The sequence below is a fragment of the Ranitomeya variabilis genome, chromosome 4 (assembly GCF_051348905.1).
Source record: "Ranitomeya variabilis isolate aRanVar5 chromosome 4, aRanVar5.hap1, whole genome shotgun sequence".
Taxonomy (NCBI): Eukaryota; Metazoa; Chordata; class Amphibia; order Anura; family Dendrobatidae; genus Ranitomeya; species Ranitomeya variabilis.
Genome location: NC_135235.1, coordinates 201610390 through 201754568, shown reverse-complemented (window position 1 = coordinate 201754568; position 144179 = coordinate 201610390). Strand labels below are relative to the sequence as shown.

At 45.8% G+C, this 144179-nt stretch overlaps 1 protein-coding gene across 1 annotated transcript; it reads right to left on the bottom strand.

Moving 5' to 3' along the window:
• Positions 1-27178: 27178 nt before the first annotated feature.
• FLT3LG (fms related receptor tyrosine kinase 3 ligand) lies at positions 27179-135095 on the bottom strand. The gene is made up of 10 exons (XM_077259648.1): positions 135072-135095; positions 77871-77952; positions 76464-76568; positions 75104-75166; positions 57938-58075; positions 56951-57083; positions 55532-55600; positions 54847-54950; positions 53039-53072; positions 27179-32454 (listed from the first exon to the last, which is right to left on the bottom strand). The coding sequence occupies exons 2-10, from the start codon at positions 77898-77900 to the stop codon at positions 32435-32437; spliced, it is 696 nt and encodes a 231-aa protein (XP_077115763.1). The 5' UTR covers positions 77901-77952; positions 135072-135095; the 3' UTR covers positions 27179-32434.
• Positions 135096-144179: the final 9084 nt, after the last annotated feature.

Sequence of the window (144179 nt, the reverse complement as noted above, 5' to 3'; positions counted from 1 at the left end):
ACTGTTTTTTTAGGTTTTTTTTTTTTTTTTCAGGGAGAATTAGAAACCAAATAATATTAAAAAAAAAAAATAAATAGGCTTTCTATGGCCCACTGAATGAAAGGGAGAGAGGTGGCACACCCAGGAGTCAAGACTGGCACACAAGCTGAAAGGGCAATATTACTCTCCCACTGTTTTTTTATGTATTTTTTGTTTTTTCAGGGAGACTTTAGAAACCCAATAATATTTAAAAAAAAAATAAATAGGCTTTCTATGGCCCACTGAATGAGAGGGAGAGAGGTGGCACACCCAGGAGTCAAGACTGGCACACAAGCTGAAAGGGCAATATTACTCTCCCACTGTTTTTTTATGTATTTTTTGTTTTTTCAGGGAGACTTTAGAAACCCAATAATATTAAAAAAAATAAATAAATAGGCTTTCTATGGCCCACTGAATGAGAGGGAGAGAGGTGGCACACCCAGGAGTCAAGACTGGCACACAAGCTGAAAGGGCAATATTATTCTCCCACTGTTTTTTTAGGTTTTTTTTTTTTTTTCAGGGAGAATTAGAAACCAAATAATATTAAAAAAAAAAAAAAAATAGGCTTGCTATAGCCCACTGAATGAGAGATAGCACACACAGCAGTGGCACACAAGCCCTGACTGAGGCCAATATTTTTCTCCCACTGATTGATGTAGTGTTTTTGTGTTGAGGTAGATTTTAGAACACAAATCACGGAAAAAATAAATAGGCTTTCTATGGCCCACTCAGTGAGAGATGGCACACACAGGGATGGCACTGTAGCAGAAATGCCAATCTTAATCTCCCACAAAAAAAAAAACTGTCCTACAATTACTATCTCCCTGCAGTAATGTAAGCCAGGTATGGCAGGCAGCAATAGGAGTGGACTGATGCACAAATTAAATAAAAAGTGTGGACAAACAGAAAAGATAGCTGTGCAGAAAGGAAGGAACAAGAGGATATGTGCTTTGAAAAAAGCAGTTGGTTTCCACAGTGGCGTACACACAGCAATACAGCTATCACGGAGCCTTCTAGGGCAGCCCAATGAGCTACAGCGCTGAGGGGAAAAAAAAAAAAAAAATAGCTTCCACAGTCCCTGCACACCGAAGGTGGTGTTGGACAGTGGAAATCGCTGCAGCACAAGCGGTTTGGTGGTTAGTGGACCCTGCCTAACGCTCTCCCTGCTTCTGATGAAGCGGCAGCAACCTGTCCCTAAGCTCAGATCAGCAGCAGTAAGATGGCGGTCGGCGGGAACGCCCCTTTATAGCCCCTGTGACGCCGCAGACAGCAAGCCAATCACTGCAATGCCCTTCTCTAAGATGGTGGGGACCAGGATCTATGTCATCACGCTGCCCACACTCTGCGTTCACCTTCATTGGCTGAGAAATGGCGCTTTTCGCGTCATTGAAACGCGACTTTGGCGCGAAAGTCGCGTACCGCATGGCCGACAAGCACAGGGGTCGGATCGGGTTTCATGAGACGCCGACTTAGCCAAAAGTCGGCGACTTTTGAAAATGATCGACCCGTTTCGCTCAACCCTATTGCACACACCAACTACCACTAAGGAAAGGAGCATGAGGACACTGCAGCAGCTGGGACAGTGAGTATGCCGGCATCCCTGCATGCAGGGGGAATGGGAATCATGCAGGGACGTCGGCAATGGGTGTTACATGTTACTTCATTTTCTATTCTGATAGATTGAACTTTTGCATATAAAGCAATACCAACTATGATTTTATTTTTTTATTCATAGTTTGGAAAACATGAGTTTTAAACTTTTAGCGTTTTTGTAATTTTTGTAATTTTTTTTTTTTTCTACTTGTTTGTTGCATCTTTTTAGTTCTGTCAAGGGTAGGTTCACAGGGTTTAATCAGTTTTTCTTCTACGTGGAAAAATAAAGTTTCTAAACCTTCTCCATTCTGTTAGTCCGCTGAAATTGTGCTTCGCTCAGATGTCATCTGAGTCCAACCCGATAATTCCCACAAACTCATTGACTTTCAATGTCCGAATATCAGAGGCAAATCGTACATGTTGCAATTTTTTTCCGCTGGGTCCGTCCAAAGAAAAAAACAGAACTGTGCCCCATAGAATAATGTTTGTCGAAGCGCGATCTGATGTTTTGCCGGATCGCACTAATACAGTCGACTGCATAGGAAGTTTATTTCTAGGAAGGGGTAGATGTGATTGAAGAAAAAAAAAACTACTCATAACTAGTGTTGAGCGATACTTTCCGATATCGGAAAGTATCGGTATCGGAAAGTATCGGCCGATACCGTCAAAATATCGGATCCAATCCGATACCGATACCCGATCCCAATGCAAGTCAATGGGACGAAAATATCGGAATTAAAATAAACCCTTTATAAACTTGTAGGTTCATTCTACATGAAGGAAAACAACTAAGAATAATGTAGGATGTATTGGGGGACGTGGCGGAGATATTAAAGGGACAGAGGTTTAGCCCAATGTAATAGAATAGCAGGATTTTTATTTTTTTTTTATGAAGTTCGGCGTTAGAAAGAATTTGACTATGTTATTTTTTTTTTTTTTTATGTCAGATATTGATGTTTCACTACTTCCACGCCCTTCACCTTCTTTTTTACTTCTCCCACGCTTTCTTCTTAATTATCCTCATCATCAGCTTCTTTGACATCAACTTCTTCACCTTATTCATCTTCTTCTTCATCTTCTACCTATTATTTTTTGGGTTACATTGTTCATATTCTTTTTATTTTACTATTATCTTCATCATATTCAACTTCTTCATCATATTCTTATTTGTGACAGGCATTCCCGTAGTTGTTATCTATAAAAGTTTGAAGATTACACCTTCCGTTCTGCCTGTCACAAACCAGTTACATTTGTCCGCGTTCAGTTTGGCCTGCAGCATCAGGCTTTATCCAGGGGCACCACGAGGAGGAACGGACTCACCCCCATACACTGCTTAGTCTTCTTCTGCTTATAATTTACATAATATTTTTTTGCTCTGATATTTTGTGTTATGCTTAATGTCCTTCTGCTCTTTGTTCTGCAGCCTCTTGTTCTTCTGCTTCTCGGTCTTCCAGGTCGTCGTCGTCTCCAGGGTCGTCGTCTCCGGGGTCGTCGTCATCGGGGTGGTCTCCGGGGTCGTCGTCATCGGGGTGGTCTTCAGGGTCATCGTCTCCAGGGTCGTCGTCATCACGGTGGTTGTCGTCTCTGGTGTCGTCGTCATCTTAGGGGTGTTCTTCCGGGTCATCGTGTTTAGTCTCTTGAACTTGGAAATGTAGCAGAAGGTACAAGAAGGCTGAGAAAATGCCGAGAACCAGCTGATGGAACTGGAACTCGGATGGCTACCCGAAGGTCCAAGAGCCAATGGAACTACCGAGGACCAGCTGACGTTACTGGAACCCGGTTACTAAGCAGGAGGTACCCGTGCCTGAAAGCACTACCAAGGACCACCTGACGTTGGTGGAACTCGGATACCCAGAGGGAGGCACCTAAGCCAAAGGCTCTGCCCGGAACCAGCTGACGGTACTGGAACCAGGATGGGGAGCAGAAGGTACAAGAGCAAAAGACACTGCCGAGAACCAGCTGACGGTGCTGGAACCCGGATGGGTAGCCGAAGGTCCAAGAGCCAATGGAACTACCGAGGACCAGCTGACGTTACTGGAACCCGGTTACTAAGCAGGAGGTACCCGTGCCTGAAAGCACTACCAAGGACCACCTGACGTTGGTGGAACTCGGATACCCAGAGGGAGGCACCTAAGCCAAAGGCTCTGCCCGGAACCAGCTGACGGTACTGGAACCAGGATGTGGAGCAGAAGGTACAAGAGCAAGTGTCTGCGTGGCTTTTGCAGGACACGTTGCCGGCTGCACAGCAGGGGAACAGCTGGCGGTGCTGGACCCCACTGACACATTGGCGAGGTGTTTGGCTCTGTGCAGCCAGCACTTCCGGACAGCAACGAGCGGTGTTGTAGCCCGGGCTCTGCAGGGGGAGCAGAGTGTAGGCCGAAGCCTACTTGAACCAATTTCAAAGGTAACCTTTAACCCCCCCTCAGGGGTTAGAAAGTAGAAGAGCCACAGCTTATGCAGCAGTAGTGCTGCACAAGTCAAAGGTTGCTCTTTTAATTTCGCTCCTTGCACACGCTGAATGAAACACGTATAACATTTAGCCCTTTATACAGTCAAACTGTGTTGGAGGCGCGAGTTCCCTTTGTAATGAGACGCAGCACAGGTGTCAAGAATCCCACCTTGGTGCTGGGTGCAGCCTCCCGAGCGTTGTTATTTGCTGTACAGGAGTCTGCGCTGTCGTGTTATCCCCTGGCCTAGCGCCGTTAGCGCTGCCCATCTTCTGGCATCATGTAATGTCGGCCGGTGCGGTTCGCGATGCCCATGAATCCCAGCCCCGCAGTGTCTTAACATTGTTAAAACACTGCGGGGCTGGGATTCAGGGCCTGGCGCAGCACATATGTTCGCCTCTCACACTCGGGTCCTTACACCCGCTTCAGACTGTGCGGCGTCATCTGATCCCTTATCGCATGCCACGGCCATGAAGCCGCACAGTCCGAAGAAGGCGGAAGGAGAGGAGGGACAGGCGAACTGATGCACTGATCCTGCCCATCAATCACACCCTCGCAGTCCCAATAAATAAGACACCGAGGGGCGTTGTGTGGGTCAGGGCGGCCGCAGAGGCGCAGGCAGCCAAACAATGATGCCAGAAGACGGGCAGCGCTACCAAGGGGGTTGCAGCGTGTCATTACAAAGGAAAGTCACACCACCGGGACGGTTAAATGGTCACACAGAGGACACATTGCAGACGTGTTTTCAGTTCCACATGTGCGAGGAGAATACGTTTCTGAGCCACCTTGCACACATGCAGCATTACCGCTGTACAAGGTGGCTGGATAACGTAAAAACGCCTGGGGGAGGGGGGACAGGTTCCCTTCAATTTCAGTTCTTGTGTCTGCGAGGCTTTTGCAGGACACGTTGCCGGCTGCACAGCAGGGGAACAGCTGGCGGTGCTGGACCCCACTGACACATTGGCTGGTGTTTTTCTCTGTGCAGCTAGCACATCTGGGCAAAAACTGGCGGTGTGTTAGAGCCCAGGGACAGCAGGAGGAGGAGCAGGAGGAGGAGGAGCAGGGGGAGGGGAGTGTAGGCCGAAGCCTGCACAGGCGGCAGCTTTGGGTGTGTTGTGTCTGCGTGGCTTTTGCAGGACACGTTGCCGGCTGCACAGCAGGGGAACAGCTGGCGGTGCTGGACCCCACTGACACATTGGCGAGGTGTTTGGCTCTGTGCAGCCAGCACTTCCGGACAGCAACGAGCGGTGTTGTAGCCCGGGCTCTGCAGGGGGAGCAGAGTGTAGGCCGAAGCCTACTTGAACCAATTTCAAAGGTAACCTTTAACCCCCCCTCAGGGGTTAGAAAGTAGAAGAGCCACAGCTTATGCAGCAGTAGTGCTGCACAAGTCAAAGGTTGCTCTTTTAATTTCGCTCCTTGCACACGCTGAATGAAACACGTATAACATTTAGCCCTTTATACAGTCAAACTGTGTTGGAGGCGCGAGTTCCCTTTGTAATGAGACGCAGCACAGGTGTCAAGAATCCCACCTTGGTGCTGGGTGCAGCCTCCCGAGCGTTGTTATTTGCTGTACAGGAGTCTGCGCTGTCGTGTTATCCCCTGGCCTAGCGCCGTTAGCGCTGCCCATCTTCTGGCATCATGTAATGTCGGCCGGTGCGGTTCGCGATGCCCATGAATCCCAGCCCCGCAGTGTCTTAACATTGTTAAAACACTGCGGGGCTGGGATTCAGGGCCTGGCGCAGCACATATGTTCACCTCTCACACTCGGGTCCTTACACCCGCTTCAGACTGTGCGGCGTCATCTGATCCCTTATCGCATGCCACGGCCATGAAGCCGCACAGTCCGAAGAAGGCGGAAGGAGAGGAGGGACAGGCGAACTGATGCACTGATCCTGCCCATCAATCACACCCTCGCAGTCCCAATAAATAAGACACCGAGGGGCGTTGTGTGGGTCAGGGCGGCCGCAGAGGCGCAGGCAGCCAAACAATGATGCCAGAAGACGGGCAGCGCTACCAAGGGGGTTGCAGCGTGTCATTACAAAGGAAAGTCACACCACCGGGACGGTTAAATGGTCACACAGAGGACACATTGCAGACGTGTTTTCAGTTCCACATGTGCGAGGAGAATACGTTTCTGAGCCACCTTGCACACATGCAGCATTACCGCTGTACAAGGTGGCTGGATAACGTAAAAACGCCTGGGGGAGGGGGGACAGGTTCCCTTCAATTTCAGTTCTTGTGTCTGCGTGGCTTTTGCAGGACACGTTGCCGGCTGCACAGCAGGGGAACAGCTGGCGGTGCTGGACCCCACTGACACATTGGCTGGTGTTTTTCTCTGTGCAGCTAGCACATCTGGGCAAAAACTGGCGGTGTGTTAGAGCCCAGGGACAGCAGGAGGAGGAGCAGGAGGAGGAGGAGCAGGGGGAGGGGAGTGTAGGCCGAAGCCTGCACAGGCGGCAGCTTTGGGTGTGTTGTGTCTGCGTGGCTTTTGCAGGACACGTTGCCGGCTGCACAGCAGGGGAACAGCTGGCGGTGCTGGACCCCACTGACACATTGGCGAGGTGTTTGGCTCTGTGCAGCCAGCACTTCCGGACAGCAACGAGCGGTGTTGTAGCCCGGGCTCTGCAGGGGGAGCAGAGTGTAGGCCGAAGCCTACTTGAACCAATTTCAAAGGTAACCTTTAACCCCCCCTCAGGGGTTAGAAAGTAGAAGAGCCACAGCTTATGCAGCAGTAGTGCTGCACAAGTCAAAGGTTGCTCTTTTAATTTCGCTCCTTGCACACGCTGAATGAAACACGTATAACATTTAGCCCTTTATACAGTCAAACTGTGTTGGAGGCGCGAGTTCCCTTTGTAATGAGACGCAGCACAGGTGTCAAGAATCCCACCTTGGTGCTGGGTGCAGCCTCCCGAGCGTTGTTATTTGCTGTACAGGAGTCTGCGCTGTCGTGTTATCCCCTGGCCTAGCGCCGTTAGCGCTGCCCATCTTCTGGCATCATGTAATGTCGGCCGGTGCGGTTCGCGATGCCCATGAATCCCAGCCCCGCAGTGTCTTAACATTGTTAAAACACTGCGGGGCTGGGATTCAGGGCCTGGCGCAGCACATATGTTCGCCTCTCACACTCGGGTCCTTACACCCGCTTCAGACTGTGCGGCGTCATCTGATCCCTTATCGCATGCCACGGCCATGAAGCCGCACAGTCCGAAGAAGGCGGAAGGAGAGGAGGGACAGGCGAACTGATGCACTGATCCTGCCCATCAATCACACCCTCGCAGTCCCAATAAATAAGACACCGAGGGGCGTTGTGTGGGTCAGGGCGGCCGCAGAGGCGCAGGCAGCCAAACAATGATGCCAGAAGACGGGCAGCGCTACCAAGGGGGTTGCAGCGTGTCATTACAAAGGAAAGTCACACCACCGGGACGGTTAAATGGTCACACAGAGGACACATTGCAGACGTGTTTTCAGTTCCACATGTGCGAGGAGAATACGTTTCTGAGCCACCTTGCACACATGCAGCATTACCGCTGTACAAGGTGGCTGGATAACGTAAAAACGCCTGGGGGAGGGGGGACAGGTTCCCTTCAATTTCAGTTCTTGTGTCTGCGTGGCTTTTGCAGGACACGTTGCCGGCTGCACAGCAGGGGAACAGCTGGCGGTGCTGGACCCCACTGACACATTGGCTGGTGTTTTTCTCTGTGCAGCTAGCACATCTGGGCAAAAACTGGCGGTGTGTTAGAGCCCAGGGACAGCAGGAGGAGGAGCAGGAGGAGGAGGAGCAGGGGGAGGGGAGTGTAGGCCGAAGCCTGCACAGGCGGCAGCTTTGGGTGTGTTGTGTCTGCGTGGCTTTTGCAGGACACGTTGCCGGCTACACAGCAGGGGAACAGCTGGCGGTGCTGGACCCCACTGACACATTGGCGAGGTGTTTGGCTCTGTGCAGCCAGCACTTCCGGACAGCAACTAGCGTTGTTGGAGCCCGGGCTCTGCAGGTGGAGCAGAGTGTAGGCCGAAGCCTAATTGAACCGATTTCAAAAGTCACCTTTAACCCCCCCTCAGGGGTTACAAAGTAGAAGAGCCACAGCTTATGCAGCAGCAGTGCTGCGCAAGTCAAAGGTTGCTCTTGTAATTTTTCTCCTTGCACACGCTGAATGGAACACGTATAACATTTAGCCCTTTAGACAGTCAAACTGTGTAATGGAGGCGAGAGTTCCCTTTGTAATGAGACGCAGCACAGGTGTCAAGAATCCCACCTTGGTGCTGGGTGCAGCCTCCCGAGCGTTGTTATTTGCTGTACAGGAGTCTGCGCTGTCGTGTTATCCCCTGGCCTAGCGCCGTTAGCGCTGCCCATCTTCTGGCATCATGTAATGTCGGCCGGTGCGGTTCGCGATGCCCATGAATCCCAGCCCCGCAGTGTCTTAACATTGTTAAAACACTGCGGGGCTGGGATTCAGGGCCTGGCGCAGCACATATGTTCGCCTCTCACACTCGGGTCCTTACACCCGCTTCAGACTGTGCGGCGTCATCTGATCCCTTATCGCATGCCACGGCCATGAAGCCGCACAGTCCGAAGAAGGCGGAAGGAGAGGAGGGACAGGCGAACTGATGCACTGATCCTGCCCATCAATCACACCCTCGCAGTCCCAATAAATAAGACACCGAGGGGCGTTGTGTGGGTCAGGGCGGCCGCAGAGGCGCAGGCAGCCAAACAATGATGCCAGAAGACGGGCAGCGCTACCAAGGGGGTTGCAGCGTGTCATTACAAAGGAAAGTCACACCACCGGGACGGTTAAATGGTCACACAGAGGACACATTGCAGACGTGTTTTCAGTTCCACATGTGCGAGGAGAATACGTTTCTGAGCCACCTTGCACACATGCAGCATTACCGCTGTACAAGGTGGCTGGATAACGTAAAAACGCCTGGGGGAGGGGGGACAGGTTCCCTTCAATTTCAGTTCTTGTGTCTGCGTGGCTTTTGCAGGACACGTTGCCGGCTGCACAGCAGGGGAACAGCTGGCGGTGCTGGACCCCACTGACACATTGGCTGGTGTTTTTCTCTGTGCAGCTAGCACATCTGGGCAAAAACTGGCGGTGTGTTAGAGCCCAGGGACAGCAGGAGGAGGAGCAGGAGGAGGAGGAGCAGGGGGAGGGGAGTGTAGGCCGAAGCCTGCACAGGCGGCAGCTTTGGGTGTGTTGTGTCTGCGTGGCTTTTGCAGGACACGTTGCCGGCTGCACAGCAGGGGAACAGCTGGCGGTGCTGGACCCCACTGACACATTGGCGAGGTGTTTGGCTCTGTGCAGCCAGCACTTCCGGACAGCAACGAGCGGTGTTGTAGCCCGGGCTCTGCAGGGGGAGCAGAGTGTAGGCCGAAGCCTACTTGAACCAATTTCAAAGGTAACCTTTAACCCCCCCTCAGGGGTTAGAAAGTAGAAGAGCCACAGCTTATGCAGCAGTAGTGCTGCACAAGTCAAAGGTTGCTCTTTTAATTTCGCTCCTTGCACACGCTGAATGAAACACGTATAACATTTAGCCCTTTATACAGTCAAACTGTGTTGGAGGCGCGAGTTCCCTTTGTAATGAGACGCAGCACAGGTGTCAAGAATCCCACCTTGGTGCTGGGTGCAGCCTCCCGAGCGTTGTTATTTGCTGTACAGGAGTCTGCGCTGTCGTGTTATCCCCTGGCCTAGCGCCGTTAGCGCTGCCCATCTTCTGGCATCATGTAATGTCGGCCGGTGCGGTTCGCGATGCCCATGAATCCCAGCCCCGCAGTGTCTTAACATTGTTAAAACACTGCGGGGCTGGGATTCAGGGCCTGGCGCAGCACATATGTTCGCCTCTCACACTCGGGTCCTTACACCCGCTTCAGACTGTGCGGCGTCATCTGATCCCTTATCGCATGCCACGGCCATGAAGCCGCACAGTCCGAAGAAGGCGGAAGGAGAGGAGGGACAGGCGAACTGATGCACTGATCCTGCCCATCAATCACACCCTCGCAGTCCCAATAAATAAGACACCGAGGGGCGTTGTGTGGGTCAGGGCGGCCGCAGAGGCGCAGGCAGCCAAACAATGATGCCAGAAGACGGGCAGCGCTACCAAGGGGGTTGCAGCGTGTCATTACAAAGGAAAGTCACACCACCGGGACGGTTAAATGGTCACACAGAGGACACATTGCAGACGTGTTTTCAGTTCCACATGTGCGAGGAGAATATGTTTCTGAGCCACCTTGCACACATGCAGCATTACCGCTGTACAAGGTGGCTGGATAACGTAAAAACGCCTGGGGGAGGGGGGACAGGTTCCCTTCAATTTCAGTTCTTGTGTCTGCGTGGCTTTTGCAGGACACGTTGCCGGCTGCACAGCAGGGGAACAGCTGGCGGTGCTGGACCCCACTGACACATTGGCTGGTGTTTTTCTCTGTGCAGCTAGCACATCTGGGCAAAAACTGGCGGTGTGTTAGAGCCCAGGGACAGCAGGAGGAGGAGCAGGAGGAGGAGGAGCAGGGGGAGGGGAGTGTAGGCCGAAGCCTGCACAGGCGGCAGCTTTGGGTGTGTTGTGTCTGCGTGGCTTTTGCAGGACACGTTGCCGGCTACACAGCAGGGGAACAGCTGGCGGTGCTGGACCCCACTGACACATTGGCGAGGTGTTTGGCTCTGTGCAGCCAGCACTTCCGGACAGCAACTAGCGTTGTTGGAGCCCGGGCTCTGCAGGTGGAGCAGAGTGTAGGCCGAAGCCTAATTGAACCGATTTCAAAAGTCACCTTTAACCCCCCCTCAGGGGTTACAAAGTAGAAGAGCCACAGCTTATGCAGCAGCAGTGCTGCGCAAGTCAAAGGTTGCTCTTGTAATTTTTCTCCTTGCACACGCTGAATGGAACACGTATAACATTTAGCCCTTTAGACAGTCAAACTGTGTAATGGAGGCGAGAGTTCCCTTTGTAATGAGACGCAGCACAGGTGTCAAGAATCCCACCTTGGTGCTGGGTGCAGCCTCCCGAGCGTTGTTATTTGCTGTACAGGAGTCTGCGCTGTCGTGTTATCCCCTGGCCTAGCGCCGTTAGCGCTGCCCATCTTCTGGCATCATGTAATGTCGGCCGGTGCGGTTCGCGATGCCCATGAATCCCAGCCCCGCAGTGTCTTAACATTGTTAAAACACTGCGGGGCTGGGATTCAGGGCCTGGCGCAGCACATATGTTCGCCTCTCACACTCGGGTCCTTACACCCGCTTCAGACTGTGCGGCGTCATCTGATCCCTTATCGCATGCCACGGCCATGAAGCCGCACAGTCCGAAGAAGGCGGAAGGAGAGGAGGGACAGGCGAACTGATGCACTGATCCTGCCCATCAATCACACCCTCGCAGTCCCAATAAATAAGACACCGAGGGGCGTTGTGTGGGTCAGGGCGGCCGCAGAGGCGCAGGCAGCCAAACAATGATGCCAGAAGACGGGCAGCGCTACCAAGGGGGTTGCAGCGTGTCATTACAAAGGAAAGTCACACCACCGGGACGGTTAAATGGTCACACAGAGGACACATTGCAGACGTGTTTTCAGTTCCACATGTGCGAGGAGAATACGTTTCTGAGCCACCTTGCACACATGCAGCATTACCGCTGTACAAGGTGGCTGGATAACGTAAAAACGCCTGGGGGAGGGGGGACAGGTTCCCTTCAATTTCAGTTCTTGTGTCTGCGTGGCTTTTGCAGGACACGTTGCCGGCTACACAGCAGGGGAACAGCTGGCGGTGCTGGACCCCACTGACACATTGGCTGGTGTTTTTCTCTGTGCAGCTAGCACATCTGGGCAAAAACTGGCGGTGTTAGAGCCCAGGGTCAGCAGGAGGAGCAGGGGGAGCGGAGTGTAGGCCGAAGCCTGCACTCGAGCAAGTTGAAAGGAAACCTTTAACCCCCCCCCCCCCAGGCGTTTGTAGCTGAAAGAGCCATTGTGTACAGCACTAATGCTGGAAAAGGTAAACTTAGCTCTTTTAATTATGGTCCTTGTACATGCGGAACCTAACATTTATGAAATGTGTCCCCACACAGCGTTAAACCGTCCGGTAGGTGGAACTTTCCTTTGTCGTGTGACGCAGCACAGCCATCATTTTTACCCCCTTGTCGCCGTTCGCCCCCTCCTCAGCGTTGTTTGAATCTGTCCCGGAGCCTGCGCTGTTAGGTTAGCCCATGGCCATGCACACATGTTGCGCTGCCCGTCTTCTGACCTCATTTGGTGTCAGGCTGGCTGCGCCTGTGCGGGTGCGCTGGCCGAGATCACGCCTCGCAGTGTCGTCTAATGTAATCCCACCGCGGGCCTGTGATCCGTGCCCGTGCGCAGTGCATATCCTCTCCTCTCACTCCCCTCCCTACGGCTTCTTCAGACTGTGCGGTGTCACGGCCGTGGCATGCTATTAGGGACCAGCTGACATCGCACAGTCTGAAGAAGCCGTAGGGAGGGGAGTGAGAGGAGAGGATATGCACTGCGCACGGGCACGGATCACAGGCCCGCGGTGGGATTACATTAGACGACACTGCGAGGCGGGATCTCGGCCAGCGCACCCGCACAGGCGCAGCCAGCCTGACACCAAATGAGGTCAGAAGACGGGCAGCGCAACATGTGTGCATGGCCATGGGCTAACCTAACAGCGCAGGCTCCGGGACAGATTCAAACAACGCTGAGGAGGGGGCAAACGGCGACAAGGGGGTAAAAATGATGGCTGTGCTGCGTCACACGACAAAGGAAAGTTCCACCTACCGGACGGTTTAACGCTGTGTGGGGACACATTTCATAAGTGTTTGGTTCAGCATGTGCAAGGAGCATCACGAAAAGAGGCACTTTTTCCCTTTGCATCATTACTGCTGCACAAGGTGGCTCCTTCAGTAACAAACGCCTGGGGGGGGGGGGGGGGTCAGGTTCCCTTACATTTAACTTGTTGTGCCTGCGTGGCGGTCGCAGTACACGTTGCCGTATACACAGCAGGGGAACAGCTGGCGGTGCTGAACACCACTAACACATTGGCGAGGTGTTTGGCTCTGTGCGTACAGCACTTCTGGACAGCAACTAGCGGTGTTGGAGCCCAGGGACAGGAGGAGGAGGAGGAGGTGGAGGAGATAGGAGGGATTGCCACACACACAGCAGGGGAACAGCTGACGTTACTGAACCCCAATAACAGAGGAGGGACTGTTGACTGTGCGTACAGCACTTCTGGACGGCAACTGGCGGTGTTGGAGCCCAGGGACGGGTGGAGGAGGAGGAGGTTGGAGGAGGTAGGAGGGATTGCCACACACACAGCAGGGGAACAGCTGACGTTACTGAACCCCAATAACAGAGGAGGGACTGTTGACTGTGCGTACAGCACTTCTGGACGGCAACTGGCGGTGTTGGAGCCCAGGGACGGGTGGAGGAGGAGGAGGTTGGAGGAGGTAGGAGGGATTGCCACACACACAGCAGGGGAACAGCTGACGTTACTGAACCCCAATAACAGAGGAGGGACTGTTGACTGTGCGTACAGCACTTCTGGACGGCAACTGGCGGTGTTGGAGCCCAGGGGCAGGTGGAGGAGGAGGAGGTTGGAGGAGGTAGGAGGAGGTAGGAGGGATTGCCACACACACAGCAGGGGAACAGCTGACGTTACTGAACCCCAATAACAGAGGAGGGACTGTTGACTGTGCGTACAGCACTTCTGGACGGCAACTGGCGGTGTTGGAGCCCAGGGGCAGGTGGAGGAGGAGGAGGTTGGAGGAGGTAGGAGGAGGTAGGAGGGATTGCCACACACACAGCAGGGGAACAGCTGACGTTACTGAACCCCAATAACAGAGGAGGGACTGTTGACTGTGCGTACAGCACTTCTGGACGGCAACTGGCGGTGTTGGAGCCCAGGGGCAGGTGGAGGAGGAGGAGGTTGGAGGAGGTAGGAGGAGGTAGGAGGGATTGCCACACACACAGCAGGGGAACAGCTGACGTTACTGAACCCCAATAACAGAGGAGGGACTGTTGACTGTGCGTACAGCACTTCTGGACGGCAACTGGCGGTGTTGGAGCCCAGGGACGGGTGGAGGAGGAGGAGGTTGGAGGAGGTAGGAGGGATTGCCACACACACAGCAGGGGAACAGCTGACGTTACTGAACCCCAATAACAGAGGAGGGACTGTTGACTGTGCGTACAGCACTTCTGGACGGCAACTGGCGGTGTTGGAGCCCAGGGGCAGGTGGAGGAGGAGGAGGTTGGAGGAGGTTGGAGGAGGTAGGAGGGATTGCCACACACACAGCAGGGGAACAGCTGACGTTACTGAACCCCAATAACAGAGGAGGGACTGTTGACTGTGCGTACAGCACTTCTGGACGGCAACTGGCGGTGTTGGAGCCCAGGGGCAGGTGGAGGAGGAGGAGGTTGGAGGAGGTAGGAGGGATTGCCACACACACAGCAGGGGAACAGCTGACGTTACTGAACCCCAATAACAGAGGAGGGACTGTTGACTGTGCGTACAGCACTTCTGGACGGCAACTGGCGGTGTTGGAGCCCAGGGGCAGGTGGAGGAGGAGGAGGTTGGAGGAGGTAGGAGGAGGTAGGAGGGATTGCCACACACACAGCAGGGGAACAGCTGACGTTACTGAACCCCAATAACAGAGGAGGGACTGTTGACTGTGCGTACAGCACTTCTGGACGGCAACTGGCGGTGTTGGAGCCCAGGGACGGGTGGAGGAGGAGGAGGTTGGAGGAGGTAGGAGGGATTGCCACACACACAGCAGGGGAACAGCTGACGTTACTGAACCCCAATAACAGAGGAGGGACTGTTGACTGTGCGTACAGCACTTCTGGACGGCAACTGGCGGTGTTGGAGCCCAGGGGCAGGTGGAGGAGGAGGAGGTTGGAGGAGGTAGGAGGAGGTAGGAGGGATTGCCACACACACAGCAGGGGAACAGCTGACGTTACTGAACCCCAATAACAGAGGAGGGACTGTTGACTGTGCGTACAGCACTTCTGGACGGCAACTGGCGGTGTTGGAGCCCAGGGACGGGTGGAGGAGGAGGAGGTTGGAGGAGGTAGGAGGGATTGCCACACACACAGCAGGGGAACAGCTGACGTTACTGAACCCCAATAACAGAGGAGGGACTGTTGACTGTGCGTACAGCACTTCTGGACGGCAACTGGCGGTGTTGGAGCCCAGGGGCAGGTGGAGGAGGAGGAGGTTGGAGGAGGTTGGAGGAGGTAGGAGGGATTGCCACACACACAGCAGGGGAACAGCTGACGTTACTGAACCCCAATAACAGAGGAGGGACTGTTGACTGTGCGTACAGCACTTCTGGACGGCAACTGGCGGTGTTGGAGCCCAGGGACGGGTGGAGGAGGAGGAGGTTGGAGGAGGTAGGAGGGATTGCCACACACACAGCAGGGGAACAGCTGACGTTACTGAACCCCAATAACAGAGGAGGGACTGTTGACTGTGCGTACAGCACTTCTGGACGGCAACTGGCGGTGTTGGAGCCCAGGGGCAGGTGGAGGAGGAGGAGGTTGGAGGAGGTAGGAGGAGGTAGGAGGGATTGCCACACACACAGCAGGGGAACAGCTGACGTTACTGAACCCCAATAACAGAGGAGGGACTGTTGACTGTGCGTACAGCACTTCTGGACGGCAACTGGCGGTGTTGGAGCCCAGGGACGGGTGGAGGAGGAGGAGGTTGGAGGAGGTAGGAGGGATTGCCACACACACAGCAGGGGAACAGCTGACGTTACTGAACCCCAATAACAGAGGAGGGACTGTTGACTGTGCGTACAGCACTTCTGGACGGCAACTGGCGGTGTTGGAGCCCAGGGACAGGTGGAGGAGGTGGAGGAGGAGGAGGTTGGAGGAGGTAGGAGGGATTGCCACACACACAGCAGGGGAACAGCTGACGTTACTGAACCCCAATAACAGAGGAGGGACTGTTGACTGTGCGTACAGCACTTCTGGACGGCAACTGGCGGTGTTGGAGCCCAGGGACGGGTGGAGGAGGAGGAGGTTGGAGGAGGTAGGAGGGATTGCCACACACACAGCAGGGGAACAGCTGACGTTACTGAACCCCAATAACAGAGGAGGGACTGTTGACTGTGCGTACAGCACTTCTGGACGGCAACTGGCGGTGTTGGAGCCCAGGGACAGGTGGAAAAGCAGAGGAACACAATGTAGGCCGAAGCCTGAGAAAGTCGAAAGGGAACCTTTAACCCCCCCCCAAGGCGTTTGTAGCTGAAAGAGCCAGCTTGTGCAGCACAAAAGATGCAAAAGGAAAAGGTGGCTCTTTTCATCATGCTCCTTGCAAACACAGAACTAAACACTTATAAAATGTGTCCACTGATACCGTAAAACCGTCCCGGAGGTGGGACTTTCCTTCGTAATGTGACACAGCCCACCCGTCATTCCTACCCCCCCGGCGCCGCGCACCGGCTCCTCAGCGTTGTTTTATTCCGTCAAGGAGCCTGCGCTGTTATGTTATCCCGTGGCCAGGCACACTTAGCGCTGCCCGTCTTCTGGCATCATTTGGTGTCTGGATGGCTGCGCCTGTGCGGCCGCGCTGGCAGAGAGCCCGCCTCACAGTGTCTTCTGATTTAATCCCACTGGGGGCCTGGGATCCATGGACATGCGCAGTGCATATCTGAACCTCCACCTCTCACTCATCTCCCTATGGCTTCTTCAGACTGTGCGGTGTCACGGCCGTGGCATGCTGTTAGGGACCAGCTGACACCGAACAGTCTGAAGAAGCCATAGGGAAATGAGTGAGAGGTGGAGGTTCAGATATGCACTGCGCATGTCCATGGATCCCAGGCCCCCAGTGGGATTAAATCAGAAGACACTGCGAGGCGGGCTCTATGCCAGCGCGGCCGCACAGGCGCAGCCATCCAGACACCAAATGATGCCAGAAGACGGGCAGCGCTAAGTGTGCCTGGCCACGGGATAACATAACAGCGCAGGCTCCAGGACGGAATAAAACAACGCTGAGGAGCCGGTGCGCGGCGCCGGGGGGGTAGGAATGACGGCTGGGCTGCGTCACATTACGAAGGAAAGTCCCACCTCCGGGACGGTTTTACGGTATCAGTGGACACATTTTATAAGTGTTAAGTTCTGCGTGTGCAAGGAGCTAAACAAAAATAGCTACCTTTTCCTTGGGCAGCATTACTGCTGCACAAGGTGGCTCTTTCAGTAACAAACGCCTTGGGGGGGGGGGACAGATTCCCTTACATTTCAGTTGTTGTGTCAGCGTGGCGGTCGCATGACACATTGCCGGCTACACAGCTGGGGATCAGCTGACGTTACTGAAACCCAATAACACTGGGTCGTATGTTTTGACTGTGCAGACGGCACGTCTGAGCCTCAACTGGCGGTGTTGGAGCCCAGGAATTTAAGTTCAGGTGGTAGAAAGATGAACACAACAGGAGACCTGGATAACGTATACAGTGACCTAATTATTCAATCAGGAGGAGGAGTGGCAAATTCCGGCGAGATCCAGGCCTTGTTCATTTTCAGGAAAGTAAGCCGGTCAACGTTATCGGAGGATAGTCGCATGCGACGGTCAGTTAGTACACCACCTGCAGCACTAAAGACACGTTCCGATAATACACTGGCCGCAGGGCAAGACAGCACCTCCAATGCATACTGGCTTAGCTCTGGCCATGTATCCAGCTTTGAGACCCAAAACTTGAAAGGGGAAGAGCCGTCTGGGAGTACAGCAAGAGGGCAAGACATGTAGTCTGTCACCATCTGACGGAACCGTTGCCTCCTGCTGACTGGAGCCGTCTGTGATGGTGTAGACTTTTGTGGCGGGCACAGAAAACTGTGCCACAGTTCGGCCATACTGGTCTTGCCTTGGGCAGAGGCACTGCTTCTGCTCCCTCTTTGTGCAGAGCCTCCACCACGGCCTGGACGCACTGAGCTGCTTTGGAATGCACTAGCAGCACTTCTCTCAGTTGGAATGGAGAAGATGATGGAATTGACCAGTGTGTCTTGGTACTCCCGCATTTTTCGCTCCCGGTTCAACGGTGTGATGAGGCTTTCTACGTTGTCCCGGTAGCGAGGATCGAGGAGGGTGAACACCCAATAATCAGACATGTTGAGAATGTGGGCGATGCGGCGGTCGTTTCTCAGGCACTGCAGCATGTAATCCACCATGTGCTGCAGACTGCCAACTGCCCAAGAAACGCTGTCCCCTGCTGGAGGCGTGATCTCTGCCCGCTCGTCATCACCCCACCCTCGCTGTACACACTGACTACTGGACAATTGTGTAACTCCCTCCTCTGGACGGATGTCTTCCTCCTCCATTGACTCCTCCTCATCCTCCTCACAAACGGTCCCCTGCCTACGCGTTTGTGAGGAACCACGTGGCGCTGACTGTCCAGAAGATGATGGAAATGGTGAATCCTCATCCTCCACCTCTTCCACAACATCATCCCTTAGCGCTTGCAGTGATTTTTCAAGCAGGCAGATAAGGGGGACAGTCATGCTGACTAGTGCATCATCTGCACTCGCCATCCGCGTGGAATAATCAAAGGGACGCAAAACCTGGCAGACGTCATTCATAGTGGCCCACTCTGTGGTTGTGAAGTCTGTACGGCGCTGACTGCGACTTTTTTGCGCCTGAAGCAGCTGGTACTCCATTACAGCTTGCTGCTGCTCACACAACCGCTCCAACATATGTAACGTGGAATTCCACCTGGTAGGTAGGTCACATATGATGCGATGTTCCGGCAGGCGGTGTCGGCGCTGCAGAGCCGCAATGCGCGCTTTTGCCGTGCTGGAACGCCGCAAGTGAGCACACTCTAGGCGGACCTTGTGCAGCAGTGCATCAAGATCCGGATAGTCCCTCAAAAAGCTCTGCACGACCAAATTGAGCACATGTGCCAGACATGGGATGTGAGTGAGGTTGCCGAGGCCCAGAGCTGCCACCAGATTTCGGCCATTATCACACACTACCATGCCTGGCTGGAGATTCGCTGGCACAAACCACACATCGCTCTCCTGCTTGATGGCATTCCAGAGCTCCTGCGCTGTGTGGCTACGATTCCCCAAGAAAATTAATTTCAAGACGGCCTGTTGACGTTTGGCCACGGCTGTGCTCATGTCGGTCGTAACAGGTACACGTTCATCACGGGTCCATGTGGAGGTGGACTGTGACGGCTCCTGCAGCGATGATTCTGAGGAACTGGTGTAGGAGGAGGAGTCAATGCGTACAGAATGGATTCCTGCAATCCTTGGAGTGGGCAGGACACGTCCTGCGCCACTCGCACGGTCTGTACCCGGCTCAACGACATTAACCCAATGGGCAGTGAGGGAAAGGTATCGCCCCTGTCCATGTTGACTGGTCCACGCATCGGTGGTGAGGTGGACCTTGCTACTGACGGCGTTCAGTAGCGCGTGTTTTATGTGTCCCTCCACATGCTTCTGCAGGGCAGGGACGGCTTGCCTGCTGAAGTAAAAGCGGCTGGGCACATTGTACTGTGGGACTGCCAATGACATGAAGTCACGGAAGCTGTCAGTCTCCACCAGCCTGAATGACAGCATTTCCAGTGACAGAAGTTTGGCAATGCCTGCAGTCAGAGCCTGTGCTCGTGGGTGGTTTGACGAGAAAGGCCGCCTTTTCTCCCATGCCTGTACTACCGATGGCTGTAGACTGGGCTGGGAGTGTGTGGATGACTGGGAAAGTGGCGCTGCGGGTGGAATTACAGCGGGTCTCTGGACAACAGGGGCAGAGGTTCTTCCACGGCGATCCTGGGAGGACGCCGAACCAGCTGCGTGTGAGGTAGAGGAAGAGGCAACACGAGCTGAAGAGGTGGTAGCTGCCGCTGTTGGTTGGCCTACCTCTTCAGTGTGTTTTTCTAACTCCGCCGGGTGCCTGTTGCGCACATGTTTCCACATGTTGGAGGTATTGAGGTTGCTGACATTTTTCCCTCTTTTGACTTTTTGATGACACACGTTGCATCTGACATAGCAAATGTCATCTGCAACTGTGTCAAAAAAGGACCAGGCACTGCAAGTCTTGGGAGCGCCCTTTTTGGCTTTTGGAAGAGACATGCTCCTAACGGGTGCCAAAGCGGAGGCTGCAGGATCCGCAGTCTTCCCCCTCCCTCTCCCTCTTTGGGCCGTACGGGGAATCTCTTCCTCAGAGCTGCTCCCACCACCTTCCTGTCCCTCACGCCAAGATGGGTCGAGGACCTCATCATCTACACTACCCTCTGCCCCCAACTGCTCCTCCTGGGTAGTCTCAGCAGCAGAGCACGCACCAGTAAGTGGCACCTGAGTGTCATCATCAGCTGATGCGGCCTGCGATGTGGTGACCGGAGCCACTGGCCCACCCGCCTCTTCAGAGGAAGACAGAAAAAGCTGTTGGGCATCACTGCACCCTGCCTCTTCTTCCATTTCTCCAATGCTGCTTGGCTGGCCCCCTGTTTCCAAGCCAAGAGATTCAGAGAACAGAAGTAGAGACGGCTCCTGTCCTGGGCTCTCTGTCTGCCTGGGCAATTTGGCAGGTGGTGAAGAGACAGATGGCTGCTCTCCAGTGCTCTGTGTCTGAGAGGATGTGGCACTAATGGAAGTTGATGCATTAGCTGCCATCCATCCGACAACAGCTTCAATTTGTTCTTCACGCAGCAGCGGTGTACGGCGCTCTGACACAAAGCTTCGCATGAACGACTGTTGCCTGGTGAATGTGGGTGCTGATGAGTCACCGGTGCCCGCAGCAGGCACAGAATCCCCACGTCCCCTCCCTGCTCCGCGCCCACGCCCACGCCCACGTGCCTTACTCACTGCCTTCTTCATCTTGGTTGACTGATAAAGATAAGCAGAAAAGTACTAACGGATTTGTGTGCTTATTCCTGAGCAACTCCTCCTAACAGGTATAAGAAGCACTAATTATCTAAAGTGTGGACTAGACTTTAATATGAGCTAATGTGGCCTACAGAAATGTAAAGTGGTGTAACTGGTGTGTTTGGTGAACTGTATTATTTATTTATTTTTTGGGGGCTGAACTGACAACAGATAGAGCTGCAGTCACACGGAGACCGTGCAGACAGACGTAAACGGCGCTGCAAGGCCCAAAAACCCTCCTCTACTTTATCCTATGTAGTGTTTTTCCACAAATTAGCTGGAGACGGGTGGAAAGACACTAATAGGATTTTTTAAAATAAATTAGCAGCAGACTACACTACTTTGAAAAAAAAGAAAATTGATTTGGCGGTATGACGCAGTGAAAAACCCTGAGCTGGAGACAACCAGGCTACAGCTGCTCACAGATTACAGGGCGAGCTGCAGTCACACGGAGACCGTGCAGACAGCCGTAAACGGCGCTGCAAGGCCCAAAAACCCTCCTCTACTTTATCCTATGTAGTGTTTTTCCACAAATTAGCTGGAGACGGGTGGAAAGACACTAATAGGATTTTTTAAAATAAATTAGCAGCAGACTACACTACTTTGAAAAAAAAGAAAATTGATTTGGCGGTATGACGCAGTGAAAAACCCTGAGCTGGAGACAACCAGGCTACAGCTGCTCACAGATTACAGGGCGAGCTGCAGTCACACGGAGACCGTGCAGACAGCCGTAAACGGCGCTGCAAGGCCCAAAAACCCTCCTCTACTTTATCCTATGTAGTGTTTTTCCACAAATTAGCTGGAGACGGGTGGAAAGACACTAATAGGATTTTTTAAAATAAATTAGCAGCAGACTACACTACTTTGAAAAAAAAGAAAATTGATTTGGCGGTATGACGCAGTGAAAAACCCTGAGCTGGAGACAACCAGGCTACAGCTGCTCACAGATTACAGGGCGAGCTGCAGTCACACGGAGACCGTGCAGACAGCCGTAAACGGCGCTGCAAGGCCCAAAAACCCTCCTCTACTTTATCCTATGTAGTGTTTTTCCACAAATTAGCTGGAGACGGGTGGAAAGACACTAATAGGATTTTTTAAAATAAATTAGCAGCAGACTACACTACTTTGAAAAAAAAGAAAATTGATTTGGCGGTATGACGCAGTGAAAAACCCTGAGCTGGAGACAACCAGGCTATAGCTGCTCACAGATTACAGGGCGAGCTGCAGTCACACGGAGACCGTGCAGACAGCCGTAAACGGCGCTGCAAGGCCCAAAAACCCTCCTCTACTTTATCCTATGTAGTGTTTTTCCACAAATTAGCTGGAGACGGGTGGAAAGACACTAATAGGATTTTTTTGAATAAATTAGCAGCAGACTACACTACTTGGGAAAAAAAAAAAAAAAAAGGAACAGTATGAGGCAATGAACCACCCTCCCTGAACTGAATACAACCAACTATGGATGGCCTATGTGGCTGCACTCAGACTGGAGACTGGGCTGCACTCACACACACACACACACAGACCCTGCAGATCGCTGTGAAAACAGCGCTACAAGGCAAAAGCAAGGTGAATAGTAGGTGAACACAGCGGTTGCTAAATTAGCCTTTGGAAAGCACAAAGAAGCAAATCGCTATCTCTAAACTGTCCCTCAGTCAGCAAACAGCGTCCTGTCACTAACTGAATTCACAGCAGAGTGATCGCAAAATGGCGCCAGCGACTTTTAAACTGCATCATGACATCATTACACCAGCCAATCACAGCCTTGCCAGTAGTTTCATGCCCTCCATGCTAAACAGGATGTGCCCACACTTGGAATCAATCTCATTGGCTGAATTTCTGCTTTTTGAATCTTAGAACTTCCGATTCCGGTATCCGATACGCGGCAAGTATCGGAATCCCGGTATCGGAATTCCGATACCGCAAGTATCGGCCGATACCCGATACTTGCGGTATCGGAATGCTCAACACTACTCATAACACCTCCAAAATGAAAAATAAAAATGGAACAAAAATGTTATTTCTTTATTTATTTTATGGAAAACATGTTAAATTCTGACATATAACCAAAATAAGAAGTGTCTCACCAATAAATGGTGCACGGCTACAGAGACATGCTAAAGTCAGATGGCGCGTAGAAAGTTCACAGGGTTTATTAGTAGTCTGCAACAGTAGAGATCCATACTTTTGTATAGGCATAAAAACTATAAAACAATTGGTTGCAAAAGTGTACAAACATTAAGAATGGAAACAATTTTACATTTTTGTTCTTCATGCAAAATGTAAAAAAAATGGTAAAAAAGGAAATCACAAGGGCAGGATGTCAATGCTCAGGACAGTAAATGGCTTTTCGAAAACTAAACATATACAACCTGCACCCCTTGATGTTTGTAGAATCATGATCACAGCAGATATATTTTTCCATTTAAACATTGGGTCAATTTTGTACTTAAAGAGAAATTATCAGGAGTTTTTGCTATATAATCTTAGAGCACTATGATGAAGGGACTGAGACCCAGATTTCAGTGATGTGTCACTTACTGGGCCGTGTGTTATTTCAATTCAATCAATGGTTTATCAGCAGGAGATTATCAATACAGGACTAGGTGTCTCGTGCCTCCTAGTCCAGCCATGCTCACCTCTGATTTCAGTGCTAATCAGTGATGTGGGCGGGGTTTTACATTGTACACAGAAAGCTGCCAATCAGTAGTGTGGGCGGGGTTATACACAGCTCAGTATTCAGAGAACTGCTAGATCTGCAGCAGAGAAAACTGTGATTCTATCACAACCGTTGCACCCAGAAAACTAAGTGATACATCGCCGGAATCAGGATTTTTGTCTCTACATCATGCTGCTGTCAGATTACATAGCAAAAACCTGCTGAAGGATTTGTTTTTTTCAGGCCGGTTGAGTTTAGAATTAAAACATAAGATGGCAAAAACAGAAAAGAATCGGCTGGTCTTTAATTCTGCGCCTGGCATCATGGGTGCATCTTGAGCAATGTCAGGATCTGGGATGTCTCACCACAGTACATCTGATGAAGGTCTATGTTGTAGACCGAAACGTTACACGTCTTGGATTGCATTCCAGAATAAAACATTCACCTTCTTTGCATATTTGCGAGTTCTGGATTCTTTGGTATATTTAATAAATGGGGGGGGGGGTCTAAAAATTGAAAGAGGCACTCAAGACGCTGGTCAAGGAAGTAAAGAGTGGCTAACACAGAGGACCTGACTAGAAGATCGTCAATGGAACTGGTCAAACCTTCATGAGCAGAACTTGCAAAAAGTTCATTGTTGTTGGGTGAAGCAACAGGATTTTTTTTTTATACATTTCCGATAAATCTAACTTTAAAGCCTAGAAAGGCGATGTATTAAGTAACATAAATTGTCTACTTAGTTGATCTCAACAATAATTGGACAATAGGTTTGTCTGGTAATATAATTCACACAATAGTGTAAGGGGTGTGAGATTGGGGATAGGGATTGGGAGCAGAAGATGGGATGACAGTGCTGAGCAAGACAAAAAGAAAAAAATACAAATTGGCTAAATTTTATCAAACCGATCGTTACACAAATGAAAAATTAAGGCCCCTTGATGGTACAATATATAAAAGATCCACATTCAAAATAAAATACAAACATCACATTTGTACTTTCTAAAAAGGAGTGTAACAATTGCAGTTGCAGAAGGTGCTACTGTGACCGGACCCATGCTGGAGCGGGGCCCGGTCTGCGCCTATGTCAGCTGGATGTGTGTCCTTTGGATTCGGGAGTGCTGAATTTCTTTTGGTGGGCGAGGAGCCATTTCAATTTTCAGAGCCATTGTACTACCAGTAACGTGGAAGCCCCCCATATTTCCGTTAACAGATGACAGATCTTTTTTGGGACTTGCTTTTTGTGTGGCCTCTTTTTAAAAGTGCATAAAATTATGGTGGACCACGTTTTTATGGACGCCTAAAAAGACGGACACTGAATCATGTATTTCAGAGATTTACATGTAAAACCGTGGTGTAAGCGCTCAGTGAAGAGCACAGGATAAATGTGCCTTATGACGATCTTTGGGAGGCAGAATGAACAAATCAACAGCAGAAGAATTGGTTTTATTTATTTTTTACGCTGATCCTCGTGAGGTATAAGTGATTTGACGACTTTATTCTTTAGGTCGGTGCGATTACAGCGACACCAGATTTATATCGGGTTTTTATGTTTGGCTGCTGTCACACACTAAAAAATGCTTTTTATTGCAAAAACTAGTTTTTGCCTCCCGTATTTTGAGAGCTAGAATTTTTCCATATATCGCCTGATACAGTCATGTGAGGGCTTGTTTTTTGCAGGATGACTTGACGTTTTTGTGGTACCATTTATGGTCACATGACTTTTTTGATCACTTTCTATTCTGATTTTTGTGGAGGCAGAATGAACAAAAAACAGCAATTCAGGAATAGTTTTGCATGTGGTATAATTGATAAGGCAATTTTATTCCTCGGGTCAGGACAATTACAGCGATACCCCATTTACATCGCTTTTTTATGTTTTGGTGCTTTTACACAATAAAATCTTTTACAGATAAAATAATTAATTTTGCATTGCTTTATTCTGAGAACTATAACTTTTTTATTTTTCTGCTGATGGTGCTGATTGGTCGGTTTGTTTTTTGTGGGACAAGATGTCGTTTTCAGCTATACCATTTTTATTAGCATTTGTTGTTTTGAACGCATTTTATTCCACTTTTTTCCAGTGTTATTATGATAAAGCATAGCTTGCTACTTTTATTTGTGCTTTTCTTTTATTTATGGAATTCACTGAAGGGATCATATATATATATATATATATATATATATATATATATATATATATATTTGTGGTTTCCATGTTACTGGTAGCACAAAGGCTCTAGAAAAGTGAAATGGCCCTCACGCCCCAAAAGTTATAATCAAATTCTGTACTCCCAAATCCAAATGCTCCCCCTCCCTTCTGAGACCCAGTGTGCCTAATCCACATTTTGTGTCCACATGCTTGGCATTTCTGTAGCTATGGCAGCCCTCCTAATTTACAGGTGCATGAGCTGGGCACAATGTGCAGACACTACAATGTGCTGGTCACTACAACGGCAGTTTGCAATTTTCACCTAGCAACATCCACAGTTGCTTGTTTCTGGAAAACTCCCAAGGAGTGCAAATCATCACAACACCTGTCGATAAATTCCTAAAGGGGTATAATTTCCAAAACGGGGTCACTTGAAGGAAGATTCTGCTCTTCTAGCACTTTAGGGGCTCTGTATATGGAGTATGCAAACTATTCTAGAAAATTATGTGCTCCAGGATACCTCCTGTATGACAGTACTGCCTAGGCATATGGCGAGACTCGGGAGGGACAGAGCGCTATTGGCTAAGTACTGTACAGCCACATTTGGGGTATTTCTACATTCATCAGAAATTGTGGGTCAAACTTTTTTTGCAATTTTTACCCATTTCCCCATGTAAAAATGTAAAATTGGGGGCGAAAACCAAATTTTGGTGGTAAAAATATAATTATTTTTTACTTCATTGCCCAATGGTATGAAATTCTGTGACCCAACTGTGGTGTCAATATCATCATTGCACCCCTAAATGAATTAATTGAGAGGTGTAGTTTGTAAAATGGGGTCTGTTATGGGGGTGCTGCTGTCCTGGCACCTCAGGGCCCAGGGCTCTGCCAACGTGACTTACCACACTGAAACCAGTCCAGCAAAATGTGACCTTCAATATGGCACAATTGCACAACAAATTTTGGGGTCTATTTTCTCCTTCTATCCATGTGATATGAAAAAAAAATGGACTAAAATTAATTTTTTGTGGGGAAACGTGTTTTTTTTTTTGTTTTCACTGCTCTATGATATAAACGTATGTGAAGCAGATGGGGTTAAAGGTGCTCACCACACATTCCTTGAGGGGTCTAGCTTCCTGGAATTTGTCACTTGTGGGTTTTCCACTGTTTAGGCACATAAGGGACTCTCCAAATGCGACATGACACAGGCAGCCCATTCATCCAAGTTTGCATTCCAAAAAAATCACTCCTTTTCTGAACCCGTATTTTACCCCCACATGTGGGGTATCTGCGTACTCAGGAGAAATTTCATAATAAATTGTATGCCACAATTTCTCCTGTTACACTTGTGTAAATGAAAAATGTGGAGCTAATAATCATTTTTATGGGGAAAATGTGATTTTTTTTATTTTCACGGCTCAATGTTGTAAAGTTCTGTGAAGCACGGGGGTTCAAGGTGCTCACACCACATATCTCGGAGAGGTCTAGTTTCCAAAATAAAAACAAGTGGCGAAAGGGAAAAAGGAGAGTTAACTCATCGTTGATGCAGCCACAATCCTGTTGGGAAACGCGCGGAAAAGCCTGGGATAAGGATGAGGCAAACAAAGAGGAATAATCCAGTGTGGAAGCAGGTAAATAAAATGTCCAATTTTATTGAAGAAATATTATTCACATTCATAAAAACATGGTAAGTGCGGCTCTGGTCACCATGAATACATCCGACGCGTTTCAGCTCCAATGAGCCTTATTCATGGTTGTTTAGACTTAGTTTCCAAAACAGTGTCACATGTGGGGAGTTTCCACTGTTTAGGAATACCAGGGGCTCCAAAGGCAACATTGCAACCGCTAATTATTCCATCAAATTTTGCATTCAAAAAGTCTACTGGCACTCCCTTTCTGCCAAGCACTGCTGTGTGCCCAAACAGTAGTTTTTCCCCCACATACGGGGTATCAGCATACTCAAGAGAAATTGCACAGCAAATTGCATGGTGCAATTTTAAATGTCACCCTTGCAAAAATGAAAAATATGGGGCTTAAAATCATTTTTGTGTGGAAAATGTGATTTTTTTATTTTCACGGCTCAATGTTATAAACTGTGAAGCACCTGGTGGTTCAAGGTGCACATCACACTTCTAGATAAGTTCACTGAGGGGTCTAATTTCCAAAATGGTGTATTTTATGGGGGGTTTCCACTGTGGGGTACCGGCATGCTCAGCAGAAATTGCACAACAAATTTGAGGGTCCTTTTTTTCCTGTTATCCTTGCAAAAATAAAATATTTTAAGTCTAAAGTAAAATTTTTGTGACAAAAAGCTAAATGTTCATTTTTCCTTCTACGTTCCAAAAAGTCCTGTGACGCACCTGAAGGGTTATTAAACTTCTTGAATGTGGTTTTGAGCACCTTGAGGGGTGGAGTTTTTAGAACGGTGTCACTTTTGAGTATTTTCAGTCATATGGGCCCCTCAATGTCGCTTCAAATGTGATGTGGTCCCTAAAAAATGGTTTTGTAAACTTTGTTGGAAAAATTAGAAATTGCTGGTTAAAATTTTAACCCTTATAACTTCCTAAGAAAAAAAAATCTGTTTAAAAAATTATGCTGATGTAAAGTAGACATGTGGGATGTCATGCTCACGCCCTGATTGGTGGGCATGAGCTCGGGGGGTTTGTGGCCCCACTGTGCCATGAACCAGACTACCCTGGAAGGGGCGTAACTATGACAGCTGCCTTGGTCTTCGCTGAAGCCTCTGATGGTGAGGTCAGATTTGTGCGGCAGGCAGCTGCCAGGTGCTACTCAAGGGTGGTGTCTGGCTGTGGCTGCTCATCCCACTTGGAGAACAGGAACACTAGGACAGGTGTGGGCATCAGGCAGGACTAGCAGATGAGTACAGATGAAACTCAGACGAGTAGGCTGGCACGGCTGAGTCAAGGCTGGCAGAGACATGACAGGCAGGCACGGCAGAGACACCGGGCTGGCAGGCACGACAGAGACACCGGGCTGGCAGGCACGGCAGAGACACAGGGCTGGCAGGCACGGCAGAGACACAGGGCTGGCAGGAACGGCAGAGACACAGGGCTGGCAGGAATGGCAGAGACAGGGCTGGCAGGAACGGCAGAGACACAGGGCTGGCAGGAACGGCAGAGACACAGGGCTGGCAGGAACAGCAGAGACACAGGGCTGGCAGGAACGGCAGAGACACAGGGCTGGCAGGTGTGGTGTATGTAGGAACAGATAGGGACCTGTTCACACAGGAGGTGCAGGTACGGAAACAAGCCAGAAGGAAAGGAGAATGAAGGAACAGGTTAGGACCTGTTCACACAGGGGATGCAGGTACGGAAACAAGCCAGAAGGAAAGGAGAATGAAGGAACAGGTTAGGACCTGTTCACACAGAAGAAGCAGGTACGGAAACAAGCATAAAGGAATGGAGTGTGAAGGAACAGGTTGGGACCTGTTCACACAGGAAGAGAACCGCAAGGCTGCGGATAGGAATGGTAGAGCAGGAGATGGAGCAGCAACAGAAGCTAAGCAGAGTGGAACCGCAAGGAATGCGGAGAGGAGCTGCAGCAAGAGGTTTCTGCAGCAGCAAAAGCTAAGCAGAGCGAAACCGCAAGGAATGTGGAGAGGAGCTGCAGCAAGAGGTCTCTGCAGCAGCAAGAGGTCTCTGCAGCAGCAGAGCAGAGTAGAACGGAGCAGAACCGCAGGAGTGCGGAGCAGAGGTAAAGCCACAAAGGTACAGAGCAGGCAGAGCCGCAAGAGTGCGGAATATAAGCAGACTGAGAACACAAGGAAAGATACAGCAGGGAAGGAAGCCACAGACAAGGAGACCAAGATAAGACTAAGTTCAGACAAGGTAATGGAACAAGACAAGGAACAAGAACAAAGTTACAGGGACCAGGATATTCTGCCTCCTGGAGGGCGGACAACAAGATCTAGGCAAGAACACTGAGAAATGCCTCCAGAGAGGGAGTAACACAGAGCAAAGCCTGGCAAACTCGGAAGCTAAACAAACTGAGCTAACACATTGCACAGGCCCAGTCCACTGGGTGGAGCTGCACTAAATACTGGAGGCCTCTTGGAAATTGGTCAGGAACAGATTAGACTGGTGCACCTGATTCCTATAAGAACCAGAGAGTTCAGGCGCCGCCCCCCTATACACACAGCCAGGAAGCATGCAGAGAGCAGAGGCACAGAATATGGAGCTGGCAACAAACAGAAACCACATGATGACCTGGAGCAGTGGGTAAGATAGTGTGAGAGATGAGAGACTATGCCGTGATGCCAGCAGAGTTGTTACAGTACCCCCCTTTATGGCCCCTCTTCTTCAAGCCCGCCAGAATAACTTGTAGAAGAAGGATTGGAGCACACATAGTCAGAACCATCACAACATTCCTCTGGTAGAATGAGGTAGATGAGACATTAGAGATCTCAGAATGCCCAGTCTCTTTGAGTCCAGCAAGATCAGCTTCCCACACTGAAGATACAAGGGACAGGACTTCTTTCACCTGGTTCACCGAAAGCAGGGACTTGGAAGCTTCTGATTTGACCTCAACATAATCCAATTCTTTGGAAACTGAAGACACCTTCACTGGATCCAACTTAAGCCCATCATCACAAGAAAATTGAACCTCCACCTATAGACTGGTGGAAAGCAGAGATGAGAAAACTTCTGTCTTGGGATCTTCACCCAATAGCCAGATGGAAGTTGGAGGCATACATACAGGAAACATCTTCTACGGAAGGCCACCAGGAAGGCCCCTAGGTTCATGACGATAGGATCCCCTGCTTCTCAGAGGGGAGTGATCCATATTAGAGCATCTTCGGCCAGGTAGAACATGACGTAACCCACCTTGACCCGGTCAGAGGCGAAACAAGCTGCACTCTGCAGGATGTAGTGCAAGCACTGTTTCAGGAACCCTTGGCATTCTTCAGGATTCCCATAGAACATAGGTGGGTCAGCTAGGTCGTGCTCCTCCTCATAGGCCTGAAGTTGCTTGAAAAGAGCATTAGAGACAATGATTGGGTCAGAAGTCTCCAAAGTCTGAACCACCCATGGTGGAACAAATTTTTCAGGAGCTCATACGGGTAGAAAGTTCATCATGCTCTGCGAGCGGTAGAACATGGGATACAGTGGAGGCCATGGCCTGTGCAAACTGTCACGCTCACGCCCTGACTGGTGGGCGTGAGCTGGGGGGTTTGTGGCCCCACTGTGCCATGAACCAGACTACCCTGGAAGGGGCGTAACTATGACAGCTGCCTTGGTCTTCGCTGGAGCCTCTGATGGTGGGGTCAGACTTGTGCAGCAGGCAGGCCCAGTCCACTGGGTGGAGCTGCACTAAATACTGGAGGCCTCTTGGCAATTGCTCAGGAACAGATTAGACAGGTGCACCTGATTCCTATAAGAACCAGAGAGTTCAGGTGCCGCCCCCCTGTGTACACAGCCAGGAAGCATGCAGAGAGCAGAGGCACAGAATATGGAGCTGGCAAGAAACAGAAACCACATCATGACCTGGAGCAGTGGGTAATATAGTGTGAGAGATGAGAGGCCATGCCGTGATGCCAGCAGAGTTGCTACATGGGAAATGTTATAATTAACTATTTTGTGTAATATAACTCTCTGATTTAAGGGCATAAAAATTAAAACTTTGAAAATTGCCAAATTTTCACCAAATTTCCAATTTTTCCACAAATAAACAAGTCATATTGATGATGTTTTACTGCTATCATGAAGTTCAATAAGTCACGAAAAAATTATTTCACAATCAGTGGGATCCATTGAAACGTTCCGGGGTTATTATCAAATAAAGTGACAGTGCTCAGAATTGTAAAATTTGGCCCGGTCATGAAAGTGAAAACAGGCTCGAGGGTGAAGAGGGTAAATAAGAAAATTGCCAAATTTGCTCATATACTGCTTTCAAAAATTAACACTTTATAGATTCTAGAACTAGTGCGAATTTGCAGATCAATTTCCTGCAGGGAGCTTGCCTTTTAAATATTATATACCTCTTTCAAAAAGTTGACATATTGCAATTTTTAATAATAAATGGAATCTGTCCATTACTTATAATATGAAAGTGTTTCCCATCACCTGCCATGGTTTGCTGCCTAGTGTGAACTATTCCTATGTATTTCTCTAGTTGGACTCCCTTTTCTGATATAGATAGTTCAGGTTCATTCCAAACTTATTTGCTGCATCCATCACATTTTCATAGGTAACACAAAAATACGATGAATACTTTTGCTTCGGCGAATGTGAATAGGACTTTACGTGTTTCAATAGAAATGTCTTTTTCACCTTTGTGACATCGCAATGACCCAAAATGTGAATTCATCCTATAAATGTCAGCATTATATAAATGGATGTTGTAGGGAACAACCAAGCATTGACTTCCCTTTTGTGCAGATAGGTCCAGTTTACTATGTTTCAAGTTTGGCGCGTGTGTTCCAATTCCTACGTCTTGAATGCCAGAAACAAGTCCCCAAAAAAGTGAAACAGAATTTTTTCCCTCATCTTTCACCATTCATGTTCATGTTATTTTTGTCTCCTTGCTCCGTCTTTTAAGTTCCTCGTTGGCTTTGCTGTGTTGAAGAACATCACTGATACCTATGAAGGAGTCTTCTAACTTTCCTTACAATTACAGGATGGATGCAGAGTTTGAGGTTATAGCTTATAACGGTAAGCCGAGAAAAAAGTGCATGACGTACAAAGTCATAATATTCAAGATAGTCCGACTGTGAGAAAGCAATATGGTTGAGATCTTTACGGTGTTAGAGAAAGATCTAAAGATAAAGACATAGAAATCACAGATTAATGGGGGAAACACAAAGTTGTAAAAACACATAGATTGCAAAATTATGTGGGTATACACTTTTCTATAAATAATATTATGCAACAATTATATAAAACATTTACCAATAAATTTTATATTTTTTTGTCCCTTTAAGTGCCTGTAGATCTATTAGGATTTGGGTCCTGAAACCCCCACCAATTGCTCAAAAGACCCCTGAGAAGTGTGAGGCTTAGAAGATAGCAGCTCACAGCTCCTGTGTGAACACACACACTAGAGCCTAGGCACACACACTCATGACGGAGCATACACATTTCTGTGAACAAACACTCCTGCCTGAGCACACAATGTTGTGTGCACACATTCCTGTCTGTGCATGCACATTTCTGTGAGCACACAAACCTTCCTGAGCACACACCTGCCTGAGCACACACACTTCTGAGAGTACACACTTCTGAGAGCACACATTCCTGCCTGAGCACACACGTCTGTGAGCACACACTCCCGCCTGAGCATGCACCCTTCTGCAAGCACACACACCCGCCTGAGCACACACACTGCTGAGATCACACACACTTCTGAGAGCACACACACTTCTGAGAGCACACACACTTCTGAGAGCACACACACTTCTGAGAGCACACACACTTCTGAGAGCACACACACGTCTGAAAGCACACACACGTCTGAAAGCACACACTCCTGCCTGAGCACTCACTCCTGCCTGAACACTCACTCCTGCTTGAATACTCACTCCTGCCTGAACACACACACTTCTGAGAGCACACACGCCTGTGAGCACACACTCCTGCCTGAAAGCATACGTCTGTGAGCACACACTCCTGCCTGAGCACACACACTCCTGCGAACACACACTCCTGCCTGAGCACACACTTCTACAAGCACACACTCCTGCCTGAGCACACACACTTCTGCGAGCACACACACTTCTGAGAGCACACACTATGGCTTGAGCACACACTGGTCTGCAAGCACACACTCCTGCCTGAGCACACACACTTCTGAGAGCAGTCACACCTGCCTTAGCACACACTCCTGCCTGAGCACAAACTTCTGCTTGAGCACACACAATCCTGCCTGAGCACACACACTTGTGGGAGCACACACACTTCTGAGAGCACACACTCCTGCCTGAGCACACACTTCTGTGAGCACACACTCCTGCCTGAGAGCACACACACTTCTGCAAGCACACACTCCTGCCTGAGAGCACACACACTTCTGCAAGCACACACTCCTGCCTGAGCACACACACGTCTGAGAGCACACACTCCTGCCTGAGCACACACACTTCTACAAGCACACACTCCTGCCTGAGCACACACACGTCTGAGAGCACACACTCCTGCCTGAGCACACACACTTCTGAGAGCACACACTCCTGTGTGAGCACACTCCTGCCTGAGCACACACACGTCTGAGAGCACACACTCCTGCCTGAGCACACACACTTCTGAGAGCACACACTCCTGTGTGAGCACACTCCTGCCTGAGCACACACATGTCTGAGAGCACACACTCCTGCCTGTGCACACACACTTCTGAGAGCACACACTCCTGTGTGAGCACACTCCTGCCTGAGCACACACACGTCTGAGAGCACACACTCCTGCCTGTGCACACATACTTCTGAGAGCACACACTCCTGCCTGAGCACACACACGTCTGAGAGCACACACTCCTGCGTGAGCACACACTCCTGCGTGAGCACACACTCCTGCTTGAGCACACACTCCTGCTTGAGCACACACTCCTGCTTGAGCACACACTCCTGCTTGAGCACACACTCCTGCTTGAGCACACACTCCTGCCTGAGCACACACTCCTGCCTGAGCACACACTCCTGCCTGAGCACACACTCCTGCCTGAGCACACACACTTCTGTGAGCACACACACACTCCTGTCTAGTACACATTCACACTCTTAGGTTACTTCAGAGCACTACTATAATTCAAGAATGTGAAGCATCTAAATAATTCTAGAGACACTTTCAACTTTTTCTTCTTTCACATTTTGAGTGGCCCAGAAGTTTAATAACATGTGCCTAGTATTTGTTAGCATTGGCTTTAAATTGTCTAACGTGGGTAAGAGTATTCGGTTGTCTTCCAATAGTTGTTGGAATTTTGGTCCATTTCTCATTTAGGTTTGTAGAAGTCTTTGCTCACGTATGATTTTTCAATTCTGCTCATACATTTTTGGGGGGATTGAGGTCAGGGCTTTATGACAGCCATTCCATTGCCTTCACTTTGTTGATCTTAACCCCTACCTAGCCATGCGATTTGCCATAACTTTTTGTCGACATCGTAAAATGAGACCATTCATTTTACCATTCAATGTACTGGAAACGATAAAAAAATTCAAGTGCGGTGGGTGATATTACAAAAAATACAATTCCACATTTATTTTTGTATTTTGTTTGTTTTTCCTCAACGTTTATTGAATTGACGTGGTAGTATGAATCTGCATATTATCAGTTCATAATATGATACCAAACTTTAATATTTTTATTTAGATCAGTAACGAAGAATAATTCAGAAAATCAGAAAAAAAATGCTTATTTTGCCATGTTCCAAAACCTGTAATATTTCATTTTTGTGAAAGGTCTTGTTTTCTTGCGCCCGGGACACATTTTTATTGGATAGATATGATAATTTCTTATTGCATTTTTTTTTCTTGCAGTAATGCAGCGACTGAAAAAACGCTATTGTGGAGTTTTTTGTTTTTTTTTCTTGTTACACCATTTACCAATCAGGTTAATTAACTTTATATTTTAATAGATGAAAAATTTATTTTGTTACTATTAATGAGGTAGAAGTGTGGGTGACTCAAACGTTTATATTTTTTTAATGTATTTATATTTTTTTAAACTTTCTTTTTTCTTCTTTTTAGTATTTACTGTACTTTGCAATCCCCTTAGGGAACTTGAACCTGAGATCGTCCAATCACTTATACCACAGTGTTGCAGCTTATAAGTACAAATCATGGTCTACTGTGAAGCCCAGCTCCATGTTGGGCTTCATAGAAGAATAGTGATGACAGGCAAGATGGACTTCAGCAGATTCCAAGCTGTTAGGGTAACCCATCGAGGCTCTGGAATCATGTTGCAGGGGGGCTGATGGGCATTTAGAATAGTGTGCCCTCCCAGTTCTGGTCTCCCCTTTTAAATAACACTGACATCATCTGCCGGCAATACAGTAGGCTCAGTTTCTGAGGCTGCTTCAAAGAAGGGGACCGGATATATGATGAAGTAGCATGTCATAAATTGGAAAGAGGTTTAACCATTTGGACATAACTTTGAAAGTATGCCTGGTGTCACTGTCCTGGATGACCAATTTGCACACAGGCAGTAGTTTCCTGGCTGAGGTCTTTAGATGTTGGTTCAAAATCTCTACAAAACAATACCTCCTCATCCATCTTTGTAAATTGCACACGTGCCTCCTGAAGCACACTACCTCCAAATTGTAATGCCACCATGATTCTTCATGGTAGGCATGTTGTTCTTTGGCTTGCAAGTCTCTGTCATTTTATCTCGAAACTAGACAATGGTCATTATGGCCAATTATTATTATTATTATTATTCATTTTTATAGCACCATTTATTCCATGGCGCTTTACATGTGAAGTACGGGGCAAATATAGACAAACATTAAACATGAGCAAAAACAAGGCACACGGGTACATAAGGAGGGAGGACCCTGCCCGCGAGGGCTCACAGTCTGCAGGGGATGGGTGATGATACACTAGGAGAGGGTAGAGCTGGTTGTGCGGCGGTTCAGTAGGTTCAGGATCACTGCAGGCTGTAGGCTTGTCGGAAGAGTATCTTCAGGCTCTTTTTGAAAGTTTCTATGGTAGGCGAGAGTCTGATGTGCTGGGGTAGAGAGTTCCAGAGTATGGGGGAAGCACGGGAGAAGTCTTGGATGTGGTTGTGGGAAGAAGATATGAGGGGGGAGTAGAGAAGGAGGTCTTGAGAGGATCGGAGGTTGCGTGTTGGTAGGTACCGGGAGATCATGTCACAGATGTATGGAGGAGATAGGTTGTGGATGGCTTTGTAGGTCATTGTGAGGGTTTTGAACTGGAGTCTCTGGGCGATAGGAAGCCAGTGAAGGGCTTGGCATAGGGGAGAGGCTGGGGGAATAGCGGGGAGACAGGTAGATTAGTCGAGCAGCAGAGTGTAGGATGGATTGGAGTGGTGCCAGAGTGCTAGAGGGGAGTCCAGAGAGTAGGAGGTTGCAGTAGTCGAGGCGGGAGATGATAAGGGCATGCACTAGTGTTTTTGCGGTGTCGCGGTCAAGGAATGCGCGGATCCGGGAAATGTTTTTGAGTTTGAGGCGGCAGGAGGAGGCAAGGGCTTGGATATGTGGCTTGAAAGAGAGGGCAGAGTCGAGGATCACCCCGAGGCACCGGGCGTGTGGGACTGGGGAAAGTGAGCAGCCATTGACATTGATGAATAAGTCGGGTGGAGGGGTAGAGTGAGATGGGGGAAAGATGATGAATTCTGTTTTGTCCATGTTCAGTTGTAGAAAGCGAGCAGAAAAGAAGGCTGAAATAGCAGACAGACAGTGCGGGATTTTGGTAAGTAAGGAGGTGAGGTCAGGTCCGGATAGGTAGATCTGCGTGTCGTCGGCATAGAGATGGTACTGCATACCGTGGGATTCTATGAGCTGTCCCAGACCGAAGGTGTAGATGGAGAAGAGAAGGGGTCCTAGAACAGAGCCTTGAGGAACACCGACTGACAAGGGGCGAGGTGAGGAGGTGGTGTGGCGGAGGGAGACACTGAATGTCCGATCTGTCAGATATGATGAGATCCAGGAAAGGGCCAAGTCTGTGATGCCAAGAGATGAGAGGATTTGTAGCAGAAGGGAGTGGTCCACAGTGTCAAAGGCAAAAGACAGGTCCAGAAGAAGGAGGACAGAGTAGTGTTGCTTGCTCCTGGCAGTTAGTAGGTCATTGGTGACTTTAGTTAGGGCAGTTTCAGTTGAGTGATGGGAACGGAAGCTGTCATGATTCCCAATGGCAGGGACACGGGCAAAAACGGACTAGCTCTAGGAAGATGGTATCTCAGGTAACCGCGATGCTGAACCTAACACGCAAATAAAAGTAGCCAGGGGGTGTGCCTATGATTTATCCCTAGACACCTCGCGCCAGCCGGAGATCTAGCTGCCCCTAGAAGAGGAATACACAGACCTGGCTTGCCTCCAGGGAAACCCCAAAAGTTATAGTAGCCCCCCACATATAATAACAGTTAGGCAAGAGGAAAACACAAACGCAGTATGAATATAGATTCAGCAAAGTGAGGCCCTCTGACTAGATAGATGAAAATACAAAAGAGGACTACGCGGTTACCTCAAAACCCTAAGGAGCCATCCTGAAACTACCTTGACTCCGTTATCAACTCATGACACTGGAGTAGTAATTTCAGATCACTAGAGCTTCCAGCAGCACGAGAAATACAAATGCATGCTGGACAAAACAAACACAAAAAATGCCAAAAAATTCAACTTAGCTGAATTGCAGACTTGGAGCAGGTAGCAAGCAACAGAGGTGCTCTGGTAACATTGATTGCCGGTGCTAGAGTGACTGAGAAGCCAGACTAAATAGGAAACTCCCAATTTCCTGATGAAAACAGGTGCACTGGAAACACAAGACAAAAGTCAACCAGTACCACCAGTAGCCACCAGAGGGAGCCCAAAAACAGAATTCACAACAGTACCCCCCCCTTAAGGAGGGGGCACCGAACCCTCATGAGAACCACCAGGGCGATCTGGATGCGCCCTATGAAAGGCGCGAACCAAATCAGAGGCATGAACATCAGAGGCAGTCACCCAAGAATTATCCTCCTGACCGTATCCCTTCCATTTAACCAGATATTGAAGTCTCCGTCTGGAAATGCAAGAGTCCAAAATCTTCTCCACAACATACTCCAATTCACCCTCCACCAGCACAGGAGCAGGAGGCTCAACAGAAGGAACAACCGGTACCTCGTACCTCCGCAACAACGACCTATGGAAGACATTATGAATGGTGAAAGATGCTGGAAGGTCCAAACGAAAAGATACAGGATTAAGAATCTCCAAAATCTTATAAGGACCTATGAACCGAGGTTTGAACTTAGGAGAAGAGACCTTCATAGGGACAAAACGAGAAGACAACCACACCAAGTCTCCAACACGGAGACGATGACCCACACGACGATGACGATTAGCAAACTGCTGAGTCTTCTCCTGAGACAACTTCAAATTGTCCACCACATGACTCCAAATCCGGTGCAGTCTATCCACCACAGAATCCACTCCAGGACAATCCGAAGATTCCACCTGACCAGATGAAAAACGAGGGTGAAACCCAGAATTGCAAAAGAAAGGAGAAACCAGAGTAGCAGAACTGGCCCGATTATTGAGGGCAAACTCTGCCAACGGCAAAAAGGCGACCCAATCATCCTGATCAGCAGACACAAAACACCTCAAATAAGTCTCCAAAGTCTGATTAGTTCGCTCCGTCTGGCCATTAGTCTGAGGATGGAACGCAGATGAAAAAGACAAATCAATGCCCATCCTGGCACAGAACGCTCGCCAGAACCTAGACACAAATTGAGATCCTCTATCAGACACGATGTTTTCCGGGATACCATGTAAGCGAACCACATTCTGAAAAAATAAAGGAACCAACTCCGATGAAGAAGGCAATTTGGGCAAGGGTACCAAATGAACCATCTTAGAAAAACGGTCACACACCACCCAAATGACGGACATTTTCTGAGAAACCGGGAGATCCGAGATAAAGTCCATAGAGATGTGCGTCCACGGCCTCTTCGGAATAGGCAGGGACAACAACAATCCACTAGCCCGAGAACAGCAAGGCTTGGCCCGAGCGCAAACATCACAAGACTGTACAAAGGTACGCACATCCCGAGACAGGGAAGGCCACCAGAAGGACCTGGCCACCAAATCTCTGGTACCAAAAATTCCAGGGTGGCCCGCCAACACAGAAGAATGAACCTCTGAGATGACTCTACTGGTCCACTCATCTGGAACAAACAATCTCCCAGACGGACAACGATCAGGCCTATCAGTCTGAAACTCCTGCAAAGCACGTCGCAAGTCTGGGGAGACAGCAGACACAATCACTCCATCCTTAAGGATACCAGTAGGCTCCGAATCACCAGAGGAGTCAGGCTCAAAACTCCTAGAAAGAGCATCTGCCTTCACATTTTTTGAGCCCGGCAAGTATGAAACCACAAAATTAAACCGAGAGAAAAACAATGACCAGCGCGCCTGTCTAGGATTCAGACGCCTGGCAGACTCAAGGTAAATCAGATTCTTGTGATCAGTCAAGACCACCACCTGATGTCTAGCACCCTCAAGCCAATGACGCCACTCCTCAAATGCCCACTTCATAGCCAAGAGCTCCCGATTACCGACATCATAATTTCGCTCGGCGGGCGAAAATTTTCGAGAGAAGAATGCACATGGTCTCATCACTGAGCAATCGGGACTTTTCTGCGACAAAACCGCCCCCGCTCCAATCTCAGAAGCATCAACCTCAACCTGAAAAGGGAGCGAAACATCAGGCTGGCGCAACACAGGGGCGGAAGAAAAGCGGCGCTTAAGCTCCCGAAAGGCCTCCACAGCCGCAGAGGACCAATTGGCAACATCAGCACCCTTCTTAGTCAAATCAGTCAGAGGTTTAGCAACACTTGAAAACCCAGTTATAAATCGACGATAGAAATTAGCAAAGCCCAAGAACTTCTGAAGACTCTTCAGGGAAGTAGGCTGCGTCCAATCACAAATAGCCCGAACCTTGACAGGATCCATCTCAACAGAAGAAGGGGAAAAAATATACCCCAAAAAGGAGATCTTCTGAACCCCAAAGATACACTTTGAACCCTTTACAAACAGAGAATTGGACCGCAAAACCTGAAAAACCTTCCTAACCTGTTGAACATGCGACTCCCAGTCATCCGAAAAAATCAAAATATCATCCAAATACACAATCATAAATTTATCCAGGTATTTACGGAAAATATCGTGCATAAAGGACTGAAAGACTGAAGGAGCATTAGAAAGACCAAAAGGCATTACCAAATACTCAAAATGGCCCTCGGGCGTATTAAATGCAGTTTTCCACTCATCTCCCTGCTTAATCCGCACCAAATTATACGCACCCCGAAGATCAACCTTAGAGAACCGCTTTGCCCCTTTAATACGAGCAAATAAATCAGTCAATAGTGGCAATGGATACTGGTATTTGACTGTAATCTTATTCAACAGGCGATAATCAATACAGGGCCTCAGGGAGCCATCTTTTTTACCCACAAAAAAAAAAACCTGCTCCTAAAGGGGATGAGGATGGACGGATATGTCCCTTTTCCAAGGACTCCTTAATATACTCTCGCATAGCAGCATGCTCAGGCACAGATAGATTGAACAAACGACCCTTGGGAAACTTGCTGCCCGGAATCAAGTCTATAGCACAATCGCAATCCCTGTGAGGGGGGAGAGAACTAAGTTTAGGCTCCTCAAACACATCACAATAATCAGACAAAAATGCCGGAATTTCAGAGGGAGTAGATGAAACAATGGAAACCAAAGGTACTTCCCCATGAGCCCCCTGACATCCCCAACTTAACACAGACATTGTTTTCCAGTCAAGGACTGGATTATGAGTTTGCAACCATGGCAATCCAAGCACTAAGACATCATGCAAGTTATGCAACACAAGGAAGCGAATCACCTCCCGATGGTCAGGAGTCATACACATAGTCACTTGTGTCCAGTATTGTGGTTTATTCCTAGCCAATGGTGTGGAGTCGATACCCTTCAGAGGGATAGGAACTTCCAAAGGCTCTAGGCTAAACCCACAGCGTCTGGCAAAGGACAAATCCATAAGACTCAAGGAAGCGCCAGAATCCACATAGGCATCCACAGTAATAGTTGATAATGAACAGATCAAAGTTACAGACAAAATAAACTTAGACTGTAAGGTGCCAATTGCAAAAGAATTATCAACCTTTTTTGTGCGTTTAGAGCATGCTGATATAACATGAGCAGAATCACCACAGTAGAAGCACAACCCATTTTTACGTCTATAATTCTGCCGTTCACTTCTGGACAGAATTCTATCACATTGCATAATCTCCGGTGTCTGCTCAGAAGACACCGCCAAATGGTGCACAGGTTTGCACTCCCGTAAACGCCGATCAATCTGAATAGCCATAGTCATGGATTCATTCAGACCTGTGGGCGTAGGAAACCCCACCATGACATCTTTAACGGCGTCAGAGAGACCTTCTCTGAAATTCGCCGCCAGGGCGCACTCATTCCACTGAGTAAGCACCGACCATTTGCGAAATTTTTGACAATATATTTCAGCTTCATCATGCCCTTGAGAGAGGGCTAACAAGGCCTTTTCAGCCTGAATCTCCAAATTAGGTTCCTCATAGAGCAACCCCAGTGCCAGAAAAAACGCATCCACATTGAGCAGCGCAGGATCCCCTGGTGCCAATGCAAATGCCCAATTCTGGGGGTCACCCCGCAACAAGGAAATAACAATTCTAACCTGCTGAGCGGGGTCTCCAGCGGAGCGAGATCTCAGAGAAAGATACAATTTACAATTGTGCTTAAAATTCAGAAAACGAGATCTATCTCCAGAAAAGAACTCAGGTATAGGGATCTTGGGTTCAGACATAGGAGCATGTATAACATAGTCTTGGATATTTTGAACCTTAGAGGCAAGAGTATTAAGATTTGAAGCTAAACTCTGGATATCCATTTCTCAACAGCAGAGATCTGAGCCATTCAGGGGTTAAGAGGAGAAAAAAAAAAACAGCAGATGGCAATTAGGGCTAGACAGAACTTCTGAGTTAAAAAAAAAAAAAAAAAAGTGTCAGAAACTTCTTTTTTTTCTCTCCTTCTTTAGCCAATACCTTTAATACATTATGGCCAGCAATACTGTCATGATTCCCAATGGCAGGGACACGGGCAAAAACGGACTAGCTCTAGGAAGATGTTATCTCAGGTAACCGCGATGCTGAACCTAACACGCAAATAAAAGTAGCCAGGGGGTGTGCCTAAGATTTATCCCTAGACACCTCGCGCCAGCCGGAGATCTAGCTGCCCCTAGAAGAGGAATACACAGACCTGGCTTGCCTCCAGGGAAACCCCAAAAGTTATAGTAGCCCCCCACATATAATAACAGTTAGGCAAGAGGAAAACACAAACACAGTATGAATATAGATTCAGCAAAGTGAGGCCCTCTGACTAGATAGATGAAAATACAAAAGAGGACTACGCGGTTACCTCAAAACCCTAAGGAGCCATCCTGAAACTACCTTGACTCCGTTATCAACTCATGACACCGGAGTAGTAATTTCAGATCACTAGAGCTTCCAGCAGCACGAGAAATACAAATGCATGCTGGACAAAACAAACACAAAAAATGCCAAAAAATTCAACTTAGCTGAATTGCAGACTTGGAGCAGGTAGCAAGCAACAGAGGTGCTCTGGTAACATTGATTGCCGGCGCTAGAGTGACTGAGAAGCCAGACTAAATAGGAAACTCCCAATTTCCTGATGAAAACAGGTGCACTGGAAACACAAGACAAAAGTCAACCAGTACCACCAGTAGCCACCAGAGGGAGCCCAAAAACAGAATTCACAACAGGAAGCCAGATTGTAATCGATCAAAGAGGGAGCAGGAGGAGAAGTGAGAGGACAATTCAAGATGGACGTGTTGCTCCAGCAATTTAGAGGCATAAGGAAGAAGAGATATCGGGCGATAGCTAGACACAGAGGATGGGTCGAGGGAGGGCTTTTTGAGGATGGGTGTGATCTTGGCATGCTTGAAGGATGAGGGGAAGACACCTGTTGTGAGTGAGAGGTTGAAGAGGTGCGTTAGGGTTGGGATGAAGAACGTGGAAAGGTTAGGGATGAGGTGGGATGGGAGCGGGTCGAGCGTGCAGGTGGTGAGGTGTGATCTTGACAGGAGGGTGGAGAGCTGATCTTCTGTCATGGTGGAGAAGCTGGTTTTGGAGGAGCAGGGGTGAGCAGCTAAGAGGGGCAGTGGGCGCTGTGGGCCAAAGCTTTCTCTGATCGTATCGATCTTCTGTTTAAAGAAAGAGGCAAAGTCTTTAGCAGAAATGAGAGGGGAGGGAGGGGGTGCTGGGGGACGGAGTAGAGAATTGAAAGTGTTGAAAAGCTGTTTAGGGTTGTGAGACAGGGAGGATATGAGAGATGAGAAGTAAGTTTGTTTTGCGGCAGTGAGCGCGGACTTGAAGCTGGCGAGGGACTGCTTGTATGCGGTGAAGTGGTCAGCAGAGCGGGATCGCTTCCATTTCCGCTCAGCGATCCTGGAAGCCCGTCTCAGTTCTTTAGTCAGGCTGGTCAGCCAGGGCTGCCTGTTGATTGTACGAGTTTTGCTATGTATGAGCGGGGCGGCCGAATTGAGTGTTGCTGTTATTGTGGCGTTATAAAAAGCAGCATCAGCATCTGTGTCATGAAGGGAGGCTATGTCGGTAAGAGGGAGAAGGGACTCAGAGAGTGATTGTAAGTTGAGATGTTTGAGATTTCTGCGAGGGAGTTCATGGAGTGGGGGTTGCACACTAGGAGAGGAGAGGGAAGAGAATGTCAGTAGGTTGTGGTCAGACAGGGGGAGGGGTGAGTTAGTGAGATTAGTAAGGGAGCAGAGGCGGGTGAAGACGAGGTCCAGCGTGTGGCCATCTTTGTGAGTGGCCTCAGAGGACCATTGAGTGAGGCCAAAGGAGGCAGTCAGTGATAAAAGTTTTGAGGCAGATGAGGTGGAAGTGTCAATCGGGATGTTGAAATCACCCATGATGATAGTGGGGATGTCAACAGAGAGGAAATGAAGTAGCCATGTGGTGAAGTGGTCGAGAAAGGTGGAGATGGCTAGCTCTGGGGGGCGGTAGATGACAGCCAGCTGGAGGTTGGAGGGGGAATAGATGCGGATGGAGTGCACCTCAAATGAGGGAAGAGTAGCGGAGGGTGGTAGCGGGATTGGAGTGAAGGCGCAGGTGTCGGACAGGAGCAAGCCAACTCCTCCACCACGTTTGTTGGTGGAGCGAGAGGTGTGAGAGAGGTGGAGACCGCCGTAGGAAAGCGCAGCTGGAGAGGCTGAGTCAGAGGGGGTGAGCCAGGTTTCCGTGATGCCAAGGAAGGAGAGTTTGTTGGTGATGAAGAGGTCATGGATAAATGGCAGTTTGTTGCAGACAGAGCGTGCGTTCCATAGTGCTCCAGGTAAGGGGACCGGGGGAGTGGGGGCTGAATGAATGGGTATGAGGTTGTCATGGTTGGGAAAACGTGCAGAGGATCGAGGTAGGGGGTTAGAAATGAGCGTGGGGATGTGTTGGGGTGGGCCGGGATTTGGGGATACATCACCGGCAATGAGGAGTAGCAGACAGAGCGTTAGAAGGTGGGTGCAGGATAGGACATGATGCGGCCGTGTGTGTCTGGAGAAAAAGGATTGTATGTGGAGGAACAGTTCTGAGGAGAAGATGAGATGGCTGGGGAGGATGGAGGAAGAAATTACTAGTTCCTTACAAGGTGGAGGGATTGCAGGAGATTGTAAGAAGGAAAGTAGTATGGGGGTGAATGAGAAAAGAAACCGAAACATTGTAGAGGTTGGTGTTCTGTTACCTTCCAGTCAATTCCAGTCCAATTCAGTCTAATTCAAATTCATAATTAAAAAGATGTAATTTAAAAGATGGAAGTTAGAAGATGAAATGCAGCAGACTGCGTCTGTAGCAGACGCCTGCATGTGAATATATCCCCAGCTAAGGTCAATCAGGTGTGAATGAGGGGGTGGCTGGGTATGGGAGACCAGATGCACAGAGTTAGGCAGAGGTCATAAAGAGAGGGAGGGGTTGGAGTGACCACTCAGAGAGATGCCAGAATAACACAATGAGATATATGGAACAGGTCATGGAAACAGGCTGATAGGTAAGAAAGCATACTAAAAAGGATTATATGTGCTGCACCAAGACACTCAGATCCAGGGAAGGCATAGAAAATTCAATGCAATATACAGAGACATTCAGGAGCCAGGGAGAGCTGGGGAAAATCAATGCATACCATGGAAATTCAATGCAATATACAGAGACATTCAGGAGCCAGGGAGAGCTGGGGAAAATCAATGCATACCATGGAAATTCAATGCAATATACAGAGACATTCAGGAGCCAGGGAGAGCTGGGGAAAATCAATGCATACCATGGAAATTCAATGCAATATACAGAGACATTCAGGAGCCAGGGAGAGCTGGGGAAAATCAATGCATACCATGGAAATTCAATGCAATATACAGAGACATTCAGGAGCCAGGGAGAGCTGGGGAAAATCAATGCATACCAAGACCATGGCCAATCAGTTTTATTGAGGGAAGCTGCTCGAAGGTCAGATGAAGATGAAGGTCAGGTGGCTGTTGTGAATTCTGCTCTTGGGCTCCCTCCGGTGGTTATAAGTGGTAGTGCTGCTGTCTTTGGATCGCTGCATTCATCAGGTGTGTCCACTTATTGCAATTCAGACTGGGCTATTTAGTCTTGCTTGACCCTTTAGTCAGTGCCAGTTGTCCATTGTTCCTGGAGGATTCACATCCCTGCCTGGTCTCTCATGCTTTGCTGTTCATTTCAACAAAGATAAGTTCTGGCCTTGTTTTTTGCAGTCCACATGCTGTGGGCCTTATTGTTCAGTTCTTTTCCATGTTTTGTCTTGTCCAGCTTGGTCTGTATAAGGATTTGTTCAGCCAAGCTGGTATCTCTGGAGATGCAGATATACCCTCCATATCTTTAGTTAGATGTGGAGATTTTGTATTTTCTGTGGTGGATATTTTTTAGTGTTTTAATACTGACCGCATAGTACTCTGTCCTATCCTTTCTATTTAGCTAGAGCGGCCTCCTTTGCTAAATCCTGATTTCAGTCTGCGTATGTTATTTCCCTCTCCTCTCACAGTCAATATTTGTGGGGGGCTGTCTATCCTTTGGGGATTTTCTCTGAGGCAAGATAGTTTTCCCTTTTCTATCTCTAGGGGTATTTAGTCCTACGGCTGTGTCGAGATGTCTAGGGAGTGTTAGGTACATTCCACGGCTACTTCTAGTTGCGGTGTTAAGTTCAGGGTCTGCGGTCAGTACAGGTACCACCTTCTCCAGAGTACGTCTCATGCTGCTCCTAGGCCACCAGATCATAACAGTACAACTGGCCAACAATGAGTTAATCGCATCTCAGAAGAAGGGAAGGAAAGTGCTGAGCCATTTTTTTTTTTCTGTAGTCTGTTGTGTCTTTTCTTCCCTCTTTACCTCTGGGTGGCTCAGGAGTTTGGCGCTGGCATGGATGTTCAGGGATTGGCTTCTCGTGTGGATCAACTTGCTGCTAGAGTACAGGGTATTTCAGATTATATCGTTCAGACTCCGGTTTTAGAGCCTAGAATTCCAACTCCTGATTTGTTTTTTGGGAACAGGTCCAAATTTTTGAGCTTTAAAAATAACTGTAAACTGTTTTTTGCTCTGAAACTCCGTTCCTCTGGTGATCCCATCCAGCAAGTTAAAATTGTCATATCCTTGCTGCGTGGCGATCCTCAGGATTGGACATTTTCCCTGGAATCTGGGAATCCAGCTTTGCTTAATGTAGACACCTTTTTTCAGGCGCTAGGGTTATTGTATGATGAACCTAATTCAGTGGATCATGCTCAGAAGACCTTGTTGGCCCTTTGTCAGGGTCAAGAAGCGGCAGAATCGTATTGCCAGAAATTTAGAAAATGGTCTGTGCTGACTAAATGGAATGAGGATGCCTTGGCGGCAATTTTCAGAAAGGGTCTTTCTGAATCCATTAAAGATGTTATGGTGGGGTTCCCCACGCCTGCTGGTCTGAGTGATTCTATGTCTCTGGCCATTCAGATTGATCGGCGCTTGCGCGAGCGCAGAGTTGTGCACACTGTGGCGTTGTCTTCCGAGCGGAGTCCTGAGCCTATGCAGTGTGATAGGATTGTGTCTAGAGCTGAACGACAAGGATTCAGACGTCAGAATGGGTTGTGTTTTTACTGCGGCGATTCTGCTCATGTTATTTTTGATTGCCCTAAGCGTACCAAGAAAATCGCTAGTTCCGTTACCATCAGTACTGTACAACCTAAATTTCTGTTGTCTGTGACCTTGATCTGCTCATTATCGTCATTTTCTGTCATGGCATTTGTGGATTCAGGTGCCGCTTTAAACTTAATGGACTTAGAATTTGCCAGACGTTGTGGTTTCCCCTTGCAGCCTTTGCAGAGTCCTATTCTTTTGAGGGGCATTGATGCTACACCATTGGCTAAAAATAAACCTCAGTTTTGGACACAGCTGACCATGTGCATGGCGCCAGCCCATCAGGAAGATTGTCGTTTTCTGGTGTTGCATAATTTGCATGATGCTATTGTACTGGGTTTCCCATGGTTACAGGTGCATAATCCGGTATTGGATTGGAAATCTATGTCTGTGACTAGTTGGGGTTGTCAGGGGGTTCATGGTGACGCTCCTTTGATGTCAATTTCCTCCTCCCCCTCTTCTGAAATTCCTGAGTTTTTGTCAGATTTCCAGGATGTATTCGATGAGCCCAAGTCCAGTTCCCTTCCACCGCATAGGGACTGTGATTGTGCTATTGACTTGATTCCAGGCTGTAAGTTCCCTAAGGGCCGACTTTTCAACCTGTCTGTGCCAGAACATGCCGCCATGCGGAGTTATGTTAAGGAGTCTTTGGAAAAGGGGCATATTTGGCCATCTTCTTCACCATTGGGAGCAGGTTTTTTTTTGTTGCCAAGAAGGATGGCTCCTTGAGACCCTGTATTGATTATCGCCTCTTGAATAAGATCACGGTCAAATTCCAATACCCTTTGCCTTTGCTTTCTGATTTGTTTGCTAGGATTAAGGGGGCTAGTTGGTTTACTAAGATTGACCTTCGAGGGGCATATAATCTTGTTCGTATTAAGCAGGGTGACGAATGGAAAACTGCGTTTAATACTCCCGAAGGCCATTTTGAATACCTTGTGATGCCATTCGGGCTCTCTAATGCTCCATCTGTGTTTCAGTCCTTCATGCATGATATATTTCGGAATTATCTTGATAAATTCATGATTGAATATTTGGATGATATTTTGATTTTTTCAGATGATTGGGAGTCTCATGTGAAGCAAGTCAGGATGGTATTTCAGATCCTTCGTGATAATGCTTTGTTTGTGAAGGGGTCTAAGTGCCTCTTCGGAGTACAGAAGGTTTCTTTTTTGGGCTTCATTTTTTCTCCCTCGTCTATAGAAATGGATCCGGTTAAGGTTCAGGCCATTCATGATTGGATCCAGCCCACATCCGTGAAGAGCCTTCAGAAATTTTTGGGCTTTGCTAATTTTTATCGCCGTTTCATTGCCAACTTCTCCAGTGTGGTTAAACCCCTGACCGATTTGACGAAGAAAGGCGCTGATGTGACGAATTGGTCCTCTGCGGCTGTTTCTGCCTTTCAGGAGCTTAAACGCCGATTTACTTCTGCCCCTGTGTTGCATTAGCCGGATGTTTCTCTTCCATTTCAGGTTGAGGTTGACGCTTCTGAGATTGGGGCAGGGGCCGTTTTGTCTCAGAGGAATTCTGATGGTTCCGTGATGAAACCGTGTGCCTTCTTTTCTCGAAAGTTTTCGCCTGCGGAACGCAATTATGATGTCGGCAATCGTGAGTTGTTGGCTATGAAGTGGGCATTTGAGGAGTGGCGACATTGGCTTGAGGGGGCCAAGCACCGTATTGAGGTAAATCAGATTCTTATGATCGGTCAAGACCACGAGTCTGCCAAGCGGCTGAATCCTAGACAGGCCCGATGGTCCCTGTTTTTCTCCCGTTTTGATTTTGTGGTCTCGTATCTTCCATCTTCCGGGTTCTAAGAATGTTAAGGCTGATGCCCTCTCTAGGAGCTTTTTGCCTGATTCTCCTGGGGTCCTTGAGCCGGTGGGGCATTTTGAAGGAAGGGGTGATTCTTTCTGCCATCTCCCCTGATTTACGACGGGTTCTTCAGGAATTTCAGGCTGATAAACCTGACCGCTGTCCAGTGGGGAAACTGTTTGTTCCTGACAGATGGACTAGTAAAGTGATTTCTGAGGTTCATTGTTCTGTGTTGGCTGGCCATCCTGGGATTTTTGGTACCAGAGATTTGGTTGGTAGGTCCTTTTGGTGGCCTTCGTTGTCACGGGATGTGCGTTCTTTTGTGCAGTCCTGTGGGACTTGTGCGCGGGCCAAGCCTTGCTGTTCCCGCGCTAGTGGGTTGCTTTTGCCTTTGCCAGTCCCTGAGAGGTCTTGGACGCATATCTCTATGGATTTTATTTCAGATCTTCCGGTTTCCCAGAGGATGTCGGTTATCTGGGTGGTTTGTGACCGGTTTTCTAAGATGGTTCATTTGGTACCTTTGCCTAAATTGCCTTCCTCTTCTGATTTGGTTCCATTGTTTTTTCAACATGTGGTTCGTTTGCATGGCATTCCGGAGAATATTGTGTCCGATAGAGGTTCCCAGTTTGTTTCTAGGTTTTGGCGGGCCTTTTGTGCTAGGCTGGGCATTGATTTGTCTTTTTCTTCCGCATTTCATCCTCAAATGGCCAAACTGAGCGAACTAATCAGACTTTGGAAACTTATTTGAGATGCTTTGTGTCTGCTGATCAGGATGATTGGGTGGCTTTCTTGCCATTGGCCGAGTTTGCCCTTAATAATCGGGCTAGCTCTGCTACTTTGGTTTCGCCCTTCTTTTGTAATTCTGGTTTTCATCCTCGTTTTTCTTCAGGGCAGGTTGAGCCTTCTGATTGTCCTGGGGTGGACTCTGTGGTTGACAGGTTGCAACAAATTTGGGCTCATGTTGTGGACAATTTGGTGTTGTCTCAGGAGGAGGCTCGGCGTTTTGCCAACCGTCGTCGGTGTGTTGGTTCCCGGCTTCGGGTTGGGGATTTGGCCTGGTTGTCTTCCCGTCATGTTCCTATGAAGGTTTCTTCCCCTAAGTTCAAGCCTCGGTTTATTGGTCCTTATAGGATTTCTGAGATTATCAATCCAGTGTCTTTTCGTTTGGCCCTTCCAGCCTCTTTTTCTATCCATAATGTTTTTCATAGATCTTTGTTGCGGAAATATGTGGTGCCCGTTGTTCCCTCCGTTGATCCTCCTGCCCCGGTGTTGATTGATGGGGAGTTGGAGTATGTGGTTGAGAAGATTTTGGATTCTCGTTTTTCGAGGTGGAAGCTTCAGTATCTTGTCAAATGGAAGGGTTATGGCCAGGAGGATAATTCTTGGGTTGTTGCCTCCGATGTTCATGCTGACGATTTGGTTCTTGCCTTTCATTTGGCTCGTCCTGATCGGCCTGGGGGCTCCGGTGAGGGTTCGGTGACCCCTCCTCAAGGGGGGTACTGTTGTGAATTCTGCTCTTGGGCTCTCTCCGGTGGTTATAAGTGGTAGCGCTGCAGTCTTTGGATCGCTGCATTCATCAGGTGTGTCCACTTATTGCAATTCGGACTGGGCTATTTAGTCTTGCTTGACCCTTTAGTCAGTGCCAGTTGTCCATTGTTCCTGGAGGATTCACATCCCTGCCTGGTCTCTCATGCTTTGCTGTTCATTTCAACAAAGATAAGTTCTGGCCTTGTTTTTTGCAGTCCACATGCTGTGGGCCTTATTGTTCAGTTCTTTTCCATGTTTTGTCTTGTCCAGCTTAGTCTGTATAAGGATTTGTTCAGCCAAGCTGGTATCTCTGGAGATGCAGATATACCCTCCATATCTTTAGTTAGATGTGGAGATTTTGTATTTTCTGTGGTGGATATTTTTTAGTGTTTTAATACTGACCGCATAGTACTCTGTCCTATCCTTTCTATTTAGCTAGAGCGGCCTCCTTTGCTAAATCCTGATTTCAGTCTGCGTATGTTATTTCCCTCTCCTCTCACAGTCAATATTTGTGGGGGGCTGTCTATCCTTTGGGGATTTTCTCTGAGGCAAGATAGTTTTCCCTTTTCTATCTCTAGGGGTATTTAGTCCTATGGCTGTGTCGAGATGTCTAGGGAGTGTTAGGTACATTCCACGGCTACTTCTAGTTGCGGTGTTAAGTTCAGGGTCTGCGGTCAGTACAGGTACCACCTTCTCCAGAGTACGTCTCATGCTGCTCCTAGGCCACCAGATCATAACAGGTGGCTATAATTTTTATAATTCTTTTACACGTTTAACATTTGGGCAGGGGCAAAATTATGGTAGATATAAAGGGTTCCACAGCGCCCTTGCCAGTGCTGGAGGGGGAACAAGCAACGGCATTGGCTATTTCAGCTGGATGTGCATCCGAGGACTCACATTCAGCTGACATGTAATGAAGCACAGAGACCTGCCAGCTTCCTGAGGTGTAATACAAGCCGCTGGCCAATCAGAGGCCAACAGCTGATGTTGGGGTGCCTATCACAAATGGCACATGGCAGTGACGTAATTTTTCTTATTTTATACTTGTTGCAGAAGAGCCGCAGAGCAGAAAAAATATTACTGGAAGGGACCAAGGATAGAGGATATTATACCAAGATGGAGGACATTATACCAGGAAAGTTCCCAGAATGGAGGCCATTATTACTTGAAGGGGCCTAGGATGAAGGACATTAAACTAGGATGGGGGACATTCTACCATAAAAGGGTGACATACCAGTAAGAGGTCCAGGATGATGAACAATATACCAGGAAAAGGCAAAGGATGTGGGATATTATTTTAGGTAGGTGCATAGAGTGAGTAGAGGGGGTAATTATTAAAAGAGGTCTAGGATGGAGGACATTAATACAGGTAAGGGCCCAGGATGGGGGACATTATATCAGGAAAGAGCAAGGATTGGGGACATTATTACAGGAAAGGGGGCATTATTACATGGGGGGGTGAACATGTATGTGTTCATAGGATCTTGAACGCTATAAGGGCAAATACATCAGACGAACGCACAGAGGCCAATCGGACTCTAGTTACGCCACTGACTTTGGAGTTGGCAGGGCATAATAATGTACACTGGATTCACAACTAATAAGTATGATGCAAATTGAATTTCCTTGCCGAATTTGATTGAACGGTCCACTCCTTGAACAACACCTTCTCATTCTCCATGCTTGGTCCCGATAAAATAAAAAAAGCTTATACTCGCCTCTCATGTCGGAGCCAGTCCAGCGCTGTCAGCACTTATGGTCCAAGAGATCCCGTGCGGTTGTGACACTTGAGCCCTGCGCCTAATCATTGCTGGCGTCACTATCGTTGTATGAATTGAACATGAAGAGGAAGTCAGAGCTACGGCGGCTCTCCATCTTCCTCTAAATGTTCAATTCGTAGGAAGGCAGAGACTGTAATACTAGAGCTGATTGGGCACCAAGGGTCACGTGTCACAAGAACTACACAAGAGCCCAGGGACCGAGAGTGCCGACATTGTTGGATCGGCATTGGCACAGGAGGGGAGTATAAGTTTTTTTATTTTATCAAGGCCAAACATTTAGATCAAGAAAGGATTGTCCTAGTAGTGTACAACTACTTTAATCTGACTTCTAGCCAACATTTTGAGTAATTACCTTGACTTCGACTTTTCCAGCATGTTACTAATACCTATTAAAATCAGAGGACCAACATCAGTATATTTTATTAGATCTGATCCAGATGTATAATAAGTGCTCAATACTAGCAGCAAAACAAAACTTTAAAATGGTGAGAATTTGCAGAATAAAGAGATGCTCCGAGCCATCTGCACCTGTGTTATTTTACTGTACATTGTTAACTAACTCAAATTGGTAAAGAGATTTTCCAAATCGTAGATATAACTGTACAGTACACAGTTTCATGGACACATAGCTGCCATGCATACATATACTATTGTAATTTATCTTTGACCGGTGAGAGTTCCCGAGAACAAGAAGAAATCCAACCTTTGCTCTAAAGAGGTAGCCACATATACATGGTCACTAGAGATGAGTGGATTGATCCACAGAGGATCAAGTTTGAGTGAAATTTCCTACTTACCTAATCCCCGATGCCCTCGTCTCCAGGAAAAAAAATGTAAAATAATCAACCACCATATACTCACCTGTCCGCCGTAGTTCACGTAATCCAGAGAGTCCCACGGCGATCTCACGTAAAGAACAGTCACATCTCAAATTCACCAGATCGTCATGGGACATTATGGATTATCTTCTCTGAGGACAGGTGAGGAATATTGTGGTTTATTATTTTATTTTTGTTGCAGGAGACGTTGGCTTTGGTGGATTATATGTTAGGTGAGTATGGTTTAATTAAGATTCATTAAAGGAGTCTGTGTCATTATTTCAAATAAAGGACTTTATTCTGGGTGTCTGTGTTTTTAAACAATATCTCCTGTTGGGGTTACTAATGGATAGGTGTCTTATAGAGGCCTCTCCATTACTAACCTGTGTGCTTGATGTCACCTGACAATTCAAAGGTGACATCAACCCCACAAATATGAACCTCACTTGCCACCGCTACAAGGCAAGTGGGAAGAGCGAGGCAAAGCACCAGATTTGGTGCATCTTATAGATGCGCCTTTTCTGGGGTGGCTGAGAGCTGATGTTTTTAGTCTGGTAGGGGCCAATATCCATGGCCCCTTCCTAGGCTATTAATATCAGCCCGCAGCTGTCTGCCTAGCCTTTGCTGGTTAGATTTTATAGGGGGGCCCTATGTCAATTTTTTTCTGGGGTCCCCCTGTAAACTAGTCAGTAAAGTTTGAGCAAACAGCTGTGAGCTGATATTAATAGCCTGGGAACCTTTATGGCTATTGGCTCCTTCATAGAATATTAACATCAGCCCTCAGCTGTCGGCTTTCCTTCTGCTGGCTATTAAACTTACGCAGGTGCCCACACTATTTTCTTTCATTTATTTCCTTTAAAATTAACAGTTGCTGTCTGGTTAAAGCCTATGTACTTTCGTTCTGTTAACACTCCCACATAGGCTGGTGACAATGTCTGTGTGTTTGTGTGCGTGTTTGTGTTTAAATATCGGCTTAGTAATGAGGGTGTCAAGCTGAGACCTTTTCATTACAAAACCTAGGGCTTGGTGCCAATGACAGCTGCTGACACCAAGCCCTAGTCCCATTACTCTGATGCTATTGCATCAGCATGAAAAAGGTGGTGTTGAACCAAGAAATTTTTTTTTTAAATATCTTTATTTAGCTCAAAAAAGGCTTCATTGCTCTACTAAAACACATACAACAACAAAGAAAAAAAGGACCAAAAAAGGGCCAAGAACGCGCATTTTTGCTGCAGCATTTTTCCTGCCAAGAGATGCAGAAACCTTGCAGAAATGTCTGCAAGCAAATACTCAACGTGAGCACATAGCCTAAGTAAGGAATATAATTCAATTTAAGGCTTACCATAATACTTACTACAAACAATGTGAGTAATACGCTGAGTAGCAGCCAAGTATGAAGTCTTGAACTGGACTGTTTTGCTGGGTCAATGATATGATCAGAGCTACCTAGAAAAAGAGTAGAAAATTACCACTGTTGCAGTATATGAGCAAAATGTATTTTTTTAATGTATTGCTTTAGATGCACTCCATTTTACACAATAAAAGTTAAGAGATGGAGATAAGGATAATTTATTATTAAGAAGCATTGCATATAAAGGCCTTGATTTCTCATTTGCAGGGTTTTTAAATTTTATTGTGCCAAATTCATCAAAATGGCGCATACATTTCATAAATTTGCCCAAAGTAATATAAAACTTTTCCCTAGCCATTTTTGTATTTTTGTGACTTTTTGAGCAAAATGTGATGTCTTTTTCAAAACTACTCAAAAGATGTAACTTTTGAAATACGTGGACAAAATCACTCCAGGATAGGGATGAGTGGGGAGCTGATGGGGATTTGCACAACATGTTGTGACTTTTTAAAAAGTTGCAATAGAGGAATCAGCCAAAAACATCTGGAATTGTTAAACTCTGCCCACAAAGCAGGGGAGAATGAAGCAACCGCTAATTGGCAACAGGGATCACGTGACATAATAAAGTCATGCAATCCCCGGGAGAGCCAGTGCCGAGAAAAAGTATGGAACATACCATTAATATTTAATGCAGGTGTTGTGTGATCTTCAATAATACTTTTCATTGTACTCCCGGACTCATCTACTGGAAAAAAAATTGTATATGCAATCACATATCCTTACAGTATATAAACTAAAGTAAAATACCACACTGGTGTAAATGGTCACCAACATTTTAGCTTTACTATATCAAATATGTCCTAGACATTTGTTGCAACAAAGGGGGCGCCTCATGGGATTTTATCATATGACGCATATATCACCTCTTTTCCAAGGCTCCAACATGAGTCTTTAAATAGTAATATAAAATACATGTGGGATCCCGAGTATTGCACATCTGATGAGGTCCCGTTCCAGTCACATGACTGCTGCAGCCAATCACAAGCCTCAGTGGTCAGGTGATCCAAGAACAGCACATCATTGGTTCCTGTCCACTGGAGTCACCATGTTTAGAACCAGCGAGAATTGCTTTTATTAAATATTTTAAATATCCGGTTTTAAAGCAGAACGACCACTGCTGCTTTTTAGGTTGCAAGCACTACACTGAAGCTGGCCAGGATTAGGAAATAAAAGCGAGCTCCTGAGATCCTGGTCAGCTTCAGAACATTGCTTACAAGCTCAACAAAAAATAGCTTGGAAGCACTGCGTATGTTCTACTGTCTAGCAGAAGTGGTCGGTCTCCAAGGCAACCAGCTGGAAACAAAGTGTCGCTATCTCACGAATGACTGAAATTTTAATAAAACAGTAAACTGCCGCTACGTGAATGTTTGCGAAACCCTTCTGCCTCAGTATACCAGCCGACGTTTCAACGAGTTACTCAGTCTTTTGTGATGGATGACTCACAAGAACAACGTGCCACTATTATTTATTTATTTTTCGTAAGGATAGGAGACGGTGGTTATGAAGGGGTCCAAAAAAGAACAGAATTAATTTGCAAGAAATAAAATACATTTCCTAACTTCAGTCTCAAAATAATCTCCGTTCACACCCAGGCGATTGTCTCACCGGTCAGGGATGAGCAGGCAAAAAATTTGCCACAACTCGTTTCATGCCCAATTCCGAAATGAAAATTTGCTCACAGGAACTTCACGAAATCCATGAATGGTCTAACATTGATCTCCCAGAATGACTGGACAATTTTTTATCACATTTTTAATAAAAAAAAAAAAGTTAAATAGGCAAAAGATTGTACAACTCAACGAAAAAAAAAACCTATCACTGAATCCATATGTAACGTTCTCCCACAATAGTTTGGCATATTGGCTCGAAAGAGAACATACACATAATGGCAGAAGCCCGTACTACAAGCTCCTTCAAGAAGACAATTCCTGATTTTTTGGGGTGTACCCTCTCATATTTCCATTGGATGTTGGGAATGGATCCTGAACGTAAGAGAGATGATATGCCAAGCTTGCCAATGATTGCGATGACTTACCTGTCTCGCACTTCACATGTAAGCAGTGAGTAAAGTTGTTTTCGATATTTGTTTTAAGAGCAGTGAGAGACTCATCTAGATTTTGTATAACGCTGGACATGCTAACTGTTTTATTAGAACATGATGATGGAATCTGAAAAAGAAAGAATTTCACGTCAATCAATTTTAAACAAGTCACTGTAAGGCTGTGTGCCCATGATGAGTTTTTGGTGAGTTTTTGAAAAAAATTTAACTAACCTTAATGGGTGCAGAAATACAACATCAAAAACTCACCAAAAGCTCATCGTGGGAACGGAGCCTTATAGCAACCTTGCGGCAAAAAACTAGGTGGAAATTTAAGACAAAAATCAGCTGCTGTTTTTTTGCCACTTTTTTATTTCAATAGGCCAAAATGCATGGGACACCTTACGAAAATTATTATGTGCCTTAAGGCTACGTTCACTCAATGAACTTTTGGTTTGTAACCCATTTTACTCAAAGGGTGCAGAAAATCCGCAACATCAAAAACTCATCGTAAGAACGTAGCCTAATTATCCAGTCAAGGCCGTTTCCTAACCAACGTAAAAAAAAAATACAGCTTTATATCAAAACTGATCACAATGTAAGATTTGATACTCATTGAAATGAATGGTTTAAATAAAAAAAAAACTATTAAAAAAACATTGTTTAAACTAAAGCTGCCCACAAGAATAAAAGTTGACAATTGTTTGAAAATGAAATCATTCGTGATGGACCATTGATAACTTTCTGACGGCCAAAAATGTCATCCGTCAGGTTGGATTTTTTTTTTTTTTTATGTCAACTGAAACTGCAAATTTATGGCATAAGTGGCCAAATACCACTTAGCACAAGCCTACTAATGTACTTAAATGCTTATCGGGGTTTCAAAAACTTTGCATACCTCAATAGTACATGCATTCCCGTGTAAGAAAGAATAGTGCGCTGGTGTCCCCCATTGCGACTGTCCCGGCAAATATAGACACGTACCTTAAATAAACATTTCTGAATGAAGTGAATTTCAATTTGTAAGTTTCTAATCATTTTGTTCAACGCGCGTCCTCCGGTCATCTGTCCCAGCTGGGAATTGATTAAAAACAATCTCAATAAGTGCTGGCAGTTTTGGTCCTAAAAATAAAATATGAAAGACGAGAAATGTAAAAGTTTTATAAAAGTTTTATTACTTTAAAGTCAAACTGTCAGTCGGATTGTGCTGAGGAACCTACAGACAGTGTCAGGTCGGCGCCGTTATACTGATTAAAATGATACCTGGGTTGATGAAATCCGCCTTGTGGTTGTTGTTTAATCTTTATTTGTAGTTTACAGTTAAAGAGATTCTCGCGCTCCGGGGCGGCCTGTGGGCGGGGCTGTGAGCTGAGTAGTGGGTGAGGTTGTGGGCGGGGCTTTTTGTGGTGCTCTGCTTATATATCCATCATTATGACTCATGACAGGTCATTGATCCCTCAGTGATCTGCCCCCTATTTTACATACTGCATATCTTGAGAACCCACAGAAATAACATGGATCACATTAGCAAGATGTATGCTTGGGGACACAAATAGGTCTCCACCCATGTGTATATAAGGACAATAATGTATACTCCAGATACTGAATTTTAAGAAAAAAATGGAGTTCTATACAGAAATTAAATAAAAACAGTCTTTATTATAACAAAAATTAGTTAAAAAAACCAATGTGCAATGTACAATATAAGAGAAGCAAGGAGACTCTAGTGAACATACATCCGGATCACGTACACCAAACTATGTATAATAACACCAAGGGTTACATATATATATCTACCGCATTTACAATGATATGGTAAATGATGCCGGTTTCATTGTGGACAAGTGTCCCCCCTATACAGAGTAACCGAACATCAGAAAAGGCGGTCGTATGTATCAGATATACGGTTTCTTACCCATGGAGAAGTAAATGGTGCCTGGGACCCTGGATATCCCCCTGACGCGCGTTTCGTGTAGCTTTTTCAAAGAGGGAGTGAGGAAAAGCTTCTCAAGTACGGCGTTTTATACTACTGCCCGTTTGCCGAAATCTCTGAAATGCGCATGCGCGCCACGATCACTGCAGGAAGTTGTACTCACTCCCCGGCATTCACTAGGAGTGTCAAAATTTTGACTTTCACAGCATATATGACTCTTCGGCGCTTTGTTTTGGGCGCCTTTTCCATTATGTCCGGGACTGATCTCTGGCGCATGCGCCCTACGCCTGCGGGGGAATTCTCTCTGCTTCGGCTTCAGTTCCCCTAGGTGCGCATGTCCGTGACGTCAGAAGGGGATTTCCCCATGACGTGCGCTCCTAGTGAATGCCGGGGAGTGAGTACAACTTCCTGCAGTGTTCGTGGCGCGCATTTCAGAGATTTCGGCAAACGGGCAGTAGTATAAAACGCCGTACTTGAGAAGCTTTTCCTCACTCCCTCGTGATCCGGATGTATGTTCACTAGGGTCTCCTTGCTTCTCTTATATTGTACATTGCACATTGGTTTTTTAACTAATTTTTGTTATAATAAAGACTGTTTTTATTTAATTTCTGTATAGAACTCCATTTTTTTCTTAAGATTCAGTATCTGGAGTATACATTATTGTCCTTATATACACATGGGTGGAGACCTATTTGTGTCCCCAAGCATACATCTTGCTAATGTGATCCATGTTATTTCTGTGGGTTTGTTCTCATTACTAATTTCCTCTGTGTTTTTCACAGCAGCTGATCCCAGACAGATGGACTTTAGAGCCAGGGACTCCTCATGGCTCAGTCAAATCAATGAAGTCTTTAAGGATGACCCTAGTTTGATTTTAAGTTGTAATTACAGAGAAAACCATGAATTGATTCAAAAACTAAAATCACTTCTGCACAAACGAATGAGGACATGGTGGAACAAGGGTTTTTTGGAAAAATATGTCTCCAAGGGACTAATACCGAGAGGCCTACGCGTGCAGGTGTTTACGTCCTTTGAAACTGATTTGTCTTGGTTTAAAAATAGATGGGAGGAATTGGCAGGCAACTGTTCCAAGGGGTTCATGGAACTCCTTATTAAACATAACGAACTCACTCTCAGTGAACTTGAAAAAGAAATTGATAGTATTCAAACATTATTGAAAAAAGAATTGACAACTGAAGCTATCAAAAAAGTAAATGAGGATTTGGAAAAAGACTTTCTCAAATGGGAGGAAGATATCAGAAATACCAAGACAAAAAAGTTTCAGAGGGATGCACTTGATTTCCAAAATAATCAGGTCTATAGGTGGAGACACAATAATAGGAGAAGGGGCCGTTCTGTATCCAGGGCTCGTAATGAATCTATGTCATCTGTAACGTCGGGTGAAGACCATGAAAGTGATGCCCCACGGGCAACGAGTTCAAGTACTATCAGACATACGAGATCAAGCTATAAACAAATTGAGCATGCAAAGGGTAAAGCCACCGCCAAACGGAGAATATCTCCAGTCCACCAATCGGAGGATAAGAAAAAGAAATCCGGAACATTCGAGGTGATTAATTTGTCCCACCATAGATTGACTGAGGCACAACGTGAAGTGCTATCTTTCGGTCTCACATTTGTGCCTAATAACCCATTTAATTATTTTTCAGCCGTAAAAGACATGCACCTCTTTTCCCGCAAGTTAATCCTGAAAAAACTGCATAATAAGAGGGAAAATGAGGAATACGGACTGACATCTGAAATTGATAGAGAGACATTGGCAGTCCTGGAGGATCTATTAAAGGAGCAAGAACCTGACCCTAAAGGTACGTTCCCGAGGTCTATCCTACCCAAATCAACCACGTTCCCTCCCTTGTCCCTATGTCCTCAAGTAGAGATCTTTACCAGGTTAGTACTGGAGGATTTTAAAAAAATCCCAGAATTCGTCACAAATGACAATGTGACGAAATCTCAGCGAAAAGCGCTGCAGGAACTTGGTAAATTAGATGATGTTGTTATCAAAGCGGCGGACAAGGGAGGGAATGTTGTTATTTGGCCTACTATTAAGTATGAGAAGGAAGCACTGAGACAGTTGAATTGTAAAGACACATACATTCGACTGTCTCACTGCCCTGTAGAGACACACAAAATCAAATTGGATAGAATCTTACGGAACGCCCTGGATCGGGGCACCATCAACAAGAAAGTATTTGATGGTTTGACAGTGGAATTTCCAAAAATTCCCACAATGTACCTACTACCAAAGGTACATAAACATATGATAGATCCTCCGGGGAGGCCAATAGTCTCCGGGATTGATGGCCTATGTAATCCGATTTGCAAGTATATTGATTTTTATTTAAAATCTATGGTGGAGACATTACCTTCATATGTTCGGGATACTACAGACATGCTAACTAAGATAGAAGGGATAGTTTTGGAGCAGGACATGTGTTATGACCCCAATGGCGAGGGTCTCAGAGGAACAAGTAAGTCTGCGAAGTACAAAAATCCAGCTCATAGGGCAGTGGTAACTGGGTTGACCATATATCTACTCCTAACGCCAACACTAGAAGTAGCCGGGGAACATGCCTACGTTGGTCGCTAGATGTCTCGCGCCAGCCGGAGAACTAACTACCCCTAGAAGAGGAAAACAAAGACCTCTCTTGCCTCCAGAGAAAGGACCCCAAAAGTAGGATACAAGCCCCCCACAAATAATAACGGTGAGGTAAGAGGAAATGACAAACATAGAAATGAACTAGGTTTAGCAAAGAGAGGCCCGCTTACTAATAGCAGAATGTAGTAAGATAACTTATATGGTCAACAAAAACCCTATCAAACATCCACGCTGGAAATTCAAGAACCCCCGAACCGTCTAACGGCCCGGGGGGAGAACACCAGCTCCCTAGAGCTTCCAGCAAGGACAGGATACAGATTAAGTACAAGCTGGACAAAAATGCAAACAAAAACAAATAGCAAAAAGCAAGAAAGCAGACTTAGCTTAATCTAGCAGGAACCAGGATCAGTAGACAAGAGCACAACAGATTAGCTCTGATTACAACGTTGCCAGGCATTGAACTGAAGGTCCAGGGAGCTTATATAGCAACACCCCTGAACTAACGGCCCAGGTGAGCATACAAGGGATGACTGACATACCCAGAGTCAAATCACTAGTAACCACTAGAGGGAGCCAAAAAGCAAATTCACAACAGTACCCCCCCCTTAGTGAGGGGTCACCGAACCCTCACCAAGACCACCAGGGCGATCAGGATGAGCGGCGTGAAAGGCCCGAACTAAATCGGCCGCATGCACATCAGAGGCGACCACCCAGGAATTATCCTCCTGACCATAGCCCTTCCACTTGACCAGGTACTGAAGCCTCCGCCTGGAGAGACGAGAATCTAAGATCTTCTCCACCACGTACTCCAACTCGCCCTCAACCAACACCGGAGCAGGAGGCTCAGCAGAAGGAACCACAGGCACAACGTACCGCCGCAACAAGGACCTATGAAATACGTTGTGAATGGCAAACGACACCGGAAGATCCAGGCGAAAGGACACAGGATTAAGGATTTCCAATATCTTGTACGGACCAATGAAGCGAGGCTTAAATTTGGGAGAGGAGACCTTCATAGGAACAAATCGAGAAGACAGCCACACCAAATCCCCAACACGAAGTCGGGGACCCACACCGCGGCGGCGGTTGGCAAAACGCTGAGCCTTCTCCTGTGACAACTTCAAGTTGTCCACCACATGATTCCAGATCTGCTGCAACCTATCTACCACAGAATCCACCCCAGGACAGTCAGAAGGCTCCACATGTCCCGAGGAAAAACGAGGATGGAAACCAGAGTTGCAGAAAAATGGCGAAACCAAGGTGGCGGAACTAGCCCGATTATTAAGGGCAAATTCAGCCAACGGCAAGAAGGTCACCCAATCATCCTGATCAGAAGAGACAAAACACCTCAAATAAGCCTCCAGAGTCTGATTAGTTCGCTCCGTTTGTCCATTAGTCTGTGGATGAAAAGCGGACGAAAACGACAAATCAATGCCCATCCTACCACAAAAGGATCGCCAGAACCTGGAAACAAACTGGGATCCTCTGTCCGACACAATATTCTCAGGAATGCCGTGTAAACGGACCACGTTCTGGAGGAACACAGGAACCAGATCAGAAGAGGAAGGCAGCTTAGGCAAAGGAACCAAATGGACCATCTTGGAGAAACGATCACATATCACCCAGATGACAGACATGCCCCGAGACACCGGAAGATCAGAAATGAAATCCATAGAGATGTGTGTCCAAGGTCTCTTCGGGACAGGCAAGGGCAAGAGCAACCCGCTGGCACGAGAACAGCAAGGCTTAGCTCGAGCACAAGTCCCACAGGACTGCACAAAAGACCGCACATCCCTTGACAAGGACGGCCACCAAAAGGACCTGGCCACCAGATCCCTGGTGCCAAAAATTCCCGGGTGCCCTGCCAACACCGAGGAATGAACCTCGGAAATGACTCTACTGGTCCACCTAGCAGGCACAAACAATCTGTCAGGTGGACAAGAGTCAGGCCTACCAGCCTGAAATCTCTGCAACACACGTCGCAGATCCGGAGAAATAGCTGACAAGATAACTCCTTCCTTAAGAATACCCACAGGTTCAGCGACTCCAGGAGCATCAGGCACAAAGCTCCTAGACAGAGCATCGGCCTTCACATTCTTCGAACCTGGTAAATACGAGACCACAAAGTCAAAACGGGAGAAAAACAATGACCAGCGGGCCTGTCTAGGATTCAGGCGTTTAGCAGACTCGAGATACATCAGATTTTTGTGATCAGTCAAAACCACCACACGATGCTTAGCACCCTCGAGCCAATGACGCCACTCCTCAAATGCCCACTTCATGGCCAACAACTCCCGATTGCCCACATCATAATTTCGCTCTGCAGGCGAAAACTTCCTAGAGAAAAAGGCACAAGGTCTCATAGTAGAGCAACCAGGACCTCTCTGAGACAAAACGGCCCCTGCCCCAATCTCCGAAGCATCCACCTCAACCTGAAAGGGCAGTGAGACATCAGGCTGGCACAAAACAGGCACCGAAGTAAACCGGCGTTTCAACTCCTGGAAAGCCTCCACGGCAGCAGAGCCCAGTTAGCTACATCAGAGCCTTTCTTGGTCATATCCGTCAAAGGTTTAACAACGCTAGAAAAATTAGCGATAAAACGACGGTAAAAGTTAGCAAAACCCAAGAACTTCTGAAGACTCTTAACTGACGAGGGCTGAGTCCAATCATGAATAGCTCGGACCTTGACTGGGTCCATCTCCACAGCAGAAGGGGAAAAAATGAACCCTAAAAAGGGAACCTTCTGTACACCAAAGAGACACTTTGAGCCTTTAACAAAGAATTTTCACGCAAAATCTTGAAAACCATCCTGACCTGTTCTACATGCGAGTCCCAATCATCAGAAAAAACCAGAATATCGTCCAGATAAACGATCAAAAATTTATCCAGATACTTCCGGAAAATGTCATGCATAAAGGACTGAAAAACTGAAGGGGCATTAGAGAGCCCAAAAGGCATCACCAAGTACTCAAAATGACCTTCGGGCGTATTGAATGCGGTTTTCCATTCATCTCCTTGCTTAATGCGCACAAGGTTGTACGCACCACGAAGATCTATCTTGGTGAACCACTTGGCACCTTTAATCCGGGCAAACAAGTCAGACAACAGCGGCAAAGGATACTGAAATTTGACAGTGATCTTATTTAAGAGCCGATAGTCAATACAAGGCCTCAAAGATCCGTCCTTTTTGGCCACAAAAAAGAATCCCGCACCAAGAGGGGAAGAAGAAGGACGGATATGCCCCTTCTCCAGAGACTCTCTAATATATGAACGCATAGCGGTATGTTCAGGTACCGACAGGTTAAATAATCTTCCCTTAGGAAACTTACTGCCTGGAATCAACTCTATTGCGCAGTCACACTCCCTATGAGGAGGCAGTGCACTGGACCTGGACTCGCTGAAAACATCCTGATAATCAGACAAATACTCCGGAACTTCCGAAGGCGTAGAAGAAGCAATAGACACGGGCAGGGAATCCCCATGATTTCCACGGCATCCCCAACTTGACACTGACATGGCCTTCCAATCCAAGACTGGATTATGGGTCTGCAACCATGGCAACCCCAAAACAACCAAATCATGCATTTTATGCAAAACAAGAAAACGTATAACCTCCCGATGTTCAGGAGTCATACACATGGTAACCTGTGTCCAAAACTGCGGTTTATTTTCTGCCAACGGCGTAGCATCAATACCCCTAAGAGGGATAGGATTTTCTAATGGCTCAAGAACAAAACCACAGCGCTTGGCAAATGACAGATCCATAAGACTCAGGGCAGCACCTGAATCTACAAACGCCATGGCAGGATAAGATGACAGTGAACAAATCAAAGTTACAGATAGAATAAATTTAGGTTGCAAATTACCAACGGTGACAGGACTAACAACCTTAGTTAGACGTTTAGAGCATGCTGAGATAACATGTGTAGAATCACCACAGTAGTAACACAAGCCATTCTGGCGTCTATGAATTTTCCGCTCATTTCTAGTCAGGATTCTATCACATTGCATTAAATCAGGTGTTTGTTCAGACAGCACCATAGGTGAATTTGCGGTTTTTCTATCACATTGCCTTAAATCAGGTGCCTGTTCAGACAACACCATAAGGGAATTTGCGGTTTTGCGCTCCCGCAACCGCCGGTCAATTTGAATAGCCAGGGCCATGGAATCATTTAGACCTGTGGGAATAGGGAAACCCACCATCACATTCTTAATGGCTTCAGAAAGGCCATTTCTAAAATTTGCGGCCAGTGCACACTCGTTCCACTGAGTCAGCACGGACCATTTCTGAAATTTTTGGCAATACACTTCAGCCTCGTCCTGGCCCTGAGACATAGCCAGCAAGGCTTTTTCTGCCTGAATCTCAAGATTGGGTTCCTCATAAAGTAAACCGAGCGCCAGAAAAAATGCATCAATATCCGCCAATGCCGGATCTCCTGGCGCCAGCGAGAAGGCCCAATCCTGAGGGTCGCCCCGTAAAAAAGAAATAACAATTTTCACTTGCTGAGCGGAGTCTCCAGATGAACAGGGTCTCAGGGACAAAAATAATTTACAATTATTCCTGAAATTTCTAAACTTAAATCGGTCCCCGAAAAACAATTCAGGAATCGGTATCTTAGGTTCTGACATAGGATTTCTGGTAACATAATCTTGTATGCCCTGCACACGAGCAGCAAGCTGGTCCACACTTGTAATCAAGGTCTGGACATTCATGTCTACAGCAAGCTTGAGCCACTCAGAGGTAAAGGGGAAAAGAAAAAAAAAAATGAGAGAGAGGAAAAAAAAAAACTCAGAATTTTCTTTCTTATAATCCCGCTTCTGCAATGCATTTAACATTTAATACTGGCCTGGCAAACTGTTATGACCCCAATGGCGAGGGTCTCAGAGAAATAGGTAAGTCTGCGAAGTACAAAAATCCAGCTCATAGGGCAGTGGTAACTGGGTTGACCATATATCTACTCCTAACGCCAACACTAGAAGTAGCCGGGGAACATGCCTACGTTGGTCGCTAGATGTCTCGCGCCAGCCGGAGAACTAACTACCCCTAGAAGAGGAAAACAAAGACCTCTCTTGCCTCCAGAGAAAGGACCCCAAAAGTAGGATACAAGCCCCCCACAAATAATAACGGTGAGGTAAGAGGAAATGACAAACATAGAAATGAACTAGGTTTAGCAAAGAGAGGCCCGCTTACTAATAGCAGAATGTAGTAAGATAACTTATATGGTCAACAAAAACCCTATCAAACATCCACGCTGGAAATTCAAGAACCCCCGAACCGTCTAACGGCCCGGGGGGAGAACACCAGCTCCCTAGAGCTTCCAGCAAGGACAGGATACAGATTAAGTACAAGCTGGACAAAAATGCAAACAAAAACAAATAGCAAAAAGCAAGAAAGCAGACTTAGCTTAATCTAGCAGGAACCAGGATCAGTAGACAAGAGCACAACAGATTAGCTCTGATTACAACGTTGCCAGGCATTGAACTGAAGGTCCAGGGAGCTTATATAGCAACACCCCTGAACTAACGGCCCAGGTGAGCATACAAGGGATGACTGACATACCCAGAGTCAAATCACTAGTAACCACTAGAGGGAGCCAAAAAGCAAATTCACAACAGACATGTGGCTAGTAACAGCTGATGTCGAATCTTTATATACATGCATTGCACACGACGACGGTATTGAGGCGGTCCGCTTCTTCCTGGAGAATGGCAACTGGGATGGTGAGACCTGTGATGTTGTAGTGACCTTGTTGCAGTTTGTTCTGACCCATAATGTGTTTACCTTCAAGGATAGGTACTACCTCCAAATACGTGGCACTGCCATGGGGGCAGCTTGTGCTCCAGCCTATGCCAACCTGTTCCTCGGTCTATGGGAGAGATCCATATTCCATCAGGATGGAGCTTCTGCTGTAGACCGAGTGCAGTGTTGGCATAGGTACATTGATGACATCTTTTTTATATGGCAGGGTAGTGAGGAAGGCATCACTGAATTTATGGGTCAGCTCAACTGCAACTCTCGCAACATAAAATTAACATATAAGACACATAAACAGAGGATTGATTTCCTCGACATTTGTCTTGAGGTGGATGAGATGGGGACGCTGCATACAGATGTGTTTAGAAAAGCCACTTCAGTTAATTCCTTATTGCATGCGTCCTCATCCCATACCACACATACCATCAAAGCCATCCCAATTGGCCAGTTCCTCAGGATGAAGCGGATCTGCTCTACCGAACAGAAATTTGAGGCCCAATCGGATGATCTAAAAAATAGATTTAAAGTCCGTAGTTACAGCAATCGCTGCATTAAGCAAGGGTACATTAGAGCCAAGAAAATGGATAGACACCAGCTACTGTATAAAAAGGAGAAGAAAATCACATCGGATAACAATGTTAGATTTATCTCCACATACAACTGCTATTGGAAGCGTATGCAGGAGATAATCAACAGGCATTGGCCAGTACTCCTTACTGATTCCGTATTGGCATCAAGCATCCCTCAAAGACCTAGCTTTACAGCAAAACGGGGGAGAAGTATTAGAGATCTATTAGTTAAAAGCCACTATGTGGCAAAAGTCACTAATCCCCTAAATCCAACCAACAGAGGCCCAACTTGGGGTTGCTATCCCTGCGGCGATTGCTTGGCATGTAAGGAAAAAAATCTCATTAGGGGCACTCATTTTTCGTCGTCGTGTGCTACAAAGAGGTTCCAGATTCGTCATCACATTCGCTGTAGTAGTACTTCTGTTGTGTACCTGGCCACATGTCCTTGCTCCAAAATATATGTTGGGCTTACGTCACGTCAGCTCCGTGTACGCGTGAGAGAACACGTAAGGGACATCGTAAATGCACGTAAGGCTGAGGACGTAAAAACCCTAAAGACTATCCCAAAGCATTTCTATTTGTTCCATGGATGCGATCCCACGGGTCTACGGATCATTGGGATCGATCAGGTTCACTGTGGCAATAGAGGAGGTAACATCAAACGACTACTCGCACAGGTAGAATGTAAATGGATAGTTACTTTGGATGCTATGTCTCCGGCGGGACTTAACGAAACTATTAGCTTTGTCCCCTTTTTATGAAAACCCTGTTCTACTATGCACTCTTAGTGCGTTGTTAGGAGATCAATAAATCTGTCATTACATTTTAAAATTGTGTTTTTTTGTTGTTTTTTCTGTTTATCATTTATTTTTATCTTATCCCTTACATCCTTAGATCTAATTGGTTCTCAATATCCGGTGTTTTGCTATTATGCTATTTGAATGAGGACACAAGCATCAGTGAATCTGTAGTAGCGGGCACTACGTGAAGATGGCTCACTTCGTTGCATCAGTATTAATAATGTTTTGTTATATTTATATGTATCGCATATATGTATTTATCAAGTATGTCATTGTTGCACTGTTTCTACACAGGTACTCACATTTTTATCATGCAAGAGTATTATATATTTTATATATTGTATATTTATTACTAGGATTATATATTTATCATTATTTCACATTTTCACCCATATTAGCATCACTTTTATGCCCCACTAAATGTAGTGTCCCGTTTAGCTTGTTTCTGTCTCTCATAATCATTAGTGCTACAACTGCCCAGTATTCTATTTAGCCGTGGCCCCTTTAAATTTTGACTTTCACAGCATATATGACGCTTCGGCGCTTTGTTTTGGGCGCCTTTTCCATTATGTCCGGGACCGATCTCTGGCGCATGCGCCCTGCGCCTGCGGGGGAATTCTCTCTGCTTCGGCTTCAGTTCCCCTAGGTGCGCATGTCCGTGACGTCAGATGGGGATTTCCCCATGACGTGCGCTCCTAGTGAATGCCGGGGAGTGAGTACAACTTCCTGCAGTGATCGTGGCGCGCATGCGCATTTCAGAGATTTCGGCAAAAGGGGAGTAGTATAAAACACCGTACTTGAGAAGCTTTTCCTCACTCCCTCTTTGAAAAAGCTACGCGAAACGCGCGTCAGGGGGATATCCAGGGTCCCAGGCACCATGGGTAAGAAACCGTATATCTGATACATACGACCACCTTTTCTGATGTTCGGTTACTCTGTATAGGGGGGACACTTGTCCACAATGAAACTGGCATCATTTACCATATCATTGTAAATGCGGTAGATATATATATGTAACCCTTGGTGTTATTATACATAGTTTGGTGTACGTGATCCGGATGTATGTTCACTAGGGTCTCCTTGCTTCTCTTATATTGTACATTGCACATTGGTTTTTTAACTAATTTTTGTTATAATAAAGACTGTTTTTATTTAATTTCTGTATAGAACTCCATTTTTTTCTTAAAATACTGCATATCTTATTGTTTGAAAAAAAACAAAAAAAACATTCTTCATGCACCGGTGGCGGCGCTTGTGAGTCGCCCGCCAGGGGCGTGGGGTACTTAGGACCAGGTCCGATCGCACTTAAAGGGGATGTCACGGTGGCTGCGATCCGGTCCGTGGCCCTGGGCACTCAATTAAAAGGGAAAAGGTCTTTTAAGGGGATTTGATAAAAAAAAAGTAGTGTTCGTGATGCCACCTGTGGTTTTCGGTCAGGGTGACCGACACTGCTTTAAGGGGTCCTCTGGGGTGATGATTCTGCAGTTTAGATGCTATAGCTCTTCACAGGTAGAGCTGGGCCCCCAGGGTTGTGAGTGATGTAGGTAGCAATGCTATTAAAGACAGGTAGAGGTGCAGAGTATGTGATGCCGGAAAGAAATGGAAGGACACAGCAGGTTGCAGTTTTCACAGCTTTACTTACAGTTCGGGCCCCCAGCCGGGGTGCTGTGTCCTCCAGGTAAGGTCCAGAGAACTCTCCGGCAAGTCAGGCACCTGTCCAGAACTCCACTTATATGTATGCCTCTCCTGGCCATCTTTCTGTGCTGGCTATAGCCTCTCCTGCCTCAGCACTTGCCACCCAGTAACCCAAGCCAGTGAACGCGGGTATTGTCGGGCGACGTACTCTCTGTCCCCTGAACCCTATATGTTCACCTTTTCAGCGAGTAGGTGCAAATATGGCTGCTGCACCTGCAATCACAGCAGCCTCCGGATTCTTTGCTGGAGCCTGGAGTGTTCCCACTAATTCATGGGCTGGATCCCCTACTGCGGCCTGGTTCCTCCACCGACGCAGGTCAGCCTGGATACAGATCCCACGGGTGGCCTCCTGCACTTCGCGTGTTCCTGGAACCCCTTCTACTGGGAGCCTCTTCTCCTCCCTTTCAATTCTTGCTCTTTCTCTCTCACTCTGTCTGATGCTGCAGACTGCCACGTCTGCTCAGCTTCACTCCTCTCCTACCAGCTCCGCCTCAGCTGAAGTTCAGTGACAAGCTCGTCTTCCTTTCCCCTCCACCTCAGTCTTCCTTCTCCTTTGGCCTCTCAGGACCAACTGCTCTCACACACTTCCCCACCTAATTAGCTCCTCCCCTTTTTCCTACCTTCTCCACCCACTCCCCAACACCCTTTCCTATCCAAACTGCTGTCTGTTGGGTGCAAGTGTTAGGGCTCATTTTCACTTGCGAGGAAAATGGATGAGTGCAATCTGATAACAAAAGTCGGACTGCACTCGGACCAATGTTCTTCAATAGGTGTCATCTCATTTGCGATTATTTTCTCAGCCAAAATCGGACTGAGAAAAAAAATTGCAGCATGCTGCGTATTGCTGCGATTCTCGGACAAGACTCACCAATGTAAGTCAATGGGTGCGAGAAAAAATAAAAAATAAATAAAAATCGCACAGCACTCGCACCATGCGAGTTCTGTCTGATTTTACGCACCGGTGTCCTTTGAAAAGCCGGTAATTCAGCGCTGGGTACAGTAAAATCACACTGACAGGTTAGAATAGATATATCCACATAGAATAGGTTACAATAGCAAGGTGACATTAACCCTTCATTACCCCATATCCCACCGCTACAGGGGAGTGGGAAGAGAGTGGCCAAGTGCCAGAATAGGCGCATCTTCCAGATGTGCCTTTTCTGGGGTGGCTAGGGGCAGATGTTTTTAGCCAGGGGGGCCAATAACCATGGACCCTCTCTAGGCTAAGCCCTCAGTCACTGGCTTTACCACTCTGGCAGAGAAAATTGCGCGGGAGCCCACGCCAATTTTTTCCGCGATTAAACAATTATTTTAACAGCTAGAGCCACTAAATTTTACACACAGACACTTCTTACATTAGTAAAGAGGAATATGTAATAAAAGAAGGGATATGAAATGGTTTACTGTATGTAATCCATGTCTCATATCCTGTTGGGTTTGGGAAGGAGATAGCAAAAGCTGGCAAATGACTTACAGGCTTTTCTGCTATCTAGCGCTGCATTAAATATAAATATTTATATATATATAGGTGTCTCAGTGACGTATATATATAAATATATATACACCTATTCTATGTGTATATATTTATTCTATCTTTTCTATTCTAATCTGTCAGTGTGATTTTTCCGTACACAGCACTGATTTGCCGGCTTTTCAAAGGACACCGCTGCGTAAAAATCAGACAGCGATACGGATGTCATACGGATGTTGCGATTTAAAAAAAAAATAAATAAATAATAAAAATCGCATGACACTCTCATGACAATCGCATTATTTACCTCCGTTTTTTCGGTCCCTAAGTCGGACTGTTTTTTCCTCTCAAGTGTAAAAGAGCTCTTAAGAGTTCTGTACAACGTTCCCTTCTTACCAGAGAGTTGGGATACCACATCTCTGGCTGAGATGCAGTACCTCTGTGGCATCTGAACCTTCAACGGCACCACAGTTGCGTTGTATTCTCGTGCTTTGGGGCGGGGCTGTGGGTGGCCTATGGGCGGGGCTTTTTTGTGGGTGGGGCTTTAAGTGGTGCTCTGCTTACAGATACATCTATATGGCTGCTGACAGGTCACTGATCCCTCAGTGACCTGCCCTCTATTTTACATACTGCATATCTTATTGTGGTGGAGCTTGTGCTGTAGCATGAAATGATCTAGAATATCTATATTTTCATTTGATTTTGTCACATAATTTTCTAGAAAAAAAAAATATCTTAATCAAAATGGGGTCTGCGGCGTAGCATAATTTGATATTGTTGCGAGAGACTCGCGTGAGTTTCTCATATCACACAAGTGTGACCGCGGCCTAACTATAAGATGCACATGAAAGGAAAAAAAGATTTTTCGCTACCTAAAATTTTCCTGGTAGTCTTGGAAAGACCAATCACTGCAATATTCTGTTAGCACCATTCCGAACTTCATCCGTACCATGTGGCCTGCCTTGTAAATCAGTCGGCTCACACAATTACGTCTTTGTGGACCAAAAGTCCCTTTTTCAACAATATTCTTTTCATTTGGGGGGAATTTTTAACAATTTACGGGAAGGGGATTATAGTTATAGACAATAAGGTGAGTAATAAAACATAGCATAGTGATGTAAAACTTGTTCTATTAAACAAGTAAGAAGATATATTCAAAGAAGAATCAACAGAAAAAAAAGGTTAATGCAAGAAGAAAAGAATGTGGAAGGAAAACTTAGGAAAGGAAGGACGAAATGGTAAGGAAAGAAAAGGGCATAGGAGGTTGGAGCAGATAAACGCGGAGAGTCAGGACAAGATCATCCTTATTGAAACAATATTTATAATAAAACAATTTTCAATTTGCTTCGTTACAAAAGTCACTTTTTCAATCCATTCCAATTAACAATTGAGAAAGTGGCTTGCGGTTCAGATGAGGACCAGATGGCCATTTGTAAATTAACACCAGCACTTAGTCTTTTTTTATGGTCTGTTGTGTGATTCTAAGAGTCAGATTTATCACTTGAAGTCACTATTTTGCGCCAAAAAAACCCTGATCGTTAATTTTGTCTTTAACTGGTTTTCACCCAATTGTTTAGCATCAAAATTTGCTAACTTTTAAAAGAGTAGGACGTTTGTCTAAAAATACACCGAAATGAAAATTCGGCCTAAAACATTACTCCAGGCAGGAACTGAGATGCACAAAAATAAAGCGATATTTGGTAAAAGTCGCATTGTATTAATCTGTCTAAAATTAATAGATAAGCAAAGTTGTCAAGGAAAAATAAAAAGACTAAAAAAGAAAGACATCCTAAAAAGCGGTACAAACCTGAGGAGCAAATACAAAAGCCACTAATAAAGAGCAAATGACTCCAGAAAACTGGAGAAAAAGCAATGATAAATCGGGAACTTAATGTGCGACATTTTTATTGGAGCGCTATTTTAAAGTGAACCTATAAGTCAACTCATACGGGCAGCACGATTGCCACCAGGTATATTTCTCTAAAGATCTGTCCGGGCACCATAGCCCGAGGTGAGACTAGTCCGGCATCGCTCATGGCCAGTTTCGCCCACCGCTGCAGAAGATGAATGACAGGTCTCTCCTATGTGTGTACAAAGGTAAAGACCCATAAATCCCCCAAAGTATGTGGGAGAAATCAGCAGATTAGTCTCTTTTCCAGTTATGGTCCTCAGTAGAGTTGAGCGAGTTTTTCAAAATTCGATTCGGATTACGATCGGCGGCGAATATTTTATTTGCAATATTCGCCGAACACCAATGAAGTCAATGGGAGTAGAAATGACTGATATGTTCGGAATCGATCATCAAACACAAATTTGGCACAAATATGGTAGCGATATGGCACAAATATGGCAAATTCAGATTCGGAGACCGATTCCAAACATATTCGCTCAACTCTAGTCCCTAGCAGCAATAGAGATTTATGTTTCAGTCTTATATTTGACTTGCTAATCAGGGCTGGCTACAGGTACACTTTATGCATTCATTCTTCACTCCATGAGCATCCAGGAAATGCAAACGAAGTGACCAAAAGCTAAATAATAAGGCATAGCACTTTATAAGCTCTTTGCCAGATTACTAAAGATGAAATCAGAGGGGTGTAGCCCTGTTGGTCTTACTTGACTTTGGACTATAAGATGCAGATACTTTTTAGCAAGATTTATTTTCTTGCTAAAAAGTGCGTCTTACAGTTCGAAAAATATGGTAAAATGCAAAGTTACTGTCCAATTAATCTGTGTGTGGATAATGAAAATTAAAGTCAACTATTTAAAGAAGTATCCCAGTTTATGGACTGTGTTACAAGGGACCAATTTCTGCAAATATATCATTATAAGTTGCGTATGCGCTGCAAATGTTGCTGCGGAAATTTCTGTAGTTGGTGTTTTCATTTTATTCGACCCCATTCAGATTATTGGGACCAATTTTCAGTTGTAACAACTTCTGCAATGGAATTTGCTTTGTGGAAATTTACCCGTGCATGTTACAAGCATGTAATGTGGGAAGTCAGAAGATGATTTTGGAAATAAGTGGTTAACCCTCCCCCGGTTGTAGAGCCCCTGAAGATGCCAGCGTATCCTATACAAATTGTTGGTATAATCCTCCAAAATGATGGGATATGCTGAGTACAGCCAAGACTTGTCAACTATCTTGGGTGCGACTTGATCACCAGGGCTCAACAGTCTGCCCCTCAGGTGTGAAAGCAACGTTATACTTGGTGGGCAACACAGGGCTATCGATATCCTCTCCTATAGTTTAATTCACGGACTACCTGTTACAGGGCAACAGCAGTGGTAAAACATTACGTTACAATACCTTTTCCTCTTCAGGAACCATTCTTGGCAAATCCATGTTATAGTAATTTGGTAAATAATCTGCCTTAAAAAAGCAAAAACAAAATAAATTGATTTTTTTCCATTCTATGAGGTATGCAAAAATATATTGCTAACACAATCTGGCTTACAATGGGGTCCGTTGTGTTCTATTACGACGTTTGATGAAATTTGGAATAGACAGAACCCATTAAAAAAACTCAAAATATTTAGGAAAAGGCAAATAATGCACAACTCTACCTGTTTTGTAGGTGGATCTGGCCCCCTTACCTCGTTGGTTACACCAACGGTCTGTCCGCCCATGGGCGTGTTCATCTAATTAAACCCGTACACCAGATTCATCATTATTTTAGAGCATTTTATCGAGGGTTAGGGTGTGAGTTTGCTTTTTAGACATTTTTTGTGTTTGTGCAAATTTATTATCTATTTTGCATCATTTTTTAACCATTTTTTTTTTAGTCCATGTCATTTTTAGGTTTGTCGGACTATGCAGGCATGGTTTTAGATGTTTTTGACGAATTCATCCTTTTTAGAAACGTCACAAAAATTTGGCTCAATTCTTTTTTTCTGCAATTGAAAACTAACATGTAACAATTTTAAAGCTTACCGAAAGGCTAATTTCACATGAATATATAAAAAAAATATTAAAATATATATATATATATATATATATATATATATATATATATATATATATATATATATAATATATGTAAAATATAGATAAAATATATAACAAATCTTTTGATCATCCAAAAAAAACCAAAAACATTAATTTTTATACATTAGCAGTTATTTAAATTTACAAGACCGAATACAGTATCCTATCCATAAAAACTGGATGGTTGATCCGTATGGAATCCAATTTGTTTTGCACACCCATAGATATGAATAAGTGAGTCTTATCCGATGTATGGAAGCGAATAGCGCATTTTTTTTTCAAGCGGACTTTTAACTCTTTAAAAAAATGGTCATCTAAACAGACCTATTGAATAACATTAGTGTGAGTGCTGTCAATTTTTTACCAGGACCAAAAATATGGTTATGTGAATATTGCGACAGGACAGTGTGACATTTGATTCCAAAAAGGTGCAAATAAAACAAAAGAGAAAAAAAAATATTCTTGCATTTGTACCAAATTAATCAAACACACTGAACCATTTGGACGAAATTGGTGCAAAATTTGGCAGTGTGATAAGAAAGACAACAAAAATTACTAAAAAAATCTGCAAATGAAGAATCAGGGTCAAGTAACCCCAACATTGCCCAGTTAAAACAAAAAGAAAATTACACAAAAGATCACACTATTAATGGGGCAATGTAGAAATCCCTAAAAAGCTCACCAGTGTTTGGGTTTTCTGCATATATTCATCCGATATCGGATCGTTTTCAAAGATACAGCTGTTGCCAAGTCTCAACCAAATCACCAGCCAGAAAAATACAATATCCTACAAGAAACAACAAGAAAAAGAAATTAAGGTGATACGTTCTCTTCATATCTTACATTCGAAGGGTATGTGCACACAGCAGCTTTTTCAGGTGTTTCTGCTCGGTTGCCCACCTGAAAAAGCGCTAACGAAATTGTTAGTTGATATATTCGAGCCCCCAAAAATAAGGCTGATGGCTATAAAATAAAAGGACCGAAGAGAAGCTAAAGAAGACGCTTCAGGAAAAAAATTCTAAAAAAAGAAGGCTGGCAGCCATAAAAGAAAGGACCAAAGAGAGGCTAAAGAAGACGCTTCAGAAAAACCATTGTGAGTGTTTTGCTGAAGTCTCTTCCTGTAGCGAAATTCGCTGGATACTCCGGTGTCTAAAAGACGTCGTGTGCACAAACCCCGAAAATAAAAATGATTAAAATGCTCCATGATTAAGTCTTTATCCTTGGTGTTTCCACATTTTAGCAAAATGTCTGACTTGTCAAAAATATCATTTAGTCACTGGTCTATAATAAATAATTGCGGTTAGAGATAAGCGAAGCAGCAAATCAACTCACGGTATATTGATTTTGCCTAAATTTGACCAAAAAATTAGCATTCTCCTTAATTTGAATTATTGTGATTTCCACTCAAAAAAATAGGCAAAAAGACACCCTAAAGACCTCATACTTTTTAGACTAATGTTGACTGAACCTGCCAATATCGACTGGCTTGGTCGACAGTTTAATGTGTATTGGGGCACCGGCCGAGTGATAGGGGAGATGTCAATACGACGTATCCGATTTTGGACTGCTGAGTGCATTGTTCTCCTGGAGATAAGCTGCGCAACGCAAGTCTTATTGAATCTGCCCCATAATTTTTTTACTGAGTTTTTGAATGGAGACTCCAAGTTTTTGAAGAAAGTGTGGGTATGGGCACGCAACATCTTTGACAAGTGAATTCCGCCTGGAATCTGTTTCAAAAGGATCACAAAAACAAAAATAATGCATAAGTCTTCGGGCGGCTTCCATAGGTTACAGCTTAAATTATAGGAAAAAAGAAGCTGGTGGTTGAGCTGCCGCAAAACCTACGACGAAACCACCAGTGAGGCTCTCTAAGAAAAAAGACTACCGACTTTATCTTGAAGCCTCTTCGCCTATGTAAACCTTTGCATATACCCTATGCAGAGCTTCCATTCAGCTTCTACTCCAAGAACTCGTAAAAAAAACTCAGTGTGACATACAGCAAAAAAAGTGAGCTTCCTGAAGTCGTTTCCTCTAAACTTGCAATTCTGATGTATTTTCATTATCATATGAAAATAAAATGTATATTTACCTTTACCCTTAAAACATGACAATTAATCATATCTTCATAGCTGAATTTTGAGGCTGGGGGTGAAAAAGGAGGCCGTGATTTCCTGTAAGAGAGTATTGTTAGTTAATAAAAATGATTAAAAAAAAAAAATCTTCAAAATAATCAAATTCACATTTTTGACTTTCGAAATTTAAAAATGGAATTCATTGTAAAATTAGATTAGGATAATCGGGAACATTACACATTGCAAGCATGGACACTGGAAAGAACATAGTCACTGATCCCATTAGGCACTCTTAGGCATGCTTTTCTTAAGAAACAGAGCCACTCTTAGTCATTGGTTGTCTCTTTTATTGTGGCTCTGCTACATTCAAGTGTATCATATAGCCCCTTCATACAAATGATAGTATCTTTGGTTTTACCAAACCCCTTAAAGACATGTACAAATTGTCTCTTCAAGGAAGGACTAGAACTCTACTGCCACCTATTGGAAGTAGCAATCCTAACAGTCAATGTCGACCCTTCACTGAGCCTTGTCACATGACTTAAGATAAGAGCCAAACCAGATCTCAATTTGCAGACACTGTGTTTCGGGGTACTGCCCCTCATCAGTGCAAAGTGGAGATCTGGTTTGGCTGAGAGAGAGGTGTCTGACCGAGATCCAAGAAGTATTATTTCTCCTTGCGGAGAGTGACATGTTAAGCCTGTCGAGATGAGGAGACTTAAAGACGCAATGCTCCTCTGGAAAATATGCAAATTGTCTCTTCAGAGTACAGAAGATGTGTAACAGAAGTCTTATGGATTGGCCTAAAGAGCTGTGCCTTCGTCTGTTCACCAAAGATGCCGACTGGCTTATTGCCAAGAGGGTGTCACGTCCCCCTTGGAGACCTAGAGTTATAAGGTCACAACTATTAATGAATTGCAGAGATGGTGTGATTCGTGTCCTATTTTAAAATAATTTCCTTTTCATTAGTGCTGAAAGGGTTAATGACCTTCCCATGCTGACTGGGAACATACAGCATTGTTGCTCTCAGATTACAGCTAGTGATATAATTTCCTATCCCTACATATACTATCTCTGGGAGTCTCTTCCTTGCTCGTGAAACAATCTTCTTCCTGGAAGTGCAGAGCTGTGTAGTGTTGGAGTTGGGAGTAGTTGCTGGAGTGTTTTGTGTGCAGTAATTTTGTGAGTCTTTACCTCCTTATTCCTATTTAGTTTGTTTATTCCTATCTTTCTCTGTCCTCCTCCTTATTTCTGGTGAGTGGTTTGTATGATAGTGGTTTTCAGTTACCCGTTTGCATTTGTGTCTAGTTTCCCTTACATTTCTGTCCCATGCCTCATGAGGTGGGGGAGAGGACAGCTTAGAGTTTAACAGGAGCATAGTTAGGTTGGAGTCCCAGACCTCTCTACCATCAAGAGTACCCCTGGGACAATGATAGTTATGGTCCCAGATCCAGGGTTTCAGTTACCCGTTTGTATTTGTGTCTAGTTTCCCTTACATTTCTGTCCCATGCCTCATGAGGTGGGGGAGAGGACAGCTTAGAGTTTAACAGGAGCATAGTTAGGTTGGAGTCCCAGACCTCTCTACCATCAAGAGTACCCCTGGGACAATGATAGTTATGGTCCCAGATCCAGGGACATTGTTAGGCCAATCTCCCTTACTTGAGACCATCACATCGTGACCATTATGCAGCTATTATACCACATAGGTGGTTTTCCTTTATTGGATGCTTCCCATGGTTGTTCCTTCCCGGTGAAAGACCTGGCTATTCATTTCTTGCGTTGAGAAACACGTGATGGTGTCTCCGCAGCTTTTCTACATGCATTTGCATATTTCCCATCAGGGATGGGGGCAGTGTTCTGGATCACTGCGTTGAGAAACATGTGATGGTGTCTCCGCGGTGTTGGATGTTTTGATATCCCCAAGGTCATTCATCCTTTTGTTTTTAGTCTTTTCACTAGGCACTGCTCCTAATAGCCAGTTTCCTACTCCACACTGACGAGCGGTAAAAACCCCGAAACAGCTGTCTGTGGATGGATACCATGTTTTGGCATAGGTAGTTTTCCTTTATTGGATGCTGCCCTTCCCGTGGTTTTTCCTTCCCGGTGAAAGACCTGGCTATTCATTGCTTGTGTTGAGAAACACGCGATGGTGTCTCCGCAGCTTTTCTACATGCATTTGCATATTTCCCATCAGGGATGGGGCAGTGTTCTGGATCACTGCATTGAGAAACACGTGATGGTGTCTCCGCGTGTTGGATGTTTTGATCTTCACGAGGTCATTCACCCTTATGTTTAGAATCTTTTCACTAGGCACTACTCCTAATAGCCAGTTTCCTACTCCACACTGATGAGGGGCAAATACCCTTAAACAGATGTCTGTGGATGGATACCATGATTTGGCTTACGTGGTTTTCCTTTATTGGATGCTGCCCTTCCCATGGTTGTTCCTTCCCGGTGAAAGACCTGGCTATTCATTGCTTGCGTTGAGAAACACGTGATGGTGTCTCCGCAGCTTTTCTACATGCATTATACAGCTGACATCTGCTTATAACAGCATCTAAGTGGGTAGACAGAGAGGGGGGTCTCTAAAATTCATAATATCACTATACCTGTGCTAGAGGAAATAGCTTTTTATTTGTATGCAAATGAGGGGACTTCAGTGCATCATGTCCAAAATTTCAGTGTACCGTTACACCCCCTTATTTGCATACTTGTAAACTTCCCCAGCTTTAGATTGACAGTGATTGCTTCCCAAAGCAAACACTGCTTGGACCTTTGCCACTATGTGTGCGCACTTCTTTGGTCCCTCTGCTCCTCACCGCCACTTATCGTCACATATTCTCATTGCTGCCGTGGGTGTTGGTGTCCCCAATTGTTCATATGCGCAAGCAAGGCCACAGCACTTGTTGTGACATTTCATGCCACAGAATCCTCCCAGGCCTTATCAGAGCCTAATGTCCTGGCCTAGCATGAGGGGAGATTTCAATGCTCGTAGCTGTGATCAGAAGATGAGGTGACGACTGGACGGGTGACAGTGAAGAGCGGTGGGGCAGTACAGATGAGCAGTGAGGTGAATATAAGGATTTCTTTTATTTTTTACATTTATTAAACTCTGGGTTTGAAGATTTCCCAGAGCATAATAAAGGACATTACTACATTTGTGGAGAATAACTTGTCGGTGAATCGAATTCAAAATCCATTCGAACAGGTGAATTAGAATTTTGCCAGATCCGCTCGTATTTAGTGAACACAAAGTGTGAAAAATCCAAACCATTTAAAAATTTTTTTTGAAAGTAGTAAAACAGAAAACGGTAAGTAAACTATATAAATTCGGTATCACCATTGTGGTACTAACACAGGGAACAAATTTACCATGTCAATCTTAAATGCGCCGTAAACAAACTCAAAAAGCTATTGTGTAAATGATAGGGGTTTGTTTTTCTTAATTCTAGCTCACAAAGATCTTTTTTCTGCTTTGCAATATGTTACACATAATATTAAATAATAACGTCATCGCAAAATACAACTCACCATGAAAAAAACATTCTCTCACGCGACTTTGTTGGTCTGAGAAAAACACAATTTGCTCTCTTGGTAAAAAAAATGAAAAGCGAAAGTGAAAAGAAAAATAGACTTGGCCATGACAGAGGTCGCCAGCTCTCCAGATTATATGTAGCCCAGTAACTAGATAACATAGCCACATTACCCAATTAGATTTTCACATACACCTCATAACCATTTTTTTTTTCAGATGAGTCCTTTGTCCCCTACATGCCTTTAACGTTCCCGAATAAGGGTTCAATTGCTTTCCGATTTGCATACTAAATTTATCCATTTCAGTGAATGGGTTTGTGAGAAAAATGGACAGCACGTGGCATCCCTGCTGAATCCATGTTCTGCCAGACTAAGGGCTCTTTCAGACATCAGCGATCATTGGCCTAATCTCGAATCACAATGCACGGACTGACCGCACACCTCCTTAGTCGAGCGTGACAGCCTCATATGAAGTCGTCACGCTCGGTTCAGATGTGCGGTCAGTCTGTGCATTGTGATCTATGCATTGATCTTAGCTCTATTACTGTACCTATGTACGGAGTTTGGCTCTATTACTGTATCTACAGTGGGTGAAATAAGTATTTGATCCCTTGCTGATTTTGCAAGTTTGCCCACTTACAAAGACATGAACAGTCTGTAATTTTAAGGTAGGTTAATTTTAATATTGAGAGATAGAATATCAAAAATAAAATCCAGAAAATCACATTGTATAAATTACTAGCTGTACTACCCGGCTTCGCCCGGGGTAATAACTGCTGTTAGCAAAATAGAATGTATTAACAAAAATTTATTCTGCACAAAAAAAACACAAACCAAATAGATAGAAATTTAATTATTAAAAGGCAAAAACTAAGCTAATAGAAGCATTGTACAACATATATTTCAACACCAGAGATATTCCACACAGATTTAACTAAATTGGCCAAGTAATGTGAAGTAATCTTCTACTACTTATTCGAGAGCCTTTTGATAAACGACATTCTTAGTTTTTCCTTCAGGTGCAAAGACAAACAGATTTTTGGCTGTTCCAACTCTTGAACAGGCCACATAAAGTTGACCATGAGAAAAGCATGGAGATTGTAAATCTAAGCTAGCTGAAGAGCCCGGCGTTGCCTGGGCATAGTAAATATCTGTGGTTAGTTATAGCACCTCACTTCTCTTATTTTCCCATCACGCCTCTCATTTTCCCCATCACATCTTTCATTTTCCCCCTCACATCTCTCATTTTCTCCCTCACACCTCTCATTTTCCCCCTCACTCCTCTTATTTTCCTCCTCACTCCTCTCATTCCCCCCTAACACTTGTCATTTCGACCTCACATCTGTCATTTTCCGATCACTCCACTATTTTCCCTCACTCCTCTCATATTGCACTCACACCTTTTCATTTTCACCTCACACCTCTCATTTTCACCTCAGTATATACATGTTTGTCATCTCCCTTATATATAGTATACACCTGTATGTCATCTCCTGTATATAGTATATACCTGTATGTCATCTCCCCTGTATATAGTATATACCTGTATGTCATCTCCTCCTATATATAGTATATACCTGTATGTAATCTCCTCCTGTATATAGTATATACCTGTGTGTCATCTCACCTATATATAGTATATATATGTGTGTCATCTCCTCCTGTATATAGTATATACCTGTATGTCATCTCCTCCTATACATAGCATATACCTGTATGTCATCTCCTCCTGTATATACTATATACCTGTAGGTAATCTGCTCCTGTATATAGTATATACCTGTGTGTCATCTCCTTCTGTATATAGTATATACCTGTATGTCATCTCCTGCTGTATGTAGTATGTACCTGTATGTCATCTCCTCCTCTATATAGTATATACCTGTGTGTCATCTCTCCTGTATATAGTATATATCTGTGTGTCATCTCCTCCTGCATATAGTATATACCTGTGTGTCATCTCCCCTGTAAATAGTATATACCTGTGTGTCATCTCCTCCTGTATATAGTATATATCTGTATGTCATCTCCTCCTGTATTAGACCTCGTTCACACGTTATTTGGTCAGTATTTTTACCTCAGTATTTGAAAGCTAAATTGGCAGCCTGATAAATCTCCAGCCAACAGTAAGCCGACCCCCTGGCAGTATATATTAGCTCACACATACACATAATAGACTGGTCATGTGACTGACAGCTGCCGGATTCCTATATGGTACATTTGTTGCTCTTGTAGTTTTTCAGCTTATTAATCAGATTTTTATTTTTGAAGGATAATACCAGACTTGTGTGTGTTTTAGGGCGAGTTTCGTGTGTCAAGTTGTGTGTGTTGAGTTGCGTGTGGCAACATGCATGTAGCGACTTTTGAGAGATGAGTTTTGTGTGGCAACATGCGTGTAGCAACTTTTTGTGTGTCGAGTTGCATGTGACAGGTTAGTGTAGCAAGTTGTGTGCAGCAAGTTTTGCGCATGGCGAGTTTTGCGCGTGGCGAGTTTTATGTGTGGTGCCTTTTGAGTATGTGCAAGTTTTGTGTGAGGCAACTTTTGCATGTATTGCAACTTTTGTGCATGTGGCAATTTTTCCGCGTGTGCAAGTTTTGCGTGTGGCGAGTTTTCCATGAGGTGAGTTTTGCACGTGTGGCGAGTTTTGCATGTGGAGAGTTTTGCGTGTGGCGAGTTTTGAGCTGCGACTTTTGTGTTTCAACTTTTATGTGGCGAGGTTGGTGTATGTGTGGTGAAATGTGCGCTGAGGGTGGTATATGTGTTTGAGCACGTGGTAGTGTGTGGCGCATTTTGTGTGTGTGTTCATATCCCCGTGGTGGTGTGGTGATTATCCCATGTCGGGGCCCCACCTTAGCAACTATACAGTATATACTCTTTGGCGCCATCGCTCTTTGGCGCCATCGCTCTCATTCCTTAAGTCCCCCTTGTTCACATCTGGCAGCTGTTAATTTGCCTCCAACACTTTTCCTTTCATTTTTTCCCCATTATGTAGATAGGGGCAAAATTGTTTGGTGAATTGAAAAGCGCGGGATTAAAATTTCACCTCACAACATAGCCTATGACGCTCTCGGGGTCTAGACGTGTGACTGTGCAAAATTTTGTGCCTGTAGCTGCGACGGTTCAGATGCCAATCCCGGACATACATACACACATACATACATACACACATTCAGCTTTATATATTAGATATAAATGTATTTGCATTTTGCAGGGAGAAATAAGTATTTGATCCCTTTTGGAAACAAGACTTAATACTTGGTGGCAAAACCCTTGTTGGCAAGCACAGCAGTCCAACATTTCTTTTAGTTGATGATGAGGTTTGCGCACATGTCAGGAGGAATTTTGGTCCACTCCTCTTTGCAGATCATCTCTAAATCATTAAGATTTAGAGGCTGTCGCTTCGCAACTCGGAGCTTTCACTCCCTCCATAAGATTTCTATGGTATTGAGGTCTGGAGACTGGCTAGGCCACTCCATGACCTTAATGTGCTTCTTTTTGAGCCACTCCTTTGTTGCCTTGGCTGTACATTTTGGGTCATTGTCTTGCTGGAAGACCCAGCCACAACCCATTTTTAATGTCCTGGCAGAGGGAAGGAGGTTGTCACTCAGGATTTTACGGTACATGGCTCCATCCATTCTCCCATTGATGTGGTGAGGTAGTCCTGTGCCCTTAGCAGAGAAACACCCCCAAGACATGTTTCCGCCTCCATTCTTGACAGTGAGGACAGTGTTCTTTGGGTCATAGGCAGAATTTCTCTTCCTATAAACATTACGAGTTAAGTTAATGCCAAAGACCTTCATTTTTGTCTAATCTGACCACAGCACCTTCTCCCAATCACTCACAGAATCATCCAGGTGTTCATTGGCAAACTTCAGATGGGCCTGCACATGTGCCTTCTTGAGCAGGGGGACCTTTTCGGGCACAGCAGGATTTTAAACCTTTACGGCGTAATGTGTTACTAATGGTTTTCTTGGTAACTGTGGCCCAGCTGCCTTGATATCATTAACAAGTTCCCCCTGTGTAGTTTTGGGCTGATCTCTCACCTTCCTCATGATCAAGGATACCCCACGAGGTGAGATTTTGCATGACGATCGATGTCGTCATTTTGTATTTCTTCCATTTTCTTACTATTGCACCAACAGTTGTCTTCTTATCACCCAGCATCTTACTTATGGTTTTGTAGCCCATTCCAGCTTTGTGCAGGTCTATGATCTTGTCCCTGACATCCTTAGAAAGCTCTTTGGTCTTGCCCATGTTGTAGAGGCTAGAGTCTGACTGATTGAGTCTGTGGACAGGCGTCTTTTATAAAGGTGACTATGTAAGACAGCTGTCTTTAATGCAGGTAATGGGTTAATTAGGAACGTCTAACTGGTCTGTAGGAGCCAGAACTCTTAATGGTCGGTAGGGGATCAAATATTTATTTCTCACTGCAAAATGCAAATAAATGTATATAATTTATGATTTTCTGGATTTTATTTTTGCATGTTTGCCCTTTTTTGACAAAATAAAGCAAAAAATCTTCTCCGGATCATAACTTAATTCGTCAAAGAGTGTCAATTTCAGAAGTAGGTAAGTGTAATATAAAACAGTAATTCTGTAACAGTTTGGCTTCAGCCTGTGTCACGGCTCCAAAAATAGTACAGGGCAGAAATAGAATGTAATACTTATCCACCGCCATTCTCTAGTTCCCACCAGAAATCAAAGACCACAGTTATGTAAATGTAATGGCCAGATAAGAACCAACAACCCATAATAAAAGCGGGCAGAGGTCATCAGTGCCAATGAGCTATTATACGGAACACTTATAAGTCATCCCCAACGAAAATAAAAAAATATATAACTCAGTTTTCGTTAATAAGGACCTGTTCATATTAAACCATGTGAATATGCAAATTGTCTCTTCAGAGAGAAGAGGACTAGAACTCTAGAACCACGTATTGGAAGCAGCAATCCTAAAAGTCAATATCAACCCTTTAACGAGCCTTGAAATATGACTTAGGACAAAATCCAAACCAGAATCTCAATTTGCGGACACTGTTTCAAGGTGTTGCCACTCATCAGTGCAAAGCATGAGATCTTATCTTGATAGGTGAGATAGGTGAGAGGCTCTGGTCTAAGGGTAACATTTTTACTTGTGGAGAGTGACAAGCCAGGCCTGGCATGTCAGAGTGAGAAGACTTAGAAGCCATACATGCACCTCTGGAAAATTATATATGCTAATTCTCAGAGCTTCTCACCTAGCCAAATCAGATCTCATACTTTGCACTGATGAAGGGCAACATCCTGAAACACTGTTTCTGCAAATTGAGATTCTGGTTTGGCTTTTATCCTAAGTGATTTTGCAGGGATCGTTAAAGAGTCTATATTGACTTTTAGGATTGTCGCTTCCAATAGGTGGCGCTAAGAGTTCTAGTACTCTTCCTTTCTGATGAGACAATTTGCATATTTAATTTCCAAGAGGAGAATGCATGGCATATACGGTAAGTCTCCTCACTCTGACATGCCGGGCTTGGCTTTGCACTCTCCACAAAGAGAAACGCTACCCCTTAAACCCACATTATGTGAATGACATTTTTAAAGGATCCAGTCCAGTTTGCTACTTGGTCTGTGTAGAGACAGGAATTGATGCTCTGTCGTTACACCAGATGCCGGCCCACCGCGGCCTGAGAAGGGCTGCAACAGTCAAGTGACTTTGTGCTGTGCCTCATCATAGAACATGCAATGATGCACTCACTGCTCAAGTCACTTCACGGATAGTAGCAATTGGATACTGTAAAACTTAACCTTTAATAGGTTCATCAAAAAATGTCATATACACTAGAACAAAATACAAAAATAGAAAAGGAACCCCAGTGAATTACTGTGCCCTAGGAACCCAACACAGAAAAGGAAAAACAATCTACAAAAACAGCACACGGAAACATGTGAAATGGCAGCACTATTGGTCTCTGAATACGAAACAATCAGAGAGGAGAGGCAGATAAACACTTAGGTAACAAAAAGGATAACTCTATGAGAACATTTGAGCAGGACCAAATTTGCCAATAAACATATACACACTGGTCGAGCTTATTGTACCGAATATCACACTGTCTAGATCAATATCTTATTGTTTTATTTGAAAAAACTGACCGTCACATCCATACATAGACTAAGTGTGAACAGGTGCTGAACCTAGAGTAACCAACTCATATACAGTCAAGTAAAAAAGGCAGCACACTGCAGCGCTAAGACATGCAAACATGAAACATGAAAACTGAACTGCATTACTGCACTTGAAATATGAAAAATGAGAGCGTTTAGCGCATAAAAATGGCCAATTTTATGTGTACCTGATAGCCACTTTACGGCATCTCTCTTATATCAGGTCCTACGCTTGCCTTCCTCGCTGAGAATAAATGTCTCCATGTGAAAGGGTACCTGTGAAAACCTCTTCCTAGACTCATATTCTCTATCTCTGTGGAGGGCCATTTTTATGCGCTAAACGCTCTCATTTTTCATATTTCAAGTGCAGTAATGCAGTTCAGTTTTCATGTTTCATGTTTGCATGTCTTAGCGCTACAGTGTGCTGCCTTTTTTACTTGACTGTATATGAGTTGGTTACTCTAGGTTCAGCACCTGTTCACACTTAGTCTATGTATGGATGTGACGGTCAGTTTTTTCAAATATATTATTTAGCCTTCTGACCGAGCACTCCGCCTCCTAGCCTCAGGTGTTTTAATTGCAGCAGGTCCAGTACCCCTCCTTGGCCATTTTTATGCACTAAACGCTTTTATTTTTCATATTTCAAGTGCAGTAATGCAGTTCAGGTTTCATGTTTGCATGTCTTAGCGCTGCAGTGTGCTGCCTTTTTTACTTGACTGTATACGAGTTGGTTACTCTAGGTTCAGCACCTGTTCACACTTAGTCTATGTATGGATGTGACATAACAGACATTACTTATGAGATAAGCATGCAAAATAAGGCGGATGCGATTGGTATCAGCACCGTCTTAAACCCACAAAGGCATGATTCAGCGTTCACTTAGCACCTTATTGCAATGACACTAACAGAGGTAAACACAGACCAGATGTGCCACACTAGAAGAAAAAACCGATGACAATTGAGGCATAGGACGAGAGAGATGATACTACTGTGTGGAAGAAAAAATTGAATAAACTCCCAATGAAAAAGATGTACAGGATCTTAATAAATTCATAAAGTGGTTGCTCGTCCTAATGCTTGATAAAGACCCTCTGAGGTTGAAACGTTGCACTTATGGCACAATAAAGTGTTTTTTGTCTTCACCTGGATTGGATGCTGTCCTTCACTTCGAATCTTTGGTATCTCATAAGTAATGTCTGTTATACACAGGCAGACATCCATTTAATGAGCGGCACAAATTGGGACTTTCCTGCCTGGGGAGATACTTACCAGCGCATGACATACGTCCCTACACATGGGTATGAGGGCGGATAAGCTATAGGTCTGGACGCCTGCGTTTCACCTCATTGTGATGTTTGCGGTCCATGACTCCTGACGAGTGCCCCTATCATACCGGAAGTAATCTTCATGACCCTGAGACGCGTCACACGCCAAAGGCGGGGCTTCCCTGACGTGCCGACAGTCTAAATCTTTAAATTTCACAGAATTGGGGAGACCAGTAAGGCAGCCAACGCAGATCTTGAGACTCCCCTGATGATTCCATAAGGATGAAATGCTTCGGGAGACGCTATTTATATTCGAGGCTTCATTTTTATCTCACCGCCTTTGAAAGGTTGCACCATGAGACAACATTTCTTCAATCTGCGGTGAGATCTACCCACATTTGTGGGCTGTTGTTTATATGGCTCCATGCATTATCAGCGTGCAAATGGAGCATTAAGAGCAAATAAATTAATTGATAGTCCGCAAAACTGACCACTACGGAATGCTCATAGAATTTGATGAGGAAGCATGGTTCCCTCCGTATATGTGTGCTTTTTGCGGTTATGAATGCTTTTTTAAGATTTGGAAGCTTCTATTATATCTTGCTGCATTTGTACTGACAGCAACTATGGTTCATGATGGACAAGCGAATTAATTAACTATGGTTTATATGAACTCAGAAACAGTATATTTTTTACAATAGGAGGTAAAAGCAATACGGTTTATTAAGCTCCTACGGGTTCTAGGAAAAGAGAACTCACAGCTGTATTCAACACTGCACATGATATTGTCTGTATGACAACAATAAGATATTGATCTAGACAGTGTGATATTCGGTACAATAAGCTCGACCAGTGTGTATATGTTTATTGGCAAATTTAGTCCTGCTCAAATGTTCTCATAGAGTTATCCTTTTTGTTCCCCAAGTGTTTATCTGCCTCTCCTCTCTGATTGTTTCGTATTCAGAGACCAATAGTGCTGTCATTTCACATGTTTCTGTAGATTGCTTTTCCTTTTCTGTGTTGGGTTCCTAGGGCACAGGAATTCACTGGGGTTCCTTTTCTAATTTTGTATTTTGTTCTAGTGTATATGACATTTTTTAATGAACCTATTAAAGGTTAAGTTTTATAGTATCCAATTGCTACTATCCATTTGATTTATCTTGGATTACTTACCCAGCTTGTTAATAATCAAGTCACTTGACCCCTGCGGTCAATCAAAGGTCAGTTGATGGAACAATTACATCACCGCTTCCTGACTCTTCACAGACCATATAGCGACCTGCACTGGATCCAGGTAGGTGAGTATGACTAAGTTTGTTATTTTTTACGTATCCAGTCCCCTGAAAAAAAGTTTCATTTTGCCTGGACAACCTCTTTAATTTAATGCCAGCATAAATATTGGATGCACTGTAATAGGACTGCATAATGCTAAAATGTGGTGAATTTATTATACTTGCTTATATAGCACCATCATATTCTACAGCACAGTGAATAAATAATACTGCCAAAGCGTAATAACAAAAGATCATAAAGTGATTCAATACTATCAAATAACTACAATAGTGACTGAAAATGACACCATAACAATCTTGAACAATACCGCCACAGCGTGACTGATAACCGTGATTGTGTAGTGAATGAATACCGCCACATACTGAGTAAACAATACCATCATAATGTTTCCTAACAATGAAATGAAGCAATAAGGAATTACCATATGTACTCGAGTATAAGCTGAGATTTTCAGCACTTTATGCTGAAAAAGCCTCCCTCGGCTTATACACGAGTGAGGGTCCCACAAGATGGAAGGGGAACAGTAGCGGCAGAGCAGCAGTTCACAGGAGGCAGGAGCTGGCAGCTGCGGCTAAAGCCTGTGGTCACTGCTAAAGAGAAATGAATATTCACTGCGCTGGCAGTGAGTATTCATTGCTCTTTAATAGCGTGCACAGTAGTCGCAACCGCCTGCTTCCTGCTGCAGTCGAGTGATCACGTGTTCCCGCTACTTAACAGAAATGAATGTTCACTTCTTTCCACTCCCATGGGCATGGAGTGCACTGAATATTCATTCACTTAAGTAGCGGCACACGTAATCGCCCTGTCGCCGCAGGAAGCCGGCGGCTGTTGCTACTGTGCCTGCTACTAAATAGCAATGAATGAATACTCACTTCCCTCCACGCACAGAGTGAAGAGCAGTGGGTACTCCAGCAGCCGTCCTCTGCTTGTAAGCAGCGCATGATGCTAGTATGGATATGAGGGTACCTCATCCTCATCGGATACCCCAGTTGCCGTGGAGGCCGACGCCCAGAGCTTCGAGGACGACTCCCCTGCAGGACTTCGCCTCCAGATGCAAGAGCTAACCAAGAGCGTTGCTGCCCTAGCCCGGACGGTGCAGTCCCTACAGGAGGCCCCCAAGGAAAAGATCCAGCTAGCCTCCGGACCAGAAGATGTCCCCTGGACGCGACAGAAGAGGACCCCACCGACCAGAGGCCGGGACAGCGATCGCTTCCATCAGGACGGACGACCCATCTGCCGCCGATGTCACCAGGTGGGCCACCTTGCAAGGTACTGTCCTTTAAACGAGAAACCCCTGGGGCAAAGGGCCAACCCCCAGGAGCAGGATGGTCAGGCCCGCAGCACTGGAGAACCAAGTATATTGGAGGACGACCAGTTCTCCCTGTAGTGGTTGATGGAATCCCCTTGAACGCTTTGCTGGACACCGGTTCTCAGGTGACGACTATACCTTACGTGCTTTATAAACAGTATTGGGAGGACGCTGATATTACTCGTGGCCCTGACGATGATTTCACCATAATAGCCAGTAATGGTCAGCCGTTGCCACAAGTGGGGTATAAGGAGGTCACCATCAAGGTGGGGCGGGTGGAATTGAAAGCCCAAGGGATTGTCATTGTTGATATTGATCGTCGAGAATGTAATCCCATGATGACTCTTGGTACTAATGTTATAGAAAATTGTCTTGCAGAAGTTATTGTTTTGTTGCAACAGGTGGCAGAAACCGCTGGCCACAGCGAGCAACGGGCCCTGCAGAAGGAAATCAGAGCTCTGATGCAGAGACAGCAGGTAGAGCTGACTGGTGGTGAGATTGGTCGTGTCACTATGAGTGATTCAAACCCCATCGCGATACCCCCCAGGAGTGAGATGTTAATATGGTGTCGGGCAGCCATAGGCCTCAGGGGTAAGGACTACCAGGCCTTGGTAGAACCCGTATATTCAGACAATAGGCCTAGTGTTCTGACAGCCCGGGGGGTGGTCGACGTCCGCCAGGGGAGAGTGCCCGTACGTGTCCTCAATTGTGGGGAGGAAGAGGTTCACCTCACCAAGTATACCACGCTCGCCAAACTGTTCACTGTCAATAATAGTGTGATACAGACACCTGAACCCTTGGTCCCGTCAAACGTGGCGGAGAACAAAGGTTCTGCAGAGCACTCGAAAGACTGGTGTCGGGAATTGCATGTGGGCACTGACTCTACCCCATCCCATCAAAAACAGGGGGCCTACAGGGTGGTACACGAGTACGAGCGGGTATTCAGCAAACACCCCTTAGATTTTGGGCAGGTGAAAGGGATCCAACATCACATCCCCACGGGAGATCACCGACCCATAAAAGAGAGATATCGCCCTGTACCCCCAGCTCATTACCAGTGTGCCAAGGACATGCTGCGGGAAATGAAGGAGGCTGGGGTGGTGAGAGACAGCTGTAGCCCCTGGGCAGCTCCGTTAGTCCTTGTTAAAAAGAAAGATGGTACCATGAGGATGTGTGTTGATTACAGGCAGTTGAATCGCATTACACATAAGGACGCATACCCACTGCCCAGGATAGAGGAGTCTCTGGCTGCCTTAAAATCTGCTAACTACTTCTCTACCTTAGATCTCACCAGTGGGTACTGGCAGGTTCATGTAGCGGAGGCGGACAAAGAGAAGACGGCCTTCACGACACCAATGGGTCTCTGCGAGTTCAACTACATGCCCTTCGGATTGTGCAATGCTCCCGGGACGTTCCAGAGGATGATGGAGTGCTGCCTAGGACACATGAACTTTGAAACTGTGCTGCTGTATTTGGATGATGTCATTGTCTTCTCTAAGACCTACGAAGACCATCTGAAGCACCTGGCCGAGGTGTTTGAAGCCCTGTCCAACTTCGGCTTAAAGGTGAAACCGTCCAAGTGTCATCTGCTGAAACCTAAAGTGCAGTACCTGGGCCATGTGGTGAGCGCTGAAGGAGTGGCCCCAGACCCCGACAAGGTCACAGTGATCAAGGACTGGCCAAAGCCCAGTGACCTCCACGAAGTCCGGCAGTTCCTCGGGCTGGTAGGCTATTACCGAAGGTTCATTAAGGACTTCACCAAGAAGGCCGCACCCTTGCAAAACCTGTTGGTGGGCCAACCAAAGAAGACCAAGGGGAGGAACACCCCCTTTGATTGGAACAAGGAGCTGGAGGAATCCTTCACCTGTTTGAAGTCGGCACTGACGGGAGAAGAGGTACTGGCTTACCCCGAATACGACCAACCGTTTGTGCTGTACACAGATGCCAGCAATGTGGGATTAGGAGCCGTGCTGTCTCAGGTCCAGAAAGGCAAAGAAAGGGTGATCGCTTACGCCAGCAGGAAACTCCGTCCCACGGAAAGGAACCCTGACAACTACAGTTCCTTTAAGCTGGAATTCCTTGCCATTGTCTGGGCAGTGACAGAGAGGTTCAAACACTACCTGGCCTCTGCGAAATTCACCATCTTCACGGACAACAATCCGCTAACGCATCTGGATACTGCCAAACTCGGGGCTTTGGAGCAGCGATGGATGGCCCGGCTGTCCAACTACGATTACACCATCAAGTACCGGGCAGGACACGAGAATGCTAATGCCGATGCCTTGTCCCGAATGCCCAATTTGCCAGAAGCGGGAGAAGACCCGGAGGCACTTGAAGAGGTGGAGCTGCCTGCATTCCATCGCCCCAAAGCCACTCAGAGCTCTCATCATGTGAAGAACAGGCACAAGAACCAACCGGATGACACGCTGAATCCCCTGCCCCATCACGGGTGGGCGGAAACCCAGGATGGTGACCCCGTGGTCCGTCGGGTGAAAGAGCTCTTGACGCAGGCAGGGTCGCACCCTGGCCCAGATGACCCACAAGAGACCCAACAGCTGTGGAAGGGGAGAAGCAAACTGTTTATCCATGATGGCAAGTTGTGCAGGAGGAGCATCGACCCACGTACTCATGAATTGGTGTGGCAGATAGTGGTGCCACGGCGAGATGCGCCCATGGTTCTGGGAGCCTACCATGATGGAGCCGGACACTTCGGATGGAGGAAGCTGGAAAGGCTCCTCCGAGGGAGGTTCTATTGGATTGGCATGAAGAGAACCATTGAGAAGTGGTGTCGGGAGTGTGGTCCATGTAGTCTGCGCAGGAAGGACCGTGACAGTCAACGGGCTCCCCTGCGGCCTATCATCACCAAACGGCCGCTCGAACTGGTCGCGCTGGATCATGTGAAGCTGACACCTAGCCGGTCGGGCTATATCTACGCCCTTACCATCGTGGACCACTACTCCAGGTTTTTGGTGGTTGTACCTGTCAAGGATCTAACGGCCAGGACTGCCGCCAGGGCCTTCCAGCAGCACTTTTGTAGGCCCCATGGCTACCCAGAGAAGGTACTGACTGATCAGGGACCTGCATTCGAAGCGGAAGTGTTCCAAGAATTCTGTCAACTGTATGGGTGTAAGAAGATCAGAACCACACCGTACCATCCTCAAACCAACGGGATGTGTGAGAAGATGAACCAAGTGGTAATCGATTTATTGAAGACCTTGCCTGTGGAGGAACGGAACCTGTGGCCAATAAAGTTGCCTGACTTGGTGGATATGTACAATCACATCCCAGTAAGTTCCACCAACTGTACTCCAGCGTACCTGATGCGAGGAAGATCTAGTCGGTTACCCGTTGACTTGGACATGGGGGTCCTAGTACCCGAAGATACCTCGCCGGATGCCAATTGGGATGCAGAAAGGCAGCGAAGGTACCGCGAGGTACAGGAGTGTGTAGAAAGAAGTCTCGCCCAGGCTAGGCAAAAACAAGAAAGGGACTACAACCAACATGCTCCTGCGATTCCCCTGTCCCCTGGTGAACAAGTACTTAAACGAAAGAGGAGATTACACAAGCTCGATGACCAATGGGAAGCGGAACCGTATACCATCCTGCCATCCGACTTCGATAACACGAAGGTCTGTCTCATCAGCAAGGATAGAGGGGAGACTTCGACAGCGGTATCCAGGGATCACCTTAAGGCCTGCCCCGATAAGTTGAGAGAGAGGGACATGGCCCCGGAAATCTCCCCGCCAGTGGAAAAGGAGAAGATGATCCATACCGTCCTTGGTGATTTTCCCCAGTCCTGGACTCAGATAAATCAAGCCATCGTGGTACCTGTTCTAATGTTTCAACAGCCGGACCCACCAGAAACAATGGTGGTACCAGATCATCCGGTCCCGCTACCTCAACAAGCCCTACCTGAAGATGCCATGCCAACCGTTGAACCGGCAAATCCTCCCTCTGCTATCGGTGAATCTGCTGTACCCACTGTTGATAGCAGCAGCTCAGAGAGCCCCAACCTGCCAGTGCTACCCAGACTCACTAGAAGTGTAGCTAGAAGACAGTGCACTACACCAGCGGTAGCAAGCATAGCGGGCCCTGTTAGGCCAATAGCAACCCCTGCGCTGCGAAGGTCCACACGCAGCACTCAGAACCAAACTCCCCTCCGCTACAAAACTTGGAGGTATTGATAAGGGCTGCTATCTAGTTGAAAATGTTTGTGTACATATTTTTGTTACAGGTTGTAAAATGGACAATAGAGTAATGGACGGTGAATTGCTCAAAAACTTTCCAAAGGTGGGACCCCTTTGTTTACCCGGGGTCCCCGCCGTTTCGACCACTGGACTGAGAGTCATAAACTGTGCATGACCTAACTTTCGCAACGTTCAAGAGTTCTCACCTCCCATAAAGGGAAGCACTGTTATGTTTACTTGTTTATGCTATTTCAAAATTTTGTGTGTTTCCTGCTAACATGTATTGTTGTTCTTGTTTTCCCAGTCCCGGAGTACTGGATTTAACCGGGGGGGAGTGCAGCGCCCCAGAGTCCTGGTCGTTGCAGTACTGTGGCTCCGCCACTATGGGGAGCTATGGTACGTCTGATTGCACTAAAGGAGTTTCTCTGATCAGGTAACACCTCACTACACTTCACACTCCGGCCACCAGGGGGGGTGGTCCTATCTAGTAGGCCACTCCTCACACTCTGGTAAAACTGGGGGTTGGACAGGGAGACAGAGAGAAGTAACTGGGAAGAGCTGGTGAGAGGACCTGTCAGGGATGGGATCCTGGCAGACTCCTAAGAGCAGAAATAACCAGTGAACAACGGGAATACAGTAAAGAGGAATTAGGACCAGAAGGAGTCGTGCTGTTAGACCGAGGCAACATCCTTCTGAGGCGCAAACAGTCGGTGGCCGGAACGCCGAGCAAGTAAGAGACTCTAAGTACTACTGCAAACCACAGCAGGGCAGCCAATTATAGGTTGGCTGTCTCACACAAATCACCTAAGCAAACAACGGAGGCAGCTGTGGGAGAGGGGTGACTCTAGGGTCCCGGAAGAACTCCAGGCCTACCCCATCATACGGGTGCGTCCTACCATATCACCTGGGGGGACGGAGAGAACGAACATCAGAGACAGACAGATTCAGTTGTGAGGACTATCCCGGGAGCTCAGCAGGGAAGGACTACAACACCCAGCGCTAGAAGGTAGACACTGATTCCCACCTGTAAAGAGAACTCCTGATATGCCTTTGGACCGGCTGGTCTCTGACAGCCCGGTGGACCGCGCTCTGGACTGAGGTCTCTAAAACCTTCAGTAAAGGGGTAAAGAGACTGCAACCTGGTGTCCTCGTTATTTACTGCACCGCACCATCTACATCCGTCACATCATTCACTGTGCGCCCCTCGGCAGGGTCACGGACCGGGCCTAGCCACCGTGACAACCCCAGAGCAGAGACTCAGAGGCCCGGTACCGGGTACCCCTCGGCCCTGCGGCAGTGGGGGCGCTACAACTGTGTTTGAGCACGTGGTAGTGTGTGGCGCATTTTGTGTGTGTGTTCATATCCCCGTGGTGGTGTGGTGATTATCCCATGTCGGGGCCCCACCTTAGCAACTGTACAGTATATACTCTTTGGCGCCATCGCTCTCATTCTTTAAGTCCCCCTTGTTCACATCTGGCAGCTGTTAATTTGCCTCCAACACTTTTCCTTTCATTTTTTCCCCATTATGTAGATAGGGGCAAAATTGTTTGGTGAATTGGAAAGCGCGGGGTTAAAATTTCACCTCACAACATAGCTTTGACGCTCTCAGGGTCCAGACGTGTGACTGTGCAAAATTTTGTGCCTGTAGCTGCGACGCCTCCAACACTTTTCCTTTCACTTTTTCCCCATTATGTAGATAGGGGCAAAATTGTTTGGTGAATTGGAAAGCGCGGGGTTAAAATTTCACCTCACAACATAGCCTATGACGCTCTCGGGGTCCAGACGTGTGACTGTGCAAAATTTTGTGCCTGTAGCTGCGACGGTTCAGATGCCAATCCCGGACATACATACACACATACATAAATACACACATTCAGCTTTATATATTAGATATAAATGTATTTGCATTTTGCAGGGAGAAATAAGTATTTGATCCCTTTTGCAAACAAGACTTAATACTTGGTGGCAAAACCCTTGTTGGCAAGCACAGCAGTCCAACGTTTCTTTTAGTTGATGATGAGGTTTGCGCACATGTCAGGAGGAATTTTGGTCCACTCCTCTTTGCAGATCATCTCTAAATCATTAAGATTTAGAGGCTGTCGCTTCGCAACTCGGAGCTTTCACTCCCTCCATAAGATTTCTATGGTATTGAGGTCTGGAGACTGGCTAGGCCACTCCATGACCTTAATGTGCTTCTTTTTGAGCCACTCCTTTGTTGCCTTGGCTGTACATTTTGGGTCATTGTCTTGCTGGAAGACCCAGCCACAACCCATTTTTAATGTCCTGGCAGAGGGAAGGAGGTTGTCACTCAGGATTTTACGGTACATGGCTCCATCCATTCTCCCATTGATGTGGTGAGGTAGTCCTGTGCCCTTAGCAGAGAAACACCCCAAGACATGTTTCCGCCTCCATTCTTGACAGTGAGGACAGTGTTCTTTGGGTCATAGGCAGCATTTCTCTTCCTATAAACATTACGAGTTAAGTTAATGCCAAAGACCTTCATTTTTGTCTAATCTGACCACAGCACCTTCTCCCAATCACTCACAGAATCATCCAGGTGTTCATTGGCAAACTTCAGATGGGCCTTGCACATGTGCCTTCTTGAGCAGGGGGACCTTTTCGGGCACAGCAGGATTTTAAACCTTTACGGCGTAATGTGTTACTAATGGTTTTCTTGGTAACTGTGGCCCCAGCTGCCTTGATATCATTAACAAGTTCCCCCTGTGTAGTTTTGGGCTGATCTCTCACCTTCCTCATGATCAAGGATACCCCACGAGGTGAGATTTTGCATGGTGCCCCAGATCGATGTCGTCATTTTGTATTTCTTCCATTTTCTTACTATTGCACCAACAGTTGTCTTCTTATCACCCAGCATCTTACTTATGGTTTTGTAGCCCATTCCAGCTTTGTGCAGGTCTATGATTTTGTCCCTGACATCCTTAGAAAGCTCTTTGGTCTTGCCCATGTTGTAGAGGCTAGAGTCTGACTGATTGAGTCTGTGGACAGGCGTCTTTTATAAAGGTGACTATGTAAGACAGCTGTCTTTAATGCAGGTAATGGGTTAATTAGGAACGTCTAACTGGTCTGTAGGAGCCAGAACTCTTAATGGTTGGTAGGGGATCAAATATTTATTTCTCACTGCAAAATGCAAATAAATGTATATAATTTATGATTTTCTGGATTTTATTTTTGCATGTTTGCCCTTTTTTGACAAAATAAAGCAAAAAATCTTCTCCGGATCATAACTTAATTCGTCAAAGAGTGTCAATTTCAGAAGTAGGTAAGTGTAATATAAAACAGTAATTCTGTAACAGTTTGGCTTCAGCCTGTGTCACGGCTCCAAAAATAGTACAGGGCAGAAATAGAATGTAATACTTATCCACCGCCATTCTCTAGTTCCCACCAGAAATCAAAGACCACAGTTATGTAAATGTAATGGCCAGATAAGAACCAACAACCCATAATAAAAGCGGGCAGAGGTCATCAGTGCCAATGAGCTATTATACGGAACACTTATAAGTCATCCCCAACGAAAATAAAAAAATATATAACTCAGTTTTCGTTAATAAGGACCTGTTCATATTAAACCATGTGAATATGCAAATTGTCTCTTCAGAGAGAAGAGGACTAGAACTCTAGAACCACGTATTGGAAGCAGCAATCCTAAAAGTCAATATCAACCCTTTAACGAGCCTTGAAATATGACTTAGGACAAAATCCAAACCAGAATCTCAATTTGCGGACACTGTTTCAAGGTGTTGCCACTCATCAGTGCAAAGCATGAGATCTTATCTTGATAGGTGAGAGGCTCTGGACTGAGGTCTAAGGGTAACATTTTTACTTGTGGAGAGTGACAAGCCAGGCCTGGCATGTCAGAGTGAGAAGACTTAGAAGCCATACATGCACCTCTGGAAAATTATATATGCTAATTCTCAGAGCTTCTCACCTAGCCAAATCAGATCTCATACTTTGCACTGATGAAGGGCAACATCCTGAAACACTGTTTCTGCAAATTGAGATTCTGGTTTGGCTTTTATCCTAAGTGATTTTGCAGGGATCGTTAAAGAGTCTATATTGACTTTTAGGATTGTCGCTTCCAATAGGTGGCGCTAAGAGTTCTAGTACTCTTCCTTTCTGATGAGACAATTTGCATATTTAATTTCCAAGAGGAGAATGCATGGCATATACGGTAAGTCTCCTCACTCTGACATGCCGGGCTTGGCTTTGCACTCTCCACAAAGAGAAACGCTACCCCTTAAACCCACATTATGTGAATGACATTTTTAAAGGATCCAGTCCAGTTTGCTACTTGGTCTGTGTAGAGACAGGAATTGATGCTCTGTCGTTACACCAGATGCCGGCCCACCGCGGCCTGAGAAGGGCTGCAACAGTCAAGTGACTTTGTGCTGTGCCTCATCATAGAACATGCAATGATGCACTCACTGCTCAAGTCACTTCACGGATAGTAGCAATTGGATACTGTAAAACTTAACCTTTAATAGGTTCATCAAAAAATGTCATATACACTAGAACAAAATACAAAAATAGAAAAGGAACCCCAGTGAATTACTGTGCCCTAGGAACCCAACACAGAAAAGGAAAAACAATCTACAAAAACAGCACACGGAAACATGTGAAATGGCAGCACTATTGGTCTCTGAATACGAAACAATCAGAGAGGAGAGGCAGATAAACACTTGGGTAACAAAAAGGATAACTCTATGAGAACATTTGAGCAGGACCAAATTTGCCAATAAACATATACACACTGGTCGAGCTTATTGTACCGAATATCACACTGTCTAGATCAATATCTTATTGTTGTCATACAGACAATATCATGTGCAGTGTTGAATACAGCTGTGAGTTATCTTTTCCTAGAACCCGTAGGAGCTTAATAAACCGTATTGCTTTTACCTCCTATAGTAAAAAATATACTGTTTCTGAGTTCATATAAACCATAGTTAATTAATTCGCTTGTCCATCATGAACCATAGTTGCTGTCAGTACAAATGCACAAACGCCACAAACAATCACTGACAGCAGAGTTTAAGTGGTTTGATATTCCTCATGTGCTGACTATGGCACCAATAGCCAACCACTCATGTCGTGTGAGGTGCCGCAGCAGCTGGATGTTTCCTAAAGAAACCGGCTTCCGATATCTTTACGATCCTATAAAGCCCAGCCTGCAATACTAAAGTTTAGTAGTATATAGTATATCAAATGACTACAATAAGGTCAGCTGTAGGTTCTATAAAGAAAAAGAAAGGTAATTTTATTTTTATGTATTACACAATGAGAATAAAAACCATAAACTGAAATCATCCCCCACCATACTTTTCCTCAACTAAAATGAAGTAATTTAAAAATATATATTAAAATATATATATATATATATATATATATATATATATTTTTTTTATAGATTTTATATATAAACATATACATTATATTATATATATATATATATATATATATATATATATATATATATATATATATATATATATATATATATATATACCCCAAGAGTGTCCAAAGCAGTCATCAAAGCAAGAGGTGGCTACTTTGAAGAACCTAGAATATAAGACATATTTTCAGTTGTTTCACTTTTTTGATAAGTATATAATTCCACATGTGTTAATTCATAGATTTGATGCCTTCAGTGTGAATGTACAATTTTCATAGTCATGAAAATCCAGAAAAATCTTTAAATTAAAAGGTGTGTCCAAACTTTTGGTCTGTACTGTATATATGGAGCGTCCCCAAGGGCTAGGGGTACTCGGTACCGGGCCTTTCGGTTCTCAAGGGGGATGTCACGCTGGCTGACCCGGTCCGTGGCCCTCGGGAAGTCCGTTGAAATAAGGGAAAGGTCTTTAAAGGGGAAATGTTCGTGACGCCACCTGTGGTATTCGGTCAGGGTGACCGATGCTGCTGTAAGGGGTCCGCTGGGGTGATGTTATTGCAGCTAGATGGTATACCTTCCCACAGGTGAAGTGTATCCCCAGGGCTTCCCAGAGTGTAGATGGTGGATGGTGTGAGACGCAGAGAAGAACGAGGACACAAGGTTGCAGTCTCTTTACCTTTTTACTGAAGGCTTCAGCATCCACAGTCCAGAGCACCAGATCACAGGGTAGGCAGAATCCAGCCGGTTTGGAGGCAAGTCCAGAGTCCTCTTATCCAGGTGGAAATCAGTAGCCTTCCTCTAGTGCCTGGGTGTTGTAGTACCTTACTGCTGAGCCTCTCATATGGTCCTCACAACTGTTGTAGATATTCTAGATGTTGTGTCTCTCTCTGTCCCCCAGATGGATAGAACAACCCGTATGACTGGTGGCCCGAGGCCACTCACAGGGACTCCAGCACGCCCAAGCCTCCACAAGTTGCCACTGTGCCTCCTGGGTATATGGTGGATCAGTAACTTAAAATTAGCTGTCCTGCCAGTCTCTGGAGCAAGGCATAAAGGACTGTTGCTCACTCGGTGTTCCGGCTACCGGATCCTGCGCCTCAGAAGGAGGCAGCCTGTGCAGGGCAGAACTCCTTCTGGTTTCCTCTCCTTTTGCTATGACTTCGTTTCTCACCCTCTACAATACAGTTCGCTGTTCGTGTCTCTTAGGATGCTGCCGCACGTCGGGCAGGCACAGCTCCGTAGCCTTCTGTCTAGGCCTCTGACAGGATCCCACCCCTGTCAGGGACCCACTACCTGAGCAGAGCTCAGATAGCAGCTCACTGGGTGAAGCCCAGCTCGCTTCTGCCTAACTTCCTATCCAGACCACCAGTTTTACCTAATTGTGAAGAGTGCCCTAATAAACAGGAGCATAGCTCTCCCTGGTGGACTGGAGTAGAGATCTCCTTTATTGCCTTCAAACGTAACTCCCCCTAGAGGAAAATGATATTACTGCAACGACCAGGACCCTGGGGCGCTGCATATACATACACATATTTATTATATATATATATATATCTATAATATAACGCTGGGAGCGTCACTCTGTCCGAAGCCTTTATAGACTGCGCAAGCGCAAGCGCCGGCGCAGTCTGGACCCCACAGAGCGACGCTCCCAGGAGATCGCGGTATGCGTAAGCGCTGAACGCACACCGCGATCTCCAACAGAGAAACAGGGAAGAGCCAGGAGGCGGAGGGTGAGTATACTTACCTGTCCCGTTCCACCGACGCCATTCCGGGCCATGACTATCCCCCTGCTCCCGGAATTGGCACCTGCGCAGTCCGCGCTTTCCGGCGCCATTTTCTTGAAGACACATTGCAGTGTGTCTTCAAGAAAATGGTGCCGGAAAGCGCGGACTGCGCAGGCGCCGATTCTGGGAGCAGGGGGATATTCATGGCCCGGAATGGCGTCGGTGGAACGGGACAGGTAAGTATACTCACCCTCCGCAAGTAACAAATTGCTGTGCCATGAGGCTGTGGCACTTCATGCCACAGCTATTTGTTACTTACGCCACTTACGTCCACAGCCACCGCACCCACCACAGCCACCGCACCCAGCACAGCCACGCACAGCCGCCGCACCGAGCACAGCCGCCGCACCGAGCACAGCCGCCGCACCCAGCACAGCCACACACAGCCGCCACACCCAGCACAGCCACCGCACCCAGCACAGCCACGCACAGCCGCCGCACCCAGCACAGCCACCGCACCCAGCACAGCCGCTGCACCCAGCACAGCCACGCACAGCCGCCCACAGCCACGCACAGCCGCCCACAGCCACGCACAGCCGCCCACAGCGACACACAGCCGCCCACAGTCGCCGCACCCAGTACAGCCGCCGCACCCAGCACAGCCACCCACAGCCGCCGCACCCACCACAGCCACCGCACCCAGCACAGCCACGCAAAGCCGCCGCACCCAGCACAGCCGCCGCACCCAGCACAGCCGCCTACAGCCACGCACAGCCGCTGCACCCAGCACAGCCACCCACAGCCGCCCACAGCCACGCACAGGCGCCTACAGCCACGCACAGCCACCGCACCCAGCACAGCCGCCGCACCCAGCACAGCCGCCGCACCCAGCACAGCCACGCACAGCCGCCGCACCCAGCACAGCCGCCGCACCCAGCACAGCCACACACAGCCGCCCACAGCCGCCACACCCAGCACAGCCGTCCACAGCCGCCGCACCCAGCACAGCCACGCACAGCCGCTCACAGCCACGCACAGCCGCCACACCCAGTACAGCCGCCGCACCCATCACAGCCACGCACAGCCACCACAGCCACCGCACCCAGCACAGCCACGCACAGCCGCTGCACCCAGCACAGCCGCCTACAGCCACGCACAGCCGCTGCACCCAGCACAGCCGCGCATAGGTGCCTACAGCCACGCACAGCCACCGCACCCAGCACAGCCGCCGCACCCAGCACAGCCGCCGCACCCAGCACAGCCACGCACAGCCGCCCACAGCCACGCACAGCCACCGCACCCAGCACAGCCGCCGCACCCAGCACAGCCGCCGCACCCAACACAGCCGCCGCACCCAGCACAGCCACGCACAGCCGCCGCACTCAGCACAGCCGTCCACAGCCGCCGCACCCAGCACAGCCACGCACAGCCGCCCACAGCCGCCTACAGCCACGCACAGCCGCCTACAGCCATGCACAGCCGCCGCACCCAGCACAGCCGCCGCACCCAGCACAGCCACGCACAGCCGCCCACAGCCACGCACAGCCGCCGCACCCAGCACAGCCACCGCACCCAGCACAGCCGTCCACAGCCGCCGCACCCAGCACAGCCACGTACAGCCACGCACAGCTGCCGCACCCAGCACAGCCACGCACAGCCGCCTACAGCCACGCACAGCCGCTGCACCCAGCACAGCCACCGCACCCAGCACAGCCGTCCACAGCCGCCGCACCCAGCACAGCCACGTACAGCCACGCACAGCTGCCGCACCCAGCACAGCCACGCACAGCCGCCTACAGCCACGCACAGCCGCTGCACCCAGTACAGCCACGCACAGCCGCTGCACCCAGCACAGCCACCGCACCCAGCACAGCCGCCGCACCCAGCACAGCCACGCACAGCCGCCGCACCCACCACAGCCACCGCACTCAGCACAGCGACGCACAGCCGCCACACCCAGCACAGCCGCCGCACCCAGCACAGCCGCCCACAGCCACGCACAGCCGCTGCACCTAGCACAGCCACCGCACCCAGCACAGCCGTCCACAGCCGCCGCACCCAGCACAGCCACCCACAGCCGCCCGCACCCAGCACAGCCACGCACAGCCGCGCCACATACAGCCGCCCGCACTCAGCACAGCCGCCGCACTCAGCACAGCCACCGCACCCAGCACAGCCGCCCACAGCCAAGCACAGCCGCCTACAGCCACGCACAGCCGCCGCACCCAGCACAGCCGCCGCACCCAGCACAGCCGCCGCACCCAGCACAGCCACCGCACCCAGCACAGCCGCCCACAGCCGCCTAGAGCCATGCACAGCCGCTGCACCCAGCACAGCCACGCACAGCCTCCGCACCCAGCACAGCCGCCGCACCCAGCACAGCCGCCGCCCACAGCCACACACAGCCGCTGCACCCAGCACAGCCACCGTACCCAGCACAGCCACCCACAGCCGCCCGCACCCAGCAGCGCCACGCACAGCCGCCCGCACTCAGCACAGCCGCCCGCACTCAGCACAGCTGCCCGCACTCAGCACAGCCGCCCGCACTCAGCACAGCCGCCCGCACTCAGCACAGCCGCCCGCACTCAGCACAGCCGCCCGCACTCAGCACAGCCGCCCGCACTCAGCACAGCCGCCCGCAATGATGGGGGCGCAGGATGGAGCAGCACGTGATAGGATGGGGGCGCAGGATGGGAGCACATGACAGGATGGGGATGCAGGATGGAGCAGCACATGACACGGTGGAGCAGCACATGACAGGATGGGGCGCAGGATGGAGCAGCACATGACACGGTGGAGCAGCACATGACAGGATGGGGATGCAGGATGGAGCAACACATGACACGGTGGAGCAGCACATGACAGGATGGGGGCGCAGGATGGAGCAGCACATGACAGGATGGGAGAGCAAGATGGGAGCAGCACATACCAGGATGGAGACCATATACCAATATAAATGCTCGCCACCCGGGCGTAGAACGGGTTCAATAGCTATATATATATATATATATATATATATATATATATATATATATATATATATATATATACATACATATATATATATATATCACTAGATTGTGGCCCGATTCTAACGCATCGGGTATTCTAGAATATGCATGTCCCCGTAGTATATGGACAATGATGATTTCAGAATTCGCGGCAGACTGTGCCCGTCGCTGATTGGTCGAGGCAACCTTTATGACATCATCGTCGCCATGGCAACCATTATGACATCTACGTCGATACTGTGCCCGTCGTTGATTGGTCGAGGCCTGGCGGCCTCGACCAATCAGAGACGCGGGTTTTCCATTATGACATCATCGTCGTCATGCTGTGCCCGTCGCTGATTGGTCGAGGCCTGGTGGCCTCGACCAATCAGAGACGCGGGATTTCCAGGACAGACAGACAGACAGACAGAAAGACAGACAGACGGAAAAACCGTTAGACAATTATATATATAGATATTTGTCTGATCTATCATAATATTAAATTATTTAACCAGTACATATAATGTCAAGAATAAAAAAATAATTTAAACATCAAAGTTGCTATTTACTAGGTCGCCTCACCTTATACAAAAATTGCTTTAAAAAAGCAACCTAAACATCAAATGGACTCCAAAATGATATAAATGAAAACATCAGCTCACCATGCACTATGGAATAAAAGAAGAAAAACTCTCACAAAGCTTCATCGAGCGAAAAACAATAAAGTTATGGGGCACAGAAAATGCAAATGCAAGCCAAATTTTGGGTTTTACAAGCTTCTGAATTCTTTAACTGCTAAAATATATACCGCATACAAAAAAAATACAATGTAAACCCTAAAATATATTTTAAAAAATTTAATATCACTGTGATTATGCTCACTTGGAGAATAATATTGCTATCGTTACTGACTGAATACAATAAAAACAAAACCGTAAAAAAAAAAAAACAACGTGTGCTAGAATAACATTATTTCACTGTTTCACTGCACTTGGAATTTTTTATTAACGATTGTTAGTACATTGCATGGTAAAAAGTTTGGTGTCTTTGAAAACTATGAACAAGCCCTCACATCGACAGAAAAATAAGAGAAATATAAACATTTTGGGTCTAAGAAGAACAGGAAAAAAAAGTGCAAAAATAAAAAGTGGTCGGAATGGGAAAAGGTGAATATTTTTCCGAGCCGGAATAGATCATGGTTACTTTAAATATGTGCCCAGGACAAGGACTTGGGGGGGGGGAGGGGTTCTGCTGTCTAAATCTGTATCAGTATGCGGTCACTCTACAAGATATCCCTAATACAGATAAGAATTCCTTCTTTATGTTCCAGTTCAAAGAACAAGACTTATAGTTCTTACCTCTCCACACCTTACCGTCTGCTCCTCTCTACAGGGAGCGATGCCTCGGATTGTTTTAGCTAGTGATGAACACGGATTGTTTATTAAAGAATAATTATCAGTTTCAAGCACAGATATCTGTACAATGTCACAGTCAAGGCAAATATATTAAAGGCCGTGCTAGTGCTGAAAAGCTAGGGGAATTCCAGCAGAGAATTTCCAGCTTGTCTAGTATTTGCGTTCCAAGGAATGGATACTGATTAAATAAAATAATGGAGTAAATAGCTCAGGCAATAAAAATGTCATGTGTAACTAAAAGACATTGGAAAAGAACTACATGGACAAAAACACAGTTACAGCTCTGCTGTATATGCAGACACAATTCTGTTATATACACAAAGCCCTGCTAAATACACACACAGTCCTACCACATACGTACATAGTTCTGCTACATACACACACAGTTCAGCTACATACACACATAGTTCTGCAATATAGACAAAGCCCTGCTACATACACACACACAAACGATCCTGCTTCATACATACACAAACACACACAGTTATTCTACAAACACACACAGTTCTGCTTCATACACAGACCTGCTACACACAATCCTGCTTTATACACAAACACACACAGTTGTTCTACAAACACACGCAGCTCTGCTTCATACAGACATGATACATACATACACACAATTCAGCTACATACATATTATATACACAGTTATGCTACAAACATACAGCTCTGCTTCATACACACAACCCTGCTACATGCACACACACAAAATACATATATATGCTATATATACACATACACAGTTGTCTTACAAACCCAACTGTGATGTATGCAATCCCATATACCAGGCTTGCATACACCGATGAGCCATAACATGAAAACCACTTGCCCAATGCTGTGTAGGTCACTGATGCCACCAATGCATGGACTATACGGGACCTGTTAAGAATTGTGTGATATCTGGCACCAAACGTTCTGCAGAAATTGTAAATTATGTGGTCAGGCCTCCATACAGTAAATCAGACACTGTGAAGGTGAAGGTTAGTGAAGGTTTTGTACCCATCACCATGCTGTTGCTGGTTCACAAGTTGTCCATTGCACCAATTTTGGTAGAACCTAACCAGTGTAGGACAATTCCATAAGATTGGAACATGCCATTGTAGATGAGATAATTAATTTACATTTGAGTAAATTTATTTATATGACTGATCAGTCTGTTACCCTATACAACAACTAATGCATATCTATATATATAAGAGGCATCGTGATTACTCGCTAATCCCACCCCCTGCACAGTAGCTCCGCCCCCCACCTCATCACCACACAGAATCCCGCCCCCACCACATTACCACACAATCCCGCCCCCCACCACATTACCACACATAACCCCGCCCCCCACATATAATCCCGCCCCCCACCACATCACACTCGCTAATCCCGCCCCCTGCAAGTAGCTCCACCCCCACCACATCACCACACATAATCCCACCCCCCACCCCATTACCACACACAATCCTGCCCCCACCACATTCCCACACACAATCCTGCCCCCCACATTCCCACACACAATCCCGCCCCCCACATTACCACACACAATCCCGCCCCCCACCACATTAACACACACAATCCCGCCCCCACATCACCACACATAATCCCGCCCCCCCACTACATCACCACACATAATCCCTCCACCAAACACATCACCACGTATAATCCCACCCCCCAACACATCACCACACAAAATCCCACCCCCCACCACATCACCACACATAATCCCGCCCCCCACCACATTACCACACATCTTGCCCCCCACTAAATCACCACACATAATCCCGCCCCCACGACATTACCACAGATAATCCCGCCCCCCACATCATCACACATAATCCCACCCCTCCACCACATCACCACACATGATCCTGCCCCCACACCACATAATCCCGCCCCCACATTAGCACACATAATCCCGCCCCCACACCACATTACCACACATAATCCCGCCCCCCACATTACCACACATAATCCTGCCCCCACACCACATTACCACACAATCCCGCCCCCACACCACATTACCACACAAAATCCCGCCCCCACCACATCACCACACATAATCCCGCCCCCACAACACATTACCACACATAATCCTGCCCCCTACCACATAAACACACATAATCCCGCCCCCACACCACATTACAACACATAATCCCGCCCCCACCCCATTACCACACAAAATCCCGCCCCCCCACATCACCACACATAATCCCGTCCCCCACCACATCACCACACAACCCCGCCCCCACCACATCAGCACACATAATCCCACCCTCCCACTTCACCACACATAATCCCGCCCCCCACCACATCACTACAGATAATCACACCCCTACCACATCATCACACATAATCCCGTCCCCACCACATTACCACAGATAATCCCACCCCCACCACATTACCACAGATAATCCCGCCCCCCACATTACCACACATAATCCCACCCCCCACCACATTACCACAGATAATCCCGCCCCCATATTACCACAGATAATCCCGCCCCCACCACATTACCACACATAATCCACCCCCACATTACCACACGAGGCCGCGTCCCCACACATTACCACACGAGGCTGCACCCCCCACATTACCACACGAGGCTCCATCCCCACACATTACCACACGAGGCTCCGTCCCCACACATTACCACACGAGGCTCCGTCCCCACACATTATCACACGAGGCTGCATCCCCACACATTACCACATGAGGCTCCGTCCCCACACATTACCACATGAGGCTCCGTCCCCACACATTACCACATAAGGCTCCATCCCCACACATTACCACACGAGGCTCCGTCCCCACACATTACCACACGAGGCTCCTCCCCCCCACATTACCACACGCAGCACTTCCTTTCTATGTAATTCAACCACTTCAGCCAAGGTAAACGTACATTTAATTGCATAATCACCAGCAGGGTTAATTAGATAGCAATGAGCCGAGCATTAGCTGGCTGGAAACAGCTAGTATTTTAATATATGTCACTATAAACATGCAAGTGACTATAGCTAACATGTCTACCTTTACAGTATACTCCAGTCTGTGGCTCTGTTTTACTATTTGTTCCACTTTCCACTTTATGACTTTAGTCATAAGCAAGTGACTATGGATGAATATTTCTGCCTTTACAGCATATAGTACCAGCGACTTTTTTTTAACACATGTACAGTATCAGTATACACCAGCAAGTGGCTCTAGTTTAACACACTGTATATGTGCGTGTACCTCTATATACCACGCTGTTGCTCTAGTCTTATACACAGCTAATTTTATTTTATTGTTATAGTATTAACTCAGAAAGGAGTCAAGTCCATCAATTTCAACCTATAACCTAACATATAGATCCAGAGGAAGGGAAAACCGACATGAAGCAGAAGCTAATTATAAAATAATATTAGAGGAAAAATTCCTTCCTGGCTCCACATACGGCAATCAGACTAGTTCACTGGATTACGGCCCTTCACAAATTCTAGTAATCATAGCCTTTATTATAAACAGATCTCCTTGAACTTTTTTAAGTGAATCAACCATCACATTATGTGGCAGCGAGTTCATACTCTCACTGCTATTGCAGTAAAGAATCCATAGTATCACTTCTCTTACAGTAAAGAATCGCAATCTGGGATTATGATTAGATCTTTTTTCCGTAATGAAAATGTGTAAAAAGATCATTAGAAAAGTTTTCATACAGTTCACTTATATATTTGTACATTGTAATGAAATCTCCTCTAAGCCATTGTTTTTCCAGACCGAGTAACCCCAACTTTGATAACCTGCTCTTGGTATTGCAATCACCTATTCCCTTAATAGCTCTTCTCTGCCCCCCCCCCCCCCCAGGTCAGCTATGTCCTTCTTTTGCATCGAAACCCTGTATTGTACCCTGCACTTGTGATGTCACGACTCTGTTGTCAGATGTCTCTGGACCATGGGGTCCTTCCCTGTCCCTACCACTGGGGGCGCCCTAGGTTGCACTGTTCCCCGGATTACTTCTGATGGAGAAGATGCCGGGGCCACGTACCTTGCATTAGCTCCCGAATCCACTCTCAGTCTGTACTATTCACCCACCCATGGAGCAGGGGAGTAATAGTGTACCGTAATACACCAACCAGACTAGCAAGGTAATACAAACAGGGATAAAGGAAAATACCAATCATACAAATATACACACATAAACAACAGAGGTATGCACCGGAGAGTGGAGGATGGGGTTGAACCAAAGTAGGAGAAGAAAGGGAATTATCACACACTCAAAACCTAGCAACAGTTACAGATAAATCCACCAAATGCCTTCTCCAATAATAACCAATAACAACCTCCAGCCATGCAGCATAAGCTAGCTCTGACAATGAGTGCTAACCAGGGCCAAGATTATATAGGAGATGGGAGCGGCTAACAGTGAACAGCTGAGAGCCTTAATGGTCCAGGAGCTCTCAACTGAGCAGATTAACCCCTGCACTATTAAAAGAAATTAGCACCATTTAATATGAAGTGCTTCTAATCAATGCAGGAGTAGGAGAAATCAGACACTGTAGTCTTCTGGTTCCTCTCTGTCTTGATAAACCCATGACAAATGACTTGTATACAGGCAAAACTATGTTCCTTTATGAGCATCCGTGCCTCTTTTAATACACCCTCTTATTTTATTTGCCTTGGCAGCAATGGCCTGACACTGGGCATTAAAGTTGAGTTTGTTGTCCTCCCATACACCCAAGTATTGCCTGGGAAGGTTTTACAAGTGTTTTACTATTTAGCACATTATTGTATATTTTGTTCCATGGACCAAAACAATGAGCTTACATTTATCTACACTAAACCTCAATTACCATTTCTCAGACCAAGCCTCCAGCTTATATAAATCCCTCTGTAATATTAAATTATCCTCCTTTGTGTTGATTAACTTACAGAGCTTATCATCATCTGCAATTACCGTATTGTAATTCTACTCTGTATGTCCCCCTTTGAGATGCAGCTGATCCCTACCATAAAGCCTGTAGCCAGCAGAGAAGTCTGCCAAGTTCTCCAGGAACCCAAAAGCTTCATTCCTACACTAGTTCCTGAGCCACGTATTAACCACCCTAATTTCCCACTGTATCCCTGGCGTGGCACTCTGTCACTTAGGGCGCAGTATAAATTACCTGGATAGATGCTTCTCAAGCTCAGTACCAAACTTGTTTAGCCATTTTCTGACACCCATAACTTTTTTATTTTTCCATTGATGGACTGTGTGCCATCTTGATTTCACGATGTACGCCGGGACCTTACGATGCTCAATCTAGGCCGGGACTTCTGAAAATGCAGCGCACAGTGGCGGTAAGAAGAAAAATGGTGAGGACCTGAAACTTAGAGATATTCAGAAAGTTGTGGAACTTTTTATGTATAAAGTGGTTAATCATTATCAACCCTTCATGACAAATGTTGTATGTGTACGAGATGCTGGCAGTGAGAGTAAGAAGATGCACTGTGAGGAGCAGATGGGCCACAGAGGTGAGCGTTGAGGCGAGTACAAGGATTTGTTCTATTTTTACCCTTCTGGTACAATTAAATGGTGGCCGCCAATTTGCTAAATCTGTGTAGGAGAAAATTACAAAAAATTAGCATTTTGGGGAACCCATATTGTTTAATATTCGAATTGATTTGATTCCACTCGAATATATTCCCTCACCTCTAGTGATGACTTCTCACCCACTTCTATTACAGCAGGGGTGTAAATTTTTCAATATTGCAGTACACTCTAGATATGGTGTAATTTCAGGTACTGGTGTAATTTTCTGTTTGGTTTTTTTTCTATTGTGTTTTTGGAGCGGACATGAACTTGCTATCCGTGCTAAACGCCAAACACGGATTTTCTCCAGAAGTCCCTTGCAATGTCCAAAGTTTCAGGCGAAGCCTGTTGCAGAGAGAGAGATTTTCCCTTTGAAAAGACCAAAGTTCGGGTACAATTTTAGTACAAGAACCGAACTTTTGAATAAAGTTTGGGTTGGGTAACACAACCTGAGCTTCCACAGGTCCGCTCATCCCTATTTTTCACCACAAATCAATCCTGTGATTCTAAAAGGAAACTTGGGATCACACAATCAGTGTATCACGACTTGTAATATAAAAAACGCAAGTGACACAAACACAACCAAAAAAACACAGGTACTGACACACATAAAAAAGGCAACAATAAGGGTATGTGCACACGTCCGGATTTCTTGCAGAAATTTCCTGAAGAAAACCGGAAATTTTCTGCAAGAAATCCGCATTTTTTTTTGCGTTTTTTTTCCCGTTTTTTTCGCGTTTTTTTAGCATTTTGCAAAGCGAAATTAGCTTGCAGAATGCTAAAGTTTTCCAAGCGATGCTACAGGAAAAACTGACAGGTTGGTCACACTTGTCAAACATAGTGTTTGACAAGTGTGACCAACTTTTTACTATAGATGCTGCCTATGCAGCATCTATAGTAAAAGATAGAATGTTTAAAAATAATAAAAAAAATTTAAAAAATGGTTATACTCACCTGCAGACAGCGGATCTCCTCAGCGGCGTCCGTTCCTATAGATGCTGTGTGTGTGCAGGACCTTCCATGACGTCGCGGTCACGTGAGCGGTCACATGACCGGTCTCGCGACCAATCACAAGACCGCGACGTCATCGCAGGTCCTTCACCGCACACCAGCTATAGGAACTGAAGCGGCAGCATGCACCGGAGAGGCGGGAAGACTCCGGAGGCCATCGAAGGTGAGTATATCACTATTTTTTATTTTAATTCTTTTTTTTTACCAATTATATGGTGCCCAGTCCGTGGAGGAGAGTCTCCTCTTCTCCACCCTGGGTACCAACCGCACATAATCTGCTTACTTCCCGCATGGTGTGCACAGCCCCGTGCAGGAAGTAAGCAGATCAATGCACTCCTAGCTGTGCGGAATCCCCGCAATTCCGCATTTTTAATGAACATGTTGCTTTTTTTTCCGCGATGCGATTTTTTTGCGGAAAAAAATGCAACATTTGCACAAAAAATGCGGAATACACTGTAAATAATAGGAGGCATATGTTAGCGTTTTTTCGCGTTTTTATCACGTTTTATAGCGAAAAAAACGTGAAAAAAACCGCGAAAAATACTGAACGTGTGCACATGGCCTAATTGCTAAAAAAAAAAAAGTGCCTATCTGCCCCCTATCTGTCGATGTCCCACAACCTGTCTCCTCCATACATCTGTGACCTCGTCTCCCGGTAATTTCCTGCACACAACCTCCGATCCAAGATCTTCAATCAGAGTAAGAACTTTACCAGCACACAGATGGTCCTTTAGTTTTTTCCTGTATAGTACGTATTGGAAAATCCATGTGAACCCTGTAGGGGCAATTTGAAGTTATTGGATGAAATGCCACAGCGGCTATTTTTCTTTTGATTATTTAGAGCTTTTATTCACGGACTATTTTAGATCTGGTCTTTTCCTATCAGGGTTAAATCAGTTCGAATACTGATATATGCTTATATCTTTTGGGTCTAATTGGCAGAAATTGTTTTTTCACTGCCAAACACACTTAAGAAGGCAAAACAAACTTGAACTACGTCACCGGCACAATCATCTTAAGTTGCTATAATTAAGTCCATATCTTAGAATCGGGGTTAAAGGAAACCTGTTACGCACATGCAGTCTGGTCTGTAGACCGCCCGGTATAGACGAGGAGAAGCTAAGCATAAGGATATACGGATTGTTGAAAAAGATTCAGTAGAACTTTTTATGTATGAGTCCAGTGGGCGGTCCTACTAATGATTGACAGCTCTCTCTGCATGCACAGTCATACAGAGAAGACTGTCAATCACTGAGAAGGACCGTCCACTGGATTCAAAGAAATAAAGAAAAGGATTTCAAGTAATAAAATGTTCCCATTCTGATGAGCTCCTCATCCTCTATAACAACCCGTCTGCAAATCAAATACCATTTTCAACATGAATGGCAAAATTATGGCTATGTTCCCTTCAGTATTTTACTACTCCTCACGCAATCACTTAGTTTTGCAGGAAAACAGCCATTAAACCCACAAAACCACTCAACCACTACGCACTTAGCTCTTTAACATCTTCCCAACATAGGACGCATTGGTATGTTTTACTGTGTGTCAAGTATGGGGATATTGAGCAGGCTCAGGAGCCGAGCCTGCTCCATAACCGGCAGGTGTGAGTTGCAGCTAAAAACAGAGACCAGATCGAGCACCAATTGCTGCTGTTTAACCATTTGAATGCCACTGTCAATCTCTGAATGCCGCTACCAATCCCCCTACTCTGCCATTTTGGTGCTTCTAAGAATAAGGTTGCCTTCACATTGTGTTTCGGCATCCATTTAGTCTGATTCAGATGTATGAGTCGATGGTGCTGATGGAGTGAATGTGCAGGTGTGTATCCCTACTGGACACTTAGTCACAGTCTACTTCGTCGGAGTGTCCGCCTCCAGTAGGCGCATAAGCCTGGAAATGATACACATCAAAGGGCACGTTCACTCTGCCAACACCATAATATTGTATGGCCCAGTTGGCGCATATGACCCGAATCCAGTTCTACGGGGGGGGGGGGGGGTTGTTCGGATGTAGGCCCTGACGGGACCACTGGGCAAGGACTTGTCATCTCTACTTATATGTCTGGTTTAGTAAGTTCTTTTCTTAGAACTCTGTGTTATGCTGTTCCTCGGTTAATCTTCTGGGAAATACATCCATGTATTTCTATGAAGCTGAAAGCTCTGTTAACGATTGCTGGCGGCAGTGCCAGGTACTGATGCGAATTTCTCGCATTGAACTCGCAAGTGTGACCCCGGCCTTAGGGGCAAAATATATATATATATATATATATATATATATATATATATATATATATATATATTATATATATTATATTTTTTTTGTTAAGTACCGTATTTTTCGGACTATAAGACGCACTTTTTTTCCTCCAAATTTGGGAGGAAAGTGTGGGTGCGTCTTATAGTACGGATATAGCATGTGGGGAGGGGGGCAGCAGTGAGTGGGATCGCACTGTTATCCCACTTTAGGATGTCCCCGCTGCCCGGAATCAGCTGCTGGGGAAAGCACATGGTCCCGCTGATTAAGTGCAGTGAATATTTATTAGCTGCTCCCCGCCCACCGATCAGATGAGCGGTGAGCCGGGAGCAGCAAATGAATGCTGCACTTAAGCAGCGACACACATGGCTTCCTCAGCTGCTGACTCCTGCAGCAGCTAGGGAGATTTGTGTGTCCTGGGGAGGAGGCAGCAGCAGGGGCCAGAGGAGAGAGAAGATCGCTGCGTACCTGCCTGCCATGCTTGGACGCTGAGTGTTGTGCACAAACAGGACCTGTGATGATGTCAGAAGTGGGTGGGCTGAAGCATCACATGGCAGCACAGAGCCCTCCCTCTTCTTGACATCATCACAGGTCCTTCAGACTCCCCACTAGAATCTGCAGCTTCCTCATAACCTGTGCTGTGGAGAGGCAACAAGAGGGAGGGCTCTGTGTGTGCAGTCATGGGATGCTTTTACCTCACCACAGTGGCTGGCAGGCTGCCACAATTAAGAGGTTAGTCTTTACAATACACAATAAAGCACTCTGCCACTCCTGTGGTGAACTATAACTCCCAGCATGTCATAGGATCTGCAGGACATGCTGGGAGTTATAGTTCTCCCATGGGATTTTAAAGCAGCACTCCAGTGTTATTTTGCAGTGCTGGAGTGGTGCTTTCAATATCAGCCCTGTGCCCCCATTCTTATACTCACCCTCCAGCATCTTCATATAGTACTTCACAGACACCACACTGGTCCCGCAGCTTCCAACATAATAACATACTATTATATATAATAACACCACATATAATAGTATGTTATTTATGTTATTAAATATTTTACCACATTTTTTTGCTTAAAATATTTTTTTTCCCTATTTTCCACCCCTAAACCTGGGTGCGCCTTATAGTCCGGTGCGTCCTATAGTCCGAAAAATACGTTATATAATTCCACATGTGTTAATTCATAGTTTTGATGCCTTCAGAGTGAATGTACAATTTTCATAGTCATGAAAATACAGAAAAATCTTTAAATGAGAAGATGTGTCCAAACTTTTGGTTTGTACTGTATATTATATTTTAACTGTTTTGGTCTGTTTAAATTTAATTTACTTTGACATCATTTATGAGTTTCAACTGTTTGAGTTGTTTTTTGATTAAGAAAGATAAATCCTATCTTTATAAAAAAAAGTCTATAAACCACATGAATTCTGGCTCGTGTAGAAAATGCCAAAACCAGTCCCATAAAGGCCGGATGCCGTCAGCGCTCTTGACATGGTTAACCACTACACTTTACTCCAGTCTGCTCCTGAAATATGTACTCCCTTCCAAGTGATTCTTGTGGTTTCCTACTTCTAGACTGTTAAGGGATTTCTGAGAGCTTATCTATTCTTTGCAGGATTAATTCCAAACCTACTAAAAAGTCTAAATAGTGCTCCTGTTGCCAAAATAAACTTCATTATTAGCCGTTGCCAGGTCTTTGTATTTTTCCTTTCTGTGTGAAATCTCATATAAAGACCTGAGTAGTCCTGTAGCAGAAATCATGTGACTGCTGGGAAAATATGGTTGCCAGAAGCAAGTTTCTCCTCTGGTGAAACACGTTCCTTTAACCCCTTTATGACCCAGCCTATTTTGACCTTAATGACCTGGCCATTTTTTGCAATTCTGACCAGTGTCCCTTTATGAGGTAATAACTCAGGAACGCTTCAACGGATCCTAGCGGTTCTGAGACTGTTTTTTCGTGACATATTGGGCTTCATGTTAGTGGTAAATTTAGGTCGATAATTTCTGCATTTATTTGTGAAAAAAACAGAAATTTGGCGAAAATTTCGCAATTTTCACATTTTGAATTTATATTCTGCTAAACCAGAGAGTTATGTGACACAAAATAGTTAATAAATAACATTTCCCACATGTCTACTTTACATCAGCACAATTTTGGAAACAAAATTTTTTTTTGCTAGGAAGTTATAAGGGTTAAAATTTGACCAGTGATTTCTCATTTTTACAACAAAATTTACAAAACCATTTTTTTTAGGGACCACCTCACATTTGAAGTCAGTTTGAGGGGTCTATATGGCTGAAAATACCCAAAAGTGACACCATTCTAAAAACTGCACCCCTCAAGGTGCTCAAAACCACATTCAAGAAGTTTATTAACCCTTCAGGTGTTTTACAGCAGCAGAAGCAACATGGAAGGAAAAAATGAACATTTAACTTTTTAGTCACAAAAAAAAAGTACCGTATTTTCCGGCGTATAAGACGACTGGGCGTATAAGACGACCCCCCAACTTTTCCAGTTAAAATGTAAAATCTTCTTAAAAGTCGGGGGTCTTCTTATAAACCGTGTCGTCTTATAGGGCCGGTGACTTTTGTGCCTTTTGGGGGGGGGAGTGGGCCTGATGACGACGAGGGGGCGTCTCACAGGAAAGTGAGTATCCCCCATTACCTCATTGTATCGCTGCAGCGTGGGGTCTCTGCTGGGAGCGGCGGCTGCTGCTCCTCATTGTGCCGCGTGGGTGCTGTGGGGCGGCGGCTCCTCTTCTTCAGTGTGTGGCCTCTGTGCTGCTGGGCGGCGGCGGCGGCTTATCTTCAGGCAGTCGGGGCTCCTCCGGTATCTCCTTAAAGCCCGGAGGCCCTGCCGGCAACTCCATCGGTGCAATGCAGTGGCCTCCGGGAACATGGCCGCTGCTCAGATTCAGATCTCGTCCCGAGATCTCGGGAGACGAGATCTAAATCTGAGCAGCGGCCATTTTCCCGGAGACAGCTCCATTGCTGCTATGCGGTGACCTCCGGGAAAATGGCCGCTGGGGGCGGCGCATGCTCAGATTCAGATCTGAATCTGAGCAGCGGCCATGTTCCCGGAGGCCACTGCATTGCACCGATGGAGTTGCCGGCAGGGCCTCTGGGCTTTAAGGAGATATCGGAGGAGCCCCGACTGCCTGAAGATAAGCCGCCGCCGCCGCCCAGCAGCACAGAGGCCCCACACTGAAGAAGAGGAGCCGCCGCCCCACAGCACAGCCGCCGCCGCTCCCAGCAGAGACCCCACGCTGCAGTGATACAATGAGGTAATGGGGGATACTCACTTTCCTGTGAGACGCCCCCTCGTCGTCATCAGGCCCACTCCCCCCCCACCCACCATATACACCCGGCAAGGCGATACCCGGCGTATAAGACGACCCCCGACTTTTAAGAAGATTTTCAGGGGTTAAAAAGTCGTCTTATACGCCGGAAAATACGGTACTTTTTTTTCCACAAAAAAATCTTTTTGCCTCAATTTTTTCATTTTCACATGGGCAACAGGATAAAATGGATCCTAAAATTTGTTGGGCAATTTCTACTGAGTACACTGATACCTCACATGTGGGGGTAAACCACTGTTTGAGCATATGGTAAGGCTCAGAAGGGAAGGAGCACCATTTGACTTTTTGAATGAAAAATTATCTCCATCGTTAGCGGACACCATGTCGCGTTTTGAGAGGAGAGCCCTGTGTGCCTAAACATTGGAGCTCCCCTACAAGTGACCCCATTTTAGAAACTAGACCCCCCCAAGGAACTTATCTAGATGCATAGTGAGCACTTTAAACCCTCAGGTGCTTCACAAATTGATCCGTAAAAATGAAAAAGTACTTTTTTTTCACAAAAAAATTCTTTTAGCCTCAATTTTTTCATTTTCACATGGGCAACAGGATAAAATGGATCCAAAAATTTGTTGGGCAATATCTCCTGAGTACGTTGATACCTCACATGTGAAGGTAAACTACTATTTGGGCGCACGGCAAGGCTCGGAAGGGAAGGCGTGCCATTTGACTTTTGGAATGGAAAATAAGCTCCAATCGTTAGCGGACACCACGTCGCGTTTGGAGAGCCCCTGTGTGCCTAAACATTGGAGCTCCCCCACAAGTAACCCCATTTTGGAAGCTAGACTGCCCAAGGAACTTATCTAGATGCATAATGAGCACTTTAAACCCCCAGGTGCTTCACAGAAGTTTATAACGCAGAGCCGTGAAAATAAAAAATAATTTTTCTTTCCTCAAAAATGATTTTTTAGCCCGGAATTTTTTATTTTCTCAAGGGTAACAGGAAAAATTGGACACCAAATGTTGTTTTCCAGTTTGTCCTGAGTACGCTGATACTCCATATGTGGGGGTAAACCACTGTTTGGGCGCACGGTAGGGCTCGGTAGGGAAGGCACGCCATTTGGCTTTTTGCATGGAAAATTAGCTCCAATCATTAGCGGACACCATGTCGCGTTTGGAGAGCCCCTGTGTGCCTAAACATTGGAACATTGACCCCATTTTGGAAACTAGACCTCCCAAGGAACTAATCTAGATGTGTGGTGAGCACTTTTAACCCCCAAGTGCTTCACAGAAGTTTATAACGCAGAGCCATGAAAATAAAAAATAATTTTTATTTTCTCAAAAATGATTTTTTAGCCCGCAATTTTTTATTTTCCCAAGGGTAACAGGAGAAATTTGACCCCAAAAGTTGTTGTCCAGTTTCTCCTGAGTACGCTGATACCCCATATGTGGGGGTAAACCACTGTTTGGGCACATGCCGGGGCTCGGAAGTGAAGTAGTGACGTTTTGAAATGCAGACTTTGATGGAATGCTCTGCGGGCGTCACGTTGCGTTTGCAAAGCCCCTGATATGCCTAAACAGTAGAAACTCCCCACAAGTGACCCCATTTTGGAAACTAGACCCCCAAAGGAACTTATCTAGATGTGTGGTGAGCACTTTGAACCCCAAAGTGCTTCACAAAAGTTTATAACGCAGAGCTGTGAAAATAAAAAATAATTTTTCTTTCCTCAAAAATAATTTTTTAGCCCACAATTTTTTATTTTCCCAAGGGTTACAGGAGAAATTGGACCCCAAAAGTTGTTGTCCAGTTTCTCCTGAGTACGCTGGTACCCCATATGTGGGGGTAAACCACTGTTTGGGCACACATCGGGACTCAGAAGGGAGAGAGCACCATTTGACTTTTTCAACGCAAGATTGGCTGGAATTAATGGTGGCGCCATGTCGCGTTTGGAGACCCCCGATGTGCCTAAACAGTGGAAACCCCTCAATTCTAACTCCAACGCTAACCACAACACACCCCTAACCCTAGTCTTAACCCTAATTCCAACCCTAACCCTAAGGCTATGTGCCCACGTTGCGAATTTGTGTGTGGATTTTTCGCACTGTTTTTGAAAAATCTGCAGGTAAAACGCACTGCGCTTTACCTGCGGATTTACCGTGGATTTCCAGTGTTTTTTGTGTGGATTTCACCTTCGAATTCCTATTATGGAGCAGGTGTAAAACGCTGCGGAATCCGCACAAAGAATTGACATGCTGTGGAAAATACAACGCAGCGTTTCCGCGCTATATTTTCCGCACCATGGGCACAGCGGATTTGGTTTTCCATAGGTTTACGTGGTACTGTAAAGGTGATGGAAAACTGCTACGAATCTGCAGCGACCAATCCGCTGCGGATCCGCAGCCAAATCCGCACCGTGTAACTCTAATTCCAACCCTAGCCCTAATTGTAACCCTAACCCTAATTGCAACCCTAACCCTAATTCTAACCCTAACTCTAATTCTAACCCTAGCCCTAAGTGCAACCCTAGCCCTAAGAGCAACCCTAACCCTAAGTGCAACCCTAAGTGCAACTCTATCCCTAAGTGCAACCCTAACCCTAAGTGCAACCCTAATCCTAAGTGCAACCCTAAGTGCAACCCTAACCCTAAGTGCAACCCTAACCCTACCCCTACCCCTAACCCTACCCCTAACCCTACCCCTAACCCTACCCCTAATGGAAAAACAAAAATAAATATAATTTCTGTATTTTATTATTGTCCCTACCTATGGGGGTGATAAAGGGGGGGGTTTATTTACTATTTTTTTATTTTGATCGCTGTGATAGAACCTATCACAGCGATCAAAATGTACCTGGAAAGAATCTGTCGGCCGGCAGATTCGGAGGGTGCACTGCGCATGCGCCTGTCATTTTGGAAGATGGCGGCGCCCATGGAGCAGACCGAGGACACCGGGAGGGACATCGGAGCTCAGTAAGTATGGGGGGTGCGATCAGAGCACGGGGGGGATCGGAGCACGGGGGGAGCAGACAGGAGGACGGGGGAGCGGACAGGAGGACGGAGGGGAGCATGGGACATGACAAGACAGAGAGGAGGAGATCGGTGGCCGTGGGGGGGGGCAGATCGGGGTCTCCAGCCATGGCAGATGCTATTGCAGCATCGGCCATGGCTGGATTGTAATATTTCACCAATTTTCATAGGTGAAATATTACAGATTGCTCTGATTGGCTGTTGAAAGTGAAACAGCCAATCAGAGCGATCGTAGCCACGGGGGGGCGAAGCCACCCCCCTGGGCTGAAGTACCACTCCCCCTGTCCCCTGCAGATCGGGTGAAATTGGACTTAACCCTTTCACCCGGCCTGCAGGGACGCGATCATTCTGTGACACAGCATATGCGTCACCGGTCGGATTGGCACCGACTTTCATGACGCATACGCTGTGTCACAGGTCGGGAAGGGGTTAATAGAGCTTAATCTATAAATATGCACAAACAGTCTTAATTTATTATATTTTACATAGGTGATTCTTGTGAATGGAGCTCGTGTAAGAGTGCGGAAAGAAAAGAAACACCCTCCTGAAGACCTTATAGTGCGATGTTACTATTCGGACCACTCTGTGCATGCTCAGTCTACTATGTACATGACCAGCTTTCACTGCACATTTTCAGTCTACTTTGCGCATGCTCAGTCTACTCTACAAATAATCGATCCACTCCGCATGCTCAGTTTCTTCTTCAGCTGTTCTGTCTACTCTGCGAATGCTTGGTCTATTCTGCACATGCTCAGTCCACTTTGTAGACCACTCTTTGAAACATTCGGCTCTGTGCATGCGCAGTCTGCTACGTGGACCACTCTTCGGACCAATGTGTGCAATCTCAGTCTACTATGCACCGGTTTTGTCTTCACTGCACATTTTCAGTCTACTTTGCGCATGCTCAATCTACTCAGCAAATGATTGATCCACTCGGTGCGTGCTCAGTCTACTCTATGAATGTTTGGTTTACTCTGTGCATGCTCAGTGTTCTACATGGACCAATCTTCAGACCACTCTGCACAATCTCAGGCTACTGTTCTTCAGATGCTCAGTCTATTCTCTGCATGCTCAGTCTATTTTTTAAATGCTCATCTCTGCGAATGCTTGGTCTATTCTGCACATACTCAGTCCACTTTGTGGACCACTCTTCGAAACACTCTGCTCTGTGCATGCGCAGTCTTCTACGTGGACCACTCTTCGGACCAGTCTACCATACACCGGTTTGGTCTTCATTGCACATTTTCAGTCTAAATTTGCACATGCTCAATCTACTCTGCAAATGATCGATTCACTCTGTGCATGCTCAGTCTATTCTTTGCATGCTTAGTCTAGCCTGTGATTGTTTGGTTAACCTTGTGCATGCGCAATATGCTATGTGGACCACTCTGTGCTATCTCAGTCCACTATGCACATGATCGGTCTTCACTGCTCATTTTCAGTCTACTTTGTTCAGTAGACAATTTTCAGTAGACCATGCACATGTTGTGGCTTCTCTGCGCATGTTCAGTCTATTCTAATCAAACTTTTTCTACACTTCGTATGCTCAACTTGTGCCGAGAAGATGGAGGAAACTACACAAGGAGACATTGAATAGGAGAACAGCAATTATAGGAACGATACAGTGCGTATACTCAAATATGGAGCAATTCGTACTGGAGGATGAGTTCAAGATAAAAAAAAAAAAAGGAAACAGAGAATGACGATAACATATTTTGGGATGTTGGAGTTAAAAATTGGTCCAGTTACAAAAGTAATCCTATTTCCAATTTTTAATGATTTTGGATATAGCTCCTTTTCAGTCACTAACGGGATCTGAGGAATACCTCTTCAATCCCCATGACTCGCAACGGTAGAGTCAACGAGTTGTGCAAATTGTAAGACTGCTTTGCCTGTTTAACCAGTGGCATCACCAGGACTGCACCAATGCCACCATATCTTGTGGAAAGAATAACACAGTGCCATTGAGAGCATGAGATAACTGCAAAACGTAATAGAAACTGATGGGAAACCCCTAAATCTTGATGGTTTCTCCCCAAAACAGCGCCACACCTGTCCACAGGTCATATGTTGTATTGCGGCCCAGCTACATTCTCTCCAATAGAGATGAGCAGACATTACCCATAGCGGTTTTTAAAGAAAACAGTCATGTTTTTCTAGTCTTTACCCTATACAAAAAAAAATGTGGGCCCTTATGTCATGTAAATATATTACTTTTTGGGGGATAATTTTAGAAGATATCACATATCGGGCATCATGTATTATTACTGCTTTCTTTATTATTATGACACATAATATTCCCAGATCCACGTATCCTTTATTGGGAGGCTGGAATTATGGCAAACTTATTGTAGAGTAAAACAAAACCCCAAAAACTTATCATATTGTCCTCCTTTAAATGTCTTTGATTTAGTATAGATCTCCAATCTTTCGCTGAAAAAAAAATTGAATACGCTCTCACAACCTATCAAATAGGCTGCAGTTCACAACGCAACCACTGGGTGGCCCATATAGACACATGGCATACACATCTCCAGACAGAGTATCATGAAATTGTGTTTCTTTTTTACTTTTACAAACCTTTCAATCTCACGCCATTATACACGTTGTTAAGACACTCAACTATTTTGTCACTAAGCGCCAAGAATTTTGTTTTAGATCAAAACATTGGTTGCAGTAAGAAACAGTTATTGAACTAGTGATACGATATTATATGTTTCGTTAAGCTATGAACGGTATTAGGACTAAAGCCAACATTCCTGAACTACATAGACGGGAGGCTGTGGGTATACAGGATCCTTGGAATTTCTACATTTAGCATTTATCAGACTTGGATCTGTTCTTCATGAATGTTGCCAGGGGCGGACATATCATTGATGCAACCAGAGCAGCCTCACCGGGGTTCCAGGAGGTAAGGAGGCCACTACCACCTCCAAAGTAGGTGAAATTGTGCATTAGGATGAGCTATAGGGCAGCAAAGGACCCATATTGGGCAGCAAAGGGCCCATATTGGGCAGCAAAGGGCCCTTATTGGGCAGCAAAGGGCTCATATTGGGTTACAAAGGGCCCATATTGGGCAGCAAAGGGCCCATCTATTGTTCTTACACAGGGGCACCTTTAATAGGACATATAATGTCAGGAGAGATGAGAAGTCCTCTGTAATGCATTTAGTCAACCAGGTCAAGTGAGGTCTGCTCATTCAGTCAAACTTATCAAACTAATTGATTGAATGTAATCTTAAGTAATAATGGATTGAGCTACTGTTCAAGGAGAAAAAAAAGAGGTCAATTTTAGAGTTAATCAATAAATCCATAGATTAGTTACTCCGAGCCTGTGATCTTATACTGGACTTGCACCTGACTTAAGCATTAGGTCACTTTCTGATGGCACATTCCCATTAATATCCAGGTGCCTAGTACCGGTATACTTGCCATGCATCACTCTTGTGAACTCTGCAGTGGTTATGCCGGCAGAGACAGACACTGATGATGTCCCCATCTGGATATAGTTTGCGATCTGCTAGTTGAAGATCCCTGGTCTTGTAAACTACTAGACTTGCATTTTTTTTTAACGATTTCCCTATCTCTTTACCTCCAACTATTAGACGAGTAGGGTAGAGTAAGTATAGGGACCTTGTAGACCCAACTGGCATAGTGGGAAATAAGCTATTTTTTAATATATGAAGTCTCTTGGGATTAGCAATTAGTGATGATCAGATCGTTTGGGATTCGAAGTCGCCAACATTGCCAAATTTTCCCAAAAAGTGTAAATAATTAAATATATGTGCTGCAAAATGAGTATTCCTTATAACGCTCTGACATCTCTCCGGACCTCAAAGTATAATAAATGTAAGAAGTAAAAAACAAAAAATACCTCACCGCTACCTCTCGAGGTGACTCTCCACCAGGCGTACAGCCATCGTCTTGCATTTCCAGCTTCTTTGCTATAAGCCTGGAATTTTAGCCAAGTCACTGCGCGCTTTACAAAAAAAAGAGGGTGGTTCACTGGCAATGACAAATCCAATTAAAAGTGAAATGAAGCAGAAGGAGGAATTTATGACTTTGCTATAATAAAAAAAATAACACAAAAGGGAAATCCTCAACGCTAGACACCTTTAGGCTATGTGCACACGATGCAGATTTAGTGCGGATCCGCAGCGTTTTTTTCCGTGCAGAAACGCTGCAGATCCGCAAAGTGATTTACAGTACAATGTAAATCAATAGGAAAAAAAATGCTGTGCTAATGGTGCGGAAAATTCCACCTGAAAAACGCTGCGGATCAAAAGAAGTAGCATTTCATTTCTTTTGTGCGGGTCTGCAGCGTTTCTGCACCCTTCAATTATAGAAATCCGCAGGGGTAAAAAATGCAGAAAACCTGCACAAAGTCCGCAACAAAAATGCACAAAATCTGAATTAAAAAAGCGTCAAATCTGCACCTGCGTTTTCTGCCAGGAGATGCGGATTTTGTGCAGAAAATTCTGCACCCCAATCCGCAAAGTGTGCACATAGCCTTAAACTAAAAAGTGACACCTATTTGTCATCACCATCTCAGCCACTAAAAGGGGCGAGAGAGAGAGAATTTTCCAGCTGAAATGTTCGGGTCCCCATTCTTTTCGATCAGGTTTGGGTTCTGGTAGCCAAACCGAACTTTGGAATAATAATAATTTTTATTTAAATAGCGCCAACATATTCCGCAGCACTTTACATTATAGAGGGGATTTGTACAGACAATAGACATTACAGCATAACAATAAACACAGATCAAAACAGATACCAAGAGGAGTGAGGGCCCTGCTCGCAAGCTTAAAATCTATGGGGGAAAAGGGGAGACACGATAGGTGGATGGTAACAATTACTTTCGTTGTTCGGACCAGCCATAGGGTAAGAATCGGGTGTTCATGTAACGCTGCATGACCCAGTTATCAGCCTAAGTATGTAGCAGTACAGACACAGAGGGATATTAACTGCATGAAGTGTATGAGAACATGATGTGAGGAACCTGATTATAGTTAAAGTTTTTTGAATGGGCCACACAGGGATAGTTAGGTTAATGCGTTGAGGCGGTAGGCCAGTCTGAACAAATGCATTTTTAGGGCACGCTTAAAACTGTGGGGATTGGGAATTAAAAGTATTAACCTGGGTAGTGCATTCCAAAGAATTGGGACAGGAGTGGGAGGTTCTGATTTTTGAGGATGCTAACTTCAGGTCATTAGCGGAGCGGAGGGCACGGGTAGGGTGGTAGGCTGAGACCAGGGAGGAGATGTAGGGTGGTGCTGAGCCATGGAGCGCTTTGTGGATGAGGGTAATAAGTTAGTACTGGATTCTGGAGTGGATGGGTAACCAGTGTAATGACTGGCACAGGGTAGAGGCATTGGAATAACAGTTGGTGAGGAATATGATCCTGGCTGCAGCATTCAGTACAGATTGGAGAGGGGAGAGCTTGGTAAGAGGGAGGCAGATTAGTAGAGAGTTACATTAATCCAGAAAAGAATGAATAAGAGAAACAGTAAGAGTTTTTGCAGTCGAAATTAAGAAAAGGTAGAAGTCTAGAAATGTTTTTGAGGTGCAGATAACAAGAGCGAGCCAGTGATCGGATGTGGGGGGTGAATGAAAGCTCAGAATCAAGTATGACCCCAAGGCAGCAGGCATGTTGCTTGGGAGTAATGGAGGAACCACACACGGAGATGGCAATGTCAGGCAAAGGTAGGTTAGTAGAGGGAGAGAACACGAGGAGTTCAGTTTTTGACAGGTTCAGTTTCAGATAGACGGAGGACATGATGTTAGAGACAGTGGTAAGACAATCACTGGTGTTTTCTAAAAAGGTCGGCGTGATATCAGGAGCAGAAGTGTATAATTGGGTGTCATCAGCATAGAGATGGTACTGGAAACCAAATCTACTGATTGTCCAATAGGGAAAGAGAAGAGGAGGGGGCCTAGTGTTGTGAATTCCGTTCTCGAACTCCCTCCTGTGGTCATGAATGGTACTTCGGCGTAGCATCAATTCCCCTTAATGGAATAGGATACTGCAAGGGCTCCAAGAAAAAACCACAGCGCCTGGCAAACTCCAAGTCCATCAAATTCAGGGCAGCGCCTGAGTCCACAAATGCCATAACAGAGTAGGACGACAAAGAGCAAATCAGAGTAACGGACAAAATAAATTTAGGCTGTACAGTACCAATGGTGACAGACCTAGCGAACCGCTTAGTGCGCTTAGGACAATCAGAGATAGCATGAGTGGAGTCACCACAGTAAAAACACAGCCCATTCTGACGTCTGTGTTCTTGCCGTTCAGCTCTGGTCAAAGTCCTATCACATTGCATAGGCTCAGGCCTCTGCTCAGAGGATACCGCCAAATGGCGCACAACCTTGCGTTCACGCAAGCGCCGATCGATCTGAATGGCCAAGGACATTGATTCATTCAGACCAGCAGGCGTGGGAAACCCCACCATAACATCCTTAAGAGCTTCAGAAAGACCTTTTCTGAAAATTGCTGCAAGGGCACACTCATTCCATTGAGTAAGCACAGACCACTTTCTAAACTTCTGGCAATATACCTCCGCTTCATCCTGACCCTGACACAAAGCCAGCAAGATTTTCTCTGCCTGATCCACAGAGTTAGGTTCGTCATAAAGCAATCCAAGCGCCAGAAAAAACGCATCTACATTAAGCAATGCAGGATCTCCTGGCGCAAGGGAGAATGCCCAGTCTTGAGGGTCGCCACGTAACAAAGAAATAATGATTTTTACTTGCTGAATGGGGTCACCAGAGGAGCGGGGTTTCAAAGCAAGAAACAGTCTACAATTATTTTTGAAATTCAGAAATTTAGATCTATCTCCAGAAAACAAATCAGGAATTGGAATTCTAGGCTCTAACATAGGATTCTGAACTACATAATCTTGAATGCTTTGTACCCTTGCAGTGAGTTGATCAACACAAGAGGACAGACCTTGAATGTCCATATCTACACCTGAGTCCTGAACCACCCAGAGGTTAAGGGGAAAAGAAAGACAAAACACACTGCAGAGAAAAAAAAATGGTCTCAGAACTTCTCATCCCTCTATTGAGATGCATTAACACTTTGTTGGCCAGCTGTACTGTTAATGGACCTGGTGGTTAGGTGCACCTGGAATGACCTGATGGTTAAACTAGAAGACAGGACAAGCTCTGGGAAGTGGGAACTCTGCTGACCGCAATCCTAATCCTATAACACACACACTAGAAATAGCTGTGGAGCGTACCTAACTCTCACTAGACGCCTCTTCACAGCCTAAGAGCTAACTACCCCTAAAGATAGGAAATAAAGCCTTACCTTGCCTCAGAGAAATTCCCCAAAGGTAAAGGCAGCCCCCCACATATATTAACTGAGTTAAGAGGAAAGTCACAAACACAGGGATGAAACAGGTTTCAGCAAAGGAGGCCAGACTTTACTAAATAGACTGAGGATAGGAAAGGGATCTATGCGGTCAGCACAAAAAACTACAAAAAGCCACGCAGAGTGTGCAAAAAGACCCCCGCACCGACTCACGGTGTGGAGGTGCCACTCTGCACCCCAGAGCTTCCAGCTAGCAAGGCAATATCATGTTAGCAAGCTGGACAGAACTTAGCAAGTACTAAGAAATATATTCAGTACACAATGAACAACAAATGAACTAGCAGGGACTTAGCTTCTGCTGGAGTAGACAGGTCATCAGAAAGATCCGAGAGAGATCTGAACCAGTACTAATACATTGACAGCTGGCATGGAGTAACAATCTGAGTGGAGTTAAATAGAGAAGCCAACCTAGCCGCAAACGAGGGCAGCTGAGGAGGCAACCTCAGAACCAGCAGTTCCACTCACAGCCACCAGAGGGAGTCCACGGACAGAACTCGCTGAAGTACCATTCATGACCACAGGAGGGAGTTCGAGAACGGAATTCACAACAGCCTAGGACTGATACTCGAGGAACCCCAACAGTAAGGGGAAGATGAGAGGAGGAGGAACCAGCAAAAGAAACAGTGAAGGAGCGATCAGATAGGAGAACCAGGAGAGAACAGTGTCCTTAAGGCCGATGGAGCGGAACATAGTGAGGAGGAGCTGATGATCCACAGTGTTGAATGCTGCGGAGAGATCCAAGAGAATTAGCATGGAGTAGTGACCATTAGATTTAGCTGATAGTAAATCATTAGAGACTTTAGTGAGGACAGTTTCAGTAGAGTGTAAAGAGCGGAAACCGGATTGAAGAGGGTCGAGAAGAGAGTTATCTGAGAGATAGTGGATAAGATGGGAGTGGACCAGGCATTCGAGGAGTTTAGAGATGAAGGGAAGATTGGAAACAGGTCTATAGATAGCGGCACAGTTTTGGTCGAGGGATGGTTTAAGTAATGGATGTATGATGACATGCTTAAATGAGGGAAAAATACAAGAGAAAGAGAGGTTGAATATTTTTGTTTGGTGAGAGAAGACAGCAGGGGAAATGGACTGTAGGAAATGTGATGGAATGGGGTTACTGGTGCAAGTGGTCGGGCGAGAAGATGCAAGGAGCCTGATTACTTCTTCTTCTGTGACTGGTTCAAAGTCAGAGAGTGAGCTAGATGCAGTGGGGGAGGGAGGGTAATGCATGATATGAGGAGATTGGGAGATAATTTCCTGTTGGATATGGTCAATTTTTTCTTTGAAATAATTGGCCAGATCGTCAGCATGGAGATCCGTGGTTGGGGCCTGCACTCTTGGGTTGAGTAGGGAATGAAAAGTGTCAAAGAGACGATTAGGGTTATTGGACAGTGAGGTGATGAGCGTGTTGAAATAGGTTTGTTTGAAGAGGTGAAGGACAGAGTTTTATGTTTTAAGCATAAACTTATAATGGATGAAATCTTCAGGTAGATTTTCTCCACAGGCGTTTGGCGCACATGGCACCGCTGTAGGAAAAGTGTTTGCAGCGCGTGCCATGGTTGTCCCCATCTGTGCCATGTTGTTCTACATATAGGAGGTGCAGCTTCATCCAGGGCACTTTGCAGGGTTTCATTGTAATGCTTCAGTGCAGGATCAGGACATGAGAATGAGGAGATAGGGGCCAATGAGGACTGCAAGTTCTTCATAAGTTTCTGGGTGTTAATGACCTGTATGTTTCTATAAGTGTGGAAAGTGGGGGTGACCTGAGCGGGACGGCAGTTCTTGATAGAGAATGAAAGAAGGTTGCGGTCAGAGAGCGGGAGAGGGGAGTTTGTGAAATCATCCACTGAGAAAAGCCGGGAGAAAACCAAGTCAAGGGAGTTTCCATCTTCATGAGTTGAGGAGTTAGTATGCTGCGAGAGGCCGAAAGAGGAGGTTAGAGATAAAGTTCAGGTCGGGTACCAGAACTCGAACTTCCAAAGGTACGCTCAACCAGAACTCGAACTTCCAAGGATCTGCTCAACCAGAACTCGAACTTCCAAGGGTCTGCTCAGCCAGAACTCGAATTTCCAAGGGTCCACTCATGCCTACTCAATGCTCAGGACTCTTCTTTTGTATTATTATTTTTTTATCTCTTTTCTAACACAGATACACAGATATATTTTTCTTGTGACTTTACTATGAAACACATCAGCTTCTCATGCCTCCACTTCAGATAATGTGTGCAAACTGTAATACGCTGCAGAATATGTTGGCGCTATATAAAAAAAAAAAGATTTTTATTATAATATCCCAGAATGTAAGTGCCCTATCCCCTTTACCTCTCCTGCTTTTTAATGCCGCTCATCCCCTACTTACACATCCGTCACCTTCTTTCCTGCTATATTTGCTGCTGATTTCCATGCTGTATCCACTACTGTACTTGCCGCTATTTATTTTACTACTTTTCTGTGATATTGGACTCATCTGACGGCTGTCCATACATGTACAGTTATGTAAGCAGCTTGCCAGGGGGGTAAAACTCCAGTCAAAGCATCAGGTTTCAGAGATGGGAATCTCCGACTCTGTTAACTACGATAACTCCACAAACCCAGGGTAAAACCTGAGCCTGGACAGTGGCTGCTAACACAAAAGTTGCCCCTTTTTTGGACACCAGCCCGCACACACCAGGGGACGACAGAAGAAGTATTTATTTTATGCTTTCTCTTTCTTTTATATGACATTAGTAGATGGTTGTGCCATGAAGAGGGCAGAACAAGTGCTTTTCATCAGGAGTCCATAATAACCTTGGTGATTATTCTGGTTCTCCTGATGAAGAAGTTGGTCCAACTTCAAAACGAGAATAAACTGCACTGATCTTCTAAAATGACGTCCTCTGGACTTTTACAGGGAATATCTCATCAGCAGCGCCGATCATCACTCATATGCCCTATCCACGGCAGACTTCCCTGTCCTGATGGTGCTGCAGCCTTGATTCCTCAGTTGTGGGCTATACAACTCCAAAAGGTGGGCAGGTACCTGTCCCTTCACCTTTCACTTGCTTACCGGCTAAATACTATTGCACTTGTTGTCCTCTCTTCTTTACGAAGAGGGAAGACAAATTCTTGACACCATGTGAGCTTCACTGTCTCTGCATACAGACCCCCGCACAGGAAAGTTCCGGTGATCACTGTGCCCATATATGGGCAGTGATGTCACTAGAGTTTCCCAAGGTATAAGCTTCACAAATACTATACATGCCGCCCACAGGCTTTTATGAGAGCCATTGAACATGGTCTATCATCTTCCATACTGATGTATTCTGGAGAGTCAGAGGCCAAAAGGACAATTTTTGTCCTCCAACTCCCAATTAAATGCTTTGACCATAATTAGCATGTATTTCTAGATATTACACACACATTATAGAGTGGACAAACTGAACATAGAATAAATATGTTATGTACCCAAGGGCCTTATCTGCATGATGTATAACACTTAATATATCTGTTTTATGTCTAGACCTCTTCCAAGAGTGTGAAGAACACATTCTATGATCTAAGGGGTAAGGTTTCTCATTGTGGAGAGAGACAAGCCAGGCCTTTCATGTCAGAGTGGGGAGACTTAAATGCCATGCATGCTCCTTCGTGAAATTAATTATGCAAATTGCCTCTTCAAAAAGGAAGAGGAATTGAACTCTAGCACTACCTAGATCCCAGTCTTAAGCCTCTCAACTAGCCAAATCAGATCTCATACTTAGCACTAATGAGGGGCAACACCCCGAAACAAGTGGCTGAAAATTGAGATTCTGGTTTGGCTTTTATCCTATGCCATATTGCAAGGCTTGTTAAAGGGTTAATATTGACTTGTAGGATCGCTGCTTCCAATAGGTGGCGCTAGAGTTCTATTCCTCTTCCTCTCTGAAGAGACAATTTGCATACAGAATACTTTCTAAGAACAGCACTAAAGGCTTCCAGTGTAATAAGAGGGTGGATAACCCCAAGGAGATTAATGATGCAATGACACGCCCCCCCCCCCCCCCAACCATCCCCTCTTTGCCGAAATAATGCAATAATGAACAAAAACGGGAAATAGAACTCCAAATTTGTTGAAGAAAACAATAGATTGTAATGCAAAAAAGTGATGCAATATTTCGCCTCCATTGTAGCTTTTCTCAGCCATGATTCTATATAACCAAAACATCACATCAATTTTTGGATTACAGTGTATTTGGTTTTCTCTGTTTTTGCAGTGCTGCCTCTCCTTCATCTTTACTAATCCAAGAGTGGTCAAAACGGAAGGAGGGAAGAGAAGCCGAATGGTCCTCGTTTCGATCTTGAGATGATACTAGCCTTCCACATATTTGCTTTATATCTTTTAATTTTAAGCAGATGATGATGGTCCTTTTGACAATACATAGAGATTATATCAATTTTCTAACATTGACGAGATTCAAAGTCTTCAAATTGCCCAAATTTTACCCGGAAATTAGATTTGCAACTAATTAATTTTTCATTGTCTCTTATTATGGAGAGACGGCAGGGAATAATAAACCCAAGATGTAGAAAAAACTACCACTACTCACCTCCACTATTCACTGCCCGCGTACTGTCCTTGGCACATCTTCTTACCACTGCATCTTCATGGACTGCAACTAGGCTCGGGACATCTCATTGCATGCGCATTGTAAGGTCATGGCAACATCATGACGTCAAGAGGCTGGGCCTCCTGGCATAGTCGTCGTAGACCGAGTTGCGGCCGAAAGTCGCAGCCATGCGTGAAGATGAAGAGTGCGGCAACAGTAAGAAGAGGCGCCCAGGACAGCATGGGAGAGAGCGAACAACGTAGGTATCCGGAGAGGCGAGTATTATTTTTTTTCTTTAAACCTCTTACGAGCCCTCAAGTTCAGCAGCCGCCATTTTGCCGAATTCACATGGTGCAAAATCCAAAAAATTCACATACAAATTTTTGAAAAAATCCAATTTCACTTGAATTAATTCGTCCATCTCTACTTATTAGGAAAAAAATATTTAGGCAGTGTTCACACATAGTCTCTGCAGAACAAGGTGGCTACACCTTAAAGGAGTATTCTGGATTAAGCAAATAAAATGGTTATATACAATTTTCCGGTATGCTTTCTATATGTATTCCTTATGCATTTCAAGACCTGCTTTTGCTGTATTTTAACGGGGTTATCCAATACTTTGCGTATTTTTTTTGCTACGTTGATAAGATTTTACAGGCAGGTAGCTGCTGCCTACCTAGATATAATATTAATATTAGAATAGGACCATCCTGATGTGGGTACACCTTGTCATGGTGGGATGGCTTTTTATTTTATTATATACTGTTTTATTAAAAACAGTGTTTACTAAGTACCCTGTTCTTTATATGCACTATTGTTTTTTTACTGACTTACAGCAGGGTATATACTCATTTTGTTTCTATCTTAGGTTTATCTGCTATCTACCTAACGGTTCTGCCCGATGCCGTCCTCCGCCAGCTCGGACCAGTCATGACGTGCTCACGCTAGAATTTTTTGCTTCCTATGACGTCATAGGAAGAGAAGCTCTTCATCTTCTGATCTTCTCTGCCGAAGTCATGCTGATTGATATCTGGCTCCCTGCAGTTAGTCTGCGGGGAGCTGTCTGTCAATCAGCATAATACTGGCAGTGACGCCTCATTAACAGAGCAGAGCGGATGAGGCAGAGCTGCTCTGCAGATGTGATGTCACTGAATAGTCGGCAGGAGTAATCCATGACCACCCTTAGCTGGCAGAGATCAGTACCGGGCAGTACGGGGCACTTAGCAAGTATCTGCCAGTAATTTCTTAGCCCCATAGAAAAATATTAGCAAAGTCCCAGATAAGCCCTTTAAAGGAAAAATCAATTGTTACTGTGCAGTGAACCAAAGTTTGACATATAGATAAGCACACTTTTTTATCAATATTGTAAAGGGAGTGGTGCTAAAAGTGGAATTTAATTTGGGCAGGTTGAGGCTTGTCAAATATCCTTGTGAAACAGTATTTAATATGGAATTTGGAGACTGGTTTATATTCAGAGGGTTAATACGGTTGCCGAAAGGGAAACATTTACTGTATCCAAAAAGTTCCAACATTTCTAACGCATGATCGCGTGTCGCCGATGGGTTGTCAAGGCTCAGCTGAAGACCCCTGTGCTTGTCATTATGGAGCTCCTTTGAAGCCCTGTCTGTGGCCGAGCTTCAAAAGGAGACCGTGGGTTCTGCTAAATGCAGCGATGCCATAGCATATAGCACAAGCGATCAGAAGATCACATACAATTGAAGGTAAAAAAATTAAATACATAAAAAAATAAAAGTTCAAATCAACCCATGTTCCCCCCATTTAAAATAAGGATATTAAAAAAATGTAAAAAAAATACACATATGTGGTATCACCAAGTTCAGAAAAGTCCGATCTATCAAAATATAAAGAGTTAATGTGATTGGTAAAATGACTTTTTTTGGTCACCGTAATTCCTCAAAAAGGCTGTAACAAGCGATCAAAAAGTCACATCTATCCCAAAACAGTACTAAGGAAAACATTGTCTCACCCCGCAAAAAATAAGCTATCACGCAACTCCATTGGCTAAAAAATAAAAATGTTATGATCTCAGAATATGGCAACAAAACCCCCCAAAAAATTTGTTTGCAAACTGATTTTTTTTTTACTAAAATAATAATAAAAAATGGACATGTTTGGTATTGTCATAATTGTATTGAGGAGAATCATATTGAGTGGTCATTTTTACCACAAAATGTACACCGCAAAAACAATTCCCAAAAAACAATGTCAACTTAGGCCACTTTCACACTAGCGTCGTACGACGCACGTCGCAATGCGACGTACCGACGCACACTGTGAGTAGAAAACACAACGGTGGCAGCGGATGCAGTTTTACAACGTATCCGCTGCCCCATTGTGATGTCTGGGGAGGCGGGGGCGGAGTTCCGGCCTCGCATGCGCGGTCGGAAATGGCGGACACAACGCACCAAAAAAACGTTACATGTAACTTTTTTTGTGCCGACAGTGCGACGCAATGGCAATCCGTCGCACTGCGTCGGTAATGTAAGTCTATGGAGAAAAAACGCATCCTGCAAGCAATTTTGCAGGATGCGTTTTTTCTACAAAACGACGCATTGCGACGTGCAGTGCACGACGCTAGTGTGAAAGTAGCCTAAGCCAATAACTAACTGCAGCGGTGGTCACCAACAGTCAGTGATTGGCTTAGCAGGTATTTCCTTTGTGTTTGGCCGGCGTCACACTAGCGAGTTTTACGGACGTATGAGCGCAGAAAATACATCCGTAAAATACGCATAACACACGGCCCAACGATTCTCTATGGCCCAGCTCCTGTCAGCCGTATTTTACGGATCCGTATTATACGGTGTTCTACGGCCGTAGAAAATCGCAGCATGCTGCGTTTGTCACTGTATTGCTCAAAAAAATCGCCAATGAAAGTCTATGAGGGCGAGAAAAATACGGATTACACACGGACCAGCAGTGTGACTTGCGAGAAATACGCAGCGGTGTTCTATAGAAAAGCCGGTAATTCAATTGCCGGCTTTTCATTTCTCCTTCACAAACCCGACAGGATGTGAGACATGGTTTACATACAGTAAACCATCTCATATCCCTTTTTTTTTTTTGCATATTCCACACTACTAATGTTAGTAGTGTGTATGTGCAAAATGTGGGCGCTGTAGCTTGTAAAATAAAGGGTTAAATCTCGGAAAAAAATTGGCATGGGCTCCCGCACAATTTTCTCCGCCAGAGTGGTAAAGCCGGTGACAGTAACCCCTTCAGATGGATTTACATCATGGGACTGACGGAACGACGGAAGGTATGGAATATTGTTGTTTGTTTTTTTTACTTTATTTCAGGTGACAAGGGTCTTCAGGTGGATTACCAGTATAATAAAACATTACAACACCATGTGTCTTTATTTCATTAAAATACTTTTAAATAATGTGTGTGTGTTTTATTAACCATTTCGTAATAAAATACTTTTAAATAATGTGTGTGTGTTTTATTAACCATTTCGTACTATTGGATTAATAATGGATAGGTGTCATAATTGACGCCTCTCCATTATTAATCTGGCTTAATGTCACCTTACAATATCAAGGTGACATTAACCCTTCATTACCCCATATCCCACCGCTACACGGGAGTGGGAAGAGAGAGGCCAAGTGCCAGAATAGGCGCATCTTCCAGATGTGCCTTTTCTGGGGTGGCTGGGGGCAGATGTTTGTAGCCACGGGGGGGCCAATAACCATGGACCCTCTCCTGGCTATTAATATCTGCCCTCAGTCACTGGCTTTACCACTCTGGCGGAGAAAATTGCGCGGGAGCCCACGCCAATTTTTTCCGCAATTTAACCCTTTATTTTACAAGCTGCAGCGCCCAAATTTTGCACATACTCACTACTAACATTAGTAGTGTGGAATATGCAAAAAAAAAAGGGATATGAGATGGTTTACTGTATGTAAACCATGTCTCATATCCTGTCGGGTTTGTGAAGGAGAAATGAAAAGCCGGCAATTGAATTACCGGCTTTTAGGATATCTAGCGCTGAATTAAATATAAATACAGTATATATCTCAATGATATATATATATATATATATATATATATATATAGACTGTATATATGTTTTAATGAACATTTGAGCCGAAAAATCCATTAGATGTCGGTTTTGCAAGCCTGCGCAAAAATCTCGCAGTACGGATGCCATACGGATTACATACGGAGGATGCCATGCGCAAAATACGCTGACACACCCTGCCTACGGATGACATACGGATCACTATTTTGGGAACATTTCTGCATATTACGGCAGTATTACAGCCGTAAAAAACGGACCGTATTGTCTTACGCCTAGTGTGACGCCGGCCTTTGGGTTGGGACTAGGGAACAAAGGCCAGCAGGAATAGAGTAAGTGATGGAACGGACTCTATGTTGGCCAGTCTGTGCCCTTTTAAGTATAATTTTAATTGGCCAGATAATCTCTCCAAGGGGGTCAAAAGACCCAGCTGTGATAGCAGCATCCTAACTGTACCAGGCAGTGCACCGCTGTCATTCATCACTCAGATGAACTAGCTTCCCATATAACAGTCTCGTCCTGCCATGTGCCCTAATCCGGGTTCACACGAGCCTATTAAAAAAAAAAAAAACAGAGAACTTGGATGATTTTTTTTTTTCTCGCTTGTCATCTATTTACACTTTTTTTTTTTTTTTTTTACTAGCAGCTATTAACCATTTACAGTTTCCTATGTTACAGAACTGCAAAGTATCCATAAAAATCGGATGCTATATCCTACTTTTTTTAATTATTATTATTTTTTTTTTTTTAGACTTGAATAGACGTGTTTCATCTAATTTATGGGAAAAAAAAAACGAGCATTTTTTTCACAGGCAGATTCCGTCATTGATAAAAATAAAAAAAAATTGCACATCTGCACTGCCCCATTGAATAACATCAGTCTGCGAATGATCCGTTTTTTTTCAACCCATAGAGGGTTAAAAATGAAAGAGGATAAGGACCTTTCACTTTGTTACCGATACTGAGCTCATTCCTACACAAAAATACAAACACCCCCCAAAAAAAGTACTCCCCCCCCCAAAAAAAAAATGGAACGCTTGATGGCTGTTTGCTCAAGAACTTCTCAAGAACTTATTATCATGACTCCTGTAACAGGTTAACAAAAAAAAATAATATTTGAGAACATGCACACTCCTCAAAGGAAAAGCAAAGCAATAAGAAAAAAAGATAAAAGTAGCAGTCAAAATGCAAAAAAGTCTGCATGACACCCCCAATAAATATTAACCAACCATTACAGTATATGGAGAACAGACCCCCAAATACAGAGAGAACATAAACACAGAATGTTTCTATATGTAACAGATTCTTGATACTTTGTATTTGTAAACAATTCACAAGTGTAAACAACATACAAGGCAGAAACCGCAGGGTGGGAACAAAGTCCTATCCATGGAGTTTTGTGAAGGAAGAATAGAGCAGATATTGCAATCACTGGCTGTAGAAACCTACCCTGGTCGTAGATGAGGAGTCACACTGCGACCTTCCTGCTGTGCATGGCTCTCAGAAGGCAGCAATGGGTTTGTACAACTCTCCCAGCATGTTATATCAATGTCGACACCCACCAGTCAGTAGGTCCTTTGGAAATCCCCTTGCGACTTTTCTGTAGGTAGTTGGCGCACTGAGCTGCTGCTGGTCTCCTGCAGCCTGACAGGAGACTGGAAAGCATGGATTTCTGGGAACATCAATCGAAAGTGAAAGCTTTCCTTGGATCCCTCTCTGCAGAAAAAGGGGACTTAAGCCAAGAATTAGTAACCCCTTCATGTCTGTGCAGCATATTCATGTCCAGCATAGGTTACTCATAGGAAAGCAATGCAGCAATGCAGAGCTGTCCGCTAATTATTCCCATTGGAAAGTCCCCAATCTGGGAAAGCCCCCAATATTGACCTCTTTCAGATGTTCATGTCTCTGGTACATGTGGTGATAGTTTTCACACTTACCAGAGACACTTCACACATAGACCTATTCAACTGAATGCATACCTCCCAACTTTTGAAGATGGGAAAGAGGGACAACGTTTGCGGCGCGCAGCGCGCGCCGCGGCAAATTTTGGGCCACACCTCTGACCACACCCATTCGTAATTAGTCATACCCATTTCCACGTCCTAACCACACCCATTTAGCACTGCTGATCACACTGTTTCATATACAATAATTATAAACAAAAAAATATGGCCACACAGTGCTCAATACTGTATAATGGCCACACATGATGCTCCATACTGTATAATGGCCACACATGATGCTCCATACTGTATGATGACCACACATGATGCTCCATACTGTATAATGACCGCACATGATGCTCCGTACTGTATAATGGCCGCACATGATGCTCCATACTGTATAATGACTGCACATGATGCTCCATACTGTATATTGGCTGCACATGATGCTCCATACTGTATAATGGCCCAACCTGATGCTCCATACTGTATAATGACCGCACATGATGCTCCATACTGTATAATGACCCCACATGATGCTCCATACTGTATAATGACCGCACATGATGCTCCATTCTGTATAATGACCACACATGATGCTCCATACTGTATAATGACCGCACATGATGCTCCATTCTGTATAATGACCACACATGATGCTCCATACTGTATATTGGCCGCACATGATACTTTGTACCGTATAATGGCCACACATAGCTACTCCTACACACGCGGCTGCGCTCCGTACACTTTGCACACACGGCTCCGCTCCGTACACACGCGCTCTGCTCCATACACCTCGTACACACACGGCTCCGCTCCGTACACCTCATACACACACAACTCCACTCCGTACACCTCATACACATATGACTCCGCTCCGTACACCTCATACACACACGGCTCTGCTCCATACACCTTATACACACACGGCTCTGCTCCATACACCTTATACACACACGGCTCCGCTCCGTACACCTCATACACACACGGCTCTGCTCCATACACCTCATACACACACGACTCCGCTCCATACACCTCGTACACATTCAGCTCCGCTCCGTACACCTCGTACACATTCAGCTCCGCTCCGTACACCTCGTACACATTTAGCTCCGCTCCATACACCTCATACACACATGGCTCCGCTCCATACACCTCATACACACACGGCTCCGCTCCATACACCTCATACACACACGGCTCTGCTCCATACACCTCATACAAACACGGCTCCGCTCCATACACCTCATACACACACGGCTCCACTCCATACACCTCATACACACACGGCTCCGCTCCATACACCTCATAAACACATGGCTCCGCTCCATACACCTCATACACACACAGCTCCGCTCCGTACACCTCGCACACACATGGTTCCGCTCCGTACACCTCATACACATACGGCTTCGCTCCATACACCTCTCACACACACGGCTCTGCTACATCCACACTGTAAACACCTCCTGTCCCTACACAAGGCAGCATACTTACCTCATCCAGCAACCAGCACAGCCGAGTCCTGGAATCCACAGAGGTTCCAATCATGTGACCCCTGACTCCTCCCCATGTGACCTCATCACAGGTCCTGTGCGCACAGAGCAGCCAATATGTGGTGTAAGGCTCTGTGGGTGCAGGGATGACCGGCTGATACGTACACTGCACTGCATAGAGAAGGGTAAGGGGCATGGCTGAACACAAGGGGGCATGTCGGTTTCTTCTCCTGCTGTCTGTGGGATCAGAGCGTCCCGTGGTGGACAGCAGGGCAAAGGCTCAAAACCGGGACAGTCCCGCACAATGAGGGACGGTTGGGAGCTATGTGAATGGGTCTGTGCACATCAGTGTGTTTCCATGCACCGTGTGTCTGTGGGCAAAACACGCTGACATGTCCGTTTTTTTAACTGCAGCACAGGCAGCAAAATGTCCCGCACACGAGCACACCGATGACACACGGATGACATCTGTGTGTCATCAGTGTGACACGTATCGGCTCCTGGGAAACAGCTGTACAGTTAGCGCTGTTCCCCACCGCCGGGTGCTGGAGACGGCTATCATTGTCTCCTGCGATCAGCTCTGTACTTGGGAACACAGGACAGACAGGTATATATATCCCCCAATCCCTGTATACTACTTTGGTGTGCACAATTTAATCTTGAGCTGTATATGAGTATATGCATACATATGGCGTTTTTTTCTTTTGTTCTTGTACTTTGCACTTAAACCTTTGCACATATCTTGTTGGCAATTTATATATATACTAGCTGTACTATCCGGCATCGCCCGGGTTAATGACTGCTGTTAGCAAAATAGAATGTGTTAACAAAAATTTATTCTGCACACAAAAACCACAAAACAAATAGATAGAAATGTAATTATTAAAAGGCAAAAACTAAGCTAATAGAAGCATTTCACAACATACAGTATATTAGCTTTGTTATACTGAGAATGTCTTTGTTGCCTATATTAACCAATCAGAGCTCAGGTTAATTACCTGTAGCAAAATAGAAGCTGAGCTGTGATTGGTTGCTATTGGCAGCCTGATAAATCCCCAGCCAACAGGAAGCCCTCCCCCCTGGCAGTATATATTAGCTCACACATACACATAATAGACAGGTCATGTGACTGACAGCTGCCGTATTTCCTATATGGTACATTTGTTGCTCTTGTAGTTTGTCTGCTTATTAATCATATTTTTATTTTTGAAGGATAATACCAGACTTGTGTGTGTTTTAGGGCGAGTTTCATGTGTCAAGTTGTGTGTGTTGAGTTGCGTGTGGCGACATGCATGTAGCGACTTTTGTGAGATGAGTTTTGTGTGGCGACATGCGTGTAGCAACATTTTGTGTGTCGAGTTGCATGTGACAGGTTAGTGTAGCAAGTTATGTGCAGCAAGATTTGTGCATGGCGAGTTTTGCGCGTGGCGAGTTTTATGTGTGGTGCGTTTTGAGTATGTGCAAGTTTTGTGTGAGGCAACTTTTGCATGTGGTGCAACTTTTGTACATGTGGCAATTTTTCTGTGTGTGCAAGTTTTGCATGAGGTGAGTTTTCCATGAGGTGAGTTTTCCATGAGGTGAGTTTTGCACGTGTGGCGAGTTTTGCGTGAGCCTAGTTTTGCATATGGCGAGTTTTGCATGTAGCGAGTTTTGCGCGTTGCGAGTTTTGAGTGGTGACTTTTGTGTTTCGACTTTTATGTGGCGAGGTTGGTGTGTGTGTGGTGAAATGTGTGCTGAGGGTGGTATATGTGTTCAAGCACGTGGTAGTGTGTGGCGCATTTTGTGTGTGTGTTCATATCCCCGTGTGTGGTGAGTATCCCATGTCGGGGCCCCACCTTAGCAACTGTACGGTATATACTCTTTGGCGCCATTGCTCTCATTCTTTAAGTCCCCCTTGTTCACATCTGGCAGCTGTCAATTTTCCTCCAACACTTTTCCCTTCACTTTTTCCCCATTATGTAGAAATTGTTTGGTGAATTGGAAAGCGCGGGGTTAAAATTTCACCTCACAACATAGCCTATGACGCTCTCGGGGTCCAGATTTGTGACTTTGCAAAATTTTGTGGCTGTAGCTGCGACGGTTCAGATGCCAATCCCGGACACACATACATACATACATACACACACACATACACACATTCAGCTTTATATATTATATATATATATATATATATATATATATATATATATATATATATATATATATATATTATATTTTCTGCACATGCACTTTAGGCTTATCTCTCAATTTTGAATATTTTCATAAGCACTTCACGTTTTCTCAAACGCATATATTTATATATAATATTTCTGGAATACATATACTCTGTATGCCCATGAAATGCACATCACCATAAGTTCTCTATAAGATTGTGGGATTTTATATTGTATCTTTTATACTATACTATATTTTTATCCTGTCTACTCCTTATATATTACATTTTTTTATATAAATAATTCCCAAGTACGTGCACAGTTGTGCCATTATTGCCATAAAAATACAATAAAGGCAT

What these genes read in the sequence shown, in the direction of transcription:
- FLT3LG (XM_077259648.1), bottom strand. Translation starts at nt 77,900, where the DNA reads ATGATTAATTGTCATGTTTTAAGGGTAAAG. An exon ending in TTCAGAAATGTTTATTTAAG is followed by an intron (nt 57,084 to 57,937) that starts GTACGTGTCTAT and finishes TTTCTTTTTCAG; the next exon opens with ATTCCATCATCATGTTCTAA. An exon ending in ACCTGCATTAAATATTAATG is followed by an intron (nt 54,951 to 55,531) that starts GTATGTTCCATA and finishes CTCTTTTTCTAG; the next exon opens with GTAGCTCTGATCATATCATT.